This window comes from Lissotriton helveticus, chromosome 2_1 (assembly GCF_964261635.1).
Source record: "Lissotriton helveticus chromosome 2_1, aLisHel1.1, whole genome shotgun sequence".
Lineage (NCBI taxonomy): Eukaryota > Metazoa > Chordata > Amphibia > Caudata > Salamandridae > Lissotriton > Lissotriton helveticus.
The window spans coordinates 1,105,806,928-1,105,951,106 of NC_136059.1; the positions used below are offsets into that span (position 1 = coordinate 1,105,806,928).

General features: G+C 43.4%; 1 protein-coding gene and 1 pseudogene across 1 annotated transcript; both read right to left on the minus strand.

Moving 5' to 3' along the window:
• Positions 1-35,909: 35,909 nt before the first annotated feature.
• On the minus strand, positions 35,910-104,312 carry LOC144819607 (glycine N-acyltransferase-like protein 2). The gene is made up of 5 exons (XM_078677428.1): positions 104,212-104,312; positions 60,969-61,076; positions 52,266-52,392; positions 39,517-39,709; positions 35,910-36,357 (listed from the first exon to the last, which is right to left on the minus strand). The coding sequence occupies exons 1-5, from the start codon at positions 104,287-104,289 to the stop codon at positions 35,943-35,945; spliced, it is 921 nt and encodes a 306-aa protein (XP_078533554.1). The 5' UTR covers positions 104,290-104,312; the 3' UTR covers positions 35,910-35,942.
• A 5,211-nt stretch (positions 104,313-109,523) lies between these two features.
• LOC144819608 (mitotic spindle assembly checkpoint protein MAD2A-like) lies at positions 109,524-110,575 on the minus strand (annotated as a pseudogene).
• Positions 110,576-144,179: the final 33,604 nt, after the last annotated feature.

The window sequence follows — 144,179 nt, forward strand, 5'->3', positions numbered from 1 at the left end:
CTTTTTTTACCAGACAGAATTTTTGTATCAGTTCTCTCTTAAAAAAAGACAGGGTCTTCAAGGTTGGGGGCTGGGGATGGTTGAAAAAGGGAAAGTGGGATGACCCTGTTACTGTTTTTATCCTGGAATGTCAATGGCCTGCGAGTGAGGAGTAGAAGGTATAAAATTCTACAATATCTAAGAGACTCTCCCGCGCAAGTCATTGTCATCCAGGAGACACATCTACTCAAAGCAGAGGTCCGTGACATGTTTCAGAAGCAGAAATGTGTGGATAAGTTTATCTGCACTGATCAAACCGCAAATATAAGAGGGATTCTTATAATCTTCAAAAAACAGGCTAAAGCTCAAATCCTGGAATATAAAGAGGATTATAGTGGGAGATGGCTTATCTCAAAAACCTCATTCAATGATGTGACCTATACGATTGTGGGCTATTACGGCCCAAATCAAGATGACCCTTCTTACCTGAAAGTAATCCAGAACCATCTAATAGTGTCCCAGGACCCCGTCATTTGGGTTGGGGACTTTAACATAGTTCTTAATCCCAAACTTGATAAGTCATCTAAATCAAGGGCCTATACATTATCAAAATCCAGGCAAACCCTGGTAGTTATAATGGAACAGCTGGGTCTTGTGGATGTATGGAGGGAAAGTTCAGGAAACAAATTGGGGGTCTCCTTTCAAAATTTTAAATATAAGCATAAGTCGCGAATCGACTATGCCTTTTTTAGTTATAGCTTAAAAGAATCTCTGATGGAGTTGGATTATCTCCCTTCACATCTGTCTGATCATTCTGCAATTGTTTTTGGCCTGAAGATCGGTAAACAGAAAATAGCCTCCTCCTGGTCTTTTGACCGCACAATTCTACTAGAGGAGGAGGAAAAAAGCTTCTTGTTAGCTGAGTCGAGGGCTTTTCTGGATTCGAATTTGGAATCTGCGGCAATTGTGGCAACGGTTTGAGACGCGCTGAAGGCTTACCTGAGAGGCTGTATAATCAACAGAGCCTCGCATAGACAGACAGTATATCGGGAGTCTATCCAAAATCTTGAACAAGAGCTGTTCCAACTAGATCAAAAGCTTGGTTCCTTTATGGCCTCACTAGAACAACTGGAAAAGCGGTCCGAGTTGAGAAATCAGTTGGAAAAAATATTACAGGAAAGGTTGGCCAAGAGGTGGAAAGTGAGCAAAATCTCACACTTTGAATTTGGGGAAGCTGCCGGGAAGGACCTGGCCTGGAAAATCAAATCGGACCAAGCAAAGAAACATATTAGAGAGATCAAATTAGATGGCAAAGTTGTTACTAGGACCTCGGATAGGGAGATAGGGACTGCTTTTCAAAAATTATTTCAGGAGATATACAAGGAGGAGGTCACAAATGACCCAGAGGCTAGGGAGAACTGGCTAGATAATGTTTCCTTACCAACTCTTCAAGCAGCACAGAGTGGTCAGCTGGAGAGGGAGATATCAGAGGAGGTGGTGGGGAAGGCAATTGGTCATCTAAAACAGGGGAAAGCGGCTGGTCCTGATGGGTTACCAGGAGAGCTTTATCTGGTGTTAAGTTCAGTCATAGTTCCATCAATGACAGCCCTATTTAATAGTATTCTCTTGAGGGGGAGGCTTCCGCAGACTCATGGAATGAAGCCACGATCGTGCTGATCCCCAAGCCAGGCAAAGACCCGCCGGAGTGTGGCTCTTATCGACCAATTTCTCTCCTAAATAATGATTATAAAATTTTTACATCTATTAATGTATCTAGATTGGGGGGTGTAGTTGGTTCGATAATCCACCTGGACCAAAAAGGGTTTATAAAGGGGCGTCAGCTGGAAGACCACACCCGTGATCTGGTGGGCGCAATTGACATCGCTTCCACCTGTTCTCTCCCTCTGGCTACTCTTACTTTAGACGCCACCAAAGCTTTTGATAGGGTCAATTGGCCCTATCTGGCGGCGGTGATAAAAAAGTTTGGGTTTGGGGAGGTTTTCTGTCGGGTTATTGATCTTTTGTACAGGACCCCACGGGCCAGATTATTGGTTAATGGTGCCCTAACAGACCCCTTTAAAATCACTAGAGGTACAAGGCAAGGCTGCCCACTCCCCCCCTCTTGTTCAATTTGTACATTGAGGCGTTTCCTCAAGTACTAAGAAAAGATGAGGACATTCCTTCTTTTGTATTTGGGGGGTGGGAGAAGCGGGTAGCTCTTTATGCAGATGACATCCTTATCTACACGTCTGATCCGGATAGAGCCTTCCCCAAGGTAATTAAGATGGCGGAGGAGTTTGGGCGGATCTCGGGTTATGACATCAATGCCAGTAAAACGGAGATCATGACCTGGAATATCCCCAACTCACAGTTAAAGGTGGCCACCTCTATGAGATATCTGGGAATACAGATCACCCAAGAAATAGGAAATATTGTACAGACCAACTTAGATCGAATTTCTAATGAATGTCGTAAACTCTTAAAGTCCTGGGCCTTTCTCCCACTTTCTATACTCCGGAGAACAAACTTAGTTAAAATGTCCATTCTCCCAAAATTTAAGTTTATTTTTAATACCATCCCCTTGGCTTTTGATCCTAAAAAACTCGACAAATGCCAGCGTGAGATTAACTCTTTTGCATGGAACTATAAAACATCTAGGCAGGCCTGGAAGAAGTTGAGAAGGAGGAGGGAGAAGGGAGGGTTGGCATTACCAGACTTATTGTACTATGCTTGGGCATTCCAGCTGACCTATTCCAGGATGCTCCTGAAAACACCATCAAGCTCATCCATGGGGGTAATGTTTGGGGCTATGCTAGCGGGAGCGGACCTTCCACCTGATGGATTTCTATTTAAGTTTGGGGATCAGAAATTTTTCAAGAAATTGAGAATAAAGACTCTTCAGTCGGCCGTAACATCTTGGGTGCAGACTAGAAAGAAAGTAGGGCTTTCTTATTTTTCAAATTTCGCCCCTCTGTGGGATTCCCCAGGGCAGTCACCATGTTTGCAGGATAGTCTTGCAATCCCCTTAAAGGAGGCAGGGATTACTAGATGGGGAGAGTTACTGGCCGAAGGGAGGTTACAAGAATGGGAAGTGTTGTGGGATAGGGTAGGCCCGGCTTTATCCAGATTTAAATATATACAGTTGGATAGTTGGGCCAGATCCATGGGCAGGAGGGGTGTCACATTGGGGAAGCACAGCAACTTTGAACAACAGCTGGTAGAGAGGCGAGAGGGAGGTAAAGAGGTGGCGACCTGGTATTGGAATATACTGGAGGAGGCGGATGGGGAGTTCACTCTCCCAGATGAGCTTTGGGGAAATGAATTGGGCCTTCAGTGCGAGGATCTATGGATGAGATCATTCACCTTTCTTTATAGAGTAGTCAAACCAGCTTGGCTCAGACGCAATCATTTGTTTACCTTACATCGCGCTTATCTCTCCCCCCTAAGGCTCTCAAAATTCCTCCCAGGAAAGAAGTGTAACAAATGTAATCTAGAGGCAGCATCAGATATACATATGTTTAAGTACTGCCCTGCCATTGCGCTCTTTTGGGAAGAAGTAAATGGAACCCTGGAGTCTATCCTAAATACAACATTGACCATCACTCTCTCATTAATATTTTTTGGCTCAGATGAAAGAGTTACCAGCCAAGCAAAGACTCTCCTTTTTTATGCAATTGTTTTGGCTAGACGAGAAATTTGTAAATTTTGGGTGGATGCTACTGCTCCGTTGCATGCAGGCTGGCTAACGTTGTTATATGAAGTCTCGAAGGTTGACTTGGCCAGATCCTGTAGTAAACAAAATCTGTCTTTTTGGGACTTGTTGGTTCATTGGAAATAGGAGTCCCGAGTTTCCCCCCCCCCCCGGGTCTTATGATTATGCCTACTACACTCCATGGACCTTTGGATGTTGCCCCCTTCGAATACAATTATAGGTCTTTCAGGTTGAAATACTTTGATGGCGTAATAAGGGGCGCGCCCCTCCCTCCCTCTGTTCCATCTATATGATTTGGTCTCCCGCCATTAACTGAATCGTGTCTGGATAAGCGAGGACATAAAAGATCTGTTTGTCTCTCAAGGTAGGACACGCACGGTGGTTGGCTTTTCTTTATGGAAAGAGGCTATGGCAAATGAGGACAAAAAAAAGTTGTATCTTTGAACTCATGACAGAAAATTAGACTCTGCTAAAAAATTACAACACTAAGCACCTTTGCACAGACCTCAGTATTGTCCTTTCCCCACATCAGCACGTAGTGTACTGGAATATTTCACATATCCCTTTTGAATGCTTTAGTCATTTTAGCTAATTTATTTCAAAATTGTGCTTTAAATGCACTTTTGATTTAATCTTTTTCAAAACGTTTCCGGGGTAGTGAAACCTGCTATCAAAACCTTACTTGAGGAAGGCTCCCATGATGAAATTCAGATCCGGTATTACATCTGGCTTTCAGCAGCACCAGTTGAGGATGTAGATAGAGCCAATAGAATAAGTGGTTGGAGTCAGTGGAGGAAGTGGGTGGAGCTGGAAAAAGTGGGTGTGGCCTCCGACAAACATTTGAGCACCTGGACTTCATATTTTACAAATTAAGCACTGACTTGCACTAATGCAAAACAAAAGCACCATGACTATATGTCTCGTAGTATTGCAACAATGTAACGAATTTCTGATTAAAAAGTACTGAACAATAGTTTCCGACCTGCCCCAGCCTACATACTGAAATCTTCTCACAATAATTATTTAGTGAGAACGAAGAAACAGATGTTTTTATGTATTTCCTTGGAGCTAACCGTGAAGCCAGAGATTAAAGTGGGAACATGCAGCACATAATCAGAAAGGCAACAGAGTTAAAGACGAGCCCAGCACACATACTGAAACCTTCTTAAAATGATGAGACACAAAGAGAAAACAAATGTCTTTGTATATTTCCTTTTAGTTAAGCGGGAAGTCACAGATTGACGTCACAAATGGCTGCTCATAATCAGAGAGGCAAGAGTTGAAGCTGCAAAAGAACACTTTCCATTGTGGTGTGGCACAGCGAAGTTAGAAGTGAGCTTTTCCAACAATAAATATGCTAGCAAACTTATGTTTGAAACATTGGGGAAAAATAAGTGATGTCTTTCAGACTAGGATGTTATCCATTTGTATCTTCTTTTTCATGAAAAGGACATTGGCTGCAAACTAAGGGGCAGATTTACGTTAACTGGCGCATCTCCAGGGATGCGCCAGTTAATGTGCGCCACAGTGCGCCACAGCTCCGCCACCCATGGTGCGCCGCATTTACAATGCGGCACACCATGGTGCAAGGCAGGGAAGATGCGTGATGCATCTTTCGGCGTACGGGCGGCGCATTGCTGGAGTCATGTCGCAAGTGCGACATGACTTCTGCAATGCACAGGGGCCACCCCTACAATGCATGGTGTGTCACCCTTACGCCTGCTTCAAGCAGGCATAAGGAATTGACGTAGAAAGTGACTGAGTGAAATCTCATAGATTTTACTCAGCCACGTTTAGGAGGCGTTCCTGCGCAGGAACGCCACCCCCCCCCCCTGTGCAGGAACGCCTCCTTATGGCGCAGGGCTTTACAACATGAGGCATCTCCTAGATGCGTCACGTTGTAAATAGGGCGCATTGTTTGCGCCGCCATTGCGTCAAATAAAGTGACGCAATTGCGGCCCAAGGAGGCGCAAGGGCCTCATAAATCTGCCCCTTAAAGTTGGGAACAAACGCAAAGATACGCATGAAAAAGTACATGACTGGCTTGAAGTACTCGATGCAATTTTGAGCGACACTGGACATAAAAACCTTTTGAAGGAAAAAAGAGGTAAATGCAAGATAAAAACAGGGCAACAAATAATACTTAGCCCATATTTGAAATAACATGGTTTACAAAAATGATTTCATTTATGTTCTTTGTACAGGGCTGGACAGGCGTTTTGGTGAGCTCCCCAGCTGGGGGAAAATTTCACTGCGGTGGGGGCTGAATTAGTTGATGGGGACCTGCGTGTGCTTAGAAATAAACAAAGCAAAACAATTTTTTTTTCAGCACATGCAGGTCCCCATCAACAAAATCAGCCCCCAGCTTGGCAGCACACCAAAACACCCGGCCCTGTCTTTGTGGTTTTAAACCGCTTTCGGTCCAGAAATCAGTCTTGGCCCTGAGGATAGCCCATAATAAGGAGAATTTCAAACTCATTGAGCCTGTTGCACTAGGGAGTTGGCAACAATTAACAACTACACTTAGGCAATCCTAAAAGGAACATTGGATGCATTGCCCTACCTAAATAAGTTGGCTATTCATCCCCTATAATGTGCACAAAGATAAGGAGTTCTCTTTAAGAAAGAGATTAGAATAAGATAACTTCATCCATTTTCTTGAAGCGATGACTGGTATAATATAATTGTGTCTTATGTAATGTGTTTTGATATTAAGTTGTGTTCACAATTTGATGAATGTTTAATGTCCCTTTTTGTATAAGCATGTGGGCTTAAAACATTGACAAATGTGTGGTATTGTTGTCAAAAAAATATGGAAAGTGTATTGGTTTAATGTTCAGAATAACTTAAGGTTTATAAAAATAAGAATAAGGTAAGAAAAGATGAAAAACTTGATCATTTCTAAACATTGTGTGGACAAAATATTTATCAGCAAAGGTATTCACTGTTGTTTGACTTTCAAAAAGTGGCATTTTTTAAATTGTAATTTAAAATCTGACTTTATAATGAGAGAGAAAGTTTCATTACAGTTCCAAAGACACCATACATGAACACTTCACATGTTTCTATTATGAACTTACAGCTTATTAAAGGTAATAAGGTAACTCCAATGTCATCCTTTGGGAGAGGAAGGCTTTGCTATAGTGAAAAACAAATGTAAGAGTGTTTCACTATTAGGACATGCAAAACATTTCCAACTTCTTAAATGCACTGCACCCTACCCAGAGGGCTGTCCATAGCCTACCCTAAGTGTGACTTATTTAAATGAAAAAGAAAGGTTTGGACCTGGCAAAAGGCTGAAATTGCAGTATAAATGTGCCCCTACAGGCTGCAATGGCAGACCTGAGACATGCTAAAGGGCTACTTAAGTGGGTGGCACAATCAGTGCTACAGACTCACTAGTAGCATTTAATTTACAGGCCATGGGCACATGGAGTGCCACTTTACTAAGGACTTATAAGTAAATTTAATATAACAATTGGGTATAAGCAGCCAATTCTACATTGTTTTTAGGGGTGGGGACATATACTTTAGCGCTAGTTAGCAGCAATAGTGTGAAGAGTCCTAAGGCTAGTAAAAATGAGAGCAGTAAAAATAAGGTGTGAAGGCAAAAAGTTTGGGGGACGACCACCCATGCTGACAGGTCTAACAATATTGATGTAGAGAATTATGTAAATTGTGGATGTTAACTTTTTTACAGTATGATTGTAGAGTTTTATAACCATACATAGCACCTTTTTTACTCAAAATCTAAAAAATCTGGACGAATTGGTACACATACCACACGCTTTCAGCACACCTTACCCTATTTTTAGTTATCTCTGAGGAATACTAGTATAATTTTTCGTTTATTGTGCAATTTGTGAGTGACAAATTATTTATGCGAATTAGTGATTTTAATGATGCATGTGGTTGTAGCCTTTGAACTAAGATGCACTTTCTGTGCTGTTGTAGGCCTGCAGAAGATCAAAACTGTATGAACTTTTGTTTGAGAAATGTTTTCTATTGTTCTGTACATCTGAGGAGTGCAGTTGCTGAGGAGGCAAATGTAAGATTTTTGTTTCCCTTCGAAATGGGTTAGTGCTAAGAGTTTTAATTAGTATGATATTGCTTTTGTTTTGCCAATGTGAGCTAAGCATGATAATGTCATGCTGAATCTACAGATTTGCTAATTGTTTATGCATAAAAAGTGGGTAAAATACCCTAGTTTTAAAGGCTCAGGGAAACTTCTCATTTTCCTTCAGGGACTCATTTATTTGAGACTTTCTCCTTTAGAATGCTGTCTCCTTATGAATTTGACACTTAACTGCTTAAATCGGGATTCTTGTTCAGATTCCTGATTTTGTGTTCTGTATTTGAGGCTTCATGGCAATCTATGCATTTTTCTGGATACATATATGTAGAATTCTGTAATAATCCTTTTAAACGTATTTTAGATCTAGAACTCTGATACTGAGTGGCCCCAGTATCTATTTCATTTCTACCCTTCTAATCAGTAGATTTATCATTGTGGAGGTTTTAGTCTCATGCCACCAGATCAACAAGAACAGCAGAGTCAAACTGCCTGAGGTAAAAATTGGGGTGTGTAAGTTATTGGAGATCAGTAAATTATTGGGTTTTAACACACAGATTTTTTTGGAGCAGAGAATGGTTTGTGTTAGACCTGAGAGTCTAAGGGTGGTCTTCTCTCAACTTTTTGTTTACGAACTCTACTTTTCTGACTTCATTTTTGCTGGCTTCAGAACCCTGTGTTCTTTATCGATGCGAAAGTACTTGTGCCCTCTCCCTTAAACATGCTAACATTAGTTCATCCCCAATAGCATGGTTAAGTTATGTATCAGTCCCTAGTAAAGGGGTACCCCGATACCCAGGACCTGTAAATGAAAGCTACTAGTGGACCTTTACCCAAGACTCAGGCCGCCTGCCACTGTAGAGCCTGTGTATGCAGTTTTACACTGCTATGTTGACCTGGCAAATCTGACCTTTTCACAGCCTTGAAACTTCCCTTTTTAGGTCGAGCAGACGTACTCTCAATGCGTGAGCATTGAGAGTGTCTGCTTCAGACCTAATGCTGCCCGTATGTCGTTTTGAGGACAGCAATCTGACACAAGCGTTTCCATCGCAGTTTTCACCGCGGGAGCGCGCGTCAGACCCGCGCATGCGCAGAGTACCCGCGCATGCGCAGAGTAACTCACTCACAGCCCTTGCTCACACAGACGCAGGCAGCCCCCACCCCTCTGCATGCACGCACGCACACACAGGCGAGCGCATGCACACACATACAGGCACACATACAGGCACACGGCACACAGACACTCGCTCACACACACACCCCCCTCCCCCACAGTCACACACACGCACTCCAAGACACATACACACACGCACGCACGCACACACACATACACAGCCCGCCCCCTGCACTCGCGCGCGCACGCGCACATGCTCCCCCCCGCCCCGCTCAGCAACCCACTCACCAGCTTCCTTCGTTTGGCGGCTCTCAGCTGCAGGGGCCAGCAGCAGGACTCTTCTTCCCTCCTTCGGCACCGGGGCGCAGGGTAGGCTCCTGCCTGCTCCGGTGCTCCAAACACGGCTCCAATCGCGGCTCTTCCGTGGGAGGCGGGGTAGGCTCCCGCCCTCCTACTTCCTGTTTCCTGTTGTCGCGCCGGCCTGCCTGACTTCCTGGTCGCAGGCCGGCAGAGTGACGGTGGTGATTAGCGGTATTTATTTATTTAGTTATTTATGCATTTTTATATAGCGCGGACTTTACCCGAAGGCGGTATTTATTTATTCATGTATTTATGCATTTTTCCTTGACAGCCTGCTTACTTGCTCTTTACACACACTTAGCCTTCCTAATACTGTGCTTTCTTCTGTTCACATAACTCCATGTTTCTCACAACCACTTTCACTTTTTCGTTCTCTGTGTTTCACTGGCCAAGGATGGCTGTGTTTTCACACTCTTTATGACCAGTGTAAATGTAAAATAATAATTTTTTAAAGTTAAATATTGGAGAACACAAAGCTGTGTTCCAAAATTAGGCACTATTTACTTACTTACTTACTCTGCTATGAGGTTTAAAGAGAACATTCTATCCCGCATTATAATCAAACCAATGCAGTGATGACTTCGAAATGAAACGTTGATATTTACTTGTGAAAAGAAACAAAAATAAGGTTTGAGGTAATCTACAAATCATTGAAGTCTGTTTTGTCGCGTTGGTTTATCTCATATCAAAAAGTAGCCATAACCAGGTGGGTCAATATTATTTGGTGCAGCCTGGTCACCTACGATGTAACTATGTTTTAGTCATGTATCTAGGTGCCAAACTCTTCGAAAAGGTTATGAATGCCCATGCATGAGGCGCTGTACAATCCTAGCCTCCATGCTGGCTCTGAACCAAATTTTGAAGACCCTCGCTGTCTTTCCGTGGCAGCTGGTTGTTGTGCCAAAGGATGGTGGCCCAATCACATATAAAGAGAGCTACTCTGATATGCTGCATGGGTACTATTTTACAGCAGCACACATATTCCGGAGGCCAGCTCAGAAGGCCTCAGGGATGGCAGATCTCATCGAGAAGCAAAAATCAAATACCCAGGTACCATTCTTGCCTTTCCTTCTACTACATGAAACTACACTTCTCAAGCACCCCTCAACATCCTACTCTACAATACTCGTCCTCCCTTCTTCTTCACCCACCCTTACTTGTTCCATATTATATATTTTTTTTTAGTTTTCTATAGCACAAACTTGACCAGAATGTATCAGAGCACTTTAAATGAGCACCAATTACATTACAGACGGACACATTCATTTTTGTTAGGCACCGGGAGAGTAAGTGATTTGCCCAGAATCACAGGATGATGACGTTTATTTAAGTATTAAATATTGGAAAAAAATTAAAAGCCATTGTTATTTGTAATATCAATACATGTAAGTCACGTAAATACAACACATATTGCATTACAGATGCTATAGTTGTCACATTTGCGAAAGTTATAACTATTGGCATTGTAAATGACAAAGCTATTAATTTCGCTATTTTCAAAAACAAAACATAAATAAAAAATGTGTCATTTACAATACCAATAGCTCAAACTCTCCTAATGCGAGACCTGTTGCATTGCAAATGCTTGTTATACATGTAAGCCACCCCTAAGGTAGGCCCTGGACAACCCAGAGGGCAGGACACAATGTATTTAAAAAAACGGATGTATAATTTTAAGTTTTACACATCCTGGTAGAAAAAAACTCCCAAAGTCGTTTTTCACTGCTGCACAGCCTATCTCTCCCATAGTATCACATTGGGACTACCTTATTACATTTTAAAAGTGTAATTCCCAATTGGGCAGAGATAGACACCCAAGTCTGGTGTCTCTGTTATCCTAATTTTAAATTCTAACTTATGGTGAAGTCAGAATTTAAATTACAGTATGGTACTTGGATGCACAGCTGTAACAACTTAATTCCATAATTGTCATCATTCTTTAAACATTTTTTTACAATTATTAAAAATGTTATCATAGCTTTGTCAAAGTCTTCGGCATTAATCCAAATGAGATGAGGATTTCAAGATATTCCATGTTTTATTCGCAAATAGTTGTGTTTGGAAAATGTTCATAGAGTCTCTTCAAGCATGTTTTCACAACATATGTTGATGTGATTATGATCCATTCTAATGTATACCCAATGCATTTTGGGAAGATGCCCTTCTTCAAGCATATCATGTGTTGAATTTACGATGACGATATCTTAAGTAAGAAAAGAATCTGAGGTCTAACAGCTGCTGCGCAGCCCCTCCAATGCCTGATCCATAAGGAGAATCAGGTGTAAATAATCTCTTTAAATAACCCCAAACTGAACCCGTGCTTGTGAGGAACACAAATGAAATACTATAAACCCTCAGTGCTCATGTTGCTCTAAATCTAAGCAGAAAAAATATCCAGGCATGCTCGTAAACAACTGTTTTATCCGGGATACTATGGAAAAGTAATTCGGTTAATGCTTAACTATTCATTTTTCAAAAAATATTCAGCAAATTACAATAAGTGTCATAGTGTGCCGTTAAAAAAAAGCTACATTTGGAAAGTAAAATGCAGTGAAAGTGAGATCGACTAAGGTATGAATAAAGCGCTAGCCACATGTGTTCTGTGTGACTTTACCACGAATCAGTGAATCACAAAGGGTAATTTGTCACATATTTTTTGCTAAATGAACAGTTTCAGTTAAGCATTAACCAAGTTACTTTTTAACAGTATCCTGGTTAAAGCAATTGTTTACAGCGATGACTGGATATTTTTTCTGCTTGGCTTTAGAGCAACATGAGGACATGGCTTAAAGAAAAAGTCAGCCCGGTGGGCCTCTGCCCGTTATTTTGCATTGGAAAGAGCTCATCATCAGCCTGATTCATCATTCTCCCGTTTTGCGAGCCCCTAATAGCGATTCATAACGAATCGCTATTATGGACTTGCAAAACGGGATTCATGTAGGAATTGCAATAAATATTGCGATTCCTACATGTTCCTTATTTGCGAGTAGCAAATTGCTAATCTCAAATAAGGAATAACTCCCCATTCATTCCTATGGGCCAAAAAGCCCATAGGAATGAATGGGGGGTATTCCTTATTTGCGATTAGCAATTAGCTAATCGCAAATAAGATAGCGATTTAAAGGGTGCCAGGGGTGTCCAAAGGACACCCTGTAGAACCCCTTAAATGCAAATTGAAACAGGTGTTGCGCACACACATGTCCAAAGGACATGTGTGTGTGCAACATGCAACTTAGAAAAATGCTTTTAAAAGCATTTTTCTACGTTTTCGCTATTTACCACGAGGTTTGACCTCGCGGTAAATAGCGGGCCGAAATTGCGAATTCACAATTTTTAAATGGATGATGAATTGAATTTAAGGAATCTCAAATAGAGATTCCTTAAATGTAATTCCTCGCAAAATAGCGAAATCGCTATTACCGATTTTTGCATTTGGGATGATGAATCCCAAATGCAAAAATAGCGCTCGCAAAGGGCCAGATTCTCAGAATCTGGCCCTTTGCGAGCCGATTTCGGCTTGATGAATCAGGCTGCATGTTCCTTCTCGACCCACTTTGCTTTGTGCTGCCCCCAGACTGATAATAGCAAAGATCTTACATTACAGAGACCGTGATCATATCCTGATGCAGGCTGTGCTCTGCAGTGACATTAGGACTGAAAACCATAGAATTATGCTTTTCCCAGATTTCATGAGAGATGTGCAAAAACAGAGGGGTTTGTTTACTAATGAAAAAAAACGCCTTTGCCTGCTTGGAATTTCACATGCTATGTTGTATCCTGTCAAATTAAAGGTGAGCAATGCCAAAGAAGTCTTCCTCACACAAGATGATGGATGGAGTGCTGAAACGTTTCAACCAGTCACCCCCAGTCACAGATCTGGGTTTCTTTCATCCATCGTTCTTTTGCTCACTATGACACCCCACTTAGGACCCAGCCATATGTAAATCAATCTTGACCCTCCTCATGGGAACAGTCCAACCTGGACTGCCAGGCTAGGTCCTCCCTAGACTGGAAACAACCATTCTTGGACTGGTTTCGGGGTATCACCCCTCATCAGCCAGGCTAGCTTGAGTCCAGGGGCACAGCGAGCAAGGCACATTAGGCATAACCATGGCTACTTAGGGTAAACATACCAAACACAACAAGATGATGGACAAAGTGCTAAAACTTTTCAACCACTCATCCCTAGTCACAGATATGGGTTTAATCCATTGTTCTTTTGCTCACTATGCCATCCCAATTTGGACCCAGCCATATGCAAATCAGTTTTGACCCTGTTCTTCATGGGAACAATCCAGCCCGAAATGCCAGACCAGGTCCTCCCTGGACGGGAAACAAGCATCCTGGGACCGGTTTTGGGGTCTTACTCCTCATCAAATAGGCTAGCTTGAATCCAGTGGCACAGCGAGCAAGGGCACCACGTCTGGGCATGCCCATCGCCACTTAGGGTGAACATAGCAAACACAACAAGAAGTGTAGCTCTTCATGTCTCCACAGGTCATTTGAGAATAGATAAATTGTCTTCATCAGCAAAAAGGCAATTTCAGGCTAGGGAGAAGTTAACGTAACCAATGGTCTCCTAAGAAGTGCACAAAGAATCCCCAGGGTACAGCTCCATTACAATTACAAGTGTGTTATGAACAACAGCAAGTTGTAGGGGTGGTAGCTGCTTTGAGTGGTGTGAGGTCTGCAGCACCACCTGTTGGTAGATCTTTACCACCATCTGTTAATGGGGAGAGTAATCTGAGTGTCTCAGATTCAATTCCAACATCTGTGTCATCTTAAGATTCTGTAGAATCATTACAAAAGATTACTCCAGGCACAACAGATGAGATAATCTAACTCAGATGAAATGTTGATGTTTTGTATGCAGTGTTACTTGACATAAAGACTTACACTCAAGGTGGATATCTTGTTTATAATTAGCAGATGGTGTGCTGTAAAGTGGTTGTTGTGCTTGTTATGCATGCACAAGGGTTAGAATGTATCCAACTGGTGTGGATGGGGAGGTGTTTTCTTCTGGTCCTGGGGATGGGGAATTGGGTTAGTGATTTTAGGTAATGGTGCTACTGTCTTCTGCTCCAGGATGGTTAGTCGGGGCACCAATGTGTGGTCTGTAGTGAATAGTTCCTGTGGTCTCTTAATATGGCGACCCCTGTGAGTTATAACTTCATCTGGAATATCCGGGGGCCTTCATAACATGTCTAAAAGATACACAGTGTACTTAGATCCTAAAAGACAGGTTACTCAGAGTGCCATACTCCAAGAAACCCATCTCACTAGGTATGAAGGATTTTCTCTACACAAAAGATGACGGGCCAGGTATATGCCGTGCCTTTTTTGGCCTTTTTCAGAGGAGTTTTATTATGGATGAGACCTGGGGTGCCTTTCCAGAAAACAGTGGAATTTGTGGATCCAGAGGGTAGGTATGTGGTAATCTCTGGGAGGTTGGCTGATCGTGACCTAGCTATTGTTAGTATTTATGCTCCAATGGCTTTTCTTGCAGGCTCATACAGAGCTTTGGTACTTTATCTAACTCAGGCTGTGTTGCTAGGGGGAGATTTTAATTGTGTTGCAAGGTCTTTGGGACCTTATCTAACTCAGACCGTGTTGTAGAGGAATATTTCAATTGTGTTACAGGTCCTGCACTTGATTGTTCGCACTCGCCCCTGGGAAATTTCCCGGTTTCCCGATTGGCTCGTACATTTACTAATTGGCAGCATCAGTGGGGGCTGGTGGATTCTTTTAGGTAACTGCTCCCTGTGACGTGTGACTTCACTTTTTACTCTGGCTTGCATGAACTTCGTGTCTATATTGACATTTTTTTGAGTCACCCGACTGTCCATTGTGCGGATCACAATATTGAATATTTTTGCCGAACTATTTCAGATCGGCGCTTATGAGTGGAAGCACTAGATGATCAGGTCTTTAGAAACAATATTGGAGAGGCCATAACTGCTTATTTTACAGACAACGTGGGGCGCCCTTCTTCCCCTTTAATTGAGAGGGATGCTTTTAAACAGTGGTCAAGGGTCATTGTATTGCAGAAGTGGTTAAAGTGTGTAAAACATTAGTGAGTGAAGTAGAATCTCAGAAAACATTACTCTGGAATCTTAAGCAAAGAGACCAGGAAATCCTGCTGTTAAGTATCCGTTTCTACAGGCTAGAGAGTTACGTGTTGCCCAAACTGAGAGACTCCGTTTATAGGGAATATCTGATTAGTATGCAAGCTGAGCATGATAAAACAGGTTCCCTTGTGGCGTGGCTCATTAAACCAAATATCAAGTTACACCTCGGCTTTGGAACTAGACTCAGACGAAGGTGAACCCTCATACAGCCAAGCTGCCATAAACACAAGATTTAGTGAGTACTATACTCACATCTATGCAGTAGCTCCTAGGTTACCATCTCCGGCCATTGAAGATTCTTGGCCATTGGCCAACTGCAGGTACTTTCATGAGAGGATGCAAATGTGTTAGGGGTGAAATTACTGTGCAGGAAGTTAGAGCAGCAATTAAAAGTATGACATGTGGGATGGCACCTGGAGCTTGTGGCCTACCTGTGGAGTTCTTTTCCAGCCTACAGGGATAGTTTGCCTCTTACTTGTAGAACTTTACTCTGCTGCTCGTAAATCAGTTCACCTGTGAATATCTACATGTGAGGCTGAGTGAATGACCTTCACCCAGCATCCGTAACACCGCATGTTGTCACAACGCGGTCGTAACAACGATCGCGTTGTGACAACGCTTACCATTACCCTGCAAGTCGTTACAACGACTTGCGGAGGGGGGAAGGGGTTGGATTTTAAATCCAACATCTTCCCTACAGTCTGCACCGACTGGAGTTGGAATAGAAGATTTTACTATTCCAACATCCAGCGCCCCCCTCCGCAAGTCATTGTAACGACTTGCGGGGTAATGGTATGCGTTGTCACAACGAGATCGTTATTACGGCCGTGGGTGTGGGGTGAAGAGACATATTCGAGAGGCTCTGCTCATGCCACTCTTAAAACCAGGGTGCCCTTCCACAGATGTTAACGCCTACAGGCCATTATCCATGCTAAATGTGGACTATGCAATTTTAAGTCGAATCCTTGTGGCTCGCCTTCCACCTCATACGCCCTCTTTGATCCATGTAGATCAAGCGGGTTTCATTCCTGGGCGTAGTACACTGCTAAATATCAGGAGACTCATCTCTCCTCTGAATGAAGAGTTCTTGGATAAACTGTTGGCTGCTGTTATGGCAATGATATTGAAAAGACGGGACTTCTCGTATAAGGTAATGGCTTGAATGGTCCTGGGTTTATTTGTTGGATTAAGCTCCTTTACACTGCTCCCATTGCAGGGGCTCGCTCTGGCCAAACTATATTTGAGCCTTATGATTTGGGACGTGTAACTAAGCAGGTGTGCCCAATTTCTTCATTATTCTTTACATTTGCAATGGAGCCTTTGGCCTGCTGTGCTTGTACTGAGTTTTATAATGGGCTACAGGTTACAGGGCTATCCCATTAAATTGCGTGGTATGCTGATGACATACTACTCTTTATGAGGGATGTTGGAATGGACTTGTGAGGAACAATACATTTCTTGGAGTGCTTTCAGGCTGTATCTGGCATGCACATTAATTGGCCAAAATCCATTTGTTTCCACTCAATGGTGATGCTATCCCTCCTTTGAACCTGCATGGGCCTACCTGGAGCTCTAGTTGCATTAAATATTTAGGAGTTAAAGTATATCATAATCAACAAGACCTACTGGATGGCAACGTGGGAGCAGCTACCAGAGCCCTACGTAATAGTATAAAGTTTTGGACTAATTTGCTTTTATCCTTGGCTGGAACAATAGCATTGGCTAAAATGGTAATGTTGCAAAGATTGCTTTATTTCTTTTCAACACTACTGCTGTTGGTGGCTCGCCGGCTGTTCAAGGATATGGAACTCTATTATTGGAGCTAATTTGGGGGGCGGGTAGGTGAAGAGTAGCCCTCACTAATAGTTGTAACTGATTTTGAGTCCTATTATATAGCAGCTTAATTGCAGTGGTTAAATCAGCGAGTTTGCAGTAGAATGGACCCTGTTTTGCAGGACTTATTGCAAGTCCTCCTGGTTCCCTCATGACAGTTGCCAGTGGCTTCTCAGGAGAGACTGTCCAGGAATAGAGTGCCCCAGCCTGTCCCTGGTGAATAGAGAGCTAACTGCAAAAGTGTGAGCTTTTGTGGACTAGTGTGTCAAGAGGACCCAATCATAGCTTTTCAAAATTGCTCGCCCAAACTCCTATCCACCTCTGGTCCAGAGCATTAAGGGCCAATCCCTGCCCACGGTACTGGCATTCAGGATGTCATCTACATTGCCATGACAGGTATTATGCTGCCCAGGATTTCAACTGTCATGTGTGCTGCCCACTTGTTACCCCCACTCAATAACAGCAGCATAGTCAATCCTGTCCCTAGGTGGACACCCCAAGAGATGCAACCATATACCACATATGGATAACAGGCTGCAGCAGGATTTGGGTATCGATTGCAGAGTTTGAGGACCCAAGATTTGAGAACCTACAGTAAGATTCACAGGTCCCACAGTATCTAAAAGACATGATCATTTGCTTGGCTTTCCTCCCTAATGATGAAAGTAAACCTCTGTTTGTTCTCTGCTCTTCACTTGTGTTCCTCTGCCTTGGTTCACCTCTGCACCTATGTTCTTGTCTCTCCAGTCGAAATTATCTTAATCCAAACGTTGAGCACATCTTCCTAGAAGTATTCTGCTTTGGGCACTTCATGAAATTCCCTCTTCAGCATTTCCTCAGATTCTTTCTTTGAATCCTTGGAATTATCAGTCTCTTACAGCAATGTTTTCGGAGGCCTCAGATTAGTGATAGCTAGGGAGAGTTAGGTATAACTGATTTTGCCGGACTCCTGTTGGGCCACTGTACTGAATCTGCACCAATGTACTGGAATTCTGTCATGCCCTCAAAGTTGTGCAGTAACAACTGCCTCATGGGCCTCTGCAGTGTTAATGCAGATCTTGTGTGAAACTTTGTTTCTGATCAATGTATCAAGTTATGGAGCATTAACAGACGCTATAGGACATCGAAACAAGGCCACTCTCATGACAATTATATTGCCTATTGAAAGATAAATGTGCTGTGCTATTGACATGTTAGGGTTTACTATAGTGCATTCATTACTAGAGTAAATCCTGGGAATGTCATGTTTTTTGAGGAAAGGACTGTTTCTGAAAATACCGTTCATACTTTAAGTTGATGTAAGAGCAGGGAGTAACAGTAGCCTTGTATTCTGTTTAGTACAAAAACCACTATATGGGAGGGCTAGCAGAAATTCTCAGAGAACTCCGATTTCATGAGGTGAGATGTGCAATTACAAACCAACAATGTCTCTTGTGTGCCTTTATTCCCTATCCCTGTCTACCTACTCCCAGTTTGGTATCAGCTTCAAGACATCACAATGCATTAACCATCTTCCTGTACTATTACCCCAGTAACTTTAAGCTTGCCTTTGACCCTTCACAGTGATCCGCTGCCTTAAGGCTAAGTTTGCGCTATAGAAATATGATATATATACATACATTGTATTGTGTGATATTAAGAACAACTGTGTAATTAAGAGTGCTTTCTGTGTTTGTGAACTGAAGCACTTAGCTTTGATTGCAATTATTATGTCTGTTAGTTCTTTAAAGAATGCTGTGATAATGCAGCCCACACTACATTCCTAGGAGGCCTGTGGCTGTACTTCCTCTCTACCCTGAGAGTCAAGTATCAAAGGTGTTGTACTTGGCCCACTTTCCAAAGCCATCAGAGGATGTGGCTCAGGACGCCAGTGGCAAACAACTCCTACCCCCACAGTCTCTGTCTACCCTGTTGCCCCCAGAACAGGTCTGGCAGATTGTTTTCAAAAAGCTTCCAAGGGAACATTTGCCGTCATCTTGCAACCAGGATGAATACTTATTACTGGTAAAGAATGAATGATATTAGAAACAAGAAGTTCTAAAGACTTGATTCTGTTGATGTCTCAGATTGAGAGTTCAAACAGTTCATTATTTGTGGCTCTCTTGCAAACATATGGAAATGCTCCCAAGAGTGATGCAGTTCTTTTGCCAAGAGGATCATCTACAAAATAAACAAGAATTGATAACGATGATTCCTGTGGGGCATGCAAATGCACAGAATTTAAGCAAATTCAAAGAAGGGTAGTTATGGATTTCATTATTTTGGCTAGAAGCAAGACAATCCAGGTAAGAGCTGGACTTCTAGTGTCAACCTTTTTGAATCTGAGAAAGAGGAAGAGTTGATCGGTGGTGTCAAAGGCTGCTGACAGAGCTATTAAAATTGGTGTTCCAACGCCACAGTCATAATCCTCCATTCTGAGTTCATCAATGGTAGTAATGAGTACCAACTCTATGCTCAGACTAGCTCTGAAATCCGCCTGGTTTGCCTCAATCATTTTCTTTCTTTTCACATGGTCTTGTAGGTGTATGTGAGAAGTCCTCATTGGCTAAATTATTTTAACCTGAAATAGTAGACACGAACAAGGGCAATTGTTCACTGCTGGGTCAATAGCGAATTTCTAAGAGGAGATGTATCATTGTTGTTTTCAGGGAACGAAACAAAGATCTCGAAGATTGTAAAGATGCAGAGGCCTGCAACATTTTTTGTCTGACAATGATCTCGAGAAGTGCAATTGTCACGGGTTGCTACACATTTTCTTATCACACTCCATCAGATAATGGAAAAAAATCTATATAAAGAGCTTTCAGGTTTCTAGTCATAGTTACTGCAACATTAAATACACTCTATCTCAAGTTGTTTGAAATTCGGCAGAGAAGTGTGATTTATCTTCATCCATCACTCCAGTTCTTAATTTTACATCACAATGGCCTAAAAAACATGTATACAAAAACTGCATTCGCTCATACAGAAAGATAAGTGACCATATAAGGGATAGCTTCCGTGTCCCTGTGCAGGCTCAGAAGGGGGCTGTGTGTTGGATTGCTGAAACTGAATTGCCTACAGTGCATATATTAACTTTGATAAGTTATGTAAGTGTATGAGCTGTAAATAGGAGAGCCCAGAACCATGAGAAGGTAAACACTGCTATGTGTTTTCTACTATGTAGAGTAGTGCTATTTCAGCCAAAACAGGCCATGCAACCCATGTTAGCTTGTGCACAGTCATGAGGTTTTTTTACTGCCTCAGCTCCTTTTTCATAGATGAGGACAGTCTGAAGTCCATGAAGCTAATATTTTTCATTTGAATTCCTTTGCAGACTTCCCACCCGTGACCAGGCAGAGTATTAACCAGTCCAGATCTAACATTAACCATACATTTAGAAGACAAGTAGGTTATTGATGTTTCAAAACAAAGTACAGGGAAGTGTGCCAATAGCTTGCAATTTATATATTTAACTAACGTCCAAAGTAGGAAATCTTAATTCAGCCAATCTTTCACAATATATGAAGAATAGCTCCACAGTAAAGCGTGTTAAATGCCTATTGTCAATTGCTAAAATTACATCTTAATTAGGTGGAAGTCTCTTCTCGATTCATGCACATCCTTTACAAGAGGGGATATGGTCAGGTAGTGACAGGAGTTTGAGTGCTGGGAAATGAAATGAAGGAGGAGATAAGAAAAATAATGAAAGATTTATTGAAAGAGTACATTTAAGAAAGATAATAATTAGGGGAAAGAAAATAGGTTAAGAATTGTCGATAGGAATGAACGAGAAAAGCATAGTAAGCACTGAAAATGACTGATTTCTACAATTTTTTAAAGCAATTTAAAAACTCCACCGTAATTCAAAACAAATTGAAAATGGATATAGGAAAGCCTGGCTTTTTCATTTCAGAATGTTTATAAAAGAGGACAGGTTGGATGGATGATGACTCATTAGAGAATAATTAAGATCAGGTAATATTCTGAACAATTCTTTAGTCGTTTGGAAACATCTGAAATGTGCTAATTACATTATTATGTATTTCCTAGTTTCATGCCATCCTTGTACATTATGCTGTAATTCAAGTAATATGTCCTTTCTGCCTCATGAGTTTGGGTGTTTGCTTTTTAAGTGCTGTAAAGACCATAACTTGTGACATTTTATTTTATGACAATTGGCTTTAGACATTTTGAGTTTTTCAAGGACGAGATTGTCAGGAGCCTGAACTAAGATGTGATTACTTTTTTTTAAGCTATATGCTAATGGATCTTAATGCCAAACAATTTAGTTGCTGCAGCGCCCTATTAGCCTCATAAATTGCTTATCAACAAAATATGTTTTCTAGTTAATGTTTGAGGATATAAACAACAGAGTACTTTGCATTATTTGATATGTAGCCCAAGGTTTACAAATTATTCTAGTATCACTGGTCACGTGTGCTTTCCTTGTCATCAACACCTGCCATGTTTCCTAGCCATTTACAATTTTGTAATTCATGACTGAAACAATTGATGGTATTTCTTTAAAGTCTATTTCCTTGTTTGCCCTGTTCAGCTCAGCACTCCTTTTAAATGGTACAAACATTCTAGAATTTATGTAGTTTGTAGCATGTTTCGTTAGCACCACTTTCTTCAACTGTTTAGGATGAACAAGGCAAACGCTATGTATCATTAACTACGCTTAAAAATTGAAAAACAGCTTTTTATATTTGTCAATGCTTTTCTCAACTTGTAAGAACAATATTATTACGGTAAACTATCAATGTTGATGATTAATCCATTCCATGCTGAGGAAGGCCTGTAGTTGTCCTCAGCCATGGTGGGCGTGTGCCAAGGGCTTCTTCAGGCTGTCCTAGCACCCACCCATGGGGGAAGCTCTGGCACTTCCCCTGTTGTCCCATCTGCCACATGCCCCCACCATGAATGGCAGTGGAAGTGCTTCTACTGCCATTCCTGATCCCTCCCCCAGCGATCTGATGACAGTGGTGTGCACGTCGTGCATCAATGTCATCAAAACATGCCAAGGAGGTGCTGGAAAACGTTTGCTTCCAGTCCGTCCAGGAAGAAGGTAATTTTTTCCTTCACGGAGGGATGAGGGAGGGCAGAGAGGCACTGGGGGAAGGTAAAGAGTTTTTCCTTTCCCCCTGTGTGTTTCTGTAGTGCATTCCTGCTGTGGGATTGCAGGTGGGGCCGCGATCGTGCAACAGGAATGCACCCACTAGACACAAAGGATTGTCTTTTCTGGGGAGAGCACCTTCTTGGGCAAGATTAGCTTCCTATTATTGGGGCAATATTTTGGCTGAATATATATATATATATATTGAATTTGAATATTGAGACTTAGCTCGAGAAGTCTCCGAGATGACGCAACTCTGGCTTTGGAGGGGCAGCAAATGCTTGAGCAACAGTGGGATATATATATATATATATATATATATATATATATATATATATATATATATATATATATATATTCGAAAATAAGTTAGAATTTCAGCCTTGCTCTGCTTTCCCAGTTCCCTTTTTAACTCACGGGGAATAGTCCATATGGCCCACTTTATTTTATGTCCTCAGAATGACACACGTAGAGTGGTGAATGTCCACGAAACGTCTTTATTTCCAAATTATCTTCATACAGATACTATGTTTGAGGATCACCATTTCAGCACATGATTTTCACAGCCAAGCCAATTTACTTCATTTCCGAAATTTGTTCAAAGATCGTCATTTCAATACATGTTTTTCACAGCCAAGCCAACACGTGTTTCGCAAATCTTTTACTTCTTCAGGGACGTTATATTCAAAACATCAAGGATATTAACTTGACATGTGCAAATAGATCAACTTAAACAAATAACGCAAACAATTTAGTTTCATTATCTTATCCAAATGTTTTCTATTTTTTTGCTACATACAAAATATAAGTAAAAATCAAGCTTACACTGATACAAGATCAGACTTACAGTAACACCCTTATATATGAGACAAGAGAAAATGAAAAAAAGAAGAGGAAAACAAGACAAGAAAAACTTAAGAACAATAATAAAAAAGATCAATAATAAATAAGACCACAAATAGAGGATAATAAAACCAGAAAAATATAAAACATGATTTTAAGAAAAGTAAACAAAGAAAAGAAGGTGATAGAGAGTAGTTAGCTGATGGTACTCTCATGAAATAAGATGTCAGATTGTGATTCTTGTTTTACAAACATCTTATATGGATTACATAATAGGCTCAGCCTGGTACTAATACACAAATTGATTGCTAAAACAATTTTATTGTCGTCTTTCAAGACTGTATTGGCACAAATTTGGACTAGTCTAAAATTCACATTAAGGACCGAAAAAACAATTAACATTGACTCCACATGATATTACTGCTGGCATATACATTCTAAAGCAAATATATCAGTTGAGGTCCTGGGAGGGGGTCTCCATTCAGTGGAGTGCCCCTCCCTTTACCTATTGGTCATATTTTGTTATACATCATGTAATTGGACATTTAACAGTACCTTGCAGTATTATGAGTAAGATAAGCCTGCTAATATTCCAGTATTCTATTGCTCAAATGTACCTAAGTAGATCTTCTGCATAACATATTGTATCTAGAAAGAAAGTCATTTTTTGCTAATTTTCTTAGTACATAATACTGATAAGTGCTCTTAATGCAATAATGAATCAGGAAAACCGTTAAATGTACCTTGAAATATGAGTAAAATGAACCTGGTGATATTACGATATTCTGCTATCTATATTTATATTCTCCAAATTATTCTTGAAATTATTTTTCTGTATTTCATCTTCAATCTATGTAGAAAAAAATAAATATATAAGTATGTCGGGTGCCCTTGGGCAAGAGTTGCCCTCCATTATTGGGGCATTATTTTGGCCTTTTTCCGCACAGCCCTGAGGGCAGATTGGCCATATCTGTAGGCCCATCTTCCCCCAAGGGGGGTGGGAGGGGGTGCAGAAAACCACTAGAGATCATGGATTGTGTAGTTTAGATGTCTGGTAGCAGCTCCCCATTAGTGGGTGATATTTGGGCTGTTTTCTCCCCCCCCCCCCCCCCCCCCCCCCCCCCGGGAGTAGATCAGCCATATTTAGGGATAAAAATATTATAGATAAAGAGGAATGGCCTCTTGGGTAAGGGCTGCTTCCCATTATTGAGGAAAGTGTTTTGTCCGTTTTACGCCCCCTCACTCCCCCTTAGGGCAGATCAGCCATTTATGTGTCCAAAACTACTAGAGCCCAGGGAATATGTTTCTGTGTATGTGCTGCGTGTACTGGTGTTTGGCTGACATTGTGTGTACAGGCATTTTGCTGGCTGTGTGTGTGAACTAGTGTATATTTGTTTTTTGCGAATAAAATATTTTTTGTACTGTTTACTTAAAATAAGTATAATTGTCCTACTTTCATTTTGTTTAATACAGTGTAATAATTGCAGCATGATTAGCTTCTGTTTTATTGTGTTTCAAATTCTGTTTGGATTTGTGCAAGATGTGTATTGTATTGTCTTGTCTGTCATTTTCTTTTTTTTCCCTTCCTAGCGGGATATCATTGGTGCTTGCTGCATCTCTGCAGAGTAGGTGCAGATGATCCTCAGCCTAGCTGTCTCTGTTAAGTGAGTGGTGTCATTTTTGGGTCTTTCTGTGCTTTGTGTTGATTGACTTTTCCTTCCAGATTACAATATGGCAGTAGTTTTACTTTCTGTTTGATACAGCCACAATTTGCCTATTACTTATTTTACACAGTGATGACTTAGTTGATGTGTTACTTTTATTAGCAATAATTATGGCTAACTGCAGGATGACCACTCATCAGGTTGTTGGTTTCCATTTCAAATCTTTCTCTAACCATGATTCAGAGATTGACTCTGCATCTGAGGGAGAGGATGAAGTCCAAGATTCTGGCAGTAAATTTGGAGCAAGCGGAATCTGGATTGCAGCCTGCGGCTGGAAAACTTCCCATTGGAAGTGTTGAACTCTGGGTTGCCCCAAACTTGGTGCTTGTGTTGCCTACATTTAGATGTATTGTAGGGTTTAGGGCAGGGGTCTCCAAACCGGTCCTGGAGGGCCGGATCCCTGCCAGATTTTTGGGATATCCCCATCGAGATACATGTAGTAATTTTAAAAATCTGGCATGGATCCGGCCCTACAGGACCGGTTTGGAGACCACTGGTTTAGGGCAAATACTGAAAACCTTTTGTCTATGAATTTTATTAATTGTTTATGGATGATGTATTTTTGGATGAGATTGTTGACCAGACTAATTTGTATGCTGAACAGTATTTCAGGGACAACAGTGCCAGACCTAAACCCCAATCTAGAACTAGCTAGTGAACTTTCACAAAACTGGATGGGGTGTAGAAGTTCTGCGGTTTTACTTTGTAAATGTAAATGTAAATGTAAAGTACACTTTTATAGCGCTACTACCACTCCAAGGAGTATCCTGGCGCTCAACACCAACCCAGGTGGAATAGGTTGGGGGGAAATGAAGGCGAACTTAGTCACAATATACTCTACACCAGTGCTCTACAAGCAGCATCAGTGAGGGAAAACATCCATGTTTTAAGTGCCTTTCTAAAATGGCTATCATTGGGCATCGATCGGAGCTGCGGCGGAAGTTTATTCCAGGCCTTAGCGCCCAGAAAGAAAAGAGATTTACCACCTTTGGTTGCCAGCTTAAATCTAGGTATTACCAACAAGTTCTGATTTGCAGACCTCAGGCAGCGCAGGGGCTGATAGCGTTTGAAATCATTTGATAGGTATCTAGGCCCTTGCTGTAGGAAGACTCTGAACTTGAATCAGAAGAATCTTAAACAGGATCCGTTTACAGATCGGTAACCAATGAAGTGCCTTAAGCGCGGCCGAGGCAGATGACTTGCGAGGCCAGCGTAGCACTAAACGGGCAGTTGCATGCTGGACCATCTGCAGCCTGTGGAGAACGGACTTATTTGCTCCTGCATACAGGCCATTGCAGTAGTCCAGTCTAGATGTTATCAGTGCAACTACTACTGTTTTCCTTGCTGACAAAGGAAGAAGATCAAAAAACTTCCTCAAAGATCTAATAATATGGAAACAAGTGCTGGCCACAGCCACTGCTTGTTGTTTAAAAGACAGCTGGTCATCGAATTTAATGCCCAGGTTTCGAGCGGAAGAGATGGTATTTGGGGGGGCTTCAGCATCATCAGGCCACCAGTCTTTCGGGGAAAACAGATTTTGAGAGCCGAACGGCAGAATTTCCGTCTTTCCGGAATTACATTTCAGGTGATTGTTATTCATCCACTCAAAAGTGGCCGTTAGGCAATTTTTCAGGTTTTCCTCGGCCCCAGGCAGTTCTCTATCCAGGACCAGAATAAGCTGTGTGTCGTCGGCATACGATATTGTGCTAATCTGATAGGAAGCGATTAGCTCAATCTGGGGCACCATATACAGATTACAAAGTACAGGGCTCAAACTAGAGCCCTGGGGACCCCTGAGCTGACGACTTTAGCTTCAGATTGAAACTGGCCCAGTACCGTGACTTGGCGCCTGTTGTTAAGAACATTTCTAAACCACGCCAATGCCACTCCTCCTATTCCTGCGTTAACTAAACGGTCCACTAAGATGGTGTGTGAATCCGTATCGAAGGCCGCCGATAGATCGAGTAAAATCAAGACGGCCTTCTTTCCCTGATCCACAGCCATTCGTATGGTCTCTGCCGTGAACAGCAGGGCTGACTCGGTGGAATGTTTCGAGCAAAACCCTGATTGGTTAGGGTGCAGGATGTCATTCTCCTCCAGGAAATTCGTAAGCTGATTATTAACGAACTTTTCCGTCAGTTTAAACACCAGGGGGAGCAGGGAGATAGGACGCAGGTTAGAAAGAGTGGTTGGGTCAGACAAAGACTTTTTCTGAAGAGGCTTGACCGCTGTAAGCTTCCATTCACTGGGAATGTCTCCCGTGGGCAAAGATGAATTGATGATGCTGTTAATAATGGGATTAGCAATCTCCACTAAAGCCTGCAGAACCAAAGGTGGGCACGGGTCGAAAGGGGATCCAGATTTGCTTGCCAAAATGGCTTTGTTCGTATCCTCTAGAGAAATAGGGGCAAATGAGTCCAAGCAGGGGGAACTAGTAGATGTTTTACCCACCTCCATCTTTTCCAAATTCCTGAAGGTGGAAGACACAGGAGGAAAAACATTCACAATATCCAGGATCCTATTTTCAAAATAATTGGCAATGGCATTACAGAGAGATTGGGACTGGGGGATTTCCTGCGAAAGGGCTGAAGGATTGATGAAATGGTTTACTATCTTAAAAATTTCTTTTTGGCCATTTCCCGAGATAGATATCGCTTGCAGATAGTAGGCTTTTTTAGCTAGCTTAATTGCTACATGATATCGTCTTCTGGCAGATTTATAGGCATCATGGGCAACAGCCTCGTAGTTCCTATGCCACCTCCGCTCCAGTGCTCTCACTTCACCTAACTCCATTTTTAGAGCTAGCGAAAACCATGGGGCACTCTTTTTACTTTCCGAGCCGCCTTCATTTTTCCTACGTGTTGGGACTAAAAAGTTCCCCACTGTGGTTATCCAGTCGCAAAACTGCTGGTTGTCCGTGGAAGTATGACCTGTTGGGGTGGGCTTGTTTTCTTTTATCTTCTCTACCAGATCTAACCTTGTAGATAAATTCCTCCACACTGGTTTGCCTACGGCGTCAGTTTTATTCCTACTGTTTACAGGAGCATTATTTTCCAGAAGCAGGTCAAATGAAATTAAATCATGGTCGGACCATATTTGAGGGCAAGGGGATTTAACTATTAGTCTATCTGAGTTTGAGCAGATACAGTCAATGACATGCCCTGCTATATGTGTGGGTTCCAAGGTAAGAAGGGTAAGGCCCAGGACATTAATAATGTCCATAAAGCAGCTTACTCCCGGCTCTTTAGGAGAGTCTAAGTGGAGATTCAGGTCCCCTAAGACTGTAAAATAGGCAAACCTGAGCGCCAAGTCGCTCAATACCTCTCCTAGGCTCTAAAAACTCAGTAGGTGACCCAGGGGGGCGATAAATTAGAGCACCAGAAAAGGTGAAAGAGTCATGAATACCTAGGCAGAAGGCCATGGCCTCTGCCCCTTTAATATCTGGTAACTTATGCATAGAACACTTCAATGTGACACGATAAATAATTGCTAAGCCCCCACCCCTTTGCTGAGGCCTATCTAATCACTGTATCAAAAAATTCTGCGGGAGGGCCACAGCTAGGTCCGGATTACACCAAGCTTTGAGCCAAGTTTCTGTGATTAGGAGCCAATCTAAATTTACCTCCATAATCAAATCGTTAATATTTTGGGCATTTTTACACATCGATCGGGCATTAATAAGCCCTCCTCGTAAAATGGTGGGTTGTGGGACTACTACAGGAGTAGTTTCTGGAACGAACGTTGCCTTGCACTGGCCACAACGAACGGGACCATCCCATATATCCGTTTTAACGACCTCATGGCAGTGCATGGGGAGCCTGTTGAGGGAGCATAATAAATCTCTAGACAAACCTGAGTTTCCATTGCATGGAGTGTGACATGGAGCATCATACAGCGCCTCCTTAGCGCTGACGGGCGCAGACGGGCAGGACTCTGGCTTGACTCCGGCGCGTCACCGCTGCGCGTCTCCATGGCAGGTTTAAATAGGGAACTCACCTCGCCTGGACGCCTGAGCACTAGAGCGCTCAGCAAGATGGCGCCCCCAGAACGTCCCCAACTTTGTTAATGGGATTGATAAGGAAGACATTGGTCACTTCATATTGGTCCAATAGTCCCTTGATGACAACTGCTATATTTCCTGCAACCATGGGTCATGATCAGTATTTGCTTCTGCTGCAGATGCTGGATTTTGTTGATAATACTTCAGCATTGCCACAGGATCACCCGGGTTATGATCATCTCTTCAAGATTAGGCCTGTTGTTGATCATTTTGTAGATTGCTTTTCAGGGAAGGAAATAACTGTAGATAAGTTTTTGGTCCTGTTCCGGGCCGTTTAGCTTTTAGGCAGTACATTCCTAGCAAGAGGGCTCATTCTGGAATCAAGATGTATATGCTATCTGAAAATAGTACTGGATATGTCTATAATTTTATGGTGTGCACTGGTAGGGATTCTTCTATTAAACTCCTTTGTTGTCCAATCACCTTTGGAGTCAGTGAGAACATTTCATGAGAACTTGGTAGCGGACTAAGGACACTATATATATATTTACCCATTTCTGGAGGCAGATTGCAAGTTTATTGTTCTGTGTACGGCATATATGATATTGTTCTCTTAGCAATATTTGTAAGTATTTAAGTTGGTCTACAGTGAAAGTGTCTTATCCCTTTTGTGTTTTTATCCAGAAAGGGAACAATAGGCGTGGGGCTCTGATTTGAAATATAAAGTGCCTTGGATTTGATTTCTGGCAAGGACAGAACTATTTTCATATAAAAATACTGTGTCCAGAATATCAACAACTAAACTACGGTAAAGGCACATATATATAAGCAAGGATAGATTTATTATTCTTAACGTTACATCCATGTACCTTGAAGATATATAACTACCTCCAATGTACTGGTTTGTGGAGTTAAGTGTGCTAAACCTAATACCTAAACGTACTTTCACAGTATTTTGGCTGTCGATATTTTCACCAGACCTAGTTTTCCACTAGAGTTGCATTCAGCAGCTAAAATCTCTCTGGGCAAAATTAAATGGATCTATATGGATCCTGCAAATCTCGTAATTATGATGGGGCCAGTAACTTTCATTAACAGGCCCAATGAAATAACTGAAGGGCAATGATTAATCTGTCCTTCTGTTTTACGGTGCTCGACACCGCCACTTGCTTTTACACGCAGGGCACATACTTCTGAGACTACAATGCATGATGGTGCTGTGTGTCTATTTTTCTGCTGAATATTTCTGTGCCATGTTGTGGTATCTTGTGTTGTAACATAGAACCGTGTGCGTGGCCTGGCCTGTTGCTGGGTGAACCAGTGGTTCTAAGAATGTTTAGATTAAAAAGAGTAGTTTGGGGTGATTGTGAAGAACTTGAAATGAAATGAAGCATTAAGAAGATTACTTTATGGTGTTGAGTGTCTTACTTTCACACTGGTGACGAGCGGAAAAAACGACCCATTCTTCATCTCAACAACTGTTCTGCATTGTGAATTTCATTCATCGTGGACTCCTGCATCGTGTATTTCGTGGATTTTTTGGTGGAGTGGAACTTCCGGGACGCCCTGTGCCCATACCACAGTGCTAGTAGTATTTGGTCGTAGGGGGTGCCGGACTGCAAGCAGGAATTCGTTTTTGTGAGTTCTGGGAGCATGAGCAAGAATGAAATGGCAATCTGCTGGCCCATGTGCCCACGTGAACTAAAAACAACTAGGGCGCTCACTCAGCATAGGCAGAGGGCCTCCTGAGTGTGTGCGTAATTACATTCATCATGCTGTGGCAGCTATATGGGAGGTAGTGACAGCACTCTTACTGACATTCCCAGTGCAAATACCCATTCAAATTTGCCAGTGATTCGCTCACCATGGCGAACTCTGATACCCTTAATTGCATTTCAGTGATTCACACATCATTTGTTTATGAGGAATGTGCTAGATTGGTATACATGGTCAGTGACTTTTGCCAGTGCTAATGCACATTAGAATTTAATGGTGATTCGCACATCCTAGTGAACACCGATAAACGTGCCTCTACTTCGGTGATTCGCACACCAATTGTTAACAAACATTGTGTTATAGCAGTATACACAGTCTTTATTCATTGTATGTGACATTTGGAGTGCTAAATAAAGTGATTCACTCACCTTTGTGAACACTGAACATTACTCTATTTCTGAAAAATATACATCGGTGATTCACACATCAATTGTTATAGTAAACATTTTGTCTCGCGAACCCTGATATCATTTATTGGTGCTCACAAGTTGTATAAAAGTGGCATGTGTAGTGTGTGACTGGCACACTTTTGGTCAGTGTTATTAGCATTTTTTGGACTACAACTGTTAACCGATATTGATTTCCGACTTGTGGATTCTCTTGTATTAATTCCTTACAGGTGTCTTACATTAAGTTGAGTGGGAACTTTGGTTATTGTATGGAGATTATTGTTTAATGATGCAAGAGGTAAATCCTCCTCCTTTCTTTTTATATTTACCAGGAGAACCTATTCTTCTCGGGTCAACATGGAAAAACGTGTTCTTCCATTATGCCGTGGTTTGTGGAACATCTTAGCGCAGAACTGAAAACCTCCCTTTTGATGCACTGTTTAGTCCAGTAAGGGCAAGATGTTTATGAATGTCTACCTAAATTAAGTGAATTTGACTCATCTGACTTGAATGAATTTGAAATTTGTCGAAAGAAATTAGATGTACATTATATCTTTAAGGTGAGTTCCGTGTTGGAGCAGTATCATTTTGGGAAACAAATGCAAAAGTCTGATGAGTCCACTGAAGAGTATATATCATCATTGAGCAAGTTAGCATCTACATGTACGTTTGGCTCTTCCTGTTAGGAACTGCTAAGGAATCAACATGTTTGGGTATGTTATTGAAAAACAAGGGAGGTTTGGTGGCAAAAACACAAACCAACTGTGAGTGTTATTTTGATTATGGCAAAAACTTGAGCATTCAATGGAGTGTGTTGATACTATAAAAAAGAAAGCTAATGTACATGAAAAGGCTAATGGTGATACAATCCAAAGTGTGAGAGTTAAAACACATAAAAATATAGCTTTAAAGAGTCTAAAAATAAATGTAACGATTCTAAGGATAGCTTTAGAGAGGGTAAGAACACTCAACTGTATTGCTTTCTTTGCAATAGCTCTTCATATTTAGCAAATTGCAAAGCCCAGGTTGGAAGGCCATTTGTAAAACATGTGGGCTCAAAGGTTAATTCACAACAAAATGTAGGTCTAGTGGTGACAAAGGTAAAGTAAGGGAAGTGGCACAAGAATCAGAAAAATATTTTAATTTGATGATTTTGAAGGTGGATATCATAGGAAATGAAGGTACAGTGGATGTTCTGTGTGTCGACGGTGCAAAGGTGAACATGCTCATTGATTCAGAGAAAAGATTACTTTAATACCAAAGGAATTTTATGATTGCGATTTGAAAGGGAAGGTTGAATTGTTCAAAGCTGATGTAAAACCTAGAGGTTATGGCGGGGAACCCATAAGATTCTTAGGGTTGTTCCAAGGTGATATTGAGATAAGTGACAGGATTACAGCAGGGAAAATCTATGTGTCAACGAGAGGGGATTCTCTCATAAGTTGGATTCACCAGAGTGAGATGGATGTTTATATGCATCTGATTGAAACCCTTGCAGTGAGGTTAAGAGAAAAAGTAAATTTAGTGAAGAGTGACCAGAAGTATGAATGTTCTTATCCAAATGTGTTCAAAGGTGGTTTGGGTTGTCTGAAGAAGAACAATCATTTAATGACAATCAAACCAGGATCGATACCTAGAGTCAGTAAGGTGTGTAATGTTCCATTGAAAGTGAGGGAAGACATGAAGCTGGAGTTGGAAAGGTTGGAAAAAGATGGCATTATTGAGAAAGTTGAAATCTCTGCATGGTTGCTCCCAGTGGTCAAGGCAAGGAAAGGGAATGGAGAGGGGAGATTGTGCATTGATTATCGGAATTAAATAAATGTTTCATAGTGGATAGGTACCCTCTACCCAATATAACAGAGATGCTGAGCTTAATTGGGAGTGAGAAGTATTTTTACTCTCTAGACTTGACGTCCCCTTACCGACAGATACAATTGCACCCCTTGTCTCAGGATCTGCCATCTTTTGTTACCCTGTTTGGTATGTTCAAGTATGTTAAGATGCCTTTCAGGTTTGTCTCGGCTTCTGCCTTGCTTCAAAGGGTGATGTATAGACATCTTAAGAGGTGTATCTGGGCGCAAGATATATTAGGACAATTTATTAGTGTTTGGTGGCCCGGTAACAGAGCATGAGGAGAGATTGCCTGCTGTTCTTGCCAGGTTGGATGCTTGTAGTCTCTCGCTCAAATAAGCAAATATAAATTTTATGTGGACGGTATAGATTACTTAGGTCATTAGATACCTCCAAGCAGGGAAGAGCTGGTGACTGCTATTAGTAGTATGCAAAACCTGAAAAAAAGAGCTGATTAAATTTCTTGGAACAACTGAGTTCTCCAGTAAATTTATAGTAGGTTTTGCAGAGAAGAATATTTAACATAAGAGAACTGCCCAAAAAAGGGGTGGAATTTAGATGGAATGAGGACTGCCAAAAATAAATTGTGGCAATTAAGACAAAGGCGAAGAGTGCTCCCAGTTTGTCCAGTTTTTAACAAGGGCAGGAGACAGTACTGATGACGGATGCTACCTCGAAAGGTTTGGGTGCTGTTTTTCTGCAAGTGGCTGATGGTGAAGAAAAAACTATTTTAATTGTGTCTAGAAGCTTGAGAGGGGCAGAAAGTAATTACTCAGTTGTTGAGAAGGAAGCGTTGGGAGTGTTCTAGGTAGTGGGGAAGCTAAGAAAATTTTTATGGGGGACCAAATTTGTGATTAAAACTGATCATAAAACCTTGAAAGATATATTTATATTCAAGGGCATCATTGTGGTATCCACTAGAATATGCACATTTGTGTAATTGTGGTGCAAGAATTCAATTTTGGTATGATGTGTGTTCCACATGTTAAGAATATATTTTGGCAAGTTACCTATTTCACATGTGTTGCAGAGATTTTTCTGGTGAGGAGAAAAGTGGAATTTTGGACAGTGAGCTGTGTGAGGATTAAATCAAATTAAGGGGCCTATTAGGATGGCGGACGGACTTGCGTCCGTCCGCCACCCCCGAGGTGGAGGGACCGTCCGCATGGGCAGCGGCGGTCCCTCCGGTGCAATTAGGATGTGACCGCCACCCTGGCGGTCACATCCTGTATCTTTAACATTGCGGCGGGTGCTGATTCATGCAGCACCCGCCGCAATGTTAAAAATGCATGCATTGCATTTGCATGCACAACGCGGCAGGCACCGCGCGGTGCCAGCCGCTTTGTGCATGCAAATTCAGGGGGGTACCATAGGTACCCCCTATGTGCACCCCCACCCCCCTTCACCCTGGGGGCCCACAAGGGCCCCCCAGAGCAAAGGTCCACATGCTTTTCCACGGCGGAAAAACCGCCACGGAAAAGCATGTTTACACATGCTTCCTAATTTGGCTGACGGTGTCTTGCAGACACCGCCACCAAATTGCAGGCTACACCTCGCGGATCAGCGGCGGACGGACCTACCGAGAGGTTGTTTTGTTATATGGAAGCTCATTAAAAGGCTTCATTTTGGTCAAATATTTTTCAATATCGTTTGATAATGTCATGAATATTCCCTTTGCACTTATTTTTGTATTGCATATTAGTCACATGTTCTTCACAATTTAAATGTTTGTTTTGTCAAATTTTTGTGCAATTATGCAGTTTTTGATTTGAATCTTCAATTCATATGTATGTCTCTCCACATGTTTGTGCATTCACGTAATTTTTTGATTTGGTTGCTCAGTTGTACGTTTTTGGTCAGTAAGTTCAAGACATTGATACTTCTCTTGACGCAAATTGTTTTCTATTGTTGATAGAATTGTTGAATAAAACGGCATAACTAATTGCCGAGATAAATATATTAAGTTTTGTTTATCTTCTTCATCCCGAACCAGAATGGTGTGAAAGATTTTGAGTGTGGGTTCCTCTGTTTTTTATAAAGTATATGGGCCCGTACCCCACTCATGTCCGAATGGGCCACACTCCCCCTTTTTTGTAAAAGGTTGGAGACTGGGCAGGACTTCGACTTCCAGTCCAATCTGGTGCTTCAAAATTTAGCAAGTCCATGAAAGTTATTAAACTATTTACTAATGCGGTCAAACAGATGACTATAAAATATAGAATTTGAACAGAGTTGCAAAATTGAACATGGTGGAGCTGGATGGTAATAAGGAAGTTAGCTCAGAAGGCAGCAAAGGTAGAGGAAATCATAAGGGTCCAAGAAGAAGTATGACAACCATCACCGAACTGGCTTACTTGAAGGAATTTGTCAAATAAAGTAAATATGTATATTTTGAATTTTTTTTGTAAAGAAGAAATAATGTTGTGTTTTGTTAAGAGGGGAATGTATGTGTGGTACCTTTTGATTTAACATAGAACATTGGGCATGGCCTGGCCTGTTGCTGGGTAAACCAGTGGTTCTAATAATCTTTAGATTCAAAAGATTAGGAGTTGGAGATCTTGTAGAGTGAAGCCACGGTGCAGTGTGCTTGTTGGGGTGAGTGTGAAGAACTTGAATTAAAACGAAAGATTAAAAAGATTACCTTGTAGTGTTGAGTGCCTTACTTTCACATATGTTTATTTAAAAATGATAAATTTAGCATATACATAATGCTGTTACTGGCATTCAGCAGCAGTGCCAGGGCTGTTGGCGATGCCAGCTGCAGTGGACTACTATGACCTGCTTGGGTCCTAGCACTTAATTTTTTACAAACTAACCACTGCAGAGGGAACTCAAAGTAAGGATTGAAAGAGAAGAAAAGATAAGGAATTGAAAGCCTCAAGAAGCGGAATTCTTTTATGGATAATTGGCATGAACTCCTTTCATATTTATAAATGTGACTCGCAGGAAGACCAAAAAATGAATATTAGTATTGTAATTCATATTTGTAATTTGACATATATCTCAAATTTCCAGGCCTAAGTTAACAACATCATATACAAACGTATCTGTTTACCTTTCATGTTACTTGGAACGTTTAATTGGGCTACACTTCCATTGATACCAGAAGCAAGATTCACTTAACCCTACACTCAGTGGCACCCCTTTAGCCCTTGTGTTCTCCTCGGCCACATGCAGATAGAATGGAACGTTTCTTCGTTGAAGAAGGTCAGTCAAAGTGATCAACAGCTGCTTGGATAGGCCTGCCCGGCGGAACTCAGGAACAGTGAAGCCCATCCGAATCTCACACGACTGTTCCATCAAAGACCACGAGACGGGCTGCCCATTCGGTCCCAGAGCGCAGATGCTGGGGAAATGCTCAATGCAGCGCCGGATGTAGCTCAGGCTTCTCTCATTGCCTCCAAAGGCCCAGTTTTCATTCACCAGTTGTGCATGGGACATATTTAGCTGGGAAACTGGAAACGATGACGTACCACCACTGAAGTAAAAGAAATAATAGCGTTTACTGGAACAATTGAGACATTTCTTGATTGAAAAGTGTACAGTTTCAACCCAAGACTGCAGCAGCAAAGATTTCACCTTGAAGAACAATGGGAAACACAGTCCTCATGACTGTCTTCACATGGCACAATTTCATGACAGCAATAGTTTCCTTTATTGAGGAATTGTATGTGAGAATCAAGATGAATTAATTAAAGTCGAGAGCAGAGGAGAAATTATGTTCTAACCTGCCAAGTCAGTTTGTCACTTGGGTACAAGAAGTCTGTTTGAAATAACTCTGAAAATGAACTTTCCCTGATAAAGTAAATCTTTCTATGACCGCAACGGGTTTTGTCCACAGATGTCAATTAATTTTAGCCAGGGCTACTATATCTTCCCTTAGACTTGCTTTTGATACAACATACTAGTGTAGCGTCATCTGCTTGGTTTTCTAGACTGCTAAATGCGAGTTGGCAGTATCTGACCCCAATTCCCACACCCCAAGGTTTGCCTTTCTAGGGCCGTATGACAAATACAGTGCACTGTCCCTGTTTGCACTGTGCAACATCTCATAATTAGTGAGCCCCGAGCAAACAGGGACATTGTGTCTATTACTTATAGTGTGCTGACCCCCGGGCAGCCACAAACTCACGCAACCCTGGGGGTAGCACATTAGGGAAAGGCAGAACAGCTGTTTCAAGCAGCCGCTTCATCTTTTGTTGTGCAAGCGGACCCACCTATCCTTCAAAGGGAAGACAAAGATCCCCCTTGGAGGTGGTGCAGTGAATGACTGCACTTGCATGCAGGGGGGTGTCTGGGGGGTCCATGGGTGCCCCCTTCCCTCCTCCAGAGGTATGCCCTAAGGGGACACACAGACAGGACACCACTTTTTTGTGACTCACTGTGCTCTTCCTGAGAATTTTTTTGCCTAGGCTACGCATCCAAAATACGGTGCAGTTGCAGAGGCAACGTATTTCCCTCATTTACATAGGGTTGTGCCCCCATACAAATTAAGGAATGCCCTCTTAAGATAGCACCAGCGCTGCTTGTGTGCTGGTGCTATCTATAATATGGAAGAGGCCGCACAAGCATTTGTGCCCCCTCTTATAGTACTACAGTGCCCCGGATGTGCAATAAAATGTCAGTTGTACCTCCAGGGCACTGTACGTAATACAGATCTCAGTGTTGTCTGTTCAAGTGTGGAGCGGAGATAAAGGTTTCTCCAGTGCTCCTATACAAGAGGCTTTGAAGTAATCTGTTTTGCAATTCACACCTTTTTCAGAACCCCCCACGTTCTCCTTTGATATGAAATGAAAATACACTGGAACAGATAACACTAGTACAGCAATTATATGTGGTAACAATGACAAAAGACTCCCAAACCCCAATTTGCTATCCAGTGTACCAAGTCGGTAATTGACTAACTGCATCATAATTGTCTTATGTATGACAATTGCATTATGTTACCCTAGGGGTTGCCCTTGCTTCAGACACTCAGAAAATGATGGGAGGAATGCAAATAGTCTAACCACTGGCAATTGCTGGAGTTAGCTTCACAACTACTGTTGTTTTATTCGCTATGCTACCTCGAATTACACCCAGCCATATGCTATACAGCCTTGGCCCTGCTCCATTAGAAACAGCTCAGCCTGAACTACCAAGCGAGGTCCACTCTGAACCAGAACATAAGGAACTGAAGACCAGTTTTGGCCTAGTTGGACCTCTTCATTTGGGTTCTGCTTGGTTCCAGTAACACAGTGAACATGGGACCCATAGACTATTTGCAAGCATTCCTCCCAGACGTGGGTCCTTTGCTTGATGTGCCTAAGAATCCAAGCTACACATCACTGAAGGAGCCTGACAAGGCTACCCTCGCTTAGGGGTTCATTGTGTACTCTTCAAGACGGAGCCAAAAATATCAGTTTGGGATGGACTGTTCCAAGGAGGAGCAAAGTTAGTACTGATTTGCCTAAAGGTGGGTCTCTGTCTGGAGTAGCACAGTGGGTGAAAAAGGATGAATTGAAATGTTACCTGAAAAGATTGCCAGTGGTTAGACTGTTTCCAAGCTTTCCCCTTATTACCTTTCGTGTGTTTTATTGCTCTTGCTTCAGTTTGTATGGGGGTGATAAAGGATGCTATAAACACATACATTGAACATTGATTCAGGATCCCTGTATATTTTCTGCAGTTCTCACTTCCTTCCCATAGCTCCTTAGCAGTCAATATAGGCAGGTTGTGAGAGAAAGCATGCCCCTACTGATGTAATTGCGGTCAAATTGTGTCACTTTTGCTCATCCTGGCAATTTAGTTAATCAACAGAAATGTCTTTTTTGATGGTCAGTGTAAATAAAACATGTCAAAAGAAATGTACTTCTATGCCTAAGACTCCTTTTGCTGCAGATTGCTGTGGGTGGGTGATGACCGTAATGGTGACTGTAACAGCACCACTGTGACTGAATCTGATAGTTCCACTAGCCTTAATGGTTTTGAGGTCAACTGAGGCGTCTATTGATGAGAATGGTGATAGGTTATCATGATGATACTGAAGATGCTATATGGCCTGACAACATTATCATACTGAATTTTTATGCCAAACTGTGTATATTAAACAACATGAATGAGCCTAAACAATACACGTGCTTCTTTCATATGTCACATATTATACTGAGGCTGAAAGAGGATATGTATGCAATGCAGTGTTCTGCCGTGTGATCTATTTTTCTAAGACATCCACTGAAAAGGGGAGATTTTCGATTAGGGAGGCATCAAAAAACAGATTGGGTTAAATATATATATAAAATATCTTGCTGCTTTAGTGCCCCAAAAATCTATATACAAATCCCAGGGGCTTTTCTTTAATTCTATGAATAGCATAATTACATTTATTTTTTAGATTAATAAACAAAAAAAAAAATTCTTATTACATACAACGCTGTCTTCCAAAATCATGCCTTTTCTAAGTGCTGTAAATAATGGTGTTACTATTTCCCAGTTCACTTGTATTTAATTTACCAACCTTTAAGGATGGACGTTTGAGTCAGACTTGCTGGGATTTAAATGTATGACGTGCAGATAACTGTATATCTAAATGATGAGCATGTAATCCACTGTGCCATCCTGCCCGCATATTTGATATTGAACTCATCTATGAAAGTACCTTTGTTGTGTTGCTTTCACCACAGTGGCGAACAAAGGATCTGTCTCTAGGGCTGAGGCATTCGTAGGAGCTGTCCCACAGGCATCTGCTATCCCCATGTCCTTCACATAAAGGACAGTGCGAGTGATCTCACTCGTGAATGACTTTCTTGCTGAGATGCTGGATATAATTTCACCAATGGAGGCCTGAAGCCCTGTTACAGGATGAAAGCAGAATGAAAAAAGCAAGAAATAACAGTATTCATGTTTGGATGCAGAAAATAAATGCATGCATATGATATTCCGTACTAATCTGGTTCAATGGCTAACTCACAAAAGTGAGCTGCCACTCTCACTGCTACCATAAAGCATTTGTTTTGTGGAACTCTCCACATTTGCAATTTCTAACACCCTATATAGAACTGCAGCTCTCTTATCACATATCTTAAAGATGATTGACTATTTTCTAAGTTTGACCATTCTGTACACTCGACTGACCTCTGATCCAGCTGTCAGTTGTATCAGTGGGGTAGGGGAGTGCCTTTAATCCAGTTGTTTACAAGAGAGAACTTGCCCCTTCAGAAGGCATAACAGGGAATAACAGTTTTAAAGAAACCTATTATTGAGGACATGTGGTCTACTGAGGGGAGGTACATGCTGTGGGTGTCGGAGACTGCATTTTATCTGCTGTAAATTTGTATCAGTCAATGAGTTTACATACAAGGTGGGATCATCATGAGGGAACTTTAAGGAACGTCTAAAAAATGTGCATGGGTTAAACTAGTGACACGTTTATTCTTTTGATTGCTCTCTTGTGAAAAATGAGTTACCAACATTGTGAAGGGTGTCATAATGAACCGTCCGAATTCTAGCGGAATATTTTGGCACAGAAGCTGGGACAAGCTACTCCAAAACAAGGAATGTGCCAACAACTTCAGCTTAAACTATGGAAGACTTTGTAGACCTCTCTCCAACAACGGTATGGAAAACAACATAGTGGGTGGAATGACCCAAAAGCTGGAAACATTTGATGTGCAATATGGATATCAAATCGAAGCACTTAAACAAACCCTGATCTGGAAATTGTGTGTTTGGAGGAAATAATCTCTCAGGAGCTCTGATTGTTTTCTTAAGAGCAGTTGTAACATAATTCCAAACAATAAAGATCCTTATACCAATCTTTTTGACGCCTTGAAGGAGACGTGGTGGAACCTGGTGGCTGCAGAGGAAATAAGAAGCTATGCCCAACCTGATGCATGCACATTGGTTCATTTAAAACTATATAGAACACACAATAGGTCTATGAAACTAGATCCAGAAAGGTTGTCATGGCTTCTATTGAAATTAATGAAGACGCCCAAGACCTATTTTTCAGTGAGCAATTTGTAAAGAAGTGGGGCAACTATGAGCACACTCATGTTCTTAAGTACTACCCAGCCATTAATGGAGAGGTATCCTACTGCTTGCAGGTTGTTTTGTGGGCCATGGAAAGTGTGCGAGCCTTACCAGGCCTCAATTCCAGAGTTTAAAAAAAACATGCTTTAGAGCAGTTCAGAGAGGCTTCCTCATTTCACAAACATATACATGAAAACAGTAGGATCCAATGTATATTATTTTACAACTGGTCAAGGAAGAACTTTCAACTTCCAAATAATTACTTCTTTGCCAAGGAGAAGAAGATTAGGCATGGACCAATGAAGGTGGAATGGAATCTCATTCACATAAGGCCTGCGATCTGTCTTTCTCCATTTCAGAAACCGAGGGCAGAATGGAAATATCCTACTCAAATGGAGCAAGCTAATTTGGACATTTTATAAACAATGGCATTGTTAGAAACCAGGACATGTTTGCAGTGTCCCGCTACCGTTTGCCCCCATTTTGACAACTAGATGCTAGTTTTTCTGACTCTGATTGTGACTTTTGATCTGCTAACCAGACCCAGTGCTCTGATTTAAAGTACAAGGTAATTTGATATAATTGCAATTGGTACTGACAAAATACCTATAGTCTCTAGTATACGATAGGGCATGTAGGTCTAAAGGGCCAGTAGATTCAATGAGCCTATATGTGCACTACTGTGGATACTGTTGTCATTTTGAAAGCCAGCCGCCTTGCAGGCTGCTTCTCCCCATAAATTATATGCACACTCAACTTTAGAATTAAAGGTACTTCCAAATTCTCAAATTACCCTATTTTCACATATGTCACCCCTATGGTCTCCCCTAGTAACCCCGGGGTAGTGTGATTTATAACTATAAGCTGGGACATTATAAAAGATGTTTTATACACCCTGGTGAGGGAAAAACTGCCAATTTTGTTTTTCATTATTGTAGCCCAATAGCTCCATAGGCTAACATGGGAATACTTTATCAAATATCACATTGAAAGAAAGAAGCCAAAAAGTTACTACAACGTATCAAAATGATAGAATCAATCCAAAAACTTGCCACTGATTTATTATAACTATCCCCGTAAAATAAGTTATAGAACTTTCTTTTCTGTAAGCCAAAATCCATCCTTCCAGCTGCTGTCTCCTGATTGGCCAACCCCTGCCAGGCCGACTAAGCTGTCTAAATGAGGTGTGAATTGGCCTGACTAGAGACAAAGAATTTACTGTGTGAGGAGGACTGCAAGCTGCAGAACACAAGGCAGGAATGGGGTGGAGAAACCAAACTGGTCTTCAAATGGAGAATGGCAGTTTAGGACATCACAGGCTCACCCCCACATCCTGAGTCCCAGCCAGACAGGAGCCCCAGTAATTACATTAGTGAAGGGGCTGGAAGGGGAGAGATAGGGAAACCTAGCCACACCAGTGGGTTGGCTTGGCCACAGTTAACTCTCCAGGAAAGGATTTTGGAAGAATAGTGCTTTCTGGGACAAGAATATGCCACACTTTGGGGCCGATTCTGATCCTGGATTTTTATTTTTCATACAAATAGGATTCGTATTTTTTCCATACAAATTGTAAAAGTCCCTTCCAACCCGTGTAGTACGATTCGTATGGAAAAAATACCTACAGATCGGCCCGATCCTTACAAATCGGACCGGGAAAAGCTGTATGACACGGACTTGTAAAAAAGACCATACAATTTGTAAAAAAGGCTGTCCAACCCATCAAGTAAGATTCGTACTGGGTTGTCAGCATGCAATTTGTATGGAAAATGGCCTGTATACGGGGAATGACTCGTACCGGGCAACGAAGCGAACCCCTATACGCCTCGTACCCTGGTATGACTCGTTCTGGGGGTACGACTCATACCGGGGTACGGGTCGTATAGGAGTATGAGGCATACAAGGGTCCCCCCACATGCGAGGCGTGTGTATGGTGCGTACCCCAACATCGCGCATGTACGCACCGTACATACGTGATTTTGGGGTACGGTGCGTACATACGCGATTTTGGGGTACGGTGCGTACATACGCGATTTTGGGTTACGGTGCGTACACAGCCGATTTCGGGGTACGGTGCGTACATACGCGATTTTGGGGTACGGTGCTTGTACGGTGCGTACACGACCAGTACCCCTTCATCGCATATGTACGCACCGTACCCCACTTTACGTGTCATCCATACGCACCGTACCCCTGTATTCATGGGGTGTACGACGCGTACATGGGGGGGTCTGTCTCTTACTGTTTTCGGGGCGTACAAGGTTTTTCCGGCACTTTTTGGCTCTTGTGAAAAAAGAGCCGTACGGAGTGCCGTTTGTACGAATCGTACTTGCTGGGTTGTAAACTGCTGCCGGGAATACATGGGAACGTCGCGTACAGAGCAATCCGAATCGGAATCGCTTGTAAATACGAGTTGTATGGTCTTTTTTACAATTTGTATGGAGTGCGTCTATTTGTACAGATCGTACTTCCTAGGTTGTAGGGGCCTCCTTACAAGTACGAGTTGTATGGGGAAAATTCTCCATACCACGATTTGTACAGCGTTTTTCCAGGATCGGAATTGGCCCCTATGTTGGAAGTGGTCATACCTGAGGTTGGCACCCTGCATCCCATCGGTCCCCTGCTTGACACTCAGGAACACTGAATAAATATGGGAGAGCTGGATGGCAACTCAGATCCCTGCTTGAAACAATTAAGAGAAGAAAAACTGCCCGGCTAAAACCCCTGGTCTGCACCTTTTCTAACTGGTATGACCCTGCGGTCACTCAGCTTGCCTTGAAAAAACAAGAATTGGCTATAAGACAAAATCTATCAGCCCCATGGTATTCCTTTGAACTAGGAAAACTCAAGATGAAATGCAGGGTGGAAGGAAGGAAATAAAGGTAAAACTATAGTATAGAAGAGAAAGAGAAATATAAACTAGGTATTGAGGTGTAAAAAACAGCAATTGTTTCAGAAAAAACAACATTTTTTACAGAGAAAATTGGCTTGGCTAGAAATTCTACTAGAGAACTCTTCAAAACGGTCACTGCGCTTTCAAATTTTGATTAGAATAAACAGTTTGTGCCATATAAGAATTTTGTAATAAACTTGTGTAATTCTTTCATATGAAAATACATGTTTATGAGTAGTTTTTTGCTAATCAGAATGTAAATCACTTGGTTGATGCTTTTTTGTGGAGCCAGATGATATTCCTAATGAGTCATGGAATGGTTTCGTCAATGTCTAGTCTTTAACGGAGGAAAGAGTAACAAGAATGCTGGAAACAACTAAATCGGGTTCCCCTATGAGTATGTGTCCACCGAATGTTCCCCGCACAATTGTGGCTAATCTTTTCATACATTTAAATAAAGTACTTTGCTCAGGGCACTTTCCAACAGCATGAAAAAAAACATTGGAATTCCCCATCTGAAAAAAAAAATCCCAAGATCCTGCAGAGGTCAAGAATTACCGGCCTATATTTTGCCTACCGCGTCCTACAAATATCTTTTAAAAAGCTGTAATGAAGATCTGATTGCCTTTTGGGAAGCAAGTGATCTTTTGAATCCATCGCAACACAGCTTTAGGCCCCAGAACTGTATAAAATCAGCATTAATTGCAGCTTCTGAGGAGATTCAAATGCAGGTGGATAAGGGAGGGAGAGCTGCACTCATCTTGCTGGATCTCTCAGCCACTTTGGCATGGTTAACCATCAAGTGCTTGTCAACTGACTGGAGTAACTGGGGATTAAGGGTGCAGCTCTAACCTTACTCTATTCTTTTCCACGAAATAGAGAACAGACTGTAGTGTTTAAAGGGCATATCTCCAACTCTTTCTCTCTTCCTTGTGGGGTGCCTCAGGGATCATCATTATCCCCTACATTATTTATCATCTATGTCACCCCCCTTCGCACCACTCGTTTGATCACACGGTTTTCCTGCAATATTCTATGCTGAAAATATGCAGAGATTGGTATCAATTACATCTGAGGTAGACGTTGTGACCAAATAATTTAACAACTGTCTGGCACACATCACAAGCTGGATGCAGGAAAACTGTCTCAAGTTGAATACTAAGGAAACAGAGGCGACACTCTTTGAAAATGACATCTCTTCTTGGAATGATTCTTGGTGGCCGCCTGTTTGAGGTCTCTGTCCAGCTCCAGTTCAAAAAGTGAAAAATCTTGGAGTCTTATTCAATGACCAACTTTGTTTTTCAGAACAGATCAATCACATTACATCTTCATGTTTTTGACTTATGAAATACTAAAAAGATAATTCCATTCATTCTATCAGATTTGCAAACATTTGTAATATTTGCCTTGATTCTATCACAGATAGGCTATTATAATTCTCTTTAATTTGGAATGCATAAGCATCTGTAATCAAAGTTTCAGTCTCTGCAGAATTTTACAGCTTGCTTACTCTTAAAAATGACAAAATTCAGTTCCATATCAAAGAGAATCAGAGACCTCCACTGGTTGCCTGTTCGGGATAGGGTACATTTCAAGGCCTTATGCATTGTACATAAGGCTTTGCTGGGATCTGGACTTTCTATTTTCCAGAAGTCCCTTGGGTGGCACATCCCTCAATGTGATTTAAGATCAACAACCGCCAGGTTGGTGGCTAATCCTAAGGTAACCAAGGTGAATTGGGGCGGCAGACATTTCTTCTATCTAGCTTGAAAGCTATGGAAATCCATGCCTTTTTCATTGAGGTTTCAAACAAATGGGCTGTATTTTAGACAATCATTGAATACCTGGCTCTTTGTCTCCAGCGTAAGCCACCACTTCTACATGATCAGTGATAGCATATCAGCATTAAGATACCTCGAAATTCACGGGATTTTGAAAAATATTTCTTGCTGAGAGGACTGTACTTATATGAACTGCACCTTCTGCAAACTTTGGAATTACAGCCCTAGGGACTTTGCCTTGCTTCAGAAGGATTGAGGAGGGGCACCCTGAAAGCAACAGGTACAAAATTGCTCCAAGAGATCCTTGTCTGTAACTACAAAAAGAATCCTGGAACCTTAGACTGCACCCAAAGGATTGAACTCTGAATGCCTGCACCTGCTGCACACTTGGAACTACAGTCCTAAACACTTTGCTTTGCTTCAACAAGTAAAGGAGTGGACTCCCTGAAAGCAATAGGTTGAAATAGCTCCCCCTGCATCATCTCCACCAAGAAGAACCCAGTGGGACTGTTTCCAGGGAATTTTTAAGGATTTGACCAAGTGCATTGTGGCAAACGTAGTCCCAACATCCCAAGGACAATCTCAGAGCTTCTAGTCCCTTGGATTGGTGTTTTGGACACTTTCAACCAACATGAAGAAATTCAGGAAGAATTTCCAGAAGTTTGGAGAAACATTTGCCAAGAGCTCCATAAGTTGACCAGGTGTATTGTGGGAGTTGTAGTCCCAGACCCCAAGAGGCAAACTAGATCATCTGAATCCTTGGCTGGGGCTGTTGACCCTTTTCCTGTATCAAGTAACACTTCTGAAAGTAAGTGTAAAAGTGTTACATCATGGGTGGCCTAACCTCTTGACTGTATGCCTGTCCAGCATGACCATTTTTTAACCCTTTGAGCGCTATTTGCATCTAAGTTCTAGTTTTACTTTTATTCTTTCAAAATTCACATCTCAAGTTCCCTATTTTTAAATGCTTTACAAACCTGTCTCCCAAATTAAGCCTGCCTGCTCATTGCCAGCTACTAAAAGTTGAGCAAGGGAGTAATTTATTGGGACCTTGACTGGACCTTTTATTGTGATTGTGGCCTAATTACTAGTGGTAGGTACCTACATACCCCCACTAATAAACCACTTTCCAACAAGCAGGCATTTGGTTCAACTTTAATAGAATAGTGTTACATTTGGTACTTTTTTGCAGTTTTGTATCGCAAAAACTTGGACCAAGTACATTAAAGAAATATACACCTGCACCAGATTACATTACACATTTTTGTGGGCACGGGGAGGTTAAGTGATATGCCCTGAATCACAAGATGGTGTGCCAAGGTCACCCTCTTTGGCCTTTGGGACACATCGAAAACAATCTACTCCTTCCCGAAACTCCTGAAATTGATAATACACTGGCTGTGTTTGAGGGGTTAAAAGTTATTAATATATCTAACAATATTGTTACTATAAATCTGAATATGCATTTAGAGCCATTGATGAAACTATTGCTGTGCTTGAGCAGTGTTAAGTTACAAATATATCTAAAAACATCCTTTCAATTGATCTGAACACGCAAATAACCCAATTTCAGGGGCTGATGTTTAATGTGATATTCAAGAAATCAGGTTGCACATATTCTCAGAAGATAAATGTATTTTAATTTGTAATCAATGTTAAGATAAATGCACTCAGACAGCTAAAAGAAAAATGTACGCCTATAAAAAATGAATAAAGTTCACCATTAGAGAGAATATATTTACATGAAACATAATAAGAGCATTGGTAATCAATTATTCCAAAAACTCTTTAATATGCCTCTGTACTCCAGGGATGTTCATTGATAGAAGGAAACACGTCATTTTGATTAACAAAAGACTAGGCAGGATAGCAAGGCAGAAAATATGGTGATTTCTACTAAATAAACCAGCCTGTATGGGAACAGGTGCGATCATGGCCTTAAGAGGCAAGCATTTTTTATATAAATGACAAAGTATAGCTACTATGGATACAGGGCTGGAAGGACAGATGAAAGGACAAGATAATGTGTTGAATTTCAATCTGGATGGAGGAGGACTCAGCCAGTTGATGTATAACAAATTGTATGTACCTTGACCAGGAATGTTTTCCGAGCAACTAAAGGACCCCTGGGTACATGTCTGTGCCCACTAGTTGTAGAATATCCACCATTTCTAAATATGGTGTGAAACTGATCCACAGACACTAACAGAACCAAAGAATCTGGAGAATCTTCTTAATGATAGAGGTACTGTGGGAAGTTCTGCAGGTGGCCCCCAAGATGAAAATTCTAATTTAGAATGATATCAGCTGGTGACTAGTTTTGTAGGCATTAGCAAGGGGTGTATTTCTACAGTATTGGTAACCAATGAGGGGATACATCTTTCTTCCTTCTTTTGTTCCATTAAGTTGATACCAATTAAGAATGCACTAAGGACAGTCCCACTTTACTTAATATGCTAAAAAACAGTTGAGGCATATAGACTCCGTTAACTAGCTGAAGACAAAATGATCAGATCTATCCACTGCATATATTTCTTCATTTTCTGTCTCACTGGCTGGAGACCAGAATAGTAAAACAATGTACAATAATACTCCAAGGAAAGGGAAAGCCTTAGTAATAAGGAAGGTGTCGGACAACCAACAATCCTACAACCAAGGTATAGGGCCTACCTTTCTTAGGTTTGGGCACACTCCAACATAATGGTAAAGGGGTCTCATTCTGATGTGTTGCACTCAAAAGGTAAAAAAGTGAGAGGATAGGAAGAGTTTGGGGTGGAATAAGATTGATCTATTAGTAATTACCAGGCCCATTTTTCTGAAAATAAACAATGACCATTAAGATCAAGGCTATCAATCAATCAATCAATCAATCAGGGAATTTGTAAAGTGCACTACATACCCGTGAGGGTCTCAAGGTGTTTGTGGGGGGGGGGGGAGCTGCTACTGATCGAAGAGGCAGGTCTTGAGAAGTCTTCTGAAGGCCAGTAGGTCTTGGGTCTGTCGTTGGTTGGTGGGGAGGGTGTTCCAGGTTTTGGCGGCGAGGTGGGAGAAGGATCTGCCGCCGGCGGTCGTTTTAAAGATGCGGGGGACCGTAGCGAGGGTGAGGCAGGCTGAGCGGAGGCTGCGGGTGGGGGTGTAGAAGCTTAGTCGTCTGTTGAGGTATGCTGGTCCGGCGTTGTGTAGGGCTTTGTGTGCGTGGGTGAGGAGTTTGAAGGTTATCTTCCTGTTGACGGGGAGCCAGTGTAGGTCTCTCAGGTGGGGGGTGATGTGGCTGCGTCGGAGGATGTCGAGGATCAGTCATGCTGAGGCGTTCTGGATGCGTTGCAGCCGTCTCAGGAGCTTGGTTGTTGTTCCTGCGTAGAGGGCATTTCCGTAGTCCTGCCTGCTGGTAACGAGGGCTTGGGTGACGGTTTTTCTTATTTCGGAGGGGATCGAGTTGAAGATCCTGCGGAGCATTCAGAGGGTGTTGAAGCAGGATGCGGAGACGGCGTTGACCTGCTTGGTCATGGAGAGGGTGGAGTCGAGGATGAACCCTAGGTTGCGTGCGTGGTCGGTGGGTGCTGGAGCTGTTCCCAGGGAGGTAGGCCACCAGGAGTCGTTCCAGGTTGAGGGGGTGGAGCCGAGGATGAGGACCTCCGTCTTGTCAGAGTTAAGCTTCAGCCTGCTGTCCTTCATCCATTCGGCGACAGCCTTCATTCCCATGTGGAGGTTGGCTTTGGCGGTGAGAGGGAGATGATCAGCTGGATGTCATCGGCATAGAAGATGATGTTGAAACTGTGCTGTCGGGCGACGTGGGCGAGTGGTGCCATGTAGATATTGCACAACGTCGGACTGAGTGAGGATCCTTGTGGTACGCCACAGATGATCTCGGTGGTCTTGGAGCGGAAGGGTGGGAGGCGGACGCTCTGGGTTCTGCCGGAGAGGAAGGATGTGGTCCAGGCCAGAGCCTTCTCTTGGATTCCGGCGTCGTGGAGGCATGCTCTTAGGGTGCGGTGGCAGACCGTATCGAAGACAGCTGATAGGTCCAGAAGGATGAGGGCAGCTGTTTCTCCTTTATCCATCAGGGTTCTGATGTCATCGGTGGCGGCGATGAGGGCGGTTTCGGTGCTGTGGTTGCTGCAGAAGCCAGACTGAGATGGGTCCAGGATGTTGTTGTCTTCGAGGTAACGGGTCAGTTGTCTGTTGACGATTCTCTCTGTGGCTTTCACCAGGAACGAGAGCAGGGAGATAGGAGGGAAGTTCTTGAGGTCCTTGGGGTCTGCCTTGGGTTTCTTGAGTGAGTAAGGCGTTGATCTCGGCGTGCTTCCAGCTCTCCGGGAAGGTTGCTGTCTCGAAGGAGATGTTGATCGCTTTCCGGAGATGGGGAGGCGATGACTGTGCTAGCTTTTTTGAAGACGTGGTGTGGGCATGGGTCGGACGGGGATCCGGAGTGGATGGAGTTCATGGTCTTGATGGTGTCTTCGTCGCTGACTTAGGACCAGGAGATCAAGTGGCTGGTGTGGATGGTGGTCGCAGGGGTGGGGGGCTCGGCGGTTGACATGGGGGTTGTGGTGTCGAAGCTGTCGTGGATGTCGGCGATCTTGCAGTGGAAGAAGGTGGCCAGCGAGTCGCACAGGTCTTGAGATGGGGGAATGTCGTTGGTGTTGGATCTGGGGTTGGAGATTTCTTTCACGATGTTGAAGAGCTCTTTGCTGTTGTGTTCGTTGTTATCCAGGCAGTCCTTGAATGCAGTCCTCTTGGCAGTCCCGATGAGTTGGTGGTGTCTGCGGGTGGCGTTCTTGTGGGCTGTGTAGCTGTCTGGTGAACTTTCGTGGAGCTAGTTCTTCTCCAGTTTCCGACAGGTGCACTTGGAGGTCTGGAGTTCTTCAGAGAACCATGTGGCTTTCTTGCTGGAGTGGTTGGTAGCGGGGGTCCTGAGTGGAGCTAGGGTGTGGGCGCAGTCGTTGATCCACTGTTTGAGGTTGAGGGCGGCGGTGTCAAGGTCAGTGGGGTCTGCAGGTGATCTCAGGGTGAGGGTGGTGGTCAGCTGGTCTTCGGTGACCTTGCCCCAGCAGTGGCGTGGCCTCTGTTTGGTGTGGTGGTGCGTGGTGGGTTTCCTGAAGGTGAAGTGGGCACATCTGTGGTCGGTCCAGTGGGGTTCGGTGGTGTGGTTGAAGGAGACGTGGGGACTTGCGGAGAAGATGGGGTCAAGCGTGTGTCCAGCTGCGTGGGTGGGTGTTGTCACGGGCTGTCTGAGTCCAAGGTTGGCGAGGTTGTTGATCAGGGCGGTGGAGTTGGCATCGTTGTTGTTCTTGAGGTGGAAGTTTAGGTCCCCTAGGAGGATGTAGTCTGTGGAGGCGAGGGCATGGGTGCTGATGAAGTCGGCGATGGAGTCGCTGAACTGTGGTCGGAGTACAGGGGGGGCCTTAGACGAGGGTTCCTCTGAGGGTGGTGTTGGGGTCGGTGTGGATCTGAAAGTGCAGGTGCTCGACGGTGTTGAGGGTGTCGTCTGTGTTGGTCGAGACTCTGATGATGTTCTTGTGGACGATGGCGATTCCACCTTCCACTCTGTTGGTGCGGTCTCTGCGGGAGATCTTATAGCCTTCTGGGATGGCTATGGCGATGTCTGGTGCTGAGGTGGTGTTCAGCCGGGTCTCCGTCAGGAAGGCGACGTCAGGGGCGGTTGAGTCGAGGAGGTCCCAGAGTTCGATGGCGTGTTTGCGAGCGGAGCGGGTGTTGAGGAGGATGCATCGAAGGTGGTTGGGTTCTTTGGTAGACGGTTTGGCGGGCTGGATGCTGGTGGAGCTGCAGTTCCGACAGGTGAAGGGCCCTTGGTTGCACTTCGGGGTGGCCCGGTAGCAGGTGTGTTCTCGTCCTGGGTTGAGTGCATGGAGGATGCTGGCGTCGTAGTGCAGTCATGTGTCGTGGTGTCTCTGGAGTCCAGGGGTTCTGGCGCTGGGCACGGTCCAGGCGCTGACGGGTGCAGACGGGCTTGCCTTAGGTGCGCCGCTGCCCGCGGCCGCCATAAGAAGGGGAGGTGGGGGTGGGAGGGAGGAGCAGCTGGGGGGAGCAGTACAATGGGGGTGGGGGGCGGGGCTGCAGGGGATGCAGCGGCGGGAAGAGGGATCGGTGAGGGAATGGGCACAAAGGAAGGAACAAGCACAGGCAAAGGCAAAAGGCAGCCAAAAACAAGCACTGAAACAGAAAAAACACAATTAATACAAAAATCACAGTTACAAGGGGAAATGCGAGCGGGCAACAAACACACCTAAGGCCTACCACTGGCCACCAGGGATGAGGCGCAGGAGGTAGCCTGCGGGTGGAGGCGGGCCTTGAACACCCTCAGAGCAGAGGCAGCAGCTGGACAAGGAGCACGGGCGCAGTCAGGTGGAGCTGCGCACCGTGGGGAGCAACCTGCCTGGAAACACCTGCCTGGAAATGACTACAGCTACAAACAGTTAAATCATTGAGAACAAAAGATATGCATGGAAAGAAAGACAACGTTAATGGTAGTCAAGAAAGGATACCAACTAATAAGATTGAACTACATGAGCATGCAGAAAATGCTTATTGTGTGTCCAATGTGTTGCTTCTTTCAGCGTGTAGGCTTCATCATTACCATGAGTGGCCCTAAACATCTGTTTGTTGATTATTTCTCTTAGTAGTTCCCTAGATTATAATCAACATTTACTCTTTTCAAATGTTTCCTCTTTCGTTCATGCTTACCTTGAATCTGGAGGATTTTAGACCAGTCAATTGCATTTGACTTCTCAAGGAGTTCTTTGAGGGTTAGTGGGTCACTGGTGTAGATGAAATAAGTATTGTTGTAGTGATCGTAGTCATCCTTCATGTCCTAGAAATATATTGTGTAAAATATTAAACCAAAAGCCATGTGTTCTCTGTCATTCAATGGCAAAAAACAATGTGATGAAAGACAGAGAGTGTGTTAACAGAAGATGCCATAGTGAAGAAGAAAAGATCACCATATAGCACACAAAGAAACTCTTTGAGAGATCAATTTAAATAATTAAATATGAATCTTAAGGGGAAAAAAGAGCATTTGAAAAATCAGTTAATAATCATCATCCAGTGTATGTAATTATTTGCTCTTAAAAGGTATTTAAATGCTGGTATATTTGTGTATGTCAATTGACACAAAATGGTCATTGATATCCTTATTTGCTCAATTAATTTACAGTATTTTTCTTTTCTTTGTGTTATATATATTATTATTGGTAATTACAAAAATCTTGTTATTTCACATAAAACGTTTGCCATCAGACAATCCACCCGACTTTACTCTCTAGGGCTACCAGAAAAACAAAACACAGGGAGGGGCAGTATAGGTTTAAAGGCCTGGAGTAGCTGACTTCCCTACTCAATAACAAATGCCTCAAAAGAACCCTTGGGTCTAAAAGAAAAGGAAGATGGCTACCGGAGTGTCCCTTTTAAAGGATGGTTTCCCTCAACCAAACGAAGGTGGCATGCTTCTTCATAGGGTAACATCCTCGCATTAGGAACCTAGTTAAAATGCAGGCACCACCCCCTCTCTGAGAGGGAGGAGCTCTGGGATGCTTTTGGTTAATAAGAGGTATAGTAAATACCTTAGATGAATTGAGTGTGATGAGGGGTGCAGAGCAATGTAGATGTGAGAATAAAACTTGCTCCAGAGTATGCAATAGACTTTATTAGGGTGTACCTGGACCAGGGTTAAAAACCAAGCTAGAACAGGAGGGAATTCAACTTGCCATAAAATTAAAAATAGCTCAACATATTTCATATTGCAACTTCAGGACCTTATAGAAGCTTCTACAAGGTTATGTGTAAATGAAAATTATACGAAAAAGGTGAGAAAAACAAATTGCAAAATACAGAACCAGTGGTTGAAGTGTAAGTCCACTTTGTCAGGGATCCACTGGTAGTTTACCTGAAAGAAACAACATGTTTTAAAAATGATATCAACTTGAATTTGTGAGACACATTTTAGCACTCATTCACCATATATCGGTTACCGGAAAGGTCCAGGAACTTAATCAGGGCTACCACGACTATCAGTAACCAAAACGTCAACCCAACTTAGTGCTTGTCAAAAAACATGCATGAGCTTACCCACAGCCATCCGGTATCATGCCTCAACTTTACCTTTGCACAAAACTCAAGGTGGCATTAAGTCCTATAACGATGAAAGGTCATTTGCAATTCAATTTGTCAAAGGACAGAAAAGTGGGTGAAGCATGTGACTCAATTGTAAACCACATCAATACCCCAACCACTTGAATATAAAATTACATCTGATTGTTAGGACTGATTTACGGGGAAAATCATAAAAACCAACTGCTAAATAGTAAAGAGTCAAATTATAGATGGTGTATATTGTCAGTCATTGACGCATCATGAGCCCTAATCATGTCTCAGATACAACAGTAAATTCTATTCTACTGTCCAGTGTCAGGATAAAGGGGGATCCTAAGTAATGATACCTGTATTTGATGTACCAATGTAGTAGGAATCCACACTTTCCTCGTTCTCAAACAATAGTAGAGTGGCCTAAACTCCACTGCTTGTTAGGAGCAACCCTTACTCGCTTGCAAAAGCGGTGAAGCGATCAGGACTCAACCGCTTCTTAGAACACCCCAGTGGATTGGAGCAATAGAGCGTTCAAAAGTACAATGCTGATTATATCATGTTAAGTAGAGCACGTTTAGTGGGGCACCCATTTAAAAACCGCAATAACAAATCTCAAATACAAACCACCCACCATCGAGGAGGCAACATATCTTTTGGACATGACAACAATGGTGTAGATTGTGCAGCAGAAGGCATACCTCGCAATGAGAGGCCAGATACTATATATATATATATATATATCTAAAAAACACAGGCAGCGTTTGAAAAGACGTGACAGCATGTCACGTGCCACTTTACTTATGAGCCTATCACAAGCACTTCGTGGACTACAGAGCCAATGGTAAGTGTCGCTAAGTATGGGCGAATTTTGCGAATTTGCGAATCCACACGAATTCGCAAACAAATCCGCGAATTTGCGGATTTTCCCACGAAATCGTGGATTTTTTGGCAATTGCACTATACTCAACTGGAGTACTTTCTACTGGCTAATCAGTAAGTGCTACCTCGTTGGGTAAATGTACTGTGCTTTTCCAACAATACAGCTGCATAAAGGCCCAGAAGAGTTGTCTCCAGTGACCCCGTGTGTCTGTAACTTTGCCACCGCACCCATAGGCGCCGAGGTCCCTCGAGTGAGCTGTCCATCACAGTGGGGGAAAGGACGGGAAGAGGTTGCATGGCCTAGTGTGTGTGGGGCTGGGCTTCTGTGCCGAGTTCACATGCCTCTTGTTTATAAAGGTCAGAGACCGATCAGCACAGCAGATGAGGAGAAAGCAGTAAGTGCTACCTCGTTGGGTAAATGTATCGTGCTTTTCCTACACTACAGCTGCATAAAGGCCCAGAAGAGTTGTCTCCAGTGACCCCGTGTGTCTGTAACTTTGCCACCGCGCCCATAGTCGCCGAGGTCCCTCGAGTGAGCTGTCCATCACAGTGGGGGAAAGGGCGGGAAGAGGTTGCATAGCCTAGTGTATGTAGGGCCGGGCTTCTGTGCGAGTTCACATGCCTCTTGTTTATAAAGGTCAGAGACCGATCAGAGCAGCAGATGAGGAGAAATCAGTAAGTGCTACCTCGTTGGGTAAATGTATCGTGCTTTTCCTACACTACAGCTGCGTAAAGGCCCAAAAGAGTTGTCTCCAGTGACCCCGTGTGTCTGTAACTTTGCCACCGCGCCCATAGGTGCCGAGGTCCCTCGAGTGAGCTGTCCATCACAGTGGGGGAAAGGACAGGAAGAGGTTGCATAGCCTAGTGTGTGTGGGGCTGGGCTTCTGTGCGAGTTCACATGCCTCTTGTTTATAAAGGTCAGAGACCGATCAGCGCAGCAGATGAAGAGAAAGCAGTAAGTGCTACCTCGTTGTGTAAATTTATCGTGCTTTTCGTACACTACAGCTGCGTAAAGGCCCAGAAGAGTTGTCTCCAGTGACCCAGTGTGTCTGTAACTTTGCCACCGCGCCCATAGGCGCCGAGGTCCCTCGAGTGAGCTGTCCATCACAGTGGGGGAAAGGGCAGGAAGAGGTTGCATAGCCTAGTGTGTGTGGGGCCGGGCTTCTGTGCCGAGTTCACATGCCTCTTGTTTATAAAGGTCAGAGACCGATCAGTGCAGCAGATGAGGAGAAAGCAGCCTCCTGGTCACTGGAAGTACAGGGGGATTGCGCTCGAGAAAGTCGTGGATGCCTAGACCTCCATCACGGATTACAGTTATTTGTAGACGGTAGATTTTGGGAGAAAGCACACCTGCCTAGCATCGACCGTGCTCACTAGATTCTTGGGCTGATTAATAATGCGTTACTGAATTTGAGCTTCAACTGGGGCACCTGCTTTATTTATATCTGTAAGTGCTTCCTGCTGAGGTGTGACAGGAGCCTTGTTGCCTAATTGTAACTATTCTCTGACCCTGCTTCGAGGGTCAGAGAATAGTTGCAAGTAGGCAACGAGGCGCTGCTCAGGAAGCACTTACAGGGTTACAGCAGGTGCCCCAGTTGAAGTTAATTTTTTGTAACCCTTTTGTAAATGGTTACAAAGAAATTAGCTTCAACTTGGGCACCTTCTGTAACCCTGTAAGTGGTTCCTGAACAAAATTTGTCCCGCTCGCAGATTCGCGGATTTTGGCCCAATTTTGTGAGATTCGCGGATTGCAAAATTGCGGAAAATCCACAAATTCCGCGAGCGGAACGAATTTTCAGCCCATACTTAAATGTCGCTCGTGCATATTTCATGTACCATGTGAGATGTTGTAATGGAACCTCTAAAGAACTAGCAAAATACCGGAAAATGTAGTCCCATTAGTGCATGTAAAGAATGTAGGTGGTGTTTATGCCCCTGCTGTTTTGGGAGTTTGGAAGCTAGTGACTATGTTAGTAATAAAGAAAGGTAACAATTTCTAGTGTATACAGGATTATGTATCAAGTCTCTTGGTGAATATGAAAACAGGAGTTAAGTAAAAACAAGGATTTATACTCAGGATATGACATATGAAGGGAAATGTACATACCATGTTGGTGCAGAGCAGGAATATCGACGGAGAAATATTGTGAGACATAAATATCGCCGCAAAAATATCGTGGGGAAGAAATATCGACAACAAAAATTTAGTTGAGAAGAATATCGACTGACAGGTAAGTAATATTGATTACAAAAATATTGTTGTAATAAATATCGTTTACAAAAATATAGTTCACAAAAATATCGATTTATTAATAATGTTATGTATTTTAGTGTTTTTAATGATAATTGTTTGTCATTTTATTATATGTTTTAGAATTTTACTAGTTATTAATTTATTTTAAGTTTAGTTCTGCATTTATAGTTCCGTAGCGGGTTGTGGGGTTTTAGAGGAATAGGGTGGGAAGTTATTTAATTATATAGATTTAACTAATAATGTATAGTAGTTATTTTTTTTTTATTAGAATTTTGCATTTTTAGTTCCGTAGCTGGTTGTAAGTTTATAGGGAAATAGGGTGGGAAGTAATTTAATTATATAAAAAGTATTGAATAATTAATGTGCTAATTGATTAATTAATAATAGTTTAATAATTATTTTTTAATTAATTTCAATTAGTGAATTAATAATTAATTATGTTAATAGTTTATTTATTTTTAGGTGCGTGTTGTGGTGTTTATATGTGTAAATGGTGTGAAGGGTGGTAAGTAATTAATTTGTAATTGAATATTTATTAAATATTTTTGTATTATTTACCATTAATTAATTAGTAATTATTCATTGTAATTGTGCAATTAATTTTAGGTGTGTGTTGTGGTGTTTATATGTGTAAATGGTGTGAAAGGGGCTATGTAAATAATGTTTTATTGATTAATTAATACATAATCAATTAATTGCCATTAATTAATTAGTAATTATTTAATTTAATTGTGTAATTATTTTTAGGTGTGTGTTGTGGATATTACAGTGTTAAATAATGTGTATTTAACAATTTTTTATGATATTTGTTAATAATAATATATTTAGATTTACATATTAATTATGTTAATATTGGAAATTAAATGTAATAAAAATGTTGATGGTTTTGTTTATTATTTTTTGGGGATCCAGCGCTTTTCATACTGTTGCACTCACTGGAGTGGGAATAGTAATTTTTACCCCTCTGCTATCCAATGCATTCCCTACTGTTGCACTCACTGGAGTGGGAATAGTAATTTTTACCCCTCCTCTATCCAGCGCTTTCCGTGCTGTTGCACTCACTGGAGTGGGAATAGCAATTTTTACACCTACGCTATCCAACGCTTTTCCTACTGTTGCACTCACTGGAGTGGGAATAATAATTTTTACCCCTCCGCTATCCAGCGCTTTCCCTACTGTGGCACTCATTGGAGTGGGAATAGTAATTTTTACCCCTACGCTATCCAGCGCTTTCCCTACTGTTACACTCATTGGAGTGGGAATAGTATATTTTACCCATCCTCTATCCAGCCCTTTCCCTACTGTTGCACTCATTGTAGTGGGAATAATAATTTTTACCCCTACGCTATCCAGCGATTTCCCTTTTGTTGCTCTCACTTGAGAGGGAATAGTAAATTTTACTCCTCAACTATCCAGCTCTTTCCCTACTGTTGCACTCATTGGAGTGGGAATAGTAATTTTTACCCCTACGCTATCCAGCGCTTTCCCTAGTGTTGCACTCACTAGAGTGGGAATAGTAATTTTTACCCCTCGCTATCCAACGTTTTAACTACTAAAATTTTTATTGTTATTAAATGTATGTATTTTTTTAAATAGTTTAATATGTTAACTAAATATAGTATATTTTCTTTTCATTTTTTTAATTATTTATATATGTGTTTATTTTATTTTCATATAATTAAAAAAGTTTATAAATTAAATAAAGATAATAGTTAATAACATGTATTTGTAAATATATGTATATGTACACATTTTGTTGTGTTTATATTTATTAAATTAAGTTTATTTGTTATAATTAGTTAGAATATATATTAAATGTAATTAATTGTGTTAATGATATTAATATTATTCAATTAATTTAATTTAAGTCATGTTTTTTAAAGTCGATATTTTTTACATCTATATTTTTTACATCAATATTTTTGAGTCGATATTATTGTACTTACCTGTTAAAGAATAGGGAGTCGATATTTATGTGAACGATATTTTTACATCAATGTTTTTTTCATCGATATTTTTAACATCGATATTTAAACATGAAGCCCACCATTTATTTATTTATTTATTTTTAAGATTTGTAAAGCGCGACGTATACCCGTAGGCATCTTGGCGCTATAGCTCAACTTATTGTCTCAGTAAGAACCATGTTAGAGTGTAACTTAGAATCAATGGGTTATATATATCCATGAAATCGCAGACCACAGGATGTCATCATTCAAACCCTGTTTGTCACTATGAAGTTGGAAGACCCATCTTAACTCTCACTTGAAAAAGTACTGTGTCACATTGGAAGCAAACTGAGGGATGATTGGTTTGTCAAGTACAGTCAATGACAGATCGTCTGCCTTTTGACCATTCTCTAGGAAGTGTGTTGTCAATTTGGTGGTTCGCTTATTGCACCTAATGGTACTTTTGTGTTCCATTATCTGTGTTTTGACCTTGCGTAGACAACTAGACGTAAGTAATGTCTACCGCCCTTTGAAAATGGACCCCACTAACAGGCTTCTAGCTGTGATCACCTCGATGGTCGAGGAAGCCAAAAACAATCGTAGTCACGTCTTTTCAAACCCTGCCTGTCTTTTTTAGGTACCTATAGTACCTGGCCTCTCGCTGTGAAGTATGCCTTCCTTGCTGCAATCCCTTGTCGTCATGTTCACAAGGTATGTTGCCTCATCAATAGCAGGCAGTTTGTAACTGAGATTTTTTATTGCAGTTTTTAAATGGGTGCCCCACTAAACACGTTCTACTTAACATGATGTAATCAGCGGTATACCTTTGACCGTCGTATTGCTCCAGTCTATCAGGGTGTCATAACAAGCGGTTGTGTCCTGAAGGCTTCACTGCTTTTGCAAGCAAGTGAGAGTGGATCTCAACAAACATGTTTAGACCACTTTACCACTGATGGAGAACGAGTAAAGCATGTGTTCCTACCACATTCATACATCTAATATAGGCATACTTTTTTACGGTCCCCCTTTATCCTGACACTGGGCTGTAGAATAGCGCATTTGCTGGTGTATCTGAGACACAATTAGGGGTCTGACTGATAATACGTAACCTTGGGTCTCACCATCTGCAATTTGACTCTTTACTGGTTAACAGTTGATTTTTATGTTTTTACCCGCCATGGGCTTATCAGTCCTAACAATCAGATGGGATATCATATTCATGCAGTTGGGGTATTGATGTGGTTTGCAATTGAGCCACATGCTTCAACCACTTCTTTGTTCTTTGACTTATTGATTTGCACATGTTCTTTCTTCATTATAGGACTTGATGCCACCTTGGTTTTGCGCAAAGGTTAAGTTGAGGCATGTTATGTGATGGCTGCGGGTAAGCTCATGCATGTTTTTTGATAAGCACAAAGTTCTGTTGACGTGTTGGTTACTGATAGTTGTGAAAGCCCTGATTAAATTCCAGGACCTTTCCTGTAACCTATATAATTTGGAATGAGTGCTATAGTGTGTCTCACCAATTAAAATTGATTTACTTTTGAAACATGTTATTTCTTTCAAGTAAACTACCAGTGGATCCCTGAGAAAGTGGGCTTTCTCTTCAACCACTGGTTCTGTCTATGGCAATTTGTTTTTATCACCCTTTTCCATAAAATGTGTTTACACATAACCTTTCAGAAGCTTCCATGAGGTCCTGAAGAAGGCTGGTTGGTTGGCCCTTCTGTTATAGATTTGTTTTTACTCTCAAATCAACATTGCTCTGCACCCCCCATCACACTCAGTTCACCTATGGTATTTAGTATACCTCTTCCTACCAAGAACATCCCAGAGCTCCTCCTTCATGGAGAGGGGGTTGTAGCCCTCAATACGACTAGGATCATAATCTGAAGAGGTTACCCTATGATGAAACAGGCCAACTTTGTGTGAGTGAGGGAAACCATCCTATAAAAGGGAGACTCCTGTAACACTATTACTTTTCTTGCAGACCAAAGGGTTTGTGGGCCTCGTTATCAGAAAACCCTATGTATGTTTTGGACAAAAGAACACTGGCATTAAATTGAGCAGACACATTACATCACAAAGGTTTTCTCTTCTTGTTTTGATGAAATGCAGCAAAGAGATCCTTAGTTTGAATTTTGCATTCTATTGATTTAGAATAGTTTACATGTAGGAAAAGCAGGAGTGTAGAAAGTAGGCAATTTATCAGAAACTTACATATGGCTGAGGGCAAACAATCACAGTCTTGAATTCTGGCCAGGAATCAACCAGCACCTCAAGGTTGAAAGGGTTTCCCCTGTTAATATGGAAAACAGACCCATAGACCTGTAGGAAAAGGGGAATATGAATTAATATAATTAGATAGTATCAGATAATATTCTCTGTCTACCTTTTGAATAGTGTTAGTCTTTAAGTTAAGTTATGGAGGTGCATTGAGTTTGAGAAGTAATTTTTGGGATTTTCAGTGACTACTCTGGAACTTTTACAGGTGATAGCCATAAATGTTACTGGTGGGCACATTTATTCATGGTCTTCTTACCGAAACATCTTTTGTTTCATTTCCTTTCACACAGAGCCAAACAATCCTTTTCCGGCACACCACACCCACCCCTTCCACATGGGGGGTTTCTATCCGTCCGGATCTGAGGGCTTCATTCTGGGAATGCTTCAGTTCCAAATTTAGGGCTAACATTAGATATTTTGGACCCAATTTTTAGAGTTCCCTGGAATTCTTACAGGTACCATAGATATGTTCCGTCTTTTACATGTAATTGACTGAATCCTTGTCTGGCCCTACTTCTAAAAATACCACTCTTCTTTCACTTTTTAGACAGCAATCTTTAATCTATGTGTTCTATCTGTCCTGATGATGAACTGAAGTATCAAAGTTCAAGACGCTCTCGATATACATCAACGAATTCACAGACTGTCTATTTATGCCATGATGTTGTCAAATTATACCTAATCAAGTACTAAATCATGCCTAAATATTTGTTGTTTCAATGTCCATACACAGTTTTTTCTTTCCCATGTTATAGTGCCTCAATTGCATCGTTCGCTATTCCCTTAGTCATTAGGATGGGGGGCGGATCGCAGTGGTAATCTGCCTGCCATCCCAACCTGATTTACCCGCTCCATATTATTATGGCGGGGGTATCGCGGGGGACGCAAAGTGCGTCCGCCGCTTTTCTGCTGGTTGGCAATCATTCCGATTGCCGGCCAGGCAGAGCTGGGGCACAATATGGTGGCGGTGCCTAGAAGGCACAACCATCCATATTACAATGCTTGGTTTCAAAGGCCTTTCCATGGCGGAGATGCCGCCATGGAAAGGGTGGCGGGGATGTGCTTTGGGGGCCTGTTGCATGACCCCAGGGGGGTGGGGGGTGCACTTGGGGTGTACCCATGGTCCCCCCTGCAGTTCCATGCACAAGGTGACAGGCACCGCGAAGTACATGACCCATTGTGCATGGGAATGCACAACATGTTAATTTGGCATTGCGGCGGATGCTGCTGTATGCTAATGGGGCCCAAAGTATTCACCATGCTGCTGCATCCTAATGGGGCCCAATGTATTCACCATCCTCTTTATCTCATATCATTTACAAAACTTTAATGCTGCTTCCAAACTCTTTATGTTTACCTTTTGAAAGTATATACCGCATAACTTTTCCCTTTGTACCTTATTTGTCTTTATAATTTAGTTACATTATATAATTTATCATTATGATTGGCACCTGGTGAGACATTGTTGAATCATACCACATTTCACTCAGCCCGATGTAGGGTATATGGGTTCCCGCTGTTGTTTTATACCAGGATAAGTGGCTTGGAACATCCTAGGGCTTGTAGTGAAGATTTTCTGTATGGAAGAGAACGCTAATGCATTCGGGTAGAGTCCGGACCTGGCTATCATTTTCAATTGGGCACAAAAAGCATATTGTTGCCTCTGAAATGCTAACACAGGGCTCTCATTCGAATGGAGGAAAGGTCTTCTGCTCAGAATACATGTTAAACTGAGCAACCTAAGCCAGGCGTTCCTTCCAAGGCTCTTATTTAGAGATGAGTACATTAAAGAAGTTAACAAGTATGTACAGAGTTTTACGTCCCTTGATAAAGCACACTCCTCTCTCATGCACATTTTTGGACGGATCTCTACCATGTCGGCAACTTTGCGGGCCTATTTGCTAGTGGTGCATGGTATTTCAGGCTCTGTTATGACCAGCAGAGTGACTTTGCAAGGCTGATCCTCATTCCCCAGGAACGGAGAGGAGGGCACTTTTGCCCATTTCGAGGGGAAGCCAGGGGAGGGAGAGCCACAGGTAATTGTTCTTACCCTAGTCTTGTTGAAAGTAAGAGACAGATTATCTCTATTTCCCAAATGAGGCCGTTTCACAAGACCCTTGGGTGTTACAGACAGTAAAGGAGTTCATAATAGATTTCTTTGCTGCTCCTGTTCAGACCAGAATGCCATGTCAAATGCATTTCCCTCAGGAAGGTGTTGATCTCATATTCAAAGAGGTGAAAGATGTGAGAGGCCTCCTTTACAAACAGGCAAAATCTAAACTAAATCATGATATTGCTACATTGATCTTCAATCAAAGTCATTTTGCCAAAATAAGCACAGAGATATAAGCAGGTTTGCCATTTAGCAACATTATTAGAGAACATAGGGCCAGATGTACGACCATTGATGTTTGCGACTCGCAAATTGCATTAAATTGCAAGTCGAAAAAATAAATGTACAACAGTGTCAGAGACACTGTTTGAGATTCCCAAAGGGGTCTCATATTGCATGCCTCATGCATATTGATGAGGCTGTCGCAATTTGCGACCCCATTTGGAATGGCTGGCACTCCCAGGGATGGTGGCCTGCTGGGGTCAGCAGACCTTCATGTCTGGGAATGCTTTTAAATAAAGCAATTATGTTTTTTAAATACAGCCCGTTTTCCTTAAAGGAAAACAGGATGCATTTAAAAAATAAAAATGTAACTATTAATTTAATTTTTTTAAGGGCAGGCAGTGGTCCCTGGGAAAACTACCTGCCCTTAAAAAATGTTTGTGCATGCATTCCCAAAGGGGATGGGGTCCCCTGGGGATGCCTTCCCGTTTGTGAGTGCTTTACCACCCTTCTGAATAGGGTGGAAAACTGCGAGTGTTTTGCTACCTAGCTTTTGGTGTCACTATTAGGAAGGGAATCCCCCTTCCTAATAGCAAGTCACTAATCCTATTTTGCGGGTTGCAAATTGATTTGCGACTCGCAAAATAGGATTAGTACATGGCCACAGGTTTTTTGCGGGCGCAAACGGGTCTAAAACCCACTTGCACCTGCAAAAAACCTTAGTTCATCTGGCCCAAAATGTTTTTTAATGATCAATGAATAGTATGGATTCATTTTTGGATTGCATTATCATCGCTTAGCTGTGCATCCATGGGACTATTTGCAATGCAGCAAGTTGCATGTGAACCGATGTGCTGCCTTTGTCCAAAGTTGCCTATACTAAGAATATCCATTAAGACCCAACTATTGACCTACATCCTAAGGCTGTCCTCAAAAACCTGTTTCTTCAAGGCTTTTAATAATGAAATTCCTTTGTTACACCTGCATAGCTTTAGACTTAACTCCGCAACTAGTTTATTCAATTACTACCACGTGATGTAATGCTTCCCTGGTTATTTTCCCTTCTGCAAACTCTTCTGAGATAGCAACAATTTCATATGTGTTGTTTAATAAAACTATCCACAAAAAAATCTATATAATACCAAATAATAGTATATTTACCATAAGTATAATAAACAGATTATATCACAGCCACAGTCAAAGGCACAGGTGATAGTAGGCATGGTAAGAAAAACGTGTTTTGGGGCCTGATTAAGAGTTTGGCAGTAATGTAACCCTCGCGGAAGCGGCGTATGATTACCCACTGCACTGAATTATGATGTTGGCCGTCTGTTGAAGGAATGACCGCTGGAGTCGCCTGATACCACCGGCCATTTGCAGACTGCTGCGATGGCGGTAGGGGGAAATCAGCTGTCAGAGGGTGGTACAGACAAGTTCACTGCCAATTGGAATTATGAGTTGGCTTTCCATTGAGCCGATTGTGGCGGTAAGAGCGCTTGCTTCAAGTCGTTGGAATCGAAGGAATTAGGGTGCATACTCACCCATTTCCTTCAGTCTCCCACGTGGATTCCTTCCTCCAGGGCCTCCCTCACTCAGCATCTCGACCCCGAAGAAAACGACCTGTTGGTACCGAAATCCAGGTACATTCGTTTTGCAGTATTTATCCATTGACTGGACTGGGCACAAATGGTCGGGAGTCCAGCAATGAGAATGCACTGGTAGTAGGTATTTTTTTCACATTAGTCATGCATATGTGTATATTTAACACTTGTGCAATCACACCTGCATCGACCCAAAGGGACAGCCATCTCTTACAGAGTCAAAACATAAATAACAAATGTTTTTGCTATTTGTTATCAGTTAAATAACCGTTTCTGATTTTCTCCATTCTCTCCCATAATGATACCTTGCAGTAGGGGTGTAGACCTCCATATGATAAAGTATGGTGAAAGCTAAAAAAGTTTATTAACTTTGAAAAAGTTACAAAAAATATTTTAGTGTTAAGTATCATTGTAAATAGCTTTTGTGTATTTAGTTCATATTTAGTACAAAGTAAAATAATGTTACCATACTAATGACTTAATAGTGCCCTAAATATTTAATTACCTTCATTATATTAAATGTATCAACATTATTTTGTAGAAGTAAAACTTTTATTTAAACGATTTAAAGGAAAAAATTAAAAACATTTATTATGCATTAATAAACATTAAGGTCCATATTATGATGTTGGTCAGAAAACCTCCGAAAGCAGGTTGGAGGCTTTCCGGCCAACATCCCTGGTTTGACTTCCGATCGCCTAATTACAATGTAGGCGGTCAGAAGTCAAACCGGTTGGTCCTTCCGGCTGGCTTCCGACGGGCTCAAGGAGCCCATCAGCCAGTAGGAACTGCAACGTAATTCCTTTAGGACAGTGTTTCCGCCATTGGGATTACAATGTTGGTTTCACACGGCCTTTCCAACGTGGAAAGGCTGGCAGGAAGTGACTTTGGGAGCCTCTAGCAGGGCCCCCTTGCCTCAACGGACTACGGTTGTGAGGTCCCTGCCACAGGGTGCAAGGATTTACATAATCTTCCATTTCTCTATGGGAGCTTGTGCTGCAGCCGGTTTCCTACCACAGCACAAGCTACAATAGGGAAATGTGAGGGTGCAACCGCACCATGTGCAGTCGCATCATAATAATGCGGTCGGGACCGCTGACCGGAGGTCGGTTGGTCCCGATTCTGTGGCGATGTCGGTCGGAGCCAACTCCGACCAACATCATAATCTGGTGCTAAATGTTTTGTATAGCATTGGTTAAAAGTAATCTAATTTATTTTAGTGAGATTTATTCTTACATTAATTCAAAAATCAGAAATGTTAGTTAGAATATTCTATAATTAAATAAAAAAATGTTTTATTTGTTTATCATTAAACTTGAATTATGTATACTTTTAACCATGTTAAATAATTTGCAATTTTTCTTATGGGGCTTTATTTTAACTCCCTACCGCCATTATTTTTTTATGGGAGTGTGTTGCAGTATCAGTGATTGGCCATTTATTGTGCTGAGCTTACTACTGGTTTTTTTTCGGTAGTAGTAAGTTACACTTGTGCACTTGGCTTCATTCCTTTTTCTCAGGGGGTAGATAAATGTGAATCTGCAGTTTAAACTAACTTTGCACTATTTTGTGAATAGCCATAATCAGTAAAGTTATTTAAAAGTGAGATGAAGGACTGGAAACGGCCCTATTTGTTTTCTTTGTAGGCACATTTGTTCCAGTTTAGGAGTTGCCTAGCTCCGTGCAGCTTAGGCACCATATTGTAGTGGGTTTTATACCTGTTTTACTTTTACTTTAATGTATCTTTTCACACTGTTGTTTTAACTTCACTTTGATTTACTAGTATCCTGTCTCCTGCCGGGGAGCCTGTGGAGGCTTGTGGGGTTGTTGGACCCCGGTTTTGTATTTTAATTAGACCCGCCTGTTTTCTGTTCTCCTTTCTGGATTATGACACAGCAGCAGGCTCTGTCCATGCCCCCGATGGCACACACCCCCTCGCCAGGCGGGCTATATCTTAGACATGCCTGCATGTCCATGCAGCCTATAACAAAGGAATGGAATTGGCCCTATTTGTTTTCATTGTATGTACATTTGTGCCATATTAGGAGTTACCTGGCTCCATGCAGTTTGGGCGCCATATTTTAGTGGGCTTTATACCTGTTTTACTATTATTTTATTGTTTCTTTTCACACTGGTGGTTTAACGTCACTTTGATTTGCCAGTATCCTGCCTCCCATAGGGGAGCCTTTGGAGGCTAGTGGGGTTACTCGACCTTGGTTTTATGCTTTAATTTCCTGTTTCCTGTTCGCCTGTCTGGATTACGATCCAGCAGAGGACTCTAGCCATGTCCACTTGGCAAATCTTTCTCACCAGGTGAGCTATATCTTAGACATGACAGTGCGTCCGCACAGTGGATGCACGCAGTGGGCGTGCCGCCAGCACACCAAAGGCAAACCCATCTTCCCCTGTCCGCAGCCAGGCTGCGCCCTGTACCAGGAACCCTGGACCGCTTTGTAAGTACTCAAGTACATTTTTTACTCCAATTTAAAAGTGTGGGAACACACACAAACACAGTGTGCAGTCACTTCAGTTTTAATCTTCTGCATGATGTTTATGTTTGTGACACATGCCAGTTCACTTGTGACATAAACAAGACGGCTCTCATAATACCACCTCCCACTTCACTTCAAAAATGAAAGTGTTTGTTATTGAATGTACAGTCAATGATTAAACATAAATATGAGCTTTTTGAGTACCATGAGTCCTGTAGTCCTGATATTTCTCTTTTTTTACAGAACCATGGGCTGATAAGTCTGCTGCCCCAGATTTAGCCACTGCTGTCTACTTAATCAATGGACTGGATAGAGAAGGAATACATGGTGGAGGTTTATCACTTATCTATAAGAATTCCCTAGAGATCTGCCATGCGGTAAAGATTACTGATTGCGAAGCCCTCCTTCAATTGGAAAATAAACCATAATGTCATTTTTCATGGACTCTTGACCTACAGAACACAGGTCTCAGAACCAATGTTTATAAGCCCTCATTGACTTCCTTGAAGGGAGTGTGCAATTGGTAATCTTGCAGTGCTAGAGGACTTTACTTTCCATTTAGATGATCCGGAAAATAAAGACTCAATGATAATCTTTTGGGTTTTGAACTTAACCAACTGGTGAATTCCCCTACAGACAGTGCAGGACATATATTAGATGGTATTTTCACAAACAACCCTGAGTTACAGCTAGTAGATATCCTCCCACTCACATGGTCTGATCATACGGCACTGCAGTTTAGCATTATTCTCAGCTGAACTAAGGAAGCATCTAACCAAACCACCCACCATCAACAAAACAGGTCTGGTATGGAACCATGAGATTTCCCAACCTATTTTCATGAAGACCCCAACATAGCAGCTTCTAATTATTTTAACTGGGTTCAAGAAGCAGCCAACAAGTTGGCCCCGTTAAGAAGAACACAGATCTCGCCGTTTGGCCTCTTGGTATTCCTCCAAGCTTAGGGATTTAAAGAAAAGCTGTCATCATCAAGAAAGGGTTTGGAGAAGAAACTATGCCCCAGACAAAAAGATGAAATACAAACTACTGATTCAAGAATACCAGAGCTTGATATTCTCTGAGAAAATCAGTTATTTTCCCCAAATTATCAAGTCTGCCACTAATTTGTCTCTGGATCCTTTCCAAACAGCAAAGAGCCTTTCCACTTCCCCGTCCTGCCACCACTAAAATACTGCCCACCCAACAGCTTTGTGATAACCTAGCGACTTACTTTAGAAATGAAGTAGAGGCAGGCTGAAACAACTTTAACCTCATCAAGGGGACTGATTCTAAGTTCCCATCCACCACTCCCTTATATTCTAGCCATCCAGCTATCTGCGAGTTTCCAACAATTTCTACTGAATGCATGATTGAGCTCACAAAGTCTGGAACCCCAACTGACCCTTGCCCCACTAAAGTATTGCAAGATTTAGCCAATTCCTTTGTACCCCCACAGGATTTGCTGCTGAACAATGGTTTAAAGTCTGGTTGCTTTCCATTAGAATGGAAAAAAGTTTCAATTCTGCTACTTCGCAAAATGCCAACTCTAGGCCCCCTAGAGGAAAGGAACTATTGGCCAATATCTTGACTCCCTATGCTTGCTAAAGTCCTGGCAAGACATCTAAATTTCTGTCTCTCTGCATTTTTTTACCAGAATGGTATTCTGTACAAAGCCTAGTTTGGCTTTAGGAAAGCCCACAGCACCAAAACTGTGCTGGTAGCAGTTTCAGAGGAGATTTGGGGCATCTTGGACAAGGGAGGTAAGGCTGCAGTGGTCCTCTTGGACCTATCCGCAGCCTTCAATGTGGTGAGTCATGCGTTATTAAAACACCAGCTGACAGAGATAGGCATACAGAGTTCTGCCTTAAAGTTACTCTGCTCCTTTCTGGATGACAGGTAGCAGACATTCTGCATGGTTGGTTTTGGTTCCATGCTTTTCATCTTACCCTGTAGTAAACCGCAAGGGTCTTCACTAAGTCCCACATTATTTAATATACAGGTGGCTCCTCTTTTGGAACTTCTAAGACCGTACGGCTTCTCCACTGTTTCCTACACTGACGATACCCAAATTGTGGTATCAGTAAACAACAATGTTGAACAAGTGACTTCTTGATTTAACAAGTGCATGAGTGCAGTAATCAACTGGATGAGTTTCGACTGTCTGAAATGAAACTCTGAAAAGATAGAGGTGGTCCTCTTTAGACGGTATACCTCCTTTTGCATCAACACTTGGTGTCCACAATCCCTTGGTTCTCTTTCCATCCTAGTACCTGAAGCAAGGAACTTGGGAATCCATTTTGGCTCCAATCTCCCTTTTAGAGATCAGACGAGCCAGCTCACTTACTTGTGTTTCCTCGTTTTAACAACTTTGAGTAACATTCTTCCCTTTCTACCTTTTTACCTGCAGAAAACAGTGGTCACTTTTCTTGCATTATCAAAGTATGATTATTGCAATACCCTTTATGTTGGAGCTCAGCAGGGCATTGTGAGCAGACTTCAGAGACTGCAAATTGCTGCAGTCCGGGTTCTTAAAAACTTAGGAAATTTGAGCCAGTCCCAAAGTCATGAATGAACTTCATTGGCTACCCATTAAAAAGAGAGTTGCCTTCAAAGGTCTCTGTTTAGCACACAAGTTGCTTAACCACTCTGGTCCTGATTTCCTTAAAAACAGAATTTACTGGTACATCTCTAACAGATTGCTTCATCTGTCAAAGCCAGGAAACTGTATGTCTCTTTTATCCACAAAGCTTCTTGGGGAGGTAGAAACTTTTCTTATGCTACCTATCTTCTTTGGAATCAAATGCAATGACACCTGAGGAATCAATCCAGCTTCCTTGCTTTCAAAAAATCACAAAAAACTGTTTGTTTACTCTTCCCCTATCAAATAATGTTCAGGCAATGTTCCTCCTTCAATCATAAGGCAGGCCCATGAGGCCCATGGGCATATGCAGCACTATACAAAATTCAAATCAAATCAAAGTTAAATGTGCAACTTACAGGAGGACCAGCTATTTGAACAACTGTAGGGTGAGACAGACTTACATTGGAGTCCTGACATTCTCAAAGATTGTGATCTTTCACAACAATAAGTGCCAAGACGCCATTGAACTCCGAGAATTCACCAGTTCCAACAAGGAACTGGATTTTGAAGGTGGGTTCTAACCAAGACCATTAAAGACTGTAGCTCTAGAAAGAATAGTTCAAGTCATTCTGGAAATATCTCAACCACCTCATGCATATGGAACCAACACCCATGTTAGGGGTGCAAAGGTAAAACACCTTGTTGCTCTCTGACAATGGAAAAACAGGTTCAGGTGATCTTAAGGATACTTGGCAGATCAGCAATGGTGCAGCCTCAACTACTTGATGCAACAGAACAATCCCTGTTTCACATGAGCCAGATGACCTTGCTCTTTAGGCTTTTTGTTCCTTTTCCTGGCCATCTGACCTGATCTCATGACCCATATTCTCCTAGTAGTCTGAAGGCAAATGATGCAGTCTCTACCAACATTTTCCAGTTATTTTGGGCCTTGTGCAGACCTTCCAGGGATCTGGGCAGCTTTACTCTTAATAAGAGACTTCCTTTTTGTTAAGGAAGTCAAATCCTGCCTCTCTTCACAATTCAGAGTACCCAGCTTCAAGCAAGTATATGGATTTTAGCCTATTCATGGTAGAGGCTGCAGGTAGCTTTAGCTATTGCTCCAAAAGAGCCTAAAATACTATCCCAAGTGTTCCAGTGTTTATCCTCCTTAAGTAGCCAATGTAGGATGATAGAGTGAGCCAGAGGGCTACCTCATTTTAAAGTTCAACAGTTACTCCAATCCTTCAGAAGTGCACCTTCATTTTCTGTTCAATTTTTCAAGGCCTCTGGAACAAAGAATAACAGTTAAGACCAGTCTGAAGTTGGAAAAGCCTGAGATTTGCTGAGTTACTAACATCAATGTGTTTTTTAATAATTATTTCTGTATGGCATTATCTAACTGTATTTTCAGATGTTTTATGGAACCAAGAATTCTATTTCCGAAATACAATTCTAAAGAGTTCATTATTATTTGTGCATACTGCAAATATTACATCAGTACAACAATAATCTGTTTGTTAATATGTGGCACACTTTTTGTGTTGAATCTCCCTATGTGCTACAGTTTTGCTATATTCCTTTGGTGATTGCTTTTGACTTTTTGGCTTCCTCCAGTTTGTTCTCTTCAGTAAATAGTTCACATTATACTTTATTTTCACAGTAATTGTCTCTTTTTTCCCATTTCAACTATTTTTTCTCTGCAAGCACTTACAGGGAGATCACAAACACATTATACTTGATCTTTGTTCATTAAATACTTTTTCATCTTATTTTCAATCTCTATTTGTCTTTCTCTTCTTATCTCCCTTTTCTAACATTTTGTTTCTCTGAAATAATGTGTTAATTCTCTGATAATCTTTTAAGAGTAATAAATAATCACTTTTTTTGTCTTATTACCTTCAATTTTGTCCTTAAACGCCTTCCTTTCTTCGTTCTATTTCTGTCACTAAAACAATTACTGTGTATTGTGTTAGTTCCTGTATAAGGCCCCTGGTGAAGCAATGTGTGTTGTGAAACATATGTTGTCCTATGGTGTTTATTTCACTTTGAAAAATACAACACATTTTGAAGTTTCCCATTACCTGCTTGAGGCTACGCATTAAATCAATAAGACACCTCAAAACCCATTCTTTTTCTTGTATCCTAATGCAGGATTTGAGGGTATTACCCCTGTACTACCTTTGAGGTCAGTGTGTAAAACCTTTTAGGAGCCTCTGTATCCCTCTATTGTTCAAGTCTGAACTTGGGAAGATGATTTTGAGAGACCAGAGCCACCAAAGGCCTGATACAATCTTGGCATATGGGACACTCCATCACGAACGTGACAGATAGCCCGTCTGACAAATGACAAGTTCCATAGGATATAATGGGATGGTAATTTGGCAGACAGGACATCCTTCACATTTGTGAAGGAGTAACCCTGTCTGCCAAGATCGTAATCAGGCCCCAAATCTAGATCTGGTCATATTTACTCAGTGTGACCTGCAACAGCACAAAAAGATGTGGATGGGCGAGATTCTTTCTAAGAGGAAGAAACCATTTGTTGCTCGAAACTTTTTACACATATCACATGTGCACACCACGTGCTCACATTGCTCACACATGAGGAATGTAAAGACCATTAGTTATGGCACTCAATTGACCTTTAATTGATGAAATCCAACACAGGTGTACATGTAGCAAGGCCTCTACCTCTAGATAAATATTCAATTCCACCATCATCAGGAAATGTTGAAATTTTGAAAACTGGTAGTGAAAGGTTATATGAAAGAGACACTGCTGCCTAAGGTACCACAAGACCCCTAACTAGAGAGGGGGAACATGCCCAGCAACCACACCCAGCACTATAAAGGGAAGAAAGCTGTCAGACTGCTTGGAGAAGGAGATGCTGCTGCCCAAGGGACCGCAAATCTCTTATCATCAGGAGACTGTAAGGAGGAGATACCGGCCCAGCAACCGCACCCAGTGCGATAAAGCGCAGAGAGCTGTCCTATTGCAGGGGACTTGTGCAGGCCAATGGCAGTCACATCTTCGCCCATCATTGCCCGGGGAGGGTGTGCTGGCCACCCCTCTTGGTTTTCTGACCTGAGGACAGCTGCAATCAATTGGAGGGATTCCTTGTTTTTAATGTTATTGCTTCCACTAAATACATGAATTTCCAGACCAACTCTACATCGACCCAATAGCTGCAATAAATATGTAGATTGCCATATTGATATTAGTAGGAATGGCGCAAATCATCTTTGAGAAATTTTACATTGAGGGAAATTGACCCTGCTCAAGCCTACCAGTAAGCCAATAGCAACATTGTTTGAAAAGAGATCTAATAATCCTGTATCTACAGAGCTCAATTCTCCCCCAGGTGCCATGAATAGAACTGTGAATGATGGGTCTTCTGGAAAATATAATATTACCGTCACAGTGAACAAACTTAAAGCTGAAATTGTAGAGTTTATGGCTTGATTAACTCACTCATGTCTCAATTGCCACTACTCTCCCTTCCTATCCCAGCTAGGGTCATTGGGAGAGAGCATCTGGACTTGACCATACAAAATTAAATAACTGAAATAACAATTGTCGCCCAAACCATAACCGTACAATATAACTAGCTCAGAGAGAAGATGAGGCCTACAGAAAACACATTGTTGTTTATCTGAACAACATGCACTGATGTGATATGGATAGTTGTTAGAAATGGGGGTCTCTAGTTGGCAATGGGTTACACCTTTGTCCAAATAGGGACCCTTCCTTCTAGAATAAGGAGGATACACTACTGAAATAACCCCTGCTCAACACCTTAGTAGCTTGGCACAAGCAGTCAGGCTTATCTCAGAGGCATTACGTAATGCATTTGCACATAAACAACAGTAATACAGTGAAAACACTACAAAAGGACACCACACCACTTTAGAAAAATAACCAATATTTATCTGTGCAAACAAGACCATAACAATGAAAGACCAAATACAGTACTCAAATAGATGCATTTTGCAGGAATTACGTCAAAATGTACTTCCACAAAGCTGTTAGGTTCATCCGGGGCAACAGTGGTGCTGAAAACAACAGAATCCAACAGTTCTGTCCGGTGCAGACCGGCATCAGTGTCAGCAGACTCGTAAACAGAAACTTTGGTTCCTGCCTACCACATTTGTGTGGGCAGTCATGGCAACCATCACAGTTGTTCTGTGAAGTGTAGCGGTGTGGTGTGTGGTGCCCTCAAGTTGTGGTGCATGCAATGGCTCAGTGACGGGTTATGGGGCAAATGGCAGTGCCGGTTGATGGGAGCTGCGTTGGTTGGCCCAGACTGCAGTGTGGGATTGGGCGGTGCATCGTGTGACATTCGAGCGGTACCTCCAATCTACGGTGCAGTCACTGGTGTTGAGGTCAGCATGCAGCGATGTCGTCGGTGAGACCAGGGTGGCTGAGTGAAGCAAGGCACTGCAGAGTGCAGTGCACACAGATCATGATGTAAGCAGCGGCTCGGTGGTGGCAGTCGTGGTCGTTGTCGTTGATAACACCAGGGTTGCGGTGCGGTGGTGCCTTCAGGACACAGAGCTAGCAGCGGTGTTGGTGGCAGTGTTGGCAGCTGTCTCCCTCTGTTGCAACTGAAACCCATGGTTCTAGAGGTGATATCCAGAGGTAAGTGAAGTCTTTGCTGTCCCTGAGACTTCGTGAGCAGGAGGCAAGCTCTAATTGAAGCCACTATGCGCAACTGTATAGAGGGTCGGAAGAGGATGACCGTGCAGATGCAAGAGAATACCTGGTGGAGCTGCAGATGGCACAATTGAGTCCTGAAGAGGCGGAGGAGATGGGTGCCGACATAACACAACGAGAGGCGCGGGTAGCCATCAAGGTTATGGTGAGGAACAAAACCCCGGGCACAGACGGCCTACCGGCAGAATTTTATGTTACATATACGGAGGATATGGCCCCTAGACTGGTCACTATGTATCAGGAGGCTCTGGGAGTAATGCTGGAGAGTACTAGAGAAGCCGTTTTTGTCCCAGTGCCTAAGCCTGGGAAGGAACCGCAGGACTACGCAGCCTACAGGCTCCTATCCATGCTCAATATGGATTACAAAATCTTGAGCAAAATACTAGCGATGCGCCTCCTCTCACATATGCCCGACCTGGTTCATGGGGCAAAGCGGGGTTCATCCCCGGATGGAACATGGCCATAAATATCAGGTGGCTCTTGGCTGTCATGGGCTCCAATGGGTACGATAAACATGAGATAGCAATGCTCAGGGTGGACATTGATAAGGCCTTTGACAGCCTTGTGTGTCCTTACTTATATAAGGTCCTTTCCAGGTTGGGGCTGGGAGATGGATTCTTGGCATGGGTACGACTACTGTATACATCCCCCACGGCACGGGTGCACACTGGATGAACCATTTTCCCCAGGCAGAAGGCGGAGAGGGGTACGAGGCAGGGATGCCCCCTCTCCCTGCTCCTGTTTGCATTAGCTATGGAGCCACTGGTGTGCTATGCACGAAGCAGACAGGACTACAAAAGTCTGAGGGTAGGAGAGACACAACACTTCATAGCACTGTATGCATACAACCTCATAATGTTCCTTGGGGACACAGGGTGCGAGCTAAGAGGGGACCAGAGAATGCTGGCCCAGTTCGGGCTGTGGCTGGCCTCAAAGTCAACTGGAGGAAAACTAGCTTATACCCATTGACAGCTAACTCCCCACTCCACTTGACCTCGACCACCTGAAATGGGAGCCCGACTGCCTGCAATACTTGGGAGTCAAAATATATCATGAACTGGCGGAGCTACTAGAGGGAAACATGGGTAGAGCCATCAGGTCAGTGAAGACTGAGGTGGACTTTTGGGGCACATTGCCTTTATCAGTGGCAGGACGAGTGGCGGTCCTGATGATGGTGGCACTTCCTCGCCTCCTGTACTACTTTGGGCCTTGGAGAATAGGGATCTAGGAGGGCAATGTTCAGGGATCTTGACTCACTGCTCTTGTCATTTATCTTGGGAGCGGGGCACAGATGGGTAGCGCTGGCCACCTCACAGCGCCCGACAGCGGCTGGAGGCCTAACGGTCCCAGATTTTGAGGGTTATTATATTGCTGCCCAGCTATACTTGCTGATCCAATGGCTGGCAGCAAGCCGCAACCCAGAACGGGAACAGTACCCCGCTGCACCGGATGCTACAACCCTAGCACAAATACTCCTATGGACCCGACGGAACGTGTCCGCTGACTCCATGGAAACAAGGGTGTTAGTGCGATGCTGGGTTAGGTACTTAAAACGGGTGGGAGTCAGGATTCCCTACTCTCCAGACATTCCAAAAACCATGCTGCAATGGTTACCATAGGGGGCTCATTGGGCGGGGTTTGAGGACTGGGAAGAGGCAGGACTGAAGTCGATCAGTGACTTATACCTGGACTCTACGCTACTCCCATTTGAATAACTGCAAGTGGCATATGATTTACCGGGAGGTCACTTCCTTAGACATGGGGCCCTCACCAGGAGGATTAGGCAACATTGGGGGGAGGGGATATGGAGCTACGGGCACTGATGGGATGTATATATGTAGTACTCTCAGTGGGAAGAATGAAGACAGTTTCCTGCCTGTACAAGGCAATGAGACAGGACATGCAGAAGCCATTAGAGCGCTTGCGATTACAGTGGGGGGAGGATTTGGGTAAACAGATCTCAGAGGCGGAGTGGGTGAGGATCCTAGAACGGACCCCGAAAGTATCCGGGAATGTGCAATTCAAATTGATTAATTTCTACATCTTGCACAGAAGGTACTTAACCCCGTCCACGCATGAGAAGATACTTTGACATAGACACATCAGTGTGCTCGAGGTGTGGAGAGAGAGAAGCACATATCATCCACATGTTCTATAGCTGCCCCAGGCTACAACCCTTTTGGGAAGAAATTAGATGAGTAATAGGGAATCTCATAGACAAGGCGCTCCCGTGCACCCCTGAGCATTTCTAACTAGGATGGTTCCCACACTCGGCCAAAAACAACACAACTGGGAGATTCCAGGACTTGGATTTTGTCCAGATCAAAATGGAGATAGCCAGAAACTGGAAGGCACCGGGAGGAATTCTCTCCTGGAAGAGGGAGTAAGAGAAATGGGCAGGACGGAAGGCAGATTGTTCCTCAGGGAAGCTGGCCGAGGCATAGGGAAGATAGACTGGGCAAAGTCCTGGGAAAACTTAGTGGGTGAATTAGCAGTGGAGAGGCACGATAGCAGTGGAATAGGCTCCTCAAAACCCCCGGCGAGCCCAGATAGAAATGACAGACAAGGACACCGAGAACAGGGGAGGCTGGAGCCGAAATAAGCCAAAACCGGGGCCTTTCACTCACGAACCCAATAGTATTTGAAGACCAGATTGTATCCACCTAAGCGCAACTCAAGGAGGGAGGAGGGGATAGTTCTGTGGAGGGGGGGAGGGGGTGTTAAGTTCTGAATAAATGCACAAGCAAATAATGGCAGAATGTTTTTTGTACCAGACTAAAGATGCACCAAAGCCTATGAATGTAGATGATGTATTTGAAAACCAATAAAATCTGCTAGTAAAAAATGTTTTAAAAAATTATGCAAGGGATCAATCAACAACTCAATCCAGGATACTGCAAGAACCACCTGTGGGTGCAGAACTTCTGAGACCACCCTTTCAATCTGTGCAGATGGATCTGAAAACAGCAAAGATGCTAAGGCCTCTCTCTGGTAGCCCCTCATCCATGAGTGCAAAGCATGGCCTCAAGAGACCCTTATTAGATGCACACGGGTCTAACACCACACAAATCACGGATGCAGATTAGTTTGGTAGATCCACCCACGTGGGTAAGGAAGGGGTCTGATGGCAGAACATTCATGCTTCCAGGTGACGCTGTCAGCTGAGCACATGTCAGCACCTATGCTTCAGTGAGTGCTTCACCGTAAGGGCAGGGGCTCTGTCTATGCCCCACTTACGTACATATTTCACAGTGCTGGTGCAAAGGATTCATGGGTGCCACAGGAGCTTGACGTGCCACGTCCACATGCGCAGATGGGTTCTAACAATCTCGCGCTCATGTTTGCAAATGGTCATCAGAAACCCATCCACTGATGCAAAGGAGGCTTGCGTGGCCAATGCAGGGAAACATTGCACCCTTGGGCAGTGACAACAATAGTTAATGGATTGAGGCTACGTAACAAGCTTCAACAAGAAGGAGATTCATTTTTTTTTTTTTACTTGATCATTTTCTGGTTAACCACAGAAACATGTAAGTAAACAACTCACTGTATGGGCAAGACTGAGCAGTAAGAGTAGTGCATTAATGTATCAGGAAGAGCCATTAGGAGAAGTAAGAGCACATACGTGAGTCAATGAAATAAAGGAGAGGGGGAGATGGGGTGGTGGTGACCTTGTTACATTTTAGAACGGTTACAACAGTATATGTGTGGATGGGATGTATGACGTTACAACGCATACTTTTACCACGCCTACCATTACCACGCATTTTTTACAACGCAGGATCCATTACAACGCATACCATTACAACGCATGTATTTACAACGCAGGTACCTTTACAACGCATACCATTACAACGTAAGTATTGGTAAGTATATAATATTTTTTAAAATGTAATTTAATTAAAATTAATATAATGTAATTTAATTTAATTTAATTAATTTAATTTAATTTAATTTAATTTAATTTAATTAATGTAATTTAATTTAATTTAATCAATTTAATTTAATGTAATTTTAATTTAATTATATTTACTTTTTACCCTGTACCCCTTTACCCAAAAACCCAAAACTGACCCAAACCCTAAAAATACCCCTTTACCCAAAAACCCAAAACTGACCCTAAACCCTAAAAATACCCCTTTACCCAAAAACCCAAAACTGACCCTGAACCCTAAAAATACCCCTTTACCCAAAAACCCAAAACTGACCCTAAACCCTAAAAATACCCCTTTACCCAAAAACCCAAAACTGACCCTGAACCCTAAAAATACCCCTGTACCCCAAAAACCCAAAACTAACCCTGAACCCTAAAAATACCCCTTTACCCAAAAACTGAAAACTGACCCTGAACCCTAAAAATACCCCTTTACCCAAAAACTGAAAACTGACCCTGAACCCTAAAAATACCCCTTTACCCAAAAACTGAAAACTGACCCTGAACCCTAAAAATACCCCTTTACCCAAAAACTGAAAACTGACCCTGAACCCTAAAAATACCCTTTTACCCAAAAACTGAAAACTGACCCTGAACCCTAAAAATACCCCTTTACCCAAAAACTGAAAACTGACCCTGAGCCCTAAAAATACCCCTTTACCCAAAAACTGAAAACTGACCCTGAACCCTAAAAATACCCCTTTACCCAAAAACTGAAAACTGACCCTGAACCCTAAAAATACCCCTTTACCCAAAAACTGAAAACTGACCCTGAACCCTAAAAATACCCCTTTACCCAAAAACTGAAAACTGACCCTAAACCCTAAAAATACCCCTTTACCCAAAAACTGAAAACTGACCCTGAACCCTAAAAATACCCCTTTACCCAAAAACCCAAACTTATAATATTTTTAATAAAATGATATACTTACCAATACTTACGTTGTAATGGTATGCGTTGTAAAGGTACCTGCGTTGTAAATACATGCGTTGTAATGGTATGCGTTGTAATGGATCCTGCGTTGTAAAAAATGCGTGGTAATGGTAGGTCGTTGTAAAAGTTGCATTGTAAAGGTTGTATACCGTGTGGATGTGACAAATACAATAGGTGGCAGAGACCTAGTACCCTCACAGGTCACTCCGGGTCTCTGGGCTCCAGAGACAGTAGGTAATCTCAAAGTGGCTGCGAAATTTCTTTAGGCCGAGCAGAGGGGGGGTGTAATACGGATCAGGTGACTCAACCAAGCAGTAATGAGCAGGCAACATTTACTGTCCCAATGTAATGCAACCTTTTGCTTTGCCATCAGCAAAGCAATAGCAGTGAACTTAACAAGATTCATATTTAACCCAATTATGAATCATGTGTGTGATTATTTATTGTTAATCTGCAAAGCCAATAACAACATTCAAAAGTGAAACCGTGCCCCAAGGAGTGAAACTGTAACTCAAAGGCGTGACTTGAAGTTTCTGACATCAACCCCTGCTCACATAGAACGGCTCGAATAAGTTAATTTTGTAGACAAGCAGAAAATGTATAAAATATGCTACATCAGAGGGGATGCGTCTGACATCTCCCCTAAGACATGCATGCTGTTTATGGAAGGAGCAAAAAGCTTGCTAAGCCATTCATTGTCTTGTAATAGGTTTTGTCCAGCGCCAAGCAGAGTGCTCCCGTCAGCGACTACAGCATTCCTACTTCCATCCCACTCTAAAATATAATGCCTGCAGGCTACAGTACAGAGCCGCCACATCAGAGGGGGACCAGGCTTACCAGTCGATCACCGACCTCAAATGTATTCACCCTGTCTCCTGTCACACCTGGGCTAACTAGGAAGAAGGCAAATGTCCGGGGTGGTGAATGACACTCTTGCCACATCAATAGGAAAAGCAAATTTATACTGTAGGAGAGGGCATTGTCATGGATATGAGTTTGTTTTGTACTTTTAATCTCCCTTAGTGGTTGCGGGGGCAGCTCAGACTGTCTCTAAACAGGGAAGTGGGGGGTTTATGGGATGCCCCACAGAGTTAGAGGAAACCCCATAGTTTAACTCTTAGTTTGTGATCTTCCCGGTAGCATTGATGCCTCAATCTTTTGTGCGAGCCTCCCTGGATATGTGTCTCCCACTCCATCATCGGCCAAGGCTGAGAAGTCACCCAACAACTGAAAAGGGAGGGGACGCAATGAGGCCCCACCTTGATGGACACCCCATGTGCTGACCGTCCCACAGGTTGGCCCTCAAAAGCAATAAAGTTCCCAGCCTCTACACCTAAATAGGCTCAGTGCGCACAGCACCATGGTGACATCAGGACCTGGCTGATTAAGGATTTCCCCTGGATGGGAAGGTGCAGCCTAGGTAGCCCTACTCACCTTCTTTAGGTCGCGACGCAGTGATGCCGAGGTGCGGCCACAGTAGCAGTCCCCATGCATGATGCTGTTTCCCTCCGCCAGCATTGAATAATCCTCTCCACAGGCAGACAAGGTGTCCAACATCTACGTGGCTCGTAGCAGCCAGCACAAGAACGGGTTCATAGTGCCAATATCGGCAACACACGCCCCATCACACATACAGCAATCTCCTGATGAAATAAACAGACAAGACACCTTTTTCATGGAGAAAATTGCTGCAGGTTTATTTGCATACCAAAATATGCCAACATGGATGGTTAGCTTAGGGGCGATCCCCTCTGCTGCCTGCCCACCTGATGAGCCAAATTGCACCATGGCCCTAGCCATTCGGTGCTTACCAATTTTGGGGGAGGGGTTACCCCCTCCCACCGGTGGACCACCAGTCCAAACCTCTACTCACGCCCCCTGAGGGGCGGAGCATTCCAGGCAACCCCCGGTTGCTCAGGTTTACAACTGCCTGTAGGACTAGCGGGCACTGTCGCTCCTCCAGGGTTCACCGCAAGGACTTCCTGGGGATATTTGGCATTTGCACCCTTGTGCTCCTGAAGAGGGTAACCCTGTGTACCTTTCAGCCTCTGGATCGCCCTGTAAGTCCACCACAGCTCTGGGTGTGGCCACAGTCACAACCAGGGCCCCCCACCAAGGCCAACATTCTTATCTCCATCCTGCTGATTCGAGGTCCTCTCCCAGATCCAGCAAAAATTAGTCCAGGCCCACTCTGGTCAGGTGAACCCCATCTTCTTCAAAACACTCTGTAGACTTGGCATGCAGAAAACCATGCCTGATAAAGCCACTCCCCCTCTGTTCAGTGAATTTCCGCATAGCACTGTTAACTCTTCTGCATGAGGTTTCCACAGCATCCCCTGAACATGATGCTAAACGAGGTGTTATCTCTGACCACCGTAACGCATATGCCCCCAATTGGTTGCTTAATTTACACATGGAGGACTTCATTTCTTGCAGCAGTTCCCTCCTCCCCAAGAGAGTCAGATCATTGCCTCCCAGGTGTATGACCAGGATGTTGGGAGGAGAGCCACCCCCACCCTAGTCTTTGCTGCTGCTTCTTCAAGCTGTTCCATTGCATGCTTGGGGACACCATTCAAATTATCTTGGTCGCAGAAAAGTCATGCTTATATTTCCTGCTTTCAGCCCACCGTGCAAACAGAAACAGGTCCGTGCCCACTCTAGGCGAATGGACCCCATCCACCTTGAAACCCCCTGTGGCCTTGGCATGCAAGAGTCCATGTCAGATGAAGCCAAACCCCTCTGTTCCGTGAACTTGCGCATGGCGCTGTTTCCCCTCCTGCGAGAAATTACAACGGCCTCTCCAGACCTGTCCCCAAGACAAACTAACCATGGTGTGACCACAGACATCCAGAATTCACATTCGCCTAATTGGTTGCCTAACTTACTCCTTGTGGATTTCCATGTTTTGTAGAAGAACCTTTCTGCCCATGAAAGTCAAGTTATTGCCTCCCATGCGGATGACCAAGATGTTAGGGGGGATCAGCCTCCCGCTAGTCTGTGCAGCAACTTTGTTAGCAGGTTGTCCCATTGCATGCCTCGGAACCCCAACCAAACTATCTTAGTGAGGAAAAGACCCATGCTTCCCATTCCTGCCTTCGGCCCATTGCTCCCCTCCTGGCGATGCAACAAATGGACGGTCACCCACACCTTTGATCCGGGATCAAACTCCCTTACTTGAATGATCCCAATACTCAGGGTTCAGGTCGATTACCAGTGAGTGCCCCCCAGCCTGTAGACCTGTGGACGAGAATACAATTTAAGCTGTGTCATGTCCTTACTAGGATGCCCGGTGAGCCTCCTCACCTAAGCCAAGACAAAGGAGGATCTAACCACACCTTCATTCCCCAGTTTTTGAGACAGCAGCACACTTGTTAGCTGACAGATTACACAAACTGCCTGGCTACTTTGGCTGTCAGGGGGGGAGTTTGTTGCTTAAATGAAGCAACCTGTAACATGCCCTCAACGAAAGTGCAGATACTTTGCCAGATTTGACAACTTATTTGCACAGATGTTTTTTGATTGCAAAACCCTGGTGAACACATTAATGGTGTCAAATCTGGTTTGAGAGAATGATTGTCTTGTGCACCCCATTGCAGTCACTGCACACTTTATGGAGTGGAGTGACAACGTACGCAGCCCCCCAGGCTTGCTTAACTGCAGTCAAGGACTTGGACTTACTTTAAAGGTTTATCCTCAGACCTAATTTCCCTCCACCAGGAACATAAGCCTGCCTGTTTAATGGTTTGCCTCCTGGTACCCTTCTGATTGTGATACAAAACTGTCATCATCTGACTGCGATCTTTAGATGCTGAGTCACCCTGCTGGTGTCCTACCCTAGCGTGAATAGCCCAGTGCCAAGCATCTGCTAGAGTATACCCAAATGCAGGCAAGGGAAGAAAAGCTTTTGGATGGAGAAAACAGGAGTAGATCCGTGTGTACAGAAACCAACCCTGTCTACTTGTGGACTTTTGCTCAATGCCGAGCTGCCACACTGCTGCACACTCCCTGGTGAGGTTTGCCCAGCAAATGAATTCTGATACAGATATTGCTAGGATGCAGACAACTAGGAAACGTTTTGCTGGAAAAAACGATTTGTGACTGAATGCTTAAGTTTTGCCTGCCCTCTCCTAATTTATGGAGATGTGAAGTGCTTTAATACGCTTGTCAGCCAATGTCCTCTAAACAAGTGTCCCGCACACCTTCAGAACCCTGCCCTCTTCCAGGCAACCAATCCTACAACACCTGGCTAAACCCGCCATAAGGGCAGGCAGACTAACTTTAAGTGATGCGTCCTCTGGTACACACTAGGATTGCTGAGAGCACCTTCCATTTCACTGTCCACTAAGTTTGCACCTCCCCCTTTTTGATGCAACTCTATTGAACCCATATTAAAATCCTGGAGTTTCTGTACACTTTCTTTTCCTTCTCCGGCTGCGCCATGAAGGAGTTTGTGGCACCAGTCCCAGTGTTAAATTTAATTGACATTCAGAGCAGTATTTTTCTGGGCCTGTCCTCCCATTCAAACTGTACCGATGGGATACCTAACTTGATCTGCTAACTGGGTTACCTAAATGACTCCATCTCAGTGGTAATTTGTATTAAACCCTTGATGCTGTCAACAGCAAGGGCTGTGATGCATGAAAACCCATCATGTTCCCATATTTCCACCTTGTGACACTTCAGCTAGCTGTGCTAACCCATCAGCTCCTTGTCAGTTGTAATTATAGTACTTCACGGAGTAGACTACCCCAGGGGGCCTATTGCAGGGCTGTGTATAAGTGGCCTTGGATGAATTAAACCATCGGCTCAGTGTGGATGAGTTGTCAATGTTACCTGGCTGTAGTGCCCTCTGTGGTGTGCTCAGAACTGCTAAGACTGACAATGAAGGCCTAGGCAAATCAAGTGTACTGTGTTCCATCTTGTGGTACACATCCACTACCTATGCTAACTACTATGCTCCACTCGATGGTACTTTGTAGCACATCTATGATGAGGTCAACAGCAGGGCCTTTGATGGACCGTATGAGGATATTCACATGCACAGCACTCTGACCCCATATTCGGGGTTGTGTCCCAGGTTTTAATCCCGAAACTAGACCTGGTTCAGTTGGATTTTCCCCCGAATTAATTGCCCACCACCAGAATCAAAGACCTGCCTTGTCTCTGATCTACCTTCTGGTAACCTTGTAATTAAAGTTCCAAAACATTTCTCAGCATAAGGCTGATGTCTTGCATTGCCATTACCCTCACCCTTCCTATGCCCTTTAGAATCACCATCTAACCTCCTTGAGCATGTGTTCAATTGGCTAAAAGCATAGTTGAACCTGGAATTGCTATTTAAGCCTCACATCATCTGCCCTTTCAGTAAGCAACACTCATTGTTGCAGATGCATTAGTACCTGAGCAACATGCTGGACACATGTCACCCCTGCTATCTATCCCACATGGAGGCTCATGATAGTAAAAAGTGTGTGAAAATGTCTTGTTAGAGTAGACACAAAAGACCATTATATGCAGGTTGCTGTCCTCCCCAATCTACATGACTGCTCAGCTTCTGGTGATTAGAAACATGTGGCCTTGAGCAACACATGTCTTTGTTTAATTGCAATGTATCCATTAATTCCCTAAAGAAATTTCCCACCTACAGTTCAAATACTGTGCTGTTCAGCTGACGATCTTCAATGGCCGTTTAACTGTTAATAATGACTGTGGCGTAGACACAGTTGGAATCTAGGAGTTGCAGTTCCATGTTTTGGCGCAGCCCACATTTATGTAGATTCTACTGGAACCCCTCTGCCTCACCGTGCATGACTTAGGTATTTCGTCCAGCTCACTTGACACACTTGCATGTGACTCAGGGGCAACGATTAGCAATGACTAGACATGTTGCTGCTCATTGAAGAATTTAAAGACACTCAGTCCTAGGATGCTTGTTTCCAGTCCAGGGAGGACATGGCCTTGCAGTTCGGGCTGGACTGTTCCATTGGGAGCAGGGTCAATACTGATTGGCATATAGCTGGGTCCAAACTGGAATGGCATGGTGAGCAAAAAAACGATGGATTTAGGCCCAGATATCTGTACTGGGGTGAATGTATTACATTGTACTACATTCTGTCCATCAATTGTTCCTTTTGCATTTGTCACCCCGAGGGGGATCGGTATGCCCAGACTTGGGTCCCTTGCTCTCGATACCACTGGAGTCAAGCTATCATGGCTGATGAGGGCCGAAAGCCCAAAACCGGTCCTATGAAGCTTGTTTCCAGTCCAGGGAGGACCTAGACTTGCAGTTCGGGCTGGACTGTTCCCATTGGGCGCAGGGTCAAGACTGATTTGCACATGGCTGGGTCCAAACTGGAATGGCATGGTGAGCAAAAAAACAATGGATTTAGGCCCAGATATCTGTCCCGGGGTGAATGTATGACATTGTTCTACATTCTGTCCATCAATTGTTCTTTTTGCATTTGTCACCCGAGTGGGACGGGTATGCCCAGACGTGGGTCCCGTGCTCTCCAAGCCACTGGAATCAAGCTATCCTGGCTGATGAGGGATGAAAGCCTGAAACCGGTCCTAGGATGCTTGTTTCCAGTCCTGGGAGGACCTGGCCTTGCAGTTCAGGCTAGACTGTTCCCATTGGGTGCAGGGTCAAGACTGATTTACACATGGCTGGGTCCAAACTGGAATGGCATGGTGAGCAAAAAAACAATAGATTTAGGCCTAGATCGCTGTACTGGGGTGAATGTAGGGTAACCCCTCCTCATACAGCAAGCCCCCTCCCTCCCCGGACGTATTCCGGCTACCCACCCGAAATCCACGGGGAACCAGTGGGCTGGGCGGTGCCAAGGCGGGGAGGCGGGCATCTATTCCTAGTTATGCGCTTGAGAGGGGGGCGAGTTGGGACAATCTCCTTTGGCCAGTTTGGCCAGATTACTCCCTCTGCAGGCATACTGGGCGGACACAATATCAGTGGGCTTTACTGTGTGCTCGCTACTGCACTGACTCCTCCCAGGAAGTTATCCCCTGGTTTGATTCAGCCCCTGCTGGGTGGTTTGGTCTACTGTTGGGTCCCCGGCACCCCCCTTCCTCATTCAGTTGTGCTGGTCAGAGCGGGAGCATCTGGACTTACAACTCTGAATGCCCGACCCTCTGGTCCTGCATCCCATGCATCACCAGCGGGGAGCGAGTCTCCCTGCACCCTGCATGGTTCCAACCAGTATGCAGGAAAGCACTTGTGGTTCCAGGTAAAGGCGGTCTAGTATAACATCACACCAAGACAACTTTTCACCCCCGGGGAAACTAAAGCATTGCCACCAAGCTCAGCCCCCGCTCAACAGAATAGCCCCTTATAAATCCCCACAGACGGAGGTGCTTGGACCTCCATCGGTGACCAGCCATACAGCCTCTGAGCCACATCTCCACCTCAGCCCCCAAAACAATACCCACGCATCCCATCCACTAGAGAACACGGTGACCATGCTATATGCAAAGTAATGGACACCACGCAACATAGGGTATACAGGGGACACCTCACTGCTGATGCCAGACCACTACCTCTGGAAGTTCTGGGAACTTGAACCGCCCCCCGTTGAGCTCCAAGCACCGCTGGGAGGCTGGGGCAAGCATGCGGCCTCCAGGAGGCACTGCCCGGGGGCCCAGGATGTTAGCAGCAGCTCGGTTCGGCACTCCACTGTGCTTAAAATAAATGCCGCTTCACAGCCGCCAGTGTGCACAGATTTCACCAGGCCCTCCCAAACTGAGGAACAGGTGGGATGCCGCCCTTACCTGGATCCACAAGTGCTGTCCTGCGTACTGGTTACACCCCAGCAGGTTGCATGCAGACTCGTTCCCCGCTGGTGATGCATGGGATGCAGGACGGGAGGGCTGGGCATTCCGAGTTGTAAGTCCAGATGCTCCTGCTCTGACCCGAGCAACTGTATGAGGAAGGGGGGGAGCCAGGGACCCGACAGTAGACCAAACTGCCCAGCGGGGGCTGATTCAATCCAGGGGATAACTTCCTGGGAGAAGTCAGTGTGTTTTCAGTGTTATGCCTTTTCCTAGTCGCAAACGGCCCGATTTGCATGATGTGGTGGTCATTTTAATGTTATTTTTTTGTGTGATTTAATTGCATCATAATCTTGGAATGTTTGTTCTCCTTCTTTCTGTTTCTGTGTTTTTGAATGATTGACAAAAGCTGGGAGGCAGTCCTTCGTTTCTACCTCTGGCCTGGCTCCTTACCAAGTGTGCGGTGATCTGTTCCTCCATTGATATGCTTCTTTTTCTGGAATAATTCGCATAGCATCATTTGCCAGAGATGTCACTGTATATACACAAATAATGATGTGCTGGTGTGAGCTAACCTTTCCTGCTTATTGTTCAACAATAGCAGTCTGAGATTTAAGGTTCATGTTTGTACACCCAGAAGATGTGCTTCGAAGCAGAGTTTGAACTCTGAACAGAGGGTGGCTCGTATTTGGCCTAAGAATGACATTCTACAGATTGGGTCTGGACAATTTATATACAATGGTATGAGAATGTAGTCTAAAGGATGAACAAGAAAGTCTAGGTACAATCGTTAAGATCTAGTTTGCAGAGTTTGGTTTACATTTTGGGGAGAGCTAAATAATTAGCTGAGAGCTATGAGGGTGATATCACTTAACACTTTTAAACACTATTACGAGAAATCTGTACTTGGAACGTGCCCTGTACTGGTCAGATTCATCCAGCTTGATTATGGAACGAGGTAACTAACACTGATACGAAGATTTTCATGACCCGGACAAAACTGCATTTGCCAATTTGGTTCCCTCCTACTGTAGTAACGTAGGCATTTTTAGACCTTTTGTGAAATCTGGTGCCCCTTTATGTAGGGGGTTCTCCGTTGGATGCCTTCAACTGCGAGGGGAATGCCTTGGTTTGGGTACAAATACCAAGGATCTAGTGCAAAATGTGAAAAAGCAAGCCGTGCATGGAAGGTTCACAACTAGATAGTTGCATTAGTCAAGTCTGTGCATACTCAAGTGTTAATATTTTGCCCTCAAGACTGGGAGGTGGGACACTTCTAACTCTAAGCAATTGGAACACAGCAGCTGTAACAGTGGAGGAGAACATACATTTATATCTCATGAAAAAGATACATTTTAAGGTGAGTTCTGGAGGCAGGTAAAGAAGAATGTGGAAGGCAATGTTGCAGGAAGAGTAGAATCGGGAAACTCAAACATTGGAGCTCATTGGGCCATCCAGAGTTTAATATCTGTAAGGCACTCTGAGACGTCTTTTAAGGCAGTAGCCTACGAGACAGTGCAGCTGTGTGGTTTTAAAAGACTTCTTGGGGACATTCTTAAAGTTTCCCTGGCAATGCAGTCCACACATTGCATACTATTGGCTCAGTATTTTTAACTCACATTAGCTTGCTTTCTATTTGCTGGCTTTATTTGTTTTAGGCTGCCCGGCATGTCTTTGTCCCTTCTGTAGAGCATAGCCTGTTAACCACCTCTCTGACTGCTCCTTGTATTCTTCAACATGTGCTCACTTTCTGGGAACTCTTTGTTTTCTTTTTCGTGAGGTGCTGTGCATGGCATGTCCTATTCTTTGTGCTAGAAGTACAATTCCTAAAGTTCTGTTGTTTTTTGTTAGCTCCTGATAGTGGACACAGTCCCTCCTGCCCGGGTTTGTTGATTTTTGCTGATGTCTATGTTATACACACACACTTCTCTGTCCCCGGCTGTTTCCGTGAGTTTTTCTGTCTGTGATGTACCCACAGTTTCCCTTGTTCTGTAGTTGTTTTTTAGTTCTGTGTATTTGTGTTACGTACATGATTTCTTCTGCCTGGTTTTGTTTATTTGGTGATGTTTGTTTAATACATGCTTTTTTGTTGGGTCTATTGTGTTTCCTATTATCTGCATATGATAAATGCCACTTGGAACGTCCTGACCTCTGAGGGTGTGACTTCTTCCTTTTCCTCTGCCTCATTTATCTTAAACAGCTAACACCCAGTGGCAAAGCCAAGCATACTGACAGGCTTTGGGTGTATGTCAGTTGTTGTGCCATGTATCAGGATAAAATTACATCTCAGAGAGAAACCAAAATACAGGTCTGATGGCACACTATGGGACTCACAGACATGTATTTGGCATGTTCCTTAATAGAGAGCACCCACTTTGTTCATCTCACTTAAAGACCTGTCAGCACATATTTCAATATGACTGGTTACAGTCAGCAGCTGTGGGTGCTTCCCGAAGTCTGGTTAGAGCATATTTTTCCAAAGTTAATGCTGCATGCATTGCAAGACACTGGGCAAGCATACATTTTAAAGGGATAATGTTTTCATGCAGAACAATTTACATATTACAGTAACTGTTGAACAAATTAATGCAAGAAGATACGGGGCAGTTTTTAATGTGTTGAATATTTCAAGACTATATGTCCCCACTACTTAATAAGCCTTGCTTTATTGCTGAATTCATTTCCTTTAAAATGCACCATTTGCCAATCTTTTTTCAATTTCTTTCTCAGGAGAGGGACTCTCCCTAGACCACAGGTTTGTCCATTGAACTTGTTCACATCCCTAACTAGTGTTTTCTATTGGAAAGGGTTGAGCCAAAGTAGTCTTGCTTAACACCCCAGCCCTCTTCAGAAGTCAGACTTGCTTGGCAAGCAAGAAATTCTCTGAAATAATGCACAAGTTTTTTTTATGAATGCCTAGAAGAACTGCATTTTTAGTCCATTTATTACAGAAATAGTGCTCAAAATCACACCAAAAAGATGCCAATTCTAAAAAAAAATCTTCACGGGGGGAGTACCCCCCCAAACTCCCCTTATTGCCGTTGGGCTTGCTCGCTGCACTCGCTCGCATACATTGATTTGTTCTGCATACTCCCACCACTTTCAAATTCCACCAGCCGCCAATGACTCCAAGTGGAGTTATTTGTTGCTAGAAGCTTGATTTAAGTGAATAACCTATTTTTAAGGATAGTTTGAGAACTGTATTGTGGATTCTTGTCGTATTGGTCTTGTTTAAGAATAGATAAACATTATTTATTTTTCTAAACTGGTGTGGTGTCCATTTGTAGTGTTTTCACTGTATTACTGTATGTGTTCACAAATGCTTTACACACTGCATCTGAGATACGCCTGTCTGCTCATGCCAAGCTACCAAGGAGGTGAGCAGGGATTATTTTAGGTATGCATCCCCCTTTCCCTGACTAGAAGCAAGGGTCCCTATTTGGAAAAAGGTGCAAACCATTTCCAACTAGAGACCCCAATTTCTAACATATACCTTGCAGCAGGCAACCAACCTCATGCTGCAGTTATGGCGTAGTGCCTGGCCTCCAGTCAGGCCTGCACTCATTCCACCAGAGAGCAAGCTCCTGCCACTGCGTAGTTCTATTTAAGTTAGAATGAATCATATGAAAGACGTTTTTTATTTCTTTAATAACATGTGCATGAAACTTTTCAGGAAAAAAGCACATCCACTTTGGCTCCCTGACAGAAAAATGACATGCTAATCCATCAAGTGAGGGCGGAGGGTCAATAAAAGGGGAAGGGCAAAAGTGAAATTTTCCCATTTTTGTCCCTATAGGAAACTTTGCAGTCTGATACGCAATAGAATGGCTTAAGGGAATTGCGCCAAATTTTTGCAAAATGTTAGAACTTTACTCAGAAAGCACTTTTTGTGTAAATTCTTTCATACATTTTTGAGCAATGAGCATTTAAAAAGATGCTCTGGGTGAATGAAGGGGTTAACACTGGTTAAATGTTGGAGATATCTAGACTGTTGGTTTCTAGGTATGCTTTGATTGGCCCATCCAAAGTGGATGGGTAGATCGCGATTGGTTGACTGAAACATGGAGACTACATTGTGGCATCCACAACAGGGCTCCAGGTTTTGGTATTGGAGTCCTGAAAAAAGCTACTGGCAACATAAATGAGCAGGGTGGGCACACTTTGTTTGCCATGTGTGGGGGATCCAAATGGTCCCTCCTTAAATTCAAAACAAGAATTGGATGACGTCCTGCAGATACCTGCACCTAGTGCCACCTAACTAAGCGTAGTATCCCCTGTGGAAGCCCAGTACTACTGCACTGCTAAAACATTTTTTTTAAAACAATGAGAGAACCTGTGGCCTACCACAATTGTGCAGGTTGTATGTCATGCATTGTGAGGGTAGGTGGCCTACAGTTGGTTGGACGCAGAGCCTATACCAGAGCCAAACCCTGAGGCCAACCCCTGCTGGTGCACAGCCAAAGGCAGTCTGCTGTGGGAGGTAGCCATCTACTGGGTGTTAGTGCAGGGCCTGGCATCATCAACAACTTAATAATGCCAAATGCCTCGCTTGTCTTCAGTCTCAACTTTGCCCTGAACTTGTCATAGAAAGTGCTCTTACATGGTTTTTGGCAAGATGTACTCCATTTTGCAGATGAAGAGTGGCACACCTGTTGGTCATGCTCGACCTGTTTGTGGTGCTTGTAACCATAAATCACGCCATTTTTCTGGACAGATTGGCCATGCTGTGCACCTCAACAATAAGGCTCTCAAATGGATTCACACTTTCCTTTATCAAAGAACACAAAAGATCTGACAGTGTTCCCCCATCTCTCACAATAAGTCTTCCCCCTCTGCGGAGTCCCTAACTAAGTGGTCTTCACTGTTGCCTGTTTTTGTCAACATCTAAATTCCCACCTTTTAAAGATGTTCAGAGTAATGCATTTGAGATTGCAGTCTTGCATAGATAATACACACACACATATACATATATATATATATATATATTTAGATTCTTACACAGGCCAACTGGTTTATGTGATTGGTTAACTTGTAAAACCTTTAGCACTGTTGTTGTTGTAATAATAGAGCATTCAGCCACAGTTTAGCCTGAGCTGAGGATTTCATTATCATTAAGAAACCCAAGGTTAAGGAGTATGCTCATACCTACATACACCGTTTTGGGGAGGATGGGTTGCCACATAAAGAATTACCAGTATTCTACTGGGAACTTCATTTTAATTTACAAAAAAGAAAGACATGTTGAATTTCAGTTGATCGGAGATACACACCAGCGGAGAATGCCATTCAAAATCTCAAAATGAATTATATATTAAACCATCAGTGATTACAAGTAGCGGGCGATAAGCAAGACAATGTTGAAAAACAAGCATTTGCAATGCAATTGGGTCTCACATTTGAGAGAGTAAGAGTATTGGCATTGTAAATAATAATGTCTTTTACCTATGTGTTTTGGAGTGGAGTGGATGTCTGTGGTGTGGAGCGGAATTATGTGGGTTGTATTGGAATTGTTAGTTGTGGAATTGTGTGAGGTGGAATTGTGAGTTCTGGAGTGTATTTGTGTTGCAGAATTGTGTGGCATGGTGAATAGATAGGGGCGAGAGCTGCACAGAATAGATAGAAAGAAAAAAAGAGAGGGGCAGTGGGTGTGTAGGGGAGAGTTGATAGGGTTGCTTGAAGTGTAAGGGAGAGATGTGTTGGTTTGGAATTGTTTGTTGGGAAATTGGGTGGTGTGGTGTGAAGTTGTGTAGTGGTAATATGTGGTATATCAGTGACATACCTTTGAATGTTGCTTCCTAGATGGCTACTTATACGTGCTCAACATGAGGAGAGGGAAAGGAAGGCTGAATGCATACTTAAAGGGAAGCTCCTTGTGCTTGTGAAATCAAAGCAGACTGATGAGGGGCAGGGTTGGCGGCGATGGGTAGGAGGTGAATTGATCTGAGTAGAAGGGGTGAAGGGGCTGCTGGGTGGTTTTTTGGTGTTATGTGGTCCGTTAATTCTCTGAGCTTGAAGCTGGAGCAAGCTTCCTGGTGGATCAATTAAGCAGATTATTGTCCCCAAAGAGAGAAAGCAGTTTTCTAGAGACAGTCACCCCCCACCTTACCTACAACAGAGTTTGCCTGGGCTCAACTGAATCCGCCTTAAAGCGCTCTAAAACCCTTTGAGAGGCCACAGCATGCGCCGCCCGCCCACGCAGAGTTACCGCTTCATATTCAGTACTGTAGATTGTAAAGACTAGACAGGCACACACCCACAGTGTCACATACAAACAATATACAAGTATGTCAGCTGGTCATTAATTCTGTGTCCCTCTCTGTAATAATGACCATGTTAAACATTTCTCTTGTGTATCTGAACACGAGGATCAGGAATAATGCACTTTAAAAGCAATATACTCATCTAAGCACTATAAGAAGCTTGTGTTTAGGGAATAGAAAGTGCTATGCTTGAGCTCCTGGTACTTGTGAAATCAAAGCAGACTGATGGAGGGAGGGGGTTGGGAAATGGGTAGGGTGTGATTAGATCTGAGTAGAGAGGGTGAGGGGGGACTGCTGGGTGGGTTTTTGGTGTCTATCTGGCCTGTGAACTCTCTGGGCCTGAAGCTTGAGTGAGTTCCCCGGTCATTCAATTAAGCAGATTATTGTACCCCAAATAGAGAAAGCAGCCCCCCAAAGACAGTCACCCCCACCTTTCCCACACCAGAGTTTGCCTGGGCTGAGCTGAATCCAACATAAAGTGCTATAAAATCCTTTCAGATTGAGCTAGGACCCAGACAGCGGTGTGCAAAGATGACAGATAGTGTGTTGCTGGCTGCGATGAGCTGCAATGGTTCCTGTGCATCCTTGCTGTGGTGCCATGCGTGGTGCAATAAGCTGCAACGCATCATCTCTGTGCTATGGTTACGGTGTACACAGATTGCATAGGGGTATGATAGCATTATAGAGAGCAACACTAACAGAAAGGTGCACCGCCCCCATGGTTAAAAATTAAGCTTGGGAGCTGCTGCGTTGACTGTAATAAAGAGTGGTGTGTGTGAGTCACCATTGTAAAACAGAAAGTGCGCATGGTGCGCTGAAAATAAAAATATTTGCAATGCAATAGGTCTTGCATTTAAATTCGAGACATAGGCATTGGAAACAAACGACTGCCATTGTCCTGGCTGCTTTGCCTAATGTAGGAACTTAATAAAGAAAATAGAACACATTTTGTGTAACAACCAAGTAAAGGGGCAAGTGGCCATGGGAGGTTACAAATGATGACATGGCCGTACTAAGGAGTAACTAACAAGCCTATTAACGAATCAGATGCCAGCAGTTACGAAGGACAAAGACACAAGCCACTGACAAATATGGGCGGTGCTCCTCCTCCGTACTCTACCTACAACAGATCGCCAGAGAAGTGCTTGCGCCCTGGCTCAGGCTCAACCTAAGGAGAATGCAGGCTCTGTTAGCTGAGTGTGACATTGCCCTTGTTCAAAATTCTATTTAAGTTTGACATAAAAATAATAATGAGAGAGAACAACGATTTTCATCAAACACTTTTGCATAATAGACAAATAACAAATAAAATTCACTCTTGATAAAAAAAGAGCGATGAGATAAAAGTGCAGAATATTAATAATTCTACATCAATGTATTATACGGCATGCAAAGCGCATACCAATAAAGAATGTATGCTCTCTATCATAGTGATCCCATTTGAATAGGGAGACAAATAGAGCCTAAATTAATCAAAACAGTGAGGAAGCTAAACCAAATCAGTCATATGTACATAAAAGTAGAAAACGCACATGTGGAGATGTCTGCATCTCCCTGCGTGTACATGTCCTGCTTTTGTGTAGAAATGGAACTAGGTTGGCTCTCCTAAGCAAAGACACCCTTTTTTTTCCCTGCAGGGAAAATACTTGACATCATCAATAAAACCCCTTTCTACACCTTCAGCAATTCTAAAGGTGATCTCTTCCCCATAAGGGGGAGGTATGACAGCTCTGTGGTGAAAGAAATGTACGACCCTTTCCAGGGTGTAAAGAGAAGGGACACGAGTTTGAAAAACTCACAAACTTGCATGTTTTAGTGCATTACTGTACTTCAAGGTAAACTACACCTTAGAATGTCAACTTCCCACCCCTGGACTGGGATATTGGCTGCAGAGATCGCAAACTTTGGAAATGAGTTTACACCTACCAGCAATCCATTTGTGAATCACTGGCTGGTGTACAAAAGCATGTCAGGTCATCAATCTATGCTTGCCTCCAAGTTTATCTTTCTTTACAAAGGCAGTGATGAAAAGAAATTGAACAGAACAAGGGAATGGCAGTGAACAAAAGATAAAGTTATGGTAAAAGAGAGCATGGGGAAGTGACAAAATAGTAGCAATTATCACACAGAAAATGGGAAGGAGAGGGTGAGCACACAAAGGGGTCAATTCCGATTCGGGAAAAACCGCTCCGAATAGCCGTTTGGAGCGTTTTTTTTTGTTTGTTTTTTTTTGGTGCAAGACGTTTATTAATTACTGTCAGGTGTACACAGCGTCACGCCTACAACCCGGAGGCTGGCCGCTATTGGTATAGATACTTAGGATGGTATGATGCATAAAAAAATACTTCATATATAGTGCTTCACAGATGTTATCCGAACATAATGACAGTATGCATATTCCATATGAACAGTCAATTCGTCTCACTTTTTTACATTTTTTGTTAAACTTTAGCATGTGCGGGATCTAATCTAGAAGTGGGAAGAATTCATGCGTCAGTACAGAGGTGGGCCTACATCAAGGTATGGTATACCACACACAGCACATCTCGACATATAGCATAGTAGAGCCGGAGGGGCCATTGTCACCTGCAGAGGGAACTGTTCTATCTACCATAAACATAGCATATAACAGTTAATTATACAGCATCACTCGAGATTGAAGTCTCCACATAGGTGGCAGAAGCAGCCCACAAAGTGAGGAAGGGGGGGGGGGGAGCAGCGACGCCAGCAATTGAGAGCCCATCCGCATTCCACATTCTCCCCTTTGTCATTGCCCATGTGGGCTTCAACAGTGTCCCATCAGCGCAATTCCCAAATCATCAATCACAGGCCTCCTCCGCAGCCATCTCTAGCAAATAGCAGTTTAGCGGAGCCCATATGTCAGTAGGTCTAGTCTAGAGGTGACAGGTAACAGTTCAGAGTAGGTATGCAACTGTTCTTGACAGTACACCATGTCTTGTACCCAATCCTTGAATTTGGGGGCCCTTCCCCTCCCCCACCTGCACGCCACTCTACGCTTGGCCAACAGCATAGCAAGTGCCACATACCTGCGGTAGGCTGCCTGAAGCGGTTCCACATAACCCAGCAGTGCCAAGATCGGGGACGGGTTTACCAACGTGTGAATCATTTTGGATATGGCCTGAAAAACTTGATCCCAATAGTGGCGCACATGATCACATCCCCATGCAAGATGCAAGAAATCAGCCCCCCGGGCTCCACATCTATCACAACTGTCAGTGGCCCTTAACGGGAATCTGTGCAGTCGTGCCGGTGTGTGATATAATCTGTGTATGAATTTGTAGTGAATAATCCTGCATCTACTGCTGGATGATATGCGCTCCGTCTGCTGCAGACAGAAATCCCACTGTCTGTCAGTGAGCAGTATGGCTAACTCCTGATTCCATTTCTCCCTGGCCGGCAAGGCTTCATAGTCCATATCAGCACGGATCGATTTGTATAGTGTGGATACCAGTTTGTTGGGATTATCATGCAGAAGAATGTTCTGTAGTGGGACAAGTATCGGAGGTTCGTGTGGGAAGTCAGGTGTAACCGCCTGCAAACCGTGCCTGAGTCTGACATAATAAAACACATCTAGAGGTGTCGGTTGTATCCCTTCATATAGCTGTTCTCTGGAACGAAACTTGCCATTATGGTACAGATCCCCCCATGTCTGGACATGTATCTTCTTCAGTAGTTTCTGGAAGCCTGCTTCTTGTAAAAGCGGTAACTGTGGGTGATAAGCCAGAGGCAACAATGGGGCGTATAGGAGCTGCAGGTCTAGTCTCGAGCTTATGTGTCGCCACACAGTTACGGTGCTCAATACTGTATTGGGGGTCTTATCACTGCCTTCTATCTGGGAGTAGAAGGCACCTTCGAGTGGAATTGGGTGGGCTAGCCAGTGTTCAGCCGCCGATTGAGGCATATATCTAGGTTGTCGTACCCAGAAGTAAGCAAAGTGGGCCTGGGCTGCGCGGTAATAAAGTTCGAAATCCGGAATGCCAAAGCCGCCCTGTGAGTAAGGCCTGATAAGGATCTCCCATTTGAGTCTCGGTGTTTTCCCGCCCCAGACTAATTTAATCAATTTGGTGCGTAGCAGCCGAAAGAAAAAGGCACCGGGGTGGAATGGTATGTTCAGAAAGAGATACAGGAGCTGGGGGAGTATCACCATCTTAATTAGGGAGGCCCTTCCGGCCATGGACAAGGGGAGGGCAATCCACCTGGAGATATTATCACTGATTTTATCCATCACCGTGCCGTAATTAGCCCGAATCAACGCCTCCCTATCTTTTTCAACGTGTATTCCCAGGTATTTAAAATCTCCCTCACACCAGGCAAGCGGATAGTCCAATGCAAATCGATGTGTCGAGGCGGTAAGTGGGAAAATACAAGACTTCGTCCAGTTAATCTGGACGCCGGAGAGAACTCCAAACCGTATGAACTCCCTAAGGATGGGATTCAGGTTCTCAGAAGGGTGACGAACATATAACGTAATGTCGTCGGCATACATTGAGATTAGTATCTGCCTTTGAAAACAGCGCAACGCACTATCCCGATGATGTTGACGTAGTTTAGCTGCGAGGGGTTCTGTGGCGATGGCAAACAGGAGCGGGGAGAGGGGGCAGCCCTGTCTGGTCCCCCTGGAGACCGGGAATGCCGAGGACAATTTGCCATTAATGAGGACCTTGGCCTCCGGGCTCGTATATAACAATCTAATCCACGATATGAAGATAAGTGGAAAGCCCATACGTTCGAGTACTCGGAAGACATAATCCCACTCCAATGAATCAAACGCTTTAGTGGCGTCTAAAAAAATAGCCGCCATTGGCAGGTCCTCATGAACTGAATCATAGACTGAAAAAAAAGTGCGGAGGTTATGCGACGTTGCCCTGCCTGGAACAAATCCAGCCTGATCCGGGAGTATTAGGTCAGGCAATAGAAGGCTAAGGCGTGCAGCAATCAATTTGGCGAGAATCTTCACGTCGCAATTTAGTAGGGACAGGGGCCTATACAAATCACATTTGTTAGCAGGCTTGAGGTAATGAGGGCCATTCTCATGGAGGCAGGGAGGTGACCAACCTCCAAAGCATCTTCATATACTTTGCGCAGCACCGGTGCCATGAAATCTATAAAGGTCTTATAAAATTCAATCGGAATTCCGTCTAACCCGGTAGCCTTACCAGACTTCATGTGCATGATAGCCTCCCTCACTTCATCTAGTTCGAACGGGGCACTTAGAAAGGCTCTCTGTGAATCGCTCAGCCATCCCAATGATACATCTGCCATGTAGTCATCTAGTGTTAGTTCTCCTATTCTAGTCGAGGAATACAACGCACTATAGTGTCCTACAAATTCATTTAATATGTGAGTGGTGTCCCTGAGCAGTAACCCTTCTGCCGTCTCCAATTCAAGTATGACAGTAGGCGAACGCATAAGTCTGATTGTTGCGGCCAAGGCCTTCCCGGGTCTCTCACCCTCCCCATATCTTCTGGCCACCCAGTGTTTGTTCCTGAACTTCGCCTCCCGTGCAGCTTCATCAGTATACTCCGATAACTTATCCCGAATCACCTGTAGTGTATCACTCCCAGGGCAAATTCGGAGTGTATCCTCCGCGTTTCTAAGGTCTGACTCCAACGTCTTCAATCTATTCAAGATACTTTTAAGCACCCCAGAACCTTTCGACATGCAAAGCCCTCTGAGCGTGGCTTTAAATGCATCCCATATAGTCTCAACATCCTGTACTGAATCTTTGTTACGTTTAAAAAATGCTAAGCATTCATCCCATAATTCTTCTTGGAATTCGGTATCTAGTAGCATCTTGGGCTGCATACGCCATGCTGTGACAGGGGGGCCCAGTTCAGTGCCCCGCAATGTGATAAGTACTGGCGAGTGATCTGAATATGTTCTGGGGAGATGCGCCGAATGCACAAGTGATGTGTAAAGTTGGGGCGTCAACAGTATATTATCCAGTCTGGCCCATGACCTCGCCTGAGCAGTGAAGTGTGTACCCTTCCCGTGTGTCCCGTGCATAGATCTCCATGCGTCTAAGAGATTATTACCTTCAATCATTGCACGAAGAACCTCAGCATCTGTAGGTTGTCGTCCACGTTTAGGCAAAGTTTTAATATAATCCTCAACTTGCTGTGGGTTGACAAAAAAATGTTGTGTGCCCTGATGGGTAACTCGCAGTTTGGCTGGGTATAAAAGGGCATAGTCAATGTGCAGATCCCGAAGTTTCCTCTTAACAGTAAGGAATTTCCGCCGTTGTTCTTGTACCACTGGGGTAAAGTCAGGGTAAATAGAAAATGTCACTCCATCGTGCGTGAGGTTCTGGTTCGCCCGCGCCGCTCGGAGCGCCGCATCTCGATCTCTATAGTTGAGCAGGCGCGCGATGATGGGTCTCGGCGGTGCTCCTGGCTGGGGCCTAGGCCCGAGGGAGCGATGAGCGCGCTCAACTATGAATTGGTTAGAGAAGACCTCGGCCCCCACCGCCGCCATGAGTATCTTCTCAATGTAGAGTTCCATTTTCCCCGTGTTGGTCGACTCTGGAATGCCCTTTACGCGAATGTTATTCCTTCGACTCCTCGCTTCCAACTCCTCATTTTTGGCGGCAATCACACGCAGCACATTCTCCATTCTTGAGAGTCTCGAGGTATGCGCCGCCGTGGTGTCATCATTCTCGGATATTCTACGCTCCACTTCCGTAATACGTTCTTCGTGAATATCCATTTTCTGGACTATGCCGTCCATTCTGGCTGAGAGCCTGTCAACCTTGTCGACGACAGTGGCAAAGCCCTGGCGCATCTCCTGCAGCATTGTGGCAATGTCCGGCACCGTGGGGGCCGAGTTGGACACTTCTGCAGCTGGACTCCGAGGTTGGCCACTGTCCACCGCAGTCCTCGTTACTTTCCTTTGCGGAGCGGGCTCAAACTGCAGCTTGGGCTGCCTGTTGTCTGGTTTCCCCATAGCGCCGAGGAGTTAAAAGCGATACGCCGTAAATGAAGGTTGATCCTACCTGGCGCAGCCTGTAGTGGAACGGGGATCCCCTCTTCAGCGTGGTGGTGCTTTGCAGTTGTGCTGCCTCCTTTGCGCCAACTGTCGACTAAGGAAGCCTCGGATGCATCCACAGTAGGAGTTCGTAGGGAGGGAAATCGCTATGTCTGGGCTGGCATCTGTAGCTGAGCAGTGTACGCCGGTAGCAATATTGTCACAGCGCAACCGGCAGTGCCACCAGGCCCCCCTCCAGGGCACGAGGATCCGGAGCGCCTCTCGCGTTCAAGCTTTGGGACCGTCAGGCATGCAGGGGGGGGGGCACCTCACTGCGGAGCTCACCCGCTGTCGGTCTGCAGGCTAAAGCGAAACGCACAATGTGCGGAGGTGCTGATTGTCCTCGCTCCGGCGCCCTCGCAACTCACCAGGCGCGTCGACGGGTCCAAGTCTCTTAAAGTCAGAAGTGCCACTCTCAGCACTAGTTTGCGCCCGCAGCCACACAAACCGGCTGTGCCCAAGGATCCTCGCCAAAATGCTATCTTCTGTCCAGCAGGCCCTCAGAGGGGGAGGGCAAGGGAGAGGAGCCGCCACCCACTCCACTGGAGGAACGAGGAAAACCGCCCGTCCCCACTCCGCAGGCCCAGTCGCCTCGTGGTGTGCCTCGGTGTCGCGCTATTCTCCGACCCGTCTCAGGGCTCCACAGTCGCAGGGTGCCTTCAGGGCCAGATATTCAAACTGCCGTAACTTCGCTTCCTTTGAAGGTGGAGCCGCCAAACTTTCCCCGAGTGTCAAGGAACACTCACTCTCTCAACGTGGAGATTTTCGGACGAGTTGGTGCAGGGTAAACAGGATAACGAAGGATAAAAGTGCCGGGCTGCCGGAGCCTCACTAAAGTGCGGCCATTCAGCTCGTGCGCCCTCTAGCGCCCCAGCCGTTTGGAGCGTTTTTCCCATACGAATTGTACCCTGCAACGTCCCTCGTATGTACGACGAAGTACGATTCGTACTAGGAGCCGGACTCCGTACGAATCGTACAGAGACCGTACGACTCGAATCCCCGTGCGAGTCTCCGTCGGAAACAGCTGTACCCGACATCTGTACGGCTCGCGGCTGGTTAATACGACCCAGCAAGTACGATACGTGTCGGGTACGCACCGTACGACCCTTTTTTACGGGAGCTGAAAACAGCCGTAAAAGCAGAGTTTGTGCCGAAACAGGTACGGAACGCCCCCCCCGGGTACGGTGCGTACCCCCCATGATCACAGGGGTACACCCCGTACACCCAGCGCACATGGGGTACGGTGCGTGCCCCCTATGATCGCAGGGGTACGCCCCGTACCCCATGTACGCTGGGTGTACAGGGCGTACCCCTGTGATCATGGGGGGTACGCACCGTACCCCATGTACGCTGGGTGTACGGGGCGTACCCCTGCGATCATGGGGGTACGCACCGTACGGTGTGTATGTGATTGTGCACTTTTCCGTACGAATCGCCCTTACCTGACGTGGACCGTACGGATCGCGTACTCGTCGGGTCATACGGCGTGTGTACGAGTCGTACGGAGAGGGCTCCGATACGATTCGTATGGACGTTTTTTTTACCGGATCGGAATCGACCTCATAATATTGAGAAAGTGTTAGATGGGGGAGGGAAAGAAAAGACAGTATATCCAAATGGAGATGGGCTGGGGAGCTACAGAATAAAGAGCAGACGTGTCAGTAAATAGTTCTGTTTTGGTATGGTCACTGCCAAGTTTTTTGACAGCGGCAGCTGGTATTTCAACTCTGAGAGTGCACTGAGACCTGCTAACCAGACCTCAGTGGCAGTGCCCTGACCATAAAGTATGTTGAATTGGCTATACCCAATTGGAAATGGCTAACTTACTTGTAAGTCTCTAGTATAAGGTGCCCTGGTAGCCAGGGTTTGTAAGCTAGAGGGGTAAGCCAGGGCTTGCAGGACTGGTTTTGCCATCCTAGAGGTCCCCGAAGTAAAAAGGGTCCCACAGTCCACCACTGCAGACAGGTAGGGCAGTCATGCACTGCTAGCCCTACTTTGCCATTGACAGCAATAGCAAAGCCCCCACTTTGCCTGTACCTCTTCATAAGTCACTCCTCTGGCATGCCTGCTGAGTCCTAAGGCAGGGTGCAACAAAGGGCTTAGACAGGGGATGTACTATACATGTCCTGACAGTAAACAAACAAGACTACAATTTTACTGTGGAAAAACTTGGTCATGCAGTTGAGAGTACAGGATTATATGCTGACCCTCAGTCGTGACCACAACAACGGTCTACTGGTAGTCCTGTGGCAACTATACTTTGGCCAGACCAGACAGGACTTACTGAGACATTGACCTTGTAACCAGGTACCCATCACCCTCTTCGTGGACCAGGATAACCCCTGTGGGTAGACCCCGTCGACCATATTGCATCTAACGCATCCCTAGTGCATCTCCTGCATCCTTCATCCCTTGCTTAAGGACCACTCCCTAGGAATCCATTGTAACGCAGATGAAGCAACTGGAACTGCTGGAGAAGTGCTTCTTCGGTGAAAGCAACTGTTCTTGAAGAGCTTGCTGGTCCCCCTGACTAGCTCTCTGCCAGAGGCGGTCACCCCAAGTACTTCTAACTGATTGCATTGACACTTACCTAAGTTTTCTTTTAAATGTTTCTAAGAGTCCAATTTGTTGACTTTGCCAAGACTTGTTCTCGGTTGAGTGGCATTTATTTTAAATATATTTTTAATGGTTTTCTTATGGCATGGGAGACAGTATATAATCAAAATCACCAAAAGGTTAAAGCAGCAGACTATGCATAAAAGAGTAAAACACGTAAAGGTACAGCACAGGCTAAAAACAGTTCATCCATTATTTACAATGACATCATAATTTAACAATCAGATAGCCATAGCAGCACAGAATACAGTACAATGCTCAAATAGCAGCATAATCATCAATTAAAGTACAATAGCTTAATAAAGTGTGATGGTGAGGTAGTCATAAGATCTTGTGGCTGTCTCCGCACCAGGGTGGGGAGAATACAGTAAATTATAACGAGACAGCAGGATATAGGAAGTGCTTTGGTTGATTACTGCTTGGAAAATCTATATCTCCGAAACTCTCTGGTGGATCTTTTTTTGTTATAGTGTCTAAATTCATGTATAAATACAGTCTATTTTTATAAAAAAAATGTTGTGCTGTTTAACTGCTTTGCAATTGTTCCTTTGTGTAAGCCTTGCATCTCAGTGTCACAGCTATCCAGGGTTGATCTGAGGGTTTGACAGACCCTAAGGGTCCTAAATGTGTTGGTGAGCGTATTACACAGTGATGTTGAATAGCCACACCACATATTACACCCCATTTTCTCACAGGATAATGACCAAAAGTGCACGGGAAATGGCAGTCAAGAACAGGAAAGACAAAAGATCTAAGAAGGAGTTGAAAATTGACAATGAATGGGAATTGAAAAACATTGGACCAAGAGCTTATGTGGAAAAAATAGAAAGAGAAAGGAAGGAAAAGTTCTTGGAGAAGAGAGTGAAGTTAAGATAACAAAAACTTTACCTTTAAAGATTCTGGGAAGCTGTGGACTAAATTTCTCTCCAACATGTGTAGTTGCTCAGTGCCTTGAAGTATAAGCATCTTGGAAGGATATGATGGACCGTGGGCTGGAAAGTAAATTAAAGAAAACAAAGAACATACATATTTTGTAGTGGTATGACCTAAAATACATGCCTATTCATGCAATGGTCTATTTATTCAAAAGCATGATAGCTATGGCATGAAACACATGAAAAACATTTTTTTGGACAGAACTTTGCAAGCAAATCCCCTGAATAGGGGTCATCCACTGAAAGTTCCCATGCAAAGAAATAGCAAGAAAGCTATGCAGATACCGTGATAGATCCGGTCACTGGACAAACACCGATGGCTGCAATTCAATGATACCACACCTCGCTTGAGATGAGGGATCAATTGCCAATTTTTTTCAATGCAGATACACCAAAACAGCAGAAGTACATTAAAATATCCTGTTGGTATTTCTAGTGGAGAATGTTAGTTATTTGATTAAACTACTACATAATAGTCTTCCGTGAAATCTTTTAAATTTGTTCTGAAAGTAAAAAGGTCAACAAAATATATTGAACTGAAATAAATATCCTGACGTTGATTGACTGGACATGGAATAGGTAATCCTGCGACTTGAAAATATATCATCATAACACCTAATAAACTGAAAAGGCACAATTATGTGATTCAAGCTCAGATGTTCAGTGTTTTTAGATCTTCCAGATTAGAAACTTTTGAGACCTGAACCTTTAAAGAAAGTTAGCATGGAGCTATCGCAGCAGATCCTACAACTCAGACCAAGCAATCATGGCTAGGTTACAGAACCGGTGTCTGAGAAGAGCCCCTTATTTGACATAATTTTGTCCCACTTCCAAGCTGCCTGAATAGCACCATTTCATCCACCAATGGCCCTTCTATGCGACTTTGAGCACCACGCAGAAGTTGCAGAGTATGCACTTTTTGTCAGTAGGTTTAGTAGAGAGAATTACATCATTTTTATGAACCAATATCCCTTTGTACATGAAGTAAATATACATCTACCCAAATGTTGTAAATCTGAAGCTGGGGACCTCTTGCATTTCAACAGCTGGAAACCTTAACAACCCTTTTTGGAGTAATGTTTCACTTTGTTTTTTAGGTAATCAGCAACTTTACCATTGAATGCTTTAGCTATAATAATGCAATTATAAACATAATTCAACTTTTCTTGAGTGGAGAATTCTGCGTGACTGTGCAATGTGAATTATCTCCCCCTGATAGCAACCTGCTTCATCATATGTGCCCTGAGGCAGTTGCAGTTCATTTATTGGGTCTGCCTAGGGACCACCAATGTCTATTGCAGAAAACTAATATGGATTTCAGTAGTACAGGGGAACAAGCACCCCCTAGAGTACATTATAAGGATATTGCATGTCAATGAGGATTTCCATGACCACATCGAAAATGAAACAGAAGGCCAAGTTCCTTTATAAGGTCATGGAACTCTGAGGTGACTCGCAACATCCGTTTAGTATATGACAAAGTGTATTTTATTCCTTATAATACACAGTTACAGCATCACACTTCCCCTTTGCCACAAACCACTTACATCCTTAGGGGCCTATTCACAAAGGTAGATCTACATGTGTAGATTTAATGTTAGTAAATTTACTCTTACACTTTTGAGTAACTTTACAACTTTGAGCTAATCACAAAATCAGAGTATAAATTTACTCGAAAGTGTCAAACTACACGCACACCTCCATGCCCAGAAAAAGGGTGTAGAGCAAATTTACAAGTGCAAAGTTACGACCGCCAAAAAGAAGTAGTTATAAGTCCAGCTCTCCCCCACACACATTCACAACCACTGATTCTGCAACACCATCCTATAGAAAATCATAGAGGTAGAAACTTAAAATAAATCTCTATAGAATCCCTATAGAAAATAACATTCAATTAAATTATTCAAAATAGTTCAAAATATATCTAACAATAAAACATATTTAGGGGCACCTTTCTGCACAAAAACAATTCTGAGAGGTGTTTTCCTCTTTCTTTGTGTGCTGCAGAAAGAGGAAAGAACAAGGAGAAATAAAAATATTTCTCCTCGTTCCACTTGCTCTGGGGAGACATAAGGTTTTAGCACTGCCCAGGTTTATGTGATTAAGTAAATGTGGATCAGTGTCAAAATCCACAAATGCTGTGTGAGAAAACCCACAGCAATGTCCATGCAACACCTTCTTGACGCAGACTAAGGCAAGGCAGCCATATCTATGAGGCCTTACAAAGCCACGCAGAGTGGTTTGGCGTCGCCTCAAAAATATGATTGTGAGGCTTGCACTGCTGAAGCCTAAAAAAAAAGTGACATTCCGGCAGCGCATGCCTCTCATATTAATCCCCTGAATTGGCATGATCACACTGAGAACTAATTTATGGGTAAATCTAGATACAGAATTTTCATATTAACCCCTTGACCGCAGTGAAAATTCCGCTGCGGTTCTGGGATTTTAATGAGTGGGCGGGGCTCAGATGGCCGGAGGCTGTCCTCGGCACACGCCCACTGTGACGGTTGATGGCCCCGGGCGTCACGCGCACACAAGGGGTTAATGAATGTCAGATGCCATATAACAATGACTTTAGCATGACACATTGGAAACATTTCAAGTCAGCTTTGAGATTACATGGATAGTGACATTCTGTAAACCCATGACAAAATGAACTACTTTCTGAACATTATGAGGCTGGTAAATATTGAGTTTAACATCACCAGATTTATAGGGGTCATACAAGCCCTCAAACCTGTGTTAACAGGCCAACAGTTACGCTTTACGACAGAGCAGAAGTCACCAAATATAATACTTATAAGAGTGAAAAACACTACTTAATGTACAATATATGTTAACACTTCTAATGCAAACATACTTCTTGTCAAATGAGCTCCAAACTATTATTAAAATGCAATTGGCGATATGTATCAAGCATTTTCGCATTCGCAAAGGCCGAAATTGGCAGAATTTCGGCCTTTGCGAATGCGAATTCTCAATATGGTATGTATAAAACAAATGTGGTACAAAATAAGGAATCGCACAATTTGCTATTCCTTATTTTGCGATTGCATTTAAGGAATCGCAAAATGTGCGATTCCTTAAATGCAATGTATGATGCAATAAAATATTGCTAATTGTTCCTAAGGAATCGCAAATTACCACCAACTTCAAGTTGGTGGTAAGTTGCGAATTCCTTTTAAAAAGCATTTTATTTAAAAACAAAAGGTGCCATGTGACGCTCATACATGCCCTTAGGGCATGTATGTGCGCCATATGCGCACACATGTCATTTTCAGGGGTGCAGCAGGGTGTCCTTTGGACACCCCTGCACCCTTGAAAATATTCTCAATTTGCGATTAGCTAATTGCTAATCGCACATTTCCCCTTCATTCCTATGGGCCTCCTGGCCCATAGAAATGAATGGGAAATGATTCCTTAATTGTGATTAGCAATTTGCTAATCGCAATTAAGGAATATTAAGAAATCGCTAAAAAGAAGCTGATTTCTACATACATACCATTATGCGATTGCTAAATAGCGATTCCTTAAAAATCGCTATTTAGGAATCGCACTATGAAATGTTGATACATATCGCCCAAAGTGTCATCGTTCACAAAAAATGCATAACCATGGCCAGTGTTGAATACCAAAAAAAACACAAATAAGACATGAATTTGTTGTCAATGACGAGCAAATAGAGACAAACAATAACACACAGCAAGAGTATGCAATTAGGGCCAAATGTATGGCCAAGTCATGCAGTTCAGCACAGTAAGACACCTGGCTGCGCTGCATAGCTTAACAGGAAAAGGGCAGAAAAGTGCACATTCCTGCCGTTTCCCCTTTGCTGGCACCCATTTGGCTGCCTTCGCACCAATGCAGGTACCATTGCAAAATAGTGTGAGGGTGCCTGCATGTGAGGAGAGTTGTTTTTATGCAGGAAGGGGCACCTTCCTGCACAAAAAACAATCGCCTGGCGCTTATTCCTCTTTCTATGTGTGCTGCATTCTGCAGCACACATAGAAAGAGGAAAACTTCGGAGAAATATATAAGGAGAGTTGTTTTTATGCAGGAAGAGGCACCTTCCTGCACAAAAAACAATCGCCTGGTGCTTATTCCTCTTAATATGTGTGCTGCATTCTGCAGCACACATAGAAAGAGGAAAAATTAGGAGAAATATATATTTCTGCTCATCACGCCTCACCTGGGGAGGCATAGGTTTTTGGCGCATTCCCGGTCTACCATTTCTGGTAAATCCGGGAATGCATAAAAATCCATGGATGTTGTGTGGAAATACCCATGCAACACCTGTGGAAACACCTCCATGGTGCAGAATAATGCAATGAAGCAATTTGTGCAGTGTTGCATTACTCGAGATTTATGAAGCTACTCAGGGCAATGCAAGGTGGCCTAACGTGGCTTCATAAATCTCGGGGCATCACTTTCTGTGACGTTCCGTTGGCAGAGAGGTCTTAGCCATAACTACAAGGCCACGTAAAGCCACCCTGGATGGCTTTTCATGGCCTTGTAAATATGGAGTAAGGCGAGGCAATGCAAGTGGTTGCCTTGCCTCACTCTGCATGAAAGAGGTACTCCATGGGTGTTGCTGTGGGTGTTCCCGTTCAACACCCATTGAATTTGACGCTGCCCTTGATTTACAACATCAGCTAAACCTAGGGCAGAGTCAAAACCTCGTGCTTCCCTAGAGCAGTCGTACCAAGGAGAAATGTTTACATTTCTCTTCATTTTTTCCTATGTCCATGTGTGCAGCACAAATAGAAAGAGAAAAACTCCTCTTGTGGCTGTTTTTGCAGAGGAAGGTGTCCCTTCCTGCACAAGAACAACCATACCAACAACCCTGACACCCTTGCACCGTGGAGCAAGGGTGCCCGTGTTGGTGTATGGTTGCAAAATGTGCGCCAGCTAAAACGAGAGGAATGTACTGTATCTTGTAAATACGGTGCATTATTGTCCTTTCGAATTGGCATACGGCAGCACAGTAAAATGATTTGCGATGCTACCCTATTCCAGTTCCTTGTAAATTTGACTCCTCATTTTTAATTTGTGTTACTTTTGCACCACGTTGCAACGTGCAAGAGCAATGCAAAGGGGCTCATAAATCTGCCCATTATTGCACAAATCTAGAACTTTCTTCGAACAGTGTTTTTCTGCGCTTTAGCATGAACGGCGATTTAAAAATGGATGGCCTGCTGAAAACATCACAGCTCGTTGTTGCAGTGTATAAAAACTGTGTTGCAATTATAAACTTCAATTTTAGATTTAATACCAATCCCATCTTTTGTAAGCAACCGTGCTGGTAACTTTGCGAATTGTGCTGGTGAATGATCGAAGACGGACTTCTTCAGAATTAGAGACAAGATGGGTTCCAGTTCAGTGCCGTAAAGAAACTTCAGGGGGCCCCCATGCAAAGCACATGGAGGGGGAGCTCCACATTCCGGACCTAGTCAGGAGCCCCTGAGGCTAGTGGCCCACCACCAGCGCACAGTGCGGGAAGAATCCCCTGGAGCTCTGGGTCTGCCTGCACTGCAGGGCCCGCTGTTAAGGTAAGCAGCCATGACAACGCGGGCTTTACCCCGCACTGCCATTACGATGCTGCTTTTACAACGCAAGTCGTTACAGAAGAAGGAATAGTTTAATTTTCTATTCCAACACCTTCCCTACTGTAACGTCGGCTGGAGTTGGAATAGAAAATTAAACTATTCCACTATCCAGTGCCTACAGCGCAAGTCGTTTTAACGACTTGTGTTGTAAAAGCAGCGTCGTAATGGCATCGCGGGGTAAAAGCCCGCGTTGTCATGTCATACATCCGCTGTTAAACCACTGCTCCAGATTCCTCCTATTTCTCTGGAACATCCAGATCCTTGCCTGTTTATATGAACAACTCAAACATACAAGCAGAAAAGTAACTGTGGCTAATCTATTGGAGGGTAAATTGAATTTCTTCTCAGAAAACTTTTTCTTGCTTTCTCTAAGGGGCCCTTTCACCCTTTGTCGTCTTGCCACATTGAATTTCGAACTGCCACCTATCCAGGGTTTCAAGATTTTCAATACTACTTTTCACTACCACTAACTTCTGAACAGAACAACCAATCTTCAGGCTTATCCAACAGATTTGTAAGGTACATTTTCAACTCTGATTTAATCATCAAAAGTAATGCAAGTTCATATTTTTTCATGGAAGTGAAGTTCTCATATCAGGAGATTCCCGGCTAATATAAAATGCTGTTAATGCAAAATGAGAAGAACTCAGCCACAATTTGCACGCTGGCCCTCAAAGTGATGCCCTCCTGAGCGAGCTGCTGGTGGGACATCGTTCCCATTTACTCCTGTGCATTTGGCCCCAATCTAACATGTGAGATACCGTATGTGTTCGCCTTTAAACAATTTGGCTTCAATGTAATGTCACTCACAATCTGAACTCCTCGCTGACCAAGAGGAGCTCACACGCAGTGTCCAGGATTGAAAGATATTTTTTTAGTCCAAAAACATTCAGCTCCACTCAACTGAATAAAAACCTATGACAACGGTGAGTGAGGTAGTTTGACCCTTAGGAATCTAGGTGGAGAGCAACAATTTCTAAACCCTTTGATTGGGGCATATTTTTTCGAACGATGAATATTGTCTTCCTTGTAATCACTGCTAGCCCCTTCTCTTTTCTGTATCAGGGATGATGTATAAGGGACATCAGAGAACTTAACTGCTGTCTTTGATAAATCTGGAGCTACCTTTGTGATTTGGGATTCATGGATGGCATGTGCGGTGACAGGAATCAAAGCAGCTTTCTCTAAGAGATGTGTTTATTTTATACAATCCAAGAACCCTGTCAGTCTCCAGACCACTCAACTGCTTCATATCTGCGGTTGAAGGCCCGCACTGAAGATTTTCTTCCAACTGACAGCTGTTAGACCTGGCACCATTGGCGTGGGTCTCCCTTCCATTTTTGCTGTTGCCTCATGTGGTTTTGCTGGTGTTAGATGCTTTGGGCACTGTGCAACTGCTGTCCAGTGCCTCAGTGCGAGTGCTCCCTACTGTAAATTGATGTATTGATTATTGGTTTCTTGATTGGATATTTGGTTTACTTTTCAGACCCTAGTACAGTGCACTAAGTGTGCCTAGGGCGTGTAAATCCAAATGCTGCTAGTGGGCTTGCAGCACTGATTGTGCCACCCACAGAAGTGGCCTTGTAAAATGTGTCTAAGGTCTGCCATTGCAGAGCCTGCGTGCAGTCTGGTACTGTCATGCTGACTGGGCAAGTGCACCCACTTGCCAGTCCCTAAACGTTCCCTTTTCTTCATATTAGTCACCCCTATGGTAGGCCCAAGGGCAGGGTGCATTGTAAGTATAAGGTAGGACAAGCCCTGATGTGTGTGGCATGTCTTAATAGTGAATTACAGCAATTTTCGTTTTTCACTATTGCAAGGCTACCTGTTCTCCATAGGCCGGAATGGGCTGCTTGATTGTTACATGTCTATAATCCTAGCAGACTCAGACAACATGGTAGAAATTAGAGTTTAGTATGCCTGGACTCAGAATAATAAAATACATCTTTTAGTGAAGTTTATTTTAATATTCTGTGTTTGCAAATACCCACTTTTAGAAAGTAGGTATTTGCTTGTCTAACCATTTGAGCCAGCCTCTGCGAGGTTGTGTATTCCTTTGACTGGTTTTGTGAGTGACAGGGCTGGGGGATTCCAAGAGACAGGCTGGGGCAGCCCGATGGTGAATAGGGAGATCTGCATCTAGATTGGAGGGAGTAGTTGCACCTGGGACCTGAATAGGGCTGGGCCTTCCCTCTACATTGCTGGCTCCACCCCCTGTGGTGCGTCTGAGGTCTCTGCCCTGCATACTGAAAGAAGAGAAGGAAGACTGTCAGCAAAGTGCTCCAGGAATGTACTTGCCTTCCACAATGCTGGCTCCACCTCCTGTGGCGTGTCTGATGTGCCTGCCCTACGCTGTGAAAGGAAAGGAGAAGTCTGGTAAACAGAGTGCTTCAGAACTGGCTTGAACTGGGCACAGGCCCCTCTCCCCTCAGAGAACAAAGGATTTTGGGGTATAAATATTGGCACCCTGATCCCATGAAATTAGATCACTTCTGGACTTACAAGACGAAACTTCTGCTGAGGAGAGGAACATGAAGAAACTGAGGAGAGACTATTCCCAAGCTGAAGTGCTGCTTGGGGGATTGGCCTGCAGTGGTTGCCTGACTGCCAAAGAGAGGAGAAATAACTTTGTGGACTTTACTTTCAACTTGTGCAAAGATCTCCAAGGGCTTGGAAGAGAGCTTGCCCCTGACCGAAGTCCAAGGACTAGTGGACTTCACCAGCCTTTGTGAATTGCTGCTGGAAACAAGTGGCTACAGAGGCAGGGAGCTGTGACCAACTCTCACGACTGGCCCGGTGTCCTGTAGGCACCGCATCAAGCACCGCCTGCCTCGAACAATGCAAGCTTTGCGCTCAGCGACTCCGTTCTGACGCTGTCACTGAGCCGTAGCCTGTACCGCGACTGGTAGACATTGCGACGTGCAATGCCTCGCTACACCAAATCGAACTGGTCTGACCGATGCGGTCACTGCTGCTGACTTCGAGTCCTGTGACCCCACCGGAGTTGGGCACTGCCTCGCACGCTTTGCGACGCACCGCCCGACTCGCACCGCTGTCCGCACTGATCGATGCCAGCTCCCGAACTCCGGTTCATTCGCCGTCCGCAAGCTGCCAGCACCGCATCGAAGCACCGTCTCGCCCTGCAATGCAGCCTTGAATCCACCAACTCTGCCAACGGGCCGCTGCCTGCACTGCATCGAAGGACAACACGTCTTGCAACACTTCTTTTCTGCACCGCGATGATCACCGGAACCGGCTCGCACATCCGTGCCGGCCACCCCAAGTAAAAGGTACTATGACTGAGTCTGTCGACATTTGAGTGGGCCCGTACTGACGCGGTCCGCTGGATTTGCTAGACTCTGTTATTTTCAAAAACGCTGTAGCCCGCCCGGGCTACTGACTCGCACAGAAACTTGATTTAAGGCTTTTTAACAAGAACTCTTGAAAGCTAATAGTACTGTGGATTCTTTTTGTTGTTTATTGGTCTTGTGGTAACTCTACATAAAATATACTTATTTTTGATATAACACCTTGTGTGGTGTCCATTGGCAGTGTTGTCACTGGGTTACTGTATGTGGTCACAAATGCTTAACTTACAACGCCTCTGAGATAAAGCCTTGCTGCTGGTGCCAAGCTACCAAGGGGGTGAGCAGGGGTATGTTAGGAGTGTAATCCCCCTTACTCTGACTAGAGGAGAGAGTCCCTATTTGTCACAAGTACCTACATGTGCCAACTAGAGACCCCAAATTCTAACAACAGCACCTAATTTTTTAGAAAGAGTGGGGAGAAACAAAGGCTAACTGCTCTTTTACCCATGCATGGCCTACAACATCTAACTCTGCCTCCAATATTGCACAACTAGCACAAACGTGTAGGTGGAAAGTTCATGCTTATCTTACATCTGTCAACATTGAGAGCTGTGCCAGGGCGTAGCTTGGTCAATGAGATTCAGGGGGTGTGAACCTCAAAGTTCCCAATTATAAAAAGCAGTGGGCTGCAAGATGGAGGGTGAGATAACTGAGGTTTGCGATGGACTGTTTCCATAATGAACAAGGTCAGTACTGGTTTGCATTAGATGTGCCTCTGTCTAGAGTAGCACAGTGAGTGAAAAACGATGGTCCAAAATGCCGCCCTCAGTGATTAGCAGTGGTTAGACTATTTGCAAACACACACCCCATAACCTTTTAGCTGTTTGATTGCCAGTTGTATGCCTGGGAATGGTGCAGCTTTCGAAACCTACTACTGACAATATTTGTGAATTTCAAAAAACAGCAAATTTGCACTCGTTCAAGGAGTACCTAAATGGGTGCAGATTTACAATTGTTTTGGTAAACAAATTACTATATATATTTATGTATCTGCTCAAAAAATGAAAAAGTTCAAATCCCTTTATGAAATGAGAACAAAAAGAAAAACAACACAGACACAGCGGACCCAGATTAGGGCCCATAGACACAACTATCAATCTAAGGATGCATTTTTGGAATGTCACCCTCCAAAAACACCTCCCTGGCACTGTGACTTTGCCTGTCCAAACTGGGCTTGGTAGTTCTCCCAGAGAACTCTTGACTGTGGTCACTTGGGACAGAAAGGCTTGCAGTCCTTGCTTTGTGATCACTTAAATTTATATTCACTCCACATACTCTTCTACATCTCTGGTACAAGAAGCCTTGAACGTAGAGTTGTCAAATTGGTGCAAGTAGGCAGGGCTCCATGTTTCCACACTCTTCTTTTACAAATCATTTATTAAAATACTAACAGTCCAGTGTACTAAGCCAGAGTTGGAAATAGAGTAGGACGCTCAGACAAATAATAGGGCGAGCCGAGCCATGGGTCTAGCTTGGCTCTAAGAGTCCATGAAAACGTTTGCCATGTATATCGCCCAACAAACATAATGTAAAAAAATGAAACAGTATCTTCAAAATTCTAAAAAGTGTGTTTCTTTAACATGTGGAAGCTGTTCACCTTAGTGCATCAGATTATATCACTGCATAGACAAATATTTATTAAAAGGGATAGTTTTTATACATTAACTTAGAATCATTAATGGCTCACCCAAACTGACAATGCCATTAGTGAACTAAGAGGCACCTCATTAGTCATGTAAACTCTAAATGAGGCCTGGATTCATATTATAGATTGAGCAACATTGTAGTCTATTGAATAATATATAAGAGGTGGAAAGAGATAAGATTTCTTTATGTGATTCTTTGCCACTTTCTAAAAAAATATGCCCCATTGGCAATGCTCGATCTACAGATTGACAATGGGACAACAACCCAATGTGTTCTGTAGCCTTGCTTAAACACCCAGTATCTATTTATACTGGCGAACTACAGTTGCTTCCACCTATCCTTACGACCCCTGAACTCAATTGTGATCAGGTTCAGCCATATTTGCCTTCATCCACCCATGTATGCCTGAATGCAGTTATTGGTACTCTGAACAGGAACCTAGACAGGACACTGTCACCTCTAGCTATGAATTTGTCTCCTGGAATGTTGCTGGGTTGGGCGCTAAATTTAATACCACTGATTGGTTCAATTTTATTCCTGGGTTTGACTTAATATGTGGACAGGAAACCTGGGCACTACGACCCCTACATATAGACGGTTTCACCTCTTTCCATACACCTGATAACACAGTACATTGGGGTCACGCCAAGGGTGGTTTACTAAACTTGGTTTCAGTGTTACTTCATGGGTAAAATCACTCGGTCCTTTTCAGATCACCCACAATTCCAACATGTTTGGCTTGAGTACATACCCAGTGAACTTCTCTTAATTAACGTTTTAACGTCCATTTTTGTCAGTTATCAGGCAGAAGTTCTTGCATTTACCTAAAGCCTCAGGGACATGCTCTGACACATATCGTGAATATTGTTTATTGTAATGTCTAAACTTGCTGCTTATAAAGCATCATTTGCAAATTGTTGCTAATCTTTCTTTAAAGTGCCTTGCCCAGAGACCAACTTTTACAGGCAAGGGCAAACATCAGTACTATTGATGTTGTATTTCTTTCTACAGACATTCTTGGATGATTTGATGCTTTTCCTGTTACTGATCATGTTTTAGTGACCATAATCTTTTGTCAATTACTTTTGGTGGGTGCACTCTTGTCAGCCAAGTCAAATGGGAATCAATTTCCTTCAGTTGCAGAGAAAAGAGTTCTGGTGAAATGGGAGGCTGTGAACAAGCCAGGATTGTTGATTAATTTAATGTCAAATAATTTTGTTGATGTTCTGCATTGTTTGGAAAGGGAAGCAGACCCTGATATGATCCTTAGTTTGTGTGGTCCCCTTAGTTCATTCCAAGCCATCCTCCTATGGTGCTGCCAGCCCGATGGTTTGATTCAAATTTTTCCAAAGTTCATTGTGATCTAATAATTGCTGTAAAAGCTATAACCAGACACACAGACTATGTGCGCTTAAGTAGTTTCTCCAACAAGAGAGTGCTGGACGGCCATTAGATAAGATGCATGGAAATCTTTGATAGACGTTAGTGCCTGTATAGATAGCCATGCTTTCTGGTGAGTTCTAAATCTCCTGTACTTTGCTAATTCTACCACTTCTAATCTTAATTTTGTGATCCCGCCTGATTAGTGAGTGAACACTGTTCAGGCTCTGGCCATAACACTGATTTGACTATGATCAGTGGAGATCTAATAGGAGATAATGATTATATTAATTTCGAGCTCTCTGACGTGGTAGCCACCATTAATAGGTTTTTAAAGGGTAAGGTGCCTGACTCGGATGGTAAGGTAAGGTAAGGTAATTTTTATTATGCATGATTAATTAAAACCGTTGCATACATTAAATGATCTTTAAAATCAAAACCACTACTACAAAAGTTAATCAGTGCTAAAATAATTCCCTATAAAAAAGGGATTAACCATTGTGATTTACATAAAAACTGTATAACGCTTTCAATGTTTTAATCAAGTAAAAAAATCTATCTCAAGTACTTTGCATTATTACGCAGTCAGTCCTTCGACTCTTTGTCAAAGTTTTTATTTTGTGTATTGTTATTTTTTTTTCTCCATGGGATCCCTTATAGCTCAACTTGTAGAGCTAGGGTGTTGCCTTCAAGGATGCATTTTTTCAGTCTCTGGTCAATGAGAGCAAGGAATTTTATGAAGAGGCAATTCAACTGTACTGAGATTGGATTAACGCAGTGGATTACCACCTGCCTGCAGGACCTGATGCTGTGCTGATTAAAGGATGGTTTTAATAAAGTTTTCCTTATGTCTTTTATTTTGTCGCAAATACAAATGATGTGGATGAGGTTCTCGACTCCACGGGCACAAAGCCTGTATAGCTGATCACCTCCTCTGCTTTCCCAAGGTGGTAAGAATGGGTTAATTGAACCAACTCCCAGGCGAAGTTTTAAGAAATTTTCTTTAGTTGTTAACTTTATTGCTGCATTAAGGTAGAGTTGGGGTTTGTAGCCTTGGTAATTGTTGAGCACTACCCAACCATGTGCTCGCTTCGATAATGCTTCCTTATCCTCAACAATAGATTTAAGTCTTGTTGACTTTGTGACTAGTTTAATGAACACACAGTGAGCCGTCGGGGTATTCCAAAGATCTGTCAGACCTAGAGCTTTGATGGAGGACAAAAGGTATTTGTTAGCTGTTGATTTCCCTGCACGCGTTAGTTCAACCCAGAGTTGGTTATTTAGGGAACCAATCTTGGCAGCTCTGATTTTATGCCAGCATTTACCTAGGCTCCCATTCTTTCTGTCGCCTGATTTTGTAAGCCAAATTCCAACCGTATTTGGGCCAGAGAAACTATTTTAGGGAGCTGAAATATCACTCGGAAGGAAGTTGTTATTGTGCTGCTTAAAGTTGCTGCATCTCTTCCTCTAATTGACTCACTCCCGTAGGTGATTGTGGGCTGCAGTTTAGCCCGCAGGACTTTTAAGAAGGGGTCTAGTGACAAGTCGGGCAACTTCTTTTTCAAGGGTTTAAGTGCCAGGTATGTCATTGCACCTTTCCATCGCAAGGACTCCAGCTGTGGCTTGAAGGAGTTGTTATGGTCTAAAAGTATGCCCAGGTACTTATAACTTGTTGACTTAAACACCTGTATACAAGGGTCTGTAGGGGAAACAAGTTTAAAGACCTATTCAGTATCCTATCCCCCAATCTAATTATAATGATTGATTGATTGATTGATAGCTTTATTTCGATATGCATATATCATAAAAGCATTACACAGAAATATATAAAACAACATATCGGAAACTCATAGACTGTACATGATGACATCAAATAGTAAAAACAGATTAAATAAGTTAATTATAAAAAGAGCATTAAATCGATAAGGACAGTCTTTTAAGGCGTATCAACCAGGCCCATTAAAAAAATTTAGACACAGCACAAACAATAGGGGGGGCAGTATTAGTCAATAGAATACGTAGAGCCACAGAGTGCTGGTGGATACCCATCTCATTACAGAGCGGTTTGAGCCAAAAAGATCTTGGGCGAGCGTAGTCTGGACAGTCAAGGAGAAAATGCGCCACTGTTTCGCACCAGTCAGAACAAAGGGCACAGAAGCGTGATACCTGCTTGTTCGAGTTCCATCTAGAAAGGAGGTCGGCTAGGGGTAAAGTTCCTAATCTGAACTTGATGTACAGAGCCCGGTCCATTGGAATGGTGATGATATCCAAGAAGGGTTCAAAGGCAGTAACATCTTTAATCCTCAAATATGCTGCGGTGGAATTGCAGTGGTGTTGATTGCACATAAGTTTTGAGGACACCCAACCCCAGTATATTTTTTTCAGGGCCTCCTTTGGGGGAGCTGAATGAGTAAACCAACAGGAACCCAGACCTAGTTCCCCGAGCAGGTGTTTAATGTCCCTGAGCCACTTGATCTTTTGCCAGCCGACCGAGTGCATTACCTCTGCCAGCCCGTCTGCATAGGATTTTAGTTCCGGAACCCTCCACAGTCGGGCCCACAATAGGAGAGGCCGGAGGCGGGCCAGGTCTTTAATTGGTTTACAGCCCGCATCCATAAGCATCGGGACAGTCGGTGTGCTCATAGGGACTGCCATTAGATCTTTGATAAATTTGTTCTCCGCTTTAGACAGAGACTCCATGCTGCCCAGACCCCATAACACTGCTCCGTAGAGCGATGCCGGTACCGCTCTAGCCTTGTATATATCAATGATAGGTGATACACAATGTTTCGATGATGTGTTGTACTCCTTTAGCAAGGCTCCCCCCACCCTTTTGTGAACCAGTGTCATTTTAGTGGTATGGGGTACCCAACTCATACTGTCGCTCAGCCGAATTCCCAAGTAGTCGAATTCTGCAACTTTTTCAAGGGGGATAGAATTCAGGATGGGGGGGCAACCCAGTTTTCTAGGGGGATGCATGACTAAATATTTGGTTTTTTGTACATTTATGACAAGACCTCTCATTACACAAAATTCCTGAAACCGAGTCAGGAGTTTTTGAAGGCCCTGGGGAGTTTTCGAGATGAGAAGGGTGTCGTCAGCAAACAACAAAGTTGGGATCTTAACATTACAGAGTGTGGGGGCGTCTGCTGGTTCTTCAAGCAAATGGTCTACCACCCCATTCACATAAAGCGAGAAGAGGGTGGGTGCTAGGACGCAGCCCTGCCGTACACCCCTCTCTACCTGGATCTTATTAGTCTTCTCCCCATTCAAGCCCCATCTCACCTTGGCATAATTAGCTTTGTGCAATTTCATTAGTAGGTCCACAATGTATGGGGGCATCCCGAGACCGTGCAGCACCCTCCAAAGTTCCTCCCTAGGAACAAGGTCAAAGGCAGTCTTCAGGTCTATAAAGGCCAGATAAAGACTGCCCTTGCCCAGTACCACCACCTTCCAATACAGTAACAGGAGTCTAAAGACTTGTTCAATTGTTCCTGTGCCTGTGCGGAACCCGGCCTGCATCTCGGATAATATGTGGTTTTCATCTACCCAAGAGAGGATCCTACCCAGAATTGCTTTTCCCGCCACCTTCTGGGTCGAGTCTATCAGGCTTATGGGCCTATAATTTCCCGGTAGATCACGATTTCCCTTTTTAAATATTGGGACTACCTCGGCCCCTTTCCAAGACTCTGGGACAGACCCTCCCTCCATGATGGCGTTTAGGAGAGCAGAGATCAACACCCCCCAGTCACCTGGGTATGCGCGAAGGAGATCCCCTGGTAACCCATCCGGACCTGCTGCTTTTAGTGGGGTAAGAGTTTTAATTAAGTTCGTAACTTCTTGAGCGGAAAAAAGAACCATATCTCTGTCCAAAGAATAGGAAGGGAGAGTAAATTGGTCGTTAAGTGGGCCTTCAATAGCACAGTAGAGACCCAGAAAATGGTCAAACCAAGCCTTGGCTGTGATAGTACACGTCCTCAAGGTGTCATCAGGACGCTTCCTACTACCCACCAGGTCCCAAAACCTTCTGGCATCTCTCCCTCGACTGGCCGTCAGGAGTTCCTGCCAGAAGTTGTCTTCCCACTCCTCCTTGGCGACCCTTTGGCAGAATGATTATGACCTTCTGGCCTCCCTAATCCTTATTTGGGATTTAGATTTAACTGCGTCAACTAGCAGAGTCTTCGCCTCTCTGCACGTACGGTCAAACCAGCCTTGTCGAGCCCAAGAACCTGGTCTCTTTCCATTAGTACTACCTGGGACAAAAAAAAGCTCACTAAGAGCCAGGGTTAATTTACAAAATTTTGCAGGTACATCCCCCACCCCACTCCCCAGAGGGTCAAGGTTACCTACAGCTGCCGCTAGGATCTGCGATATGGAAGATAGTTTCTCTGTTGAGAGTGACAGCTTGGCCCATTTTAGCCGTCGACCGCAATTCGAAACTACTGACATATCCGGGACTGAGGAGCACAGATTTTTGCTGCCTGAATCATCTAAACATCTATTGGACATGGTAAGTGAGAGGAGATTGTGGTCACTTTCTACGGTGGGTATAATGACCATATCCTTAACCATACTCCATAAATGAATATCAAGAAGAAGATAATCTATTCTGGAGGAATGCGCGGGCCTGTTGTAGGTATGTGCTCCCTTTTTATCAGAGTTAGTCCTACCATTAAGTGCCCTCAGGTCAAACTCAGATGTTATAGAGTTGACCTGGAGCACCACATCCGACCATTTCTTAAGTGGACTAAGCTCTAGAGCCGGTATACCCCACCTATTATCAACAAGCTCCTCATCCTCTAAAGCTTCTAGTCCAAGGGGCTCAAAAGTGCAATTAAGGTCACCTCCCACCATGGTGCAATGCTTGTGTGGCGAGGATCGAAGCAAAGCTTCCAAACGTGCTATAATGGGGGATTCTCTGCCTCCCTTCACACCTCGGGCATAGATGTTAAAGATATTTAAGATAACCTGGCCCTTAGGGTTTTTCAGTGTGATGTGAAGAAGGTCAGGACAATGGGTATCATGCTCGTCCACCCTGCAATTGAGTGCGGTAGCTACCCATACAAGGAGGCCTCCCGAAGGACGGCCTCGACCACACTCAGTTTGTACTGCTGGTATATAGTGAGACGAATAGCCCGCCTTGTGGGAAGGCTCCCTGCACCAAGTTTCCTGGAACAGACATATGGAGTATTCCTCCACCAGGGCGTTCCAGTCAGGCAGGGTCAATTTCCTATCCAGACCGGCCACGTTCCAACTGAGAACCCTAATAAGTGGGTCCGTCACAGTCGGGATGCTCCCGGCCTTGAAGGTATTCACCAGGTCTATAACTCCCACCGAAGGACAGGCGTTCGCAGGCTTAGTTGGAATTGGCACTACCCCTGGTTCCCTTGTGCCACCTAAAACCATATGCTCCCTTAAGGCGAACAGTGAGTTGGGTTCTGCAGAAAAATTTAAATTTCCGCAGTTAGGGATATCAGCCACTCTATTGGCTATTGAGCTCCTGTTATTTTCCTGGCAATCAAGGGATTGTCACCGTCCCCTCCCTAAATCATTCCACCCTCCCAAAACAGAAGTGAACGGGATGGTAGTATGGATAAAATTCTGTGAGGATGGGGCTAACATCCCTGGCCACAGGCAATTTCCAGGGACATTGGCCTCATTGATCAGGGAGGTTAAAGCACTAGAGGGGCGTGGGTAGAAGAATGTAAGGTCGACAATGCCAATGCCTCCCTTGCCCGTGCACCAACCCTGTCTCGTAATCCATCCCACCACCCTCGGATCTTGAAAATTCACCACAATACAGTCCCCCCCCAGGTTTTTAGTGGTGGAACCTATCCAGTCTATTCACCTCACTCCCAGTATGAGTCCATCAACTTCCCCAGGTAGAGGCCGATTCTCCCTTAACCAGTGCATGGCTTTGTTTGTAAGCATCTGGAAAGTTTCTCTCTGTCCCGGTGGAAGTGGTGGGACATTTATCAGGACTCCTACATAAGGAAAGGAATCAGGGGTGAGGTTCATGGGGGGTTTCTTGAGTGGTGGCTTTTTCAAGGGCGGTAGGGGCGGTCTGGGAACGGAAGGGGCAGGGCGGGGTATCGATTTGTTTGTTGATGGCTGGTTTCCAATGAGAGGGGCAGGTGATATGGCAGTACCCTTTTTAGTGCCCTCCACACCTCCTCCCACTGTAATAGCCAAAGGATTTGTGCTAGGCATCGGCAGTTGCACGACAGACTGGCCAGGTACTGCAATAACGGGGGCATTTGCAACAATCCCTAATAGTGCCGAGTTGAGCGGCTTCGGAGGTCTTTTTACCACTCCACTATTGGTTTTTACAGACAGAGGAGAGTTGGGATGTTCCCTTTGTCCCTTAGCTTGTGATGGAACTTGGGCAGTAATCTGGCAATTGCTGTTGCCATCCTGCCTTGACTGAGTTTTAATTAGTGCCTTGGTCGAAAAAAAATTGTCTAGTGTAGCCTGCTCGAAGTGGTTTAGGCGGTCGGTGAGCTTGGTAATGCGTTCCTCTAATGGAAGCAATAGGGACCGTAACATCCGTTCCACTTCGGGGAGCAAGCTAATCAACCATGGCTGTGTATCAGCCGTTACCGTCCCTGTATCTATAGGAGTGGAAGGACTGGGATCTATATTGCCAGAAGGTGTAGTTACCCCCTCTTGCATAGATTCAGCCCCTCGGCTCACTACAGTGGCTGCCTTGCTAGGATACATGCTTTTATTAGCTTTCCTGAGTTTATGAGGAGGTTTAGGGGGAAGGCTTTTTCTAGATGTACTGTTGCTTTTCCTTTTAAGACACTGTTTTGAATTGGTCAATGGAGCACACGCCACAGTTAAGGAGGTTGGGGTATCAATGGGGCTTGCACGGGGGGGGATCAATTCACTCACAGTACCCTGATTGGCCCCATTCATACTTGCATCGTGACCCAGGTTACAAAAGTCAGGTAAATGAAGTGAGGACAATGGTGTTACTAAAGCAGGGTAAATTTGGCCAGAGCGCTTGTCCCCAGAGTTTTTTAAGAGTTCAATTGATAGTCTGCGCTCTGCGCGCCTCTCAGCAAGTGATAACTCGTTGTCGATTGACTGGACGGGGCGATTGAAGAACTTATCCAAAGGACCTACAACAGATTGGCCGGCATCGGCCGTTGGAGACCTCAGGACAGTATTGGTGGGGTGGTCCGGCATTCTTAAAGGTTGGGAACCCACTTAACTACTAACTAGTAGATATATACAAACGTCGGTGGGATGGCCCAGCCCGGCCTCCAGCGGCCCCGGACGGCCACAGACGGTCCCGCCCTTGTCCCGGGCTTCTCCCGGCGCGCTCCCGCACGCTCCCGCGTAGCGTAGGCACTGGGGACCTAAATACACTGGTGCTGTTTGATCATTGGCTAATAGGCAGGGGGGCGTGGCCAGCGGGGAGAGCAGCCCAGGTGTAGCAGGTTGGGCGCGCAGGGGCTCCTGGACGCTGGAGTCCCTGCCCAACTGCTCGCAGCCCCGCTGGTCCCAACACCTCTCCCGCGCTCCTCCCAACAGTTACAAACAGCCTCCTCGGGCAGCCTCCTCGGGCAGAGACGCGCTGCGGGACCCGCGAAGCGGGTCCGGCGAGTCGTCAGGGAAAGTGCTCAGCTCAACAGAGGCACACCAAGACGCAGTCCACAGCGAGGAATCCGGGCAAAAACAGCGGACAATCCAGCAAAGGGTCCCAACTACTTCAGAGTAAGTGCCGCTTATCACTCCGTCGGCAGGGGGGCGTGGCCAGCGGGGAGAGCAGCCCAGGTGTAGCAGGTTGGGCGCGCAGGGGCTCCTGGACGCTGGAGTCCCTGCCCAACTGCTCGCAGCCCCGCTGGTCCCAACACCTCTCCCGCGCTCCTCCCAACAGTTACAAACAGCCTCCTCGGGCAACCTCCTCGGGCAGAGACGCGCTGCGGGACCCGCGAAGCGGGTCCGGCGAGTCGTCAGGGAAAGTGCTCAGCTCAACAGAGGCACACCAAGACGCAGTCCACAGCGAGGAATCCGGGCAAAAACAGCGGACAATCCAGCAAAGGGTCCCAACTACTTCAGAGTAAGTGCCGCTTATCACTCCGTCGGCAGGGGGGCGTGGCCAGCGGGGAGAGCAGCCCAGGTGTAGCAGGTTGGGCGCGCAGGGGCTCCTGGACGCTGGAGTCCCTGCCCAACTGCTCGCAGCCCCGCTGGTCCCAACACCTCTCCCGTGCTCCTCCCAACAGTTACAAACAGCCTCCTCGGGCAGCCTCCCCGGGCAGAGACGCGCTGCGGGACCCGCGAAGCGGGTCCGGAGAGTCGTCAGGGAAAGTGCTCAGCTCAACAGAGGCACACCAAGACGCAGTCCACAGCGAGGAATCCGGGCAAAAACAGCGGACAATCCAGCAAAGGGTCCCAACTACTTCAGAGTAAGTGCCGCTTATCACTCCGTCGGCAGGGGGGCGTGGCCAGCGGGGAGAGCAGCCCAGGTGTAGCAGGTTGGGCGCGCAGGGGCTCCTGGACGCTGGAGTCCCTGCCCAACTGCTCGCAGCCCCGCTGGTCCCAACACCTCTCCCGTGCTCCTCCCAACAGTTACAAACAGCCTCCTCGGGCAGCCTCCTCGGGCAGAGACGCGCTGCGGGACCCGCGAAGTCGGCGAGTCGTCAGGGAAAGTGCTCAGCTCAACAGAGGCACACCAAGACGCAGTCCACAGCGAGGAATCCGGGCAAAAACAGCGGACAATCCAGCAAAGGGTCCTGGAGGATCTGTTGATAGGTCTCCTCACAATATCATCAGGTGAGAGACCTTACGGATACCAGTCTGTTAACAAAAAATCCCAGATGACGAGATTCCGCCAAGTGGTGGGCTGATGGGAGTATTTATGTTTTGTTCTCACACTTTTTCCGAGTCTTTTTGGATCAGACACCAGTTCATGCATGCTCTCTCCCATAATTGACATACAATATTGAGCATATTACAGACTTATAGTATCCCTTGTGTTTATATTACTTATAACTTGTTACCTGCTGTAGGCGTTTCCCATCAAGATACCAGCTGGGGCTTATCTTTTTGTGGAAGTTTTCCATCATGATTTTACTTTTTGCAAGGTTTATTTTTAAGGCGTTCCGTTAAGAAAAGTTACAGGTCACGTCCAAGAGATGTTGAAGACCAATAGGGGTTCAGCTAATCAGGACTAGATCGTCCGCATATAACAGATTTGTCAATGTTGTGCCTCCTAGTCTCGGTGCATGTGATGAACAACTGTCCAGTTACCCCGGTAGGTCTGCTAGGAAAAGGTTAAATAACAGTGGGGCTAGGACGCAGCCTTGTTTGAGTCCCTTAGTTGTGGGAATTCTGTTTGAGAGGTGCGTCCCGCCTCCTACTTTTATCCTGAACCACGTGTTGGTATACAAGAGTCTAAGTTGATCTAAGAGAGAAGTTGGTATCCCCCAGCTGGCCAGGTTATGCCAGAGCTTGGTGCGATCAACATGGTCGAACGCTGCTGTGTAATCAATGAAGCAAAGGTACAGGGGGTATTTGCCCTCCTTTGCAGCATCCATAAGCATGGTCAAGGCCATGATATTAGTTGTTGTGCCTTGGCCTTGGCAGAATCCTGTTTGCGTTATGGGAACGATTTTGTTTTCTGAGGCCCAATTGGCTATTTCTTTTAAGATGATCCCTGCATAGTATTTGGCCTCAGTGTCTATGAGGGCTATCAGCCGATAATTATTTGGGGTGGACCTCTCGCCATGTTTATATTGTGGGCTGATAATTGAGCCTCTCCATGATTCTGGAAGTGTAGAAGCTCTTAAAGCAAATCTAAAGACTGGTACCAGTGCATTACTCCAGAATTCAGGGTCATGTTTAAACAGCATTGGTGGAATGCCGTTAGGGCCGGGGGCCCCCGCCCGTCTGCCTTTAGCTATTTGTTTCTTTATGGCCAATGCTGCGGGGCTATGGTACTCATCTGCTGCGCTGGACAAGCAATTTTGGCTTAGTAAGTCTTTCTCCCACTGTCGGCCAAGAACTCTTAGTATTCTCTTTGCTGGAATAATCTTGGTTAGCTGCTTCGTTTTTTGGACTGGTGTTACTAGTGTTGCTCTGGTAAATGGAGGTGTTTAATTTTTGATTTGTATCATTGAAGTGATTAAATAGATGTTCATTCCAAACCGCTTCTCTGATATTAGAATCAATACCAGGATGGTTGGGCCTCTGTAATTTATTAACTGTTTGCCAAAATTTGGCGCTGTTTTTCTATTTTGCGTCGTGGAAAAGTTTCACCCATATTTCATTATCTTTTGTTCTTTTAATTGCCCATCTTCTCTGTTTTAATGATTTCTTACCATCGCGGAGGACACTTTGGAGGCTCGAATTGTTTGGGAATTTGCGGAGTTGTTTTAATGTATGATTTATGAGTTGCTTCAATTTTTTAGACTCTGGGCTTTTTACCATTTTGGTAGGAATTTGTGAAGCATTCCACTGTTTCGGGACTTGCCTGTTTAAAAATGTTTCCCCAAGCGATGTGACAAAATTATTCCAGTACTCTAAAGGCTATCCTGTCAGTTCTCCCCCTTGCTTGTGCAGATTTTTGGCAATAGATGATTTTCCCTCCATATTCATGGAGTTACAACTTATTCTTTTGAGGTTGCTGGTTTCATTTTGCACAGTAGTTTTGGTGATTGGGAATATCTGACTTGAACTTGCTTTGATTTTACACAAACCAAGGGAACCCAAAGGTATAGCACTAGGGACCTTGGGCAGTAACGTATTACAAAAGACAGGGGTCCCTAGTAGTTCAGGGATCTTTCGCAAAAATGATAGACATACGCTCAATAGTATGTATGACCTTTGTCCAGCCGGACAGGAATTTTAATTAAAGTGATAAGCAAGAATAAAGAGGATTTTTTACACAGTGGGTGCAGCCAGCAACCCACAGGGGACAAGACAAAACAAGGGGATGGGGTTAGAACGAACAAGGCGGTCTGTATACTAGTAGTTCAGGGAACAGACAAAAATACATTTTAGAAGCATCATTGTATACAATTTATACTTTTCATTTTACATATGACGCTAAAATGTCGACGACGTTTCGATGCCTATTGTGAAATGAGTGCCATCATCTTCAGGACAGAGAATAAAAAAGCTTGTCTTGAAAATCTTTAGGCAATTTTTGGCCTACACATATATTTATACATACAAATTTTCGGAAAAAAGGGGGAGGAAAAATGAAAACAAGGGTAAGTACTAGCATTAGCATGTAACATATCTGACCATCCAAAACAAAAGTGTGTTTTCCATGTGCAACAGATGGCAATTAAAATCAAGTGAAGTCACATGCGATTTCCGGCGCAGTGGGGGGACTGGTGGGGACGTTGTATGAAATAAAATGAAAGAATTGTTTTACAGTTACTGTGCCTAAGTATATACAAGAGAAGCACGTGAAGTGAAATGACGCGGTTTAGGATCATGGCGTTTCATGCCGTCAGTGCCGGGCGGGTCTGTAATGCGCAAATACGTCTCACTGCATTGAAATGAAAGGTGACGTGCAGGTTGTTTCAGAGTAATTAACGATAGGTTTAGGGCCATTGTTTTCTGGACACTGTGCACGGTTGGCGCGGGCACCCGGGCAAGCTTATTTAAGATTCCGCGGTGAGGTCTCGAGTGAGATAAACATGCTGCGCAGTAGTGAACAGACGGTTAAATGACATGCTTATCGTGCGATTTACCAGATTTAGGTCCAAACATTGTTTATTTCCAGGGGGCGGTGCCCAATATCAAGGGACATATGGTGGGGTACTCAATTATCTGAGCATTTTCCTGCCAAAAAGCGGGTAGAGAGGGGTAAATACGAGGGTTAAAGTGAAAATTGAATCGCATAATAAGTACACGCAATATAATTACCAAACCAGGGCAAGAAAGCCTCTTCATAGGAGACCGGATCGTGTCTCACTAGGGAAAATAGTTGAAATTAATTTATATTACAGTTACAGCTACTGAAGGGTTTTTAAAGTTTCAGGAAGAGGCGAGAGAGCTACGCTTTAGCGAGTACTTACTTCCTGGTTGGGTTGCTCGATGGCAATTCTGGGCTCAGATGGGCGGGGATCGCTGGAGTGCTCGTGGGTGAAGTGAAGATAAAGTGGTGTTTGGAAATAGACAAGGGACTCAGCATGTGGTGTTAGGAAATAGACAAGGGACTCCGCATGGTCTGCAAGGCGGCCATATTGGAGTGGGTTTCGAACAGTGTGGGGGACATTTTGGTGTGGGTAAGTGGTGAGTTTAAGTGACATTCATATTATGCAGAATATTTACATGGTTACGTATTTACAAGGATGCACAAAATAAAATCAAGAAACAATTGTATAGGCCTGAAGGAAATAAGGATTACGGTAAAATTGTTCAAGGATTCATTTGATCACAGGAGGGATGCCCAATCTTCAAGGCGATTAAGTCCTGTATGGATACTGTTGGTACGCAATATCCAATGAAGTTCCTCCTTATTCAATAATTGTGATACATCTGCTCCCCGAGGTGGTGGTTTTACCATGGTGATGATTGTCCAAGTTAAGTCATTTTCAGTATGGCCTTTGTCCTTAAAATGTTCAACGAGGGGAGCATTAGGGGTGTTGCATCGGATTCTGCTTTGGTGTTGTCCAATGCTCAACTTTACCTTTTGGCTAGTTTGACCGACATATATCAACAAACATGGACAAAATATGGCATACACTACATTGGAAGAATTACAATTAGTGAAGTGCTTTCTCTCAAAGGTGATTGTGCCGTAGGTAAATGTTTTTCCTTCAATGGTGAAGTCACATACTACATTTAACATGGCCTGTTAGTGCCGGTAAACCCCATGCATCGTTGATTGTAGTTTTTAGGTTAGGTTGTGGTAGGGATGCCCTTACCAAGTGATCTTTTACGTTTTTTGCTCGCTTGAAGGCAAAAATAGGGTGCTCCAGATTTAATGTACCTGCGTTTAACACAGGCCAGTGTTTAAGGACACTTTTCCTTATGGCATTGGAAGCTGGGGTGAAGGTGGTCACGCACACAAGTCTATCCTGATTTTTCTTTTGTTTTGGTTCTAGCAAGGTTTCTCTGGGGCAGTACCAAGCCCTTTTGAGAGAACGCCGTACTAGCTTTCGCGGGTATCCCCTATTTCTGAGCTTGTTGCTCAGGGTTCTGGCCTCAGAGAAATAGTCCTGTTTAAAATAGCAGTTTCTGCGTATGCGGAGGAATTGCGAGAATGGGAGCGAGTCTCTGAGGGCCCGGGGATGGTGACTGCTATAGTTCAACAAGGTGTTTCGTTCAGTGGGTTTTCTGTGGAGGCTGGTGGTCAAGCGGCCCTCTGTGTGTTTGATTTCTAAGTCCAGGAAGGGTATCGAATCTTTGCTCGTGGCCAGTGTGTATTTCAAGCCGTTACTGTTGTTGTTTAACCAATGTAATAGGTGTGTTATCGATTCGAATGATTCGCTCCATATCATAAAGATATCATCAATGTATCGTTTCCACAGGGCAATGCCACTGTGGAAAGGATTTGATTCGGTCAATATACAGGATGTCTCTAGATTATCCATGTACAGAATTGCCAGGTTGGGGGCAAAAATAGCCCCCATAGATGTACCGCGTACCTGTCCATAGAACTGTCCCTCGAAGAGAAAGAAATTTTTGGTAAGGCAAATCTCCAATAATTGGAGGATAAATAGAGACGGAACATTGTGTGGGCGCGGGCGTGTGTTGAGAACTTTTTCAATCACGCGTAGTGATTCGTATTGTGGAATGTTGGTATATAAAGATTCCACATCCAGCGTGCACATGGTGCTGGATGTGGGATCAAACGGGTATTCCTCAACCATATTAATCATTGACATGCTGTCTCTGATATAACACAGGGTCTCAGGGACAAATGGTTTGATAAAATAGTCAATATAGTGCCCGAGGGGCTCCAGGACAGAGCCGCACCCCGAGACTATTGGGTGACCAGGTGGAGATTCACAATTCTTGTGAATCTTGGGTAAGCAGTAGATAACTGGTACCCGAGGAGCCTTAGTATTAAGGAACTCATGTTCCTTCTTGGAAAGGTATCCCTGTTCTAGGGCATCATTAGTAACCTCGGAAATCAGTTTCTGTATTTCTTCTGTGGGATTACGTGGTAGTGTGCAGTAGTGTTCGGTATTATCGAGTTGGCGATGGATCTCATTTTTATAGTTATCCATCTCCTGAATCACAATACCCCCTCCCTTGTCAGCTGGTTTTGTTACAATGGAGGGGTTATTTTTCAAGGTGGTCAGGGCTTTCTTTTCTTCAATTGTGATATTGTACGGAATAAATGATTTTTGTTTTTCTAAAGCGGCAAGGTCGTTGAGAACAAGTTTCTCAAAGGTTGGTATTTCCGGGGGGGCCATGCTGCCGGTAGGTGAAAATTTCGATGGTGGTTTGAAAGGAGTGTTCGAATGTTTCATGGGGGTAGGGTTCAACAGGAAAAAACTGTGAAGTCTGATCTTTCTGAAAAATCTTAAGAGCTCGGTTTGAGCATCAATGAAGTTAGGGCGAATAGTTGGAAGAAATGAAAGACCTTTTGTGAGTAATGACAATTCGTTACCCGAAAGCTCATGTGAGGCAAGATTAAAAATTGGTAACATTTCATCATTTAGGGGAACAGGAATTTGGCTACCGTCTACCATTGGTAGTGTTGTCGACGGGTGAACCGTTCGCCTGAAGGATTCTGGCGATTGGGCCATCTCTGTGGCTGTTTGCCTCTCCCTGCCCCTGGGGGTTCTGATTGGCCTCTGCCTCGCCCTAAAAAATTCCTATGGGAGGGACTTGGGCTATCACTTGGATCTGATTGTTCAGATGAGTCCCCCGAGCTGTCAGAAAAACCTACAAAGTTTTGTTTTCTGTTGTACCTTCCCCAAGGTCTTTGGTTTTGAGGGCCACTATATGAACGGTTGATATAATATTCCTTATTTAAGTAAGGGTATGCTCTTTCCTGTGAGAAGTTTTTAATGTCTTTTTTGACTTTGGTGGCTTTCTTGTTAAATTCAAGTTTGTGGAATTCCTCAATAGTTTTGGTTATTTTTTCGAGAAGTTTCTTAGCTTCAGTATTGGTGTTCTTGTCTTTAAGTTGTTGTTCTAGGTCACGAATTTCAACAATGACTTTTTCCAGCTCCTCTGTAGCGATATCAATTCCAAGCACCATCCAGTGCCTGGAACAGGTTGTGCTAATGTAGCTAAATCCGTTTAAATACTTCGGGTTGTCCGTGAAGACCCCCGGAATATTTCGAACTTGGAGACCGACTGGTATTTGTAGGTTTTTCTGACAGCTCGGGGGACTCATCTGAACAATCAGATCCAACTGATAGCCCAGGTCCCTCCCATAGGAATTTTTTTGGGCGAGGCAGAGGCCAATCAGAACCCCCAGGGGCAGGGAGAGGCAAACAGCCACAGAGATGGCCCAATCGCCAGAATCCTTCAGGCGAACGGTTCACCCGTCGACAACACTACCAATGGTAGACGGTAGCCAAATTCCTGTTCCCCTAAATGATGAAATGTTACCAATTTTTAATCTTGCCTCACATGAGCTTTCGGGTAATGAATTGTCATTACTCACAAAAGGTCTTTCATTTGTCCCAACTATTCGCCCTAACTTCATTGATGCTCAAACCGAGCTCTTAAGATTTTTCAGAAAGATCAGACTTCACAGTTTTTTCCTGTTGAACCCTACCCCCATGAAGCATTCGAACACTCCTTTCAAACCACCATCGAAATTTTCACCTACCGGCAGCATGGTCCCCCCAGAAATACCAACCTTTGAGAAACTTGTTCTCAACGACCTTGCCGCTTTAGAAAAACAAAAATCATTTATTCCGTACAATATCACAATTGAAGAAAAGAAAGCCCTGACCACCTTGAAAAATAACCCCTCCATTGTAATAAAACCAGCTGACAAGGGAGGGGGTATTGTGATTCAGGAGATGGATAACTATAAAAATGAGATCCATCGCCAACTCGCTAATTACGAACACTACTGCAAACTACCACGTAATCCCACAGAAGAAATACAGAAACTGATTTCCGAGGTTACTAATGATGCCCTAGAAGAGGGATACCTTTCCAAGAAGGAACATGAGTTCCTTAATACTAAGGCTCCCCGGGTACCAGTTATCTACTGCTTACCCAAGATTCACAAGAATTGTGAATCTCCACCTGGTCGCCCAATAGTCTCGGGGTGCGGCTCTGTCCTGGAGCCCCTCGGGCACTATATTGACTATTTTATCAAACCATTTGTCCCTGAGACCCTGTATTATATCAGAGACAGCATGTCAATGATTAATATGGTTGAGGAATACCCGTTTGATCCCACATCCAGCACCATGTGCACGCTGGATGTGGAATCTTTATATACCAACATTCCACAATACGAATCACTACGCGTGATTGAAAAAGTTCTCAACACACGCCCGCGCCCACACAATGTTCCGTCTCTATTTATCCTCCAATTATTGGAGATTTGCCTTACCAAAAATTTCTTTCTCTTCGAGGGACAGTTCTATGGACAGGTACGCGGTACATCTATGGGGGCTATTTTTGCCCCCAACCTGGCAATTCTGTACATGGATAATCTAGAGACATCCTGTATATTGACCGAATCAAATCCTTTCCACAGTGGCATTGCCCTGTGGAAACGATACATTGATGATATCTTTATGATGTGGAGCGAATCATTCGAATCGATAACACACCTATTACATTGGTTAAACAACAACAGTAACGGCTTGAAATACACACTGGCCACGAGCAAAGATTCAATACCCTTCCTGGACTTAGAAATCAAACACACAGAGGGCCACTTGACCACCAGCCTCCACAGAAAACCCACTGAACGAAACACCTTGTTGAACTATAGCAGTCACCATCCCCGGGCCCTCAGAGACTCGCTCCCATTCTCGCAATTCCTCCGCATACGCAGAAACTGCTATTTTAAACAGGACTATTTCTCTGAGGCCAGAACCCTGAGCAACAAGCTCAGAAATAGGGGATACCCGCGAAAGCTAGTACGGCGTTCTCTCAAAAGGGCTTGGTACTGCCCCAGAGAAACCTTGCTAGAACCAAAACAAAAGAAAAATCAGGGTAGACTTGTGTGCGTGACCACCTTCACCCCAGCTTCCAATGCCATAAGGAAAAGTGTCCTTAAACACTAGCCTGTGTTAAACGCAGGTACATTAAATCTGGAGCACCCTATTTTTGCCTTCAAGCGAGCAAAAAACGTAAAAGATCACTTGGTAAGGGCATCCCTACCACAACCTATCCTAAAAACTACAATCAACGATGCATGGGGTTTACCGGCACTAACAGGCCATGTTAAATGCGGTAGCTGTGTAGTATGTGACTTCACCATTGAAGGAAAAACATTTACCTACGGCACAATCACCTTTGAGAGAAAGCACTTCACTAATTGTAATTCTTCCAATGTAGTGTATGCCATATTTTGTCCATGTTTGTTGATATATGTCGGTCAAACTAGCCAAAAGGTAAAGTTGCGCATCGGACAACACCGAAGCAGAATCCGATGCAACACCCCTAATGCTCCCCTCGTTGAACATTTTAAGGACAAAGGCCATACTGAAAATGACTTAACTTGGACAATCATCACCATGGTAAAACCACCACCTCGGGGAGCAGATGTATCACAATTATTGAATAAGGAGGAACTTCATTGGATATTGCGTACCAACAGTATCCATACAGGACTTAATCGCCTTGAAGATTGGGCATCCCTCCTGTGATCAAATGAATCCTTGAACAATTTTACCGTAATCCTTATTTCCTTCAGGCCTATACAATTGTTTCTTGATTTTATTTTGTGCATCCTTGTAAATACGTAACCATGTAAATATTCTGCATAATATGAATGTCACTTAAACTCACCACTTACCCACACCAAAATGTCCCCCACACTGTTCGAAACCCACTCCAATATGGCCGCCTTGCAGACCATGCTGAGTCCCTTGTCTATTTCCTAACACCACATGCTGAGTCCCTTTTCTATTTCCAAACACCACTTTATCTTCACTTCACCCACGAGCACTCCAGCGATCCCCGCCCATCTGAGCCCAGAATTGCCATCGAGCAACCCATCCAGGAAGTAAGTACTCGCTAAACTTTAAAAACCCTTCAGTAGCTGTAACTGTAATATAAATTAATTTCAACTATTTTCCCTAGTGAGACACGATCGGTCCGGTCTCCTATGAAGAGGCTTTCTTGCCCTGGTTTGGTAATTATATTGCGTGTACCTATTATGCGATTCAATTTTCACTTTAACCCTCGTATTTACCCCTCTCTACCCGCTTTTTGGCAGGAAAATGCTCAGATAATTGAGTACCCCACCATATGTCCCTTGATATTGGGCACCGCCCCCTAGAAATAAACAATGTTTGGACCTAAATCTGGTAAATCGCACGATAAGCATGTCATTTAACCGTCTGTTCACTACTGCGCAGCATGTTTATCTCACTCGAGACCGCACCTCGGAATCTTAAATAAGCTTGCCCGGGTGCCCGCTATAACCGTGCACAGTGTCCAGAAAACAATGGCCCTAAACCTATCGTTAATTACTCTGAAACAACCTGCACGTCACCTTTCATTTCAATGCAGTGAGATGTATTTGCGCATTACAGACCCGCCTGGCACTGACGGCATGAAACGCCATGATCCTAAACCGCGTCATTTCACTTCACGTGCTTCTCTTGTATATACTTAGGCACAGTAACTGTAAAACAATTCGTTCATTTTATTTCATACAACGTCCCCACCAGTCCCCCCACTGCGCCGGAAATCGCATGTGACTTCACTTGATTTTAATTGCCATCTGTTGCACATGGAAAACACACTTTTGTTTTGGATGGTCAGATATGTTACATGCTAATGCTAGTACTTACCCTTGTTTTCATTTTTCCTCCCCCTTTTTTCCGAAAATTTGTATGTATAAATATATGTGTAGGCCAAAAATTGCCTAAAGATTTTCAAGACAAGCTTTTTTATTCTCTGTCCTGAAGATGATGCCACTCATTTCACAATAGGCATCGAATCGTCGTCGACATTTTAGCGTCATATGTAAAATGAAAAGTATAAATTGTATACAATGATGCTTCTAAAATGTATTTTTGTCTGTTCACTGAACTACTAGTATACAGACCGCCTTGTTCGTTCTAACCCCATCCCCTTGTTTTGTCTTGTCCCCTGTGGGTTGCTGGCTGCACCCACTGTGTAAAAAATCCTCTTTATTCTTGCTTATCACTTTAATTAAAATTCCTGTCCGGCTGGACAAAGGTCATACATACTATTGAGCGTATGTCTATCATTTTTGCGAAAGATGCCTGAAGTACTAGGGACCCCTGTCTTTTGTAATATTTGAACTTGCTTTGAGGCTTAATTCTTGTGGCATGTGGTCACTTAGTTCGTTATTACCGATCTCAAAAGTGAGTATGTAGTTGAACAGTGTTAAAGTTGTGAAAGTATAGTCTAAGTGAGACAATCCTATAGTTGAATGATACATGGCCGCTGGTGGGTTGTCGTCCTTGAATCGGCCATTTGCTGCTCTCATATTTAGGTACTCCAGTTCCCTAAGTAGGTGATTCGCGCTTCGCTCTGGCTTGATGGCTGTAATTTGGAATTACCCATGCGCCGGATAGATCCTGGATTAGATTGTCTTCTTGATTGTTGCCTAGAAGGTGCATATTGAAATTTCCAGCAAGGATAATAAGAGCTGTTGCTTCCTCTTCCATTAGTCTCGCTATTTCCGTTGGCAACTCCTTTGCTGTTTTTTGCTTATTACATAGATGTTTATTATTATTACTTCCTGTGGTAACTAGTTAATCTTAAGCTTTACTTTTTTGGCCTGGATGCAGCTTGGAGGTGATGAATAGGTTTTTATTAGGAAAGTCTTACCTATTTCTGTTATAGAGGTTAAGAGCAATAAGCCACCCATGCGGCGGCCAAAAGCAGATCCCTTGGTTGCCGGAAGTAGATGAGAGATGTAACCCTGTAGTTCAAAGGACTTGTCTTCCCAGGTCTCCTGGAGCAGGATTATATCGAAAGATTTCAGGTAGGTTAAAAACTCTAGGTAATTTGTTTTAGAGGATAAGTCGTTTATATTCCAGACACATATTGTAAGTCCGTCTCGCTCCGTTTGAGGTGGTAGTTTTACGGCCAGCTTCTGTCAATTTGTGTGTTCTGATGTAATTACGCGCTGCTTGCCCATCCAATTGCTATTTGCTGGAGGGTTTATTAGTGTGCATTTAGTCGCAGATGGTAGTAGCGCAATTGACAGGTTTGCCTGACTCAGATGGGGTGCCTATGGTTCTTATCAAGAAGAACATTCCTCTTTGGGCTCCTCTTGTTACTAACATATTGAGAAATGCAGTTAAGAGTGGCTTCTCAAAATCTTGGTCATATTCCATCATAGTACCTCTTTTCAAGACAGGAAATAACAAAGTATAATCAACTAATTTCCCTGATTGATTTGTCAGTGAAAATTGCTAACCAGATCCTTTTTGCTCACATTGATGCCTGCACACAGAATATATACTTTCTGCCCTGCTGCTTGGATTTTGAGACGATCTTGGCACTATACAGCAATAGCTCAATGTCTATCTATTGATCAGTAAACACACCACAGCTAAACAGCTGTCTTTTATCGACTTGACCTCTGCTTTTGACTATGTAAACTGGTCTAAACTATGGAGAAAAATGACTGACATGGGGGTGGACGAGCATAATATTAGCTTTTTGAGGCAGTTGCATTGTGAGGTGTCCGCCAGCGTAAGGTATGGTCCTAACCGCGAGATGACTGCTCCCTTTAGGTTGGATAGGGATGACTGACAGGGATATGTGCTTGTGTCATTCATCTTCATGCTTTATATAAACAGGGTCCAGAAGTTTTTGGTACCCGCAAGTAAAGATTTGACACAAGTGGGTTTCTGTCCAATTCCGGCATCGTTCTTTGCCAATGATGAAGCTCTTATGTCTAGCACCCCAGTTGATTTAGAATGACTTATAGACTTCTAGTTTCATGAATGACTTTGATCTAACCATGAATCAAGGTAAACCCACAACAAAGTTTACGACCGCAAAGAGTTAAATCGAGAGCGTACACTGTAAATGGTTTTAGGATTGGATCAGTTCCTACTTTTTCTTAATTGTTTTTTTTATGATACATGCCGGTGGAAGCTGGCTGGACAAGTTCACTTGGCTGAGTTTTAGCAAAGTATTGAACCTTTGTTTAATTTCAATTTTTTTCAAACCAATCTTTATTACCACTTTTGTAATTGCAACCCCAACAACCCTCCCCCTAATCCCATTTCCGAACATTCTATTGGGAATAACTTTGGCGCCGATTGAGGGATCTGCCTGTAAATTTCCTTAAATTTGCCTCGCTGCACTCCGCTCCTTCCCTGAAAGTTTCGGGGGGATTCGTCAAGCGAGGGCCGAGAAAAAAGGGGGGTCCCAAAACGTGTTTTCCCCATGTTAATTTCCATAGGGACATTCTGACAAGGCTACAGCTCGAACGGCTGAACGGAATTACACCAGATTTGGCAAAATGGTAGGGACTGGTATGCAGCAGTGCCTTTTGTATGTTTGGTGTAAATCCCTCCAGTAGTTTTTGAGAACATTGAATTAAATTGAGTCCAATCCAATTTTCCATAGGACCTTTAGACACAGCTACAGCCCGAACGGCTGAATGGAATTACTGCAAACTTGGCAAAATGATAGAGCCTGGTATGCAGAAGTGCCTTTTGTATATTTGGTGAAAATCCCTTCAGTAATTATTGAGAAAAGCAACTTTTTCCAAAATATATATCTATAGGCGGGACACGGTGCGCTCACTGGCTTGCACCGTCCTTGCACTGTCCTTGCACGTGCGCGGACCTTAGCGTGCACGCGCGGAATTCGGATTGGCTGTTGGACGTCAGTCAACATTCCAGTCAGTCGAAATGAGGAAGTGTTGTCCGCCATCTTGTTTTTGTGGCAGATGATAGTGGTTGTAAACAGAAGTGTAATAGTTGACAAGGAGGCAGGGTAGAGATTCCTGAGCCCCCTAGGTTTTGTCATGGGGTCTGTAAAGGACCACGAAGGTTGAAAATATAAAAAATAAAAATATTTTAAAATCGCGGCGTCCGCGCACCGTGCGCGGACTGCGGCTCAAAAAGACAAAAAAGAAATACATTAAAATAACAAGTTTCAGTGTGTAGATGTTGGTTGAGTGCAACTTTGAGTGATGACTCTTTCACCTTTGGGTTTAGGTAGGTGTTTTGTGGAGAGTTAGTATGGTAATTGGTAGAGAGCATTGGGGGTAGGTTGAAGATTATGTGAGTTTGAAAGTGTTGATAATTTGAACCAATTAAAATGTTACTTTGGTTTTGATTTTGTGTGTGATAAAATGTGATTGGCTGGGTATTTGAATATGTATGAAAAATGAGAGGGAAACACAGCCATTTTGAGATTTTAGTGTTTGAGGTATACTTCTGAGGTGTGAGATTAAGACAGAATTTACTCTTGAACAGTTTTCTAGAAGATGAATTGTTAATTTGTAAGGAGAACTCTGTTGTTCACTTTAAGTTAATAGGAAAAATGTTTTCTGTTAGTTATTTAATGTTTTTCCGTTATACTTATGGATTTAGTAGGGCAACATTAGATGAACAGCAAGAACAGCAAGTGTGTCTCACCAGAGCAGGAAATCATGCAGTAAGCGCTGTTTCTCTTTCTTTTAATAGTGCACTAACATAAAATGATGAATGAAAATGAGGAGCCTACCAACATCTTCTTTGAAATATCAGCAACGTTTATTGAGGCAACTTATTCTGTGGGGTATATTGATCCTATAGATGAAACAAATCATCAAGAACATGAAGGAGATACCATGGCTGATTTTTTTGATGAAACACTAGATATGGAATTAATGGAATGTGTAGACATTGTTGAGTTTGACGACTCATTTTCAGACACTTTGATGGATGACATTCCTGATGAAGAAATGCTACAAGTTCTTTTAGAATTTGAAAATTCTGATAAATAAATTTTAATTTAGTAAAGAAAATTGTTTTGAAAATTATACTTATTTAAATGTAATTTATGAGGTAGTAGCAAAGTGATACAATTTTGTGTTCTTCATGTTCTGTATCCTTTCTCTCACTGACTGTCTCCGATGCACTAGTTTACAACATAAGTAAGTATATAGAACAGCAAGTGTGTTTCACCAGAGTAGGAACTCATGACCCCCTACGCCAATTCTGACCACACATTGAGAAAGGAAGGAATCATGTGAACAAATCTGTTTCTGCTTCCTGAAAGACTACAGTATGGATTCAATATACCACAATAATTTGCATTACAACATACAAGGTATCTACAGAGGAGACGATGTCCATTTCCATTTAGTTTTTTTTTCTTTTTTCTAATGGGTCCGCGCACCGTGAGTGCTCGGTAAATGCACGGTGCGCGAACCCTATCGCCGCCATTTTGTGGTTTCAGAAGAGAGTGAAAAATATAACTTAAAAACGTGGGAAGGGGGTAGGGTAGAGTGTCCCTGACCCCTTAGGCCTTCTCAGGGGGTCGTTCAAGGACTCCTAAGGTTAAAAATAATGTTTTTTAAAGAACAAAATAACAGAAAACACGATAGGTCCGCGCACAGGGAGTGTTCATTGTATTTTTTTGGGTACCTACAAGTAAGTACCAATGCAGAGTCTGATGTTACAGAGATAGACTCTGTTCCCTTCATCAGCGAAATGTACACCATCTGTCCTATAGATGCCTTGCATGTTGTAACGCAAGTTGTTGTGGTATATACAACCCATTCCAGAGTCTCTCATGTATGCCGAAACAGATTTATTTACATGTTTCCTTGCTTTCTCAATTTGCGGACAAAATTGATTGGACCAATTCCATTTTTGCCTTTGGCATATATTGGAATAGACAAAGGCAGTTTGAGGAAAAAGCAACATCAATTGTCCAAAGATGTCCTTCAATAGCATTTCCAGACCAACCCCAGTCAAAGTGCATAAGTCATTTCCACCACAGTGCACAATTATGAGGTCAGGGTGTGGGAGATGCATGAAGGATTTCACTAATGGTATCAATTGGTGACATCGCAATCCTCTCTGGCCAATCCATAAAATATCCACATTTGGTAAATCAAGGTTTAAAATGCCTCTGTTTGTTGCATACCCTTTAGACCCGAATACAAAGCTGTGTCCTAAAAACCATACTGAAAGCATGTTCAAGGCAGATCTGGTTGTACTCAGATGAGGGCTGTAAATGAAATGGCAGTTGGAAAGCTTGCAGTTTAGAAAAAAAAAGAGGAGGACATTCACTGCACTTGAAGCTTAAGAAATGATTGGTGCTTTCTGAAAATGCAAAAGAGCATATTAGGATGCATAGTTTTGTTTTTTAAAAGAAGCAATTCTAATGGTTCAGAAAAGGTCATTTAAAGGAACATTGCACTTGATTAGCTGTTATATTGAAAGCTCTAACAACCTTGCTGTGTTCATTTGCAACATAGTATGATGAACTTTTAAACTGTTCTTCCTTAGGGAGTTACCATGGTAACAGGTTGAATGAGCAGTAGGGGGATGGGTGAATATTATGTGAGTTTGAAAGTGTGGGAATGTAGAACCAATTGGAATATTAGTTTAGTTTTGAAATAGTATGGGAAGATATTTCATTGGTTAAGACCTGAGATATGTGTGAAGAATGAGTGGGAAAGTGTGTCATTTCTGGATTCAGTGTCTGAGCTGCATTTCAGAGATTCTGCTTAAGAAAATCTGGTGTGTGTTTGACAGTGTTCTATATTTTCAAAAGTGATTTTAAAGGTGAGTAATATAGAGAGAGTGCTGTTTGCAGTATTGGGAAGCATAACAAGCATATTGGGCTTTATTACTGTTGTATTTTGAAAATGAGTCAGGTTTCTGCATTGTAGTGTAGTGCTCATTTAAATGGGTTGTGCTCTGTGTGTAAAATGATTTACCATGCTAAATGTTTTTGATAAAATGTGTGGCTTAAAGATTTTTGACAAGGATCACAGTGAGTGTCTGTGTGAATTAAGGAATTATATTTTCACCTTTTTCCATAATGTTAGCTGTGTGTGCTTACAGTTTGTATCTTTTAGCTTATAGGGTAGACTTCTTTTTAAATTGTTTTTCATGCTTGGATTCAATGCTGGTATAGAGATAGTGTAATGGTTTCATTGGACTTGTAAATATGCTCCTTTTTTAGAAGCGCCTTGCGCAACCAATAACATGGGTGCAAGCAGTGAATGTATGGAGAGGGATAGGAATAACAGATAGAAAACAATATGAAATGGTGTGGGAGATGCATAAAGGATTTCACTAATGGCATCAATTAAGATGGAATATAAGATAAAGAGGGGCATATTTACAAGCCCCTTGCGTAATGTTTGACTTGGTTGCAAGCAGAAAATGCATGCAGAGTAATAAAATTGGCACACAGACAAGAATATGTAATGCTGTGAGAGATGCGTAAAGGATTTTACTAATGGCATACATTGAGATAGAATATACAAAAAAGAAAGGCATATTTACAAGCCTAGTCATTCAAAAAATGAATGGTGCATATTAAAAATGACATTTTGAAATGAGTTAGGTTTCAGCAATGTAATGTACTGCATATTGAAATGGGCTGTGTTCTGTGTCTAAATCGATTTACCATGCTAAATGATTTTTGCTGAAATGTGTGGCTATAATATTTTTCACAAGGGTCACACTGTGTGTGTATGTGAATTAAGGAATTATATTTTTATCTTTTTCCATAATGTTAGCTGTGTGGGCTTACAGTTTGTATCTTCTAGCTTATAGGGTAGACTTCTTTTTAAATTGTTTTTCATGCTTGGATTCAATGCTGGTATAGAGATAGTGTAATGGTTTCATTGGACTTGTAAATATGCTCCTTTTTTAGAAGCGCCTTGCGCAACCTTTAACATGGGTGCAAGCAGTGAATGTATGGAGAGGGATAGGAATAGCAGATAGAAAACAATATGAAATGGTGTGGGAGATGTATAAAGGATTTCACTAATGGCATCAATTGAGATGGAATATAAGATAAAGAGGGGCATATTTACAAGCCCCTTGCGTAATGTTTGACTTGGTTGCAAGCAGAAAATGCATGCAGAGTAATAAAATTGGCACACAGACAAGAATATGTAATGCTGTGAGAGATGCGTAAAGGATTTTACTAATGGCATAAATTGAGATAGAATATACAAAAAAGAGAAGCATATTTACAAGCCAGTTGCGCAATGTTTGACATGGGTGCAAGCAGAAAATGCATGCAGAGTAATAAAATTGACACACTGATAAGATTATGAAATGCTGTGAGAGATGCGTAAAGTATTTTACTAATGGCATAAATTGAGATAGAATATACAAAAAAGAGAGGCATATTTACAAGCCCCTTGCGCAATGTTTAACATTAATGCTGGTATAGAGATAGTGTAATGGTTTCATTGGCATATTTACAAACCCCTTGCGTAATGCATATTCTTGTCTGTGTGCCAATTTTATTACTCTGCATGCATTTTCTGCTTGCATCCATGTTAAACATTGCGCAAGAGGCTTGTAAATATGCCCCTCTTTTTTGTATATTGTATCTCAATTGATGCCATTAGTAAAATCCTTTACGCATCTCTCACACCATTTCATATTGTTTTCTATCTGCTATTCCTATCCCTCTCAATATATTCACTGCTTGCACCCATGTTAAAGGTTGCGCAAGGCGCTTGTAAAAAAGGAGCATATTTACAAGCCAAATGAAACTATTAGCACTATCTCTGTACCAGCATTGAATTCAAGCATGAGAAACACTTTAAAAATAAGTCTACCCTGTAAGCTAAAAGATACAAATTGTGAGCACAAGCAGCTAACATTATGGAAAAAGATGAAAATATAATTCCTTAATTCACATACACAATCAGTGTGTTCCTTGTCAAAAAACTTAAAGCCAGACATTTCAACAAAAACATTTAGTATGGTAAATCGTTTTAGACACAGAAAGTGAGATGAGACACACACACAAACAGACAGATGGTGTAGGCAGAGATTGAGATGACACACACATACAAACAGAGAGATGGTGGAAGGAGAGAGTGAGATGAGGCATGCAAAGAGGGAGATGGTGCAGGCAGAGAGTGATATGAGACACACAAAGAGAGATGTGAACTAGTGTTTATATTGTTTAGTTAATGTAATTGCTATGTGCTATGTTGGTAGTGGTCTATAATATGTCCACAGATTGTAAATATCTACAGAGTCATAATAGATTATGCCTACCAAGAACCGCAAACAAAGACTTTATAAGCAAGCTTTATCAATCAAGAGGACTCAATTAGAAGATTTATCCAGAAGACAATCTTCAGAGAAAAGAAAAAATGCTCCTGGTAATGCACCTGTGCTTCCTGTTTTTTTGCAGGATAACTTGAATGGACTCTTGTGCAAAGGTTATTAGTTTCTGGCAACAAATGCATTGCATCATCAAATTCTTAAGTTCAGGTTGGATATTTGCAACCATTGATGCTTGCATTGGTGGTGCTGTTGCTTCAGAAGAAGTGCTGGGAGTAGAGCCCTGCTCCTCTGATGATCTTTTTATTACAGCTTTACTCCAATTGTTTGGGTGTATATTCCGGACATGGCGTTCCATGCTATAAGTTCCAAAGCTGTACTTCTTCTGTGGATCCCCTCTTGAAAGTACTGTGTGACAGATTTTACATGTGACAAAAGGCGCATTTACCTTTTTCTCTCTTTCTGGGTTTTTTAAAAAATTTCCGTACTATGGACTCTCTCTGTGTTCTAGGGGTTTTAGGAACAAACTCTTCTGAAGATGAAGTAGAAGAATCCTCAAGTTCCTTGTGCTCAGAATGCTCTTGTCCAAAG

Bases quoted from the DNA above. Each gene is read 5' to 3' on its own strand.
- LOC144819607 (XM_078677428.1), bottom strand. From the start codon at position 104,289: ATGCTTATACTTCAAGGCACTGAGCAACTACACATGTTGGAGAGAAAT. The intron at 52,393-60,968 runs GTAAGTTTCTGA...ATATATTTCTAG, and splicing joins TTGTTTGCCCTCAGCCATAT to GACATGAAGGATGACTACGA. The intron at 36,358-39,516 runs GTACTTTCATAG...CTTTTACTTCAG, and splicing joins GTGAAAGCAACACAACAAAG to TGGTGGTACGTCATCGTTTC.